Source organism: Canis lupus, chromosome 22 (genome assembly GCF_011100685.1).
Source record: "Canis lupus familiaris isolate Mischka breed German Shepherd chromosome 22, alternate assembly UU_Cfam_GSD_1.0, whole genome shotgun sequence".
Taxonomy (NCBI): Eukaryota; Metazoa; Chordata; class Mammalia; order Carnivora; family Canidae; genus Canis; species Canis lupus.
The window spans coordinates 33,145,505-33,289,683 of record NC_049243.1 but is presented as its reverse complement, the minus strand read 5'-3'; the positions used below and the strand labels follow the sequence as shown (position 1 = coordinate 33,289,683).

General features: G+C 37.5%; 2 long non-coding RNA genes across 3 annotated transcripts; one reads left to right on the top strand and one right to left on the bottom strand.

Annotated features, from left to right (window-relative positions):
* Window positions 1–25,305: 25,305 nt before the first annotated feature.
* LOC119865143 lies at window positions 25,306–76,983 on the bottom strand. The gene is made up of 3 exons (XR_005376046.1): window positions 76,896–76,983; window positions 29,435–29,527; window positions 25,306–25,444 (listed from the first exon to the last, which is right to left on the bottom strand). It is a non-coding gene; the product is annotated as an uncharacterized LOC119865143 (long non-coding RNA).
* Window positions 76,984–78,022: 1,039 nt separating this feature from the next.
* On the top strand, window positions 78,023–127,041 carry LOC119865142. 2 transcript variants are annotated; one of them, XR_005376044.1, is made up of 3 exons: window positions 78,023–78,310; window positions 80,220–80,324; window positions 126,822–127,041. It is a non-coding gene; the product is annotated as an uncharacterized LOC119865142 (long non-coding RNA). The 2 variants fall into 2 exon arrangements; XR_005376045.1 differs by lacking the exon at window positions 126,822–127,041 and adding an exon at window positions 114,697–115,261.
* Window positions 127,042–144,179: the final 17,138 nt, after the last annotated feature.

Genomic DNA, 144,179 nt, shown 5'->3' with positions numbered 1-144,179 from the left:
TATAAATATTGAATTAACATGAGATACATCTGAAACTAATAGGAAATATTACATGCCAATTATACTTCATAATACTAGTAAAATTAGCAAGAACAAAATTAAAAGTTAAAAACAGAAACTATTGATATGAAGAATTCAAATTCCCAAATAATACTATATTTGTGATTCAGTTAAATTTGGAGAAAAAGGGGCTTACATTCCAATTTAAAAAGGATTCTTTACAAAGATACATCTGTTGCTGTACACAGACCTCCAAAGATTTGCATTGGCTCCTTGGCCTGTAAGTTTCTCACAGAAGAGATTCAGCTGTATTTGAAGGTGGTTTATAAAGGAAAATATCTGGAAAGTATAGGACCAGCATGCTGGCTCCTGGTACATCATATCCAGCAAGTTCCCAAGGCTCTGGTAGTACAAACCAATATGGCCTTCCATGGAGACACTTGGCCCTCTTAGGTGACACATATTGACTTTTCCCATCATTATCTCTAGTGTACCTACCTTCGAATGATCTCCCTTGCAATCTGAATATCACTTCCTTAGTAACAGTAGTAGTTTTCTTCCTTTCTTTTCCCCAAACTGATCCTGAGACGTGGCATGCTATTTGGGCTCCGTGTAGGTTAAGAATCATTTATAGTCAGAAGCAAGTCAAAGCTCAAAACTGACATTAGGTAAGTAGTCAGGTTCACTTAAGAACAGTATATTTACATTTATATATTGATGGTCCAGAACAGCATATATACAGAGTATAAGCTCATATAAACACTTTTAAATCATTTCTACTCTCTTCATAAATCTCCGGTAAAATCTAGCATAAAAGCATTTTGTTGCTGTGTATCTATGATTAATGTTAAAAATGACTAATATTGTCTGTTATCATTTCTCTCTGAGGATCAATTCTCTATATATACATTCACACATTCTATTTCCCTTCCTCATTGTACAGCAAGAAGTGCAGCCAAAGTGGATGTAATCTGAACATATCACAAACTCTAATTGGTGGCTTCAAGTTTGATGCACTCCACAGTTGCACTAACCTTATTAACTCCCAGTGGTTGGAAAAGGTCTCCAAATATGCAACAGATTTAGAAGGAAGATGGAAACTAAGCTCAAATTTTAAAGTCTGCTAGTTTAATGTCATTTAAGTTGCATCATTTTATTTTTTAAAAGATTTTATCTATTTATTTGAGAGAGAGAACAAGTGAGACAGAGAGAGCAAGTGAAAGCTGGGGGTAGGGACAAAGGGAGAGGAAGAGGCAAGCCCCTCACTAAGCAGAGAGTCCAGACTCAGGGCTCAATTCCAGGACTTCAGGATCATGAACTGAGCCAAAGGCAGATGTTTAACTGACTGAGCCACCCAGGGACCCCTAAGTTACATCATTTTAAAATAGATAACCAAACTTAAAGCCACTTATATGACTAATGGTTGTATCAAATGAGAAAGCATGCATGTCAGGGTATTCAGAAAATTGCTGATAGCATACTCTTCGCACACCATGAAGAAAAGGAAAGGAAACAAACATTTTTGTATATCTTCTATTTTCTAGGCACTATGCTAATAGCTTTTGTTTTATCATCTCATTTAATCTTCGAAATATCTTCTCACATATATATCATTATACCTATTGTACAAATGAGTAAACTAAAAGCACAGTGAGTTTAAACTACCCCATCTCTGGTCTGTATAGATCCAAAGCTCATATCCTCTCCACTATATTGTACCATTTTCCACAAGAAGGAGAAAACTTACATTTATATACTCCTTAATGCTTTTAGACCTCTTAAAGACAAATGTTTTTATCTTGACTTGCAAAAGCTCCTACTGCTGCAAGGACTTCAACAGTTCTCTTCAATTCCATGTGGTTCGTTCAGGAGCATTGAGACTCCCCACAATTAGTGCATACAAGTTCTGAATTTCCACTCACAGCTTAGAGGAAGAAATAGCACAGATTTCCTCGTCTTTTATTTTTAATGCCTCTTAAATAAAATGACACTTCTATTTTTCAATATGGTGATTATTTTTATATGTTTTCTGATAATTTTAAATTTCTAATATTATTCTTAAATCACTATCTTGCTTGAGTTTTTGAGTGTAACTTTGTGATTAAATTTATTCTCTTAACTATTATGTGTCAAAAGAAAAGGCATCCAAGCTTCCATCAACCTGGCTTATTTGACTTCTGCTTTTTTCCCTTTTCTCTTCCTAAAATTTTCTTTTCCCAAAGGAAGAAAATCTTGACTTGTTTTGAAATTTTCAACTAAATAGCTAAAAGCCATATAGCATTATTTGTTTTCCTATTGTAGCTTTTATAAACAATATTTCTCAACATCTAATGCAATCAAATGAACAATTATTGAATCATAAAAGATGGGAACAGTCTAATCTGAACTAGACTTGTTTAGAAGTTGACCACGTTAAAAAAAAAAAATATATATATATATATATATATATATATATATATATATATATATATATATCAAAGCAAGGGTGCCTGGGTGGTGCAGCTGGTTAAGCGACTAACTCCTGTTTTTGTCTCAGGTCATGATCAAGGTCATGAGATCGAGCCCTGCATCAGGCTCTTTGATCAGCATGAAGTCCACTTAGACTCTCTCTCTCCCTCTGTACCCTCCACTGCCACTTACTCTCTCTCAAATAAATAAATCTTAAAAAAAAAAAGAATTAAAGTATCTCTGATGGTTCCCTTCCAACAATATAAGTGATATGCAAATAATTTGTGTATTAATCACATTTTGAATCAATATTACTCAGGGTTTTCTAATCTGGTCTTTGCACTAGTCTGTGTCATTAAAGGTTCTGTGGAAATAAGTTTTAGGGAAGTTCTCAGTACTCCATTGACCTCTGGAGTTTCATATTGTACCTCTATTCATCTATTTAATAGTGACTTTGAGAAAATCTGTTGTAAAGTAACTAATTTGTTTTGGTCATGAAATTCTTCTTTGGCTTGTTAACTTTGCCTGTAACTATTGCTTCTTAGAACAGGCATTGGGAAATTTTGGTGTAATCATTTGCAAGTGGAAATATTTTTGTGGGCTATAATGGTTGAAGTGCTCATTAATTTTGTGGATAAACGAAAAAAGAAATAGGATATATGTGTTTAAAAGAGACAGAATATCTAAAAATTCATAACCTTTGAGTTCATTACTCTAATTAATTATTCCTTAATAAAGAAAACTGGCAGTATTCAACTGCATTTTCCAATAGCTATTTTTGTTTTTTGGCAAATAAGTAACAGAGTTTTCAGACCAAGAAGACCTTCTAGATCTTAACCATTTTCAATGCAAGCATGCTGAACTCTTTGGAATGGTCTCTAAGGGCTCATTATCATTTGAACATCAAGAATTAAATCATTAAGGGGGGCCCGGGTGGCTCAGTCAGTTAAGCATTGGACTCCTGATTTCAGCTCAGATCATGATCTCAGGATCGTGAGATTGAGCCCTGAGTGTGGCTCCTGCTGGGCATAGAGCCTGCTTAAGATTCTCTCTTTCTCACACATAAGCTCTCTCTCTCTCTCTCTCAAAAAAAAAAAAAAAAAAAGGTTCATTAAGGTAGGTATCAAGCTATGACTTCTATTGTGCTCTCCCCTGAGCCTGGCCACAAGGATTCCAACAGGGAGTCTGTTATAAATAAACAGATCTTTGTGGCTGTCCATGGTCTTAAATTTCTACACTCCTGTGTTAATTTTCACTTGCAAATATGGAATGCTAAGATCCAACTTCCTGTCCTTTTACTTGTTATCTAAAACACTCTACTCATATATGGGAATAAGAAATTGTGTGCTCTTTAGAGAACTCATTCAAGTGTCTATACAGAGCTCCAAAAATATCAGTAATAGGAGCACCTCAGTGGCTCAGTTGGTTAAGCTTCGGACTCTTGAATTCAGCTCAGTCATCATCTTAGGATCACGATCTCAGGGTCGTGGGATTGAGCCCTGTGTCCAGCAGGGAGTCTACTTCTCTTTCTCTCCCTCTACCCTCCCCCAGATCCTGCTCACTCTCTCTCTCAAATAATACATCTTTTAAAAAGCCAATACTATTAATAATCCATCCGTTTTTTCACTACACACCTATTAAAATGACAAAAAATTTTTTTAGAAAAGTACTGACAGTACCAGATGCTGGCAAGGATGTGGAGAAACTGGACCTCTCATAAATTGCTGATGGGAGTATAAAATGTCACAACCACTCTAGAAATTTGTCAGTTTCTTATAAAATTAAACATATTTACCATGTGACCCAACAATCATACTCTTGGAGTTTTATTCTAGAGAAATTAAAATTATGTTCATGCAAAAACCTATCCATAATGTTTATAATGACTTTAATTATCATAGCCTCAAACTTGTAACAACTCAAATGTCCTTCAATAGGTGAAGGATAAACGCACTGCAGTAATCCATACCATGAAACACTATTCAGTGATAAAAAGGAACAAACTATTATTATATGAAGAAACAAATGAACCTCAAGGTAATTATGTTGAATTAGAAGAAAGCCAACATCAAAATTTCATATACTGTATGAGTCTACTTATATCATTCTTGAAATGATAAATCCATAGGAATGGAGAATGATCAGTATTTGCCAGGTGTTGGAGAAGGAGAAGGTATAGCTATAAAGGGTACCACAAGGAAGCTCCTTTGTGATGAGCTCTATATTTACTGTGGTGGAGCTCATATGAATCTATACCTGTGATAAAATTGTACAGAACTATATATACATGCACCAAAAAATAAGTACATTCAAAACCCTCTGGAATCTGAGTAAAACCTGTAGTCTAGTTAATTGTATTGTGTTAATGCCAATTCCTGGCTTTGAAAAATTATAATTATGCAAGATGTTGTCACTAGGGAAAGCCAGGTGATAGGCATAGGGAAACTCTCCACTCTATTTTTCAACTCCTAGAGTTATCATTTTTTCAAAATAAAAAGTGTAAAAAAAACTTTAAAACTTTCATCTGTTTTTTTAGAGGTAGGGGGTGGGAGAAATTGGTAAAGAGGGTTAAAAGTCATAAAATATCAAAATAATTAAGTCGTGGGGAAGTAATACAAAGTATGGTGACTATAGTCAACAATAGAGTAGGCATACAGAAAAATTGTTAAGAGTAGATCTTAAAAGTCCTCACCACAAGAAAAAAAAAAAAAAAACCTTGTAACTATGTACGGTGGCAAATGTAAAGTAAACTAAGCATGGCGATCATTCTGCAAGACACACAAATATTGAATTGTTATGTTGCATACCTGAAACTAATATAATGTTATATGTTGATTATGTCACATAATGTTATATGTCAATAAGAAAAAATTTCATCTCTTTTTAAGAAGGTTTATGTCTTGGGTCACTTTTGCAAATTCAGCTATGTAAAAGAAATAATATGGCCAATCTGCAGTGTGGTCTCTGACTCAGAACTCTTGATCATTTTGCCCAACAATACCAATTCTGTACAGTGAAACTCAGAGGTAAGACTTATATTGATGTTTTTTGTTAAATGAAGCTCACAGTTTGGTTATCTTTGCCTCACAGACAGCAAATAAAGATAATTTTCAACTTCAAGTTTAAAAGAGATGTTATCTAAACATACTCTTTAACAACAATGGGATTTAACATGGAAGGTAAGGATTACACTGCAGTTTGGGGGACAATGCTCTTTAAGCTAAGAGGGAATTACTAACATTTTCCTTGGTATGAATGCATTCGGGGAAAAACTAAAATAAGATAATCACATAATGTGGACAATGATCTGATTAAACGCTTATGTGATTCAAAGTGTCAGATGTGTGATTCTGGGAGTGGCACATGGTGGGATTATCAGTGGAATTCTGTGAAAAGTTTTAAACTTCTTCTGGATGATTTGGAGGTCTAGAAATACAATATTGATAAAAATTAAAATGTCAGACCCATGTCTAGGATGTGGCATGAAATGGAACAGCCTTCTTGAGTGACCTCTAGAAAGTCATTTATATATTTATCTAAACTTGCCTTGGCCATATTTCCTTTATGGAGAGTTCTAGATGACTGGTTTAGTAGTGAAAAAAATACATAAATTGTTTAAAATAATTTTATCACAATCCAAATCATGATTAGATCTATAGCTATAAATGTTTCTCAGCTTGTATCATCTTAGTCACGCCAAGGCATTCGCTGTCTCTACTTTCCTTTAGGCACTTGCTCCCAACTTGTCAATTTGTTTTCCTGACTGTCCTACAGGGTTTACATATCTCCATCTTAATACATCAATACTGAGTTCATAGTTTATTCTTACAAACTTGTTTCTGTTTCTGGAGTCTCAGTCTTGGTGAATGGTGTGAATGTCCATCAAATTCCCAAGTTTGGGGATTCCTGGGTGGTGCAGCGGTTTGGCGCCTGCCTTTGGCCCAGGGCGCGATCCTGGAGACCCGGGATCGAATCCCACGTCGGGCTCCCGGTGCATGGAGCCTGCTTCTCCCTCTGCCTATGTCTCTGCCTCTCTCTCTCTCTCTCTCTCTCTCTCTGTGACTATCATAAATAAATAAAAAATTAAAAAAAAAAAAAAAAGCCCAGGGCTCTGCCCCTCACTAGATATTGACCCTGGGCAAGTTTATTTAAAAAAAAAAAAAAATTCCCAAGTTGGAATACCCTTTCTTTCACCCAGCCCTGCATGCCAGTGTCACACACTGCCCACTCTGTCTCACAAACATTTCCAAACTCAGACTCTGCTGGTTATTAGAGTTGCCATGTTCATCTCAGCATGCCATCCCTCCTGTGTTAAGATCTTCACTGGCTCCTTAAGCCTGGATCTTACCTGTTCTCAACATAAATACAAAATAACCATTATGTGATGTGATAAAAGCGTTAGCTAATGCTACCATAGTAATAACGTTGCAATATATAAAAGTATTAAACCAACACATTGCATACCTCAAATCTACACAATGTCATATGCCAATTGTATCTCAATTAACAACAACAACAACACACTACCACCACCAACAAAAAACCCCTCCATCGGCCCCCTCCATTGGCTCCGTGTGATGTTGTATTTATTAGTTTTCTATGGTTGCCATGACAAATTACCACAAACTGAGTGGATTAAAACAACACCAATGGCTACCTTGCAGTTGTGTAGATCATAAATCTGACACAGGTCACACTGGGGGAAAATTAAGGCATGAGCCAGGCTACTTTCCTTCTTTTAGACTCTAGGGGAGAGTCAGTTTGCTGTTCATCTGACTTGTTGGCAGAATTCAGTTTCTGTGGTCATAGGACCAATGTCTTCATTTCCTTGTTGGCTGTGGCCCTAGAGTTTGTTCTCAGCATCTACAGGCTGCACATTCCTTGGTTTGTGGCTCCCTTCCTCCATCTCCAAGCCAGCATCATGTGGCCAAACCCTTCCCATGTTGTGTCTCTCTGACCATTCCTCCATCTCTCTTTGACCCAACTGTCAGACTTTCATCTTTCAATGACTCATGGAATTAGATTGGAGTAATCTAAAATAATCTGGGATAATCTCCCCATCTCAAGATCCTTAATTCTGATCACATGTGCAAAGTTTCCTTTGCCATGTAAGGTAATGTATTCACAGGTTCAGGGGATGAAGATGAATACATCTTTGGTAACCATTTTTCTGAGCTCACAGGTGTGTTGAAGTTTTAGGAAACCTAATAAGTAAATTCTCTCAGAACAGAAAACAATTGAGTGTGCAGGGCATAGAAATGTCAGCTTTATTGGTGATAAAGGTGACTGAGAGATGTGACTTTATTTTTTTATATTAAAGATTTTATTTATTTATTTGAGAGAGAGAGAACATGAGAGAGCAAGACAGTGATCGAGCACAAGTGGGGGAGGCACAGAAGGAGAGGGAGAAGCAGACTCACTGATGAACCGGGAGCCTAGATGCAGGGCTCCATCCCAGGACCCCAGGATCATGACCTGGGCTGAAGGTAGACACTTAACTGACTGAGCCACGCAGGCACCCCGAGATGTGACTTTAGATTCATGGCAAATGGCTTTTCTAATACTTTACCTCTAAATTAGACAGGTTTTCCCACCCAGCCACTGGCCAGTAGCAGCGGACAGAGCACGCTCCTGTGAGCACACCTGTGGAAGAGCAGTGTGAACTGTGCATAGTCAGCCCCAAATTCATCTTCCCCTGATGAACACACTTCTGGCCAAGAGTGTGAAAGGGATAGAGGGACAGGATGGGACAAGTTCTTCTCCATGAAAACAGGACAGAAGGAGACTAAAAAGTGTCCTTCATCATAGTCCACTGACTGAATCCACACTTTAAATACTGTATCTTTCAGGGTCAACTCCCACCTTCTATTTTATCTCTCGTCACTGCCCCCTCCTGAACCCTGTACTCCAGCATCCAGGTCTTCTCACTGTTCCTGTATATACCAATTCCTTGCTCTCCTATTTGCCATCTTCTCTACCTAGACCATCTCACTAGTCTTTGTGCAAACTTTTATTCATTCCTTAAAGGTAACATCACCTGTCTTCTCTGAACACAGCTCTGTAGCTCCCTCCAGAATCCTTTCTCTTGAGGTCATACCTCCTCAATGTCTCACATAGTGGTTGGATTTGGGGCGTAATGGAATCTCATTAAATGTTTTTGAATGAACTTCATGTTTTGCATAAAATTTATTCAAGAATTTCTGTTTGCCTTTCTGCCTTCCTTTTGAGGAAAGGGATTATGTCTCATTCATCTTTTTAGCCCTAGCACTGTCTCTATGCCTGATATATAAAATGTTCTGCATAAACTTTTCCTGAAAGAATATGTAAATTAATGATTTAATTAGTTCTGTCCAAAGCAGAATATATTATTGGAGACGTCTGGATTCTCTGGTCTATTAGTTGCTATTTTTAAAAGCAACTTTTGATATATAAATCAAGATCCCTTTTGTGGCCAACAAAGTCCTAAAGGAGCCAGTCTGAGGACATTCTCTGACCTGCTTACCAAACATACTTTCCTGGCTTGTTCCCTTATTTTGTTTTGACTTTATAGCTCATATAACCACATATGTAATACCATTCTAATGTTATGCTATATTATGTTATGTTATAGATTTTATATTATGTGATATATTGGCTTATTTCTTTTCTGCCCAACTATACTATAAGCCCCATAAGAACAGTGACTTTGTTTTACTCAATATCTCCAACAGTGCCTGCTACATAATAGGCATTAATCTTGTTCAATGAATGAAACGATGAATGAGATACAGTGGAATGAGAGAAAAAATAAGATTTTTGAAATCAGAGAAGACTGGGTTAAAATCCTAGTTCTCTGATCTTCCTAGCTGTCTGGCCTCAAGCAAATCATTTAACATTTAATAATATCTATCTTGCATGGTTGGTGGGATGTTGGCAATAATAAATGTAAAATATCTGGCACACACTAAGTGTTCAAGAAATGGTGGCTATAATTATGTCACTAGCTTTTATAGTTAAGAACATTAATTATGTTAAAATTATTAATGAACGGCAGCCTGGGTGGCTCAGCAGTTTAGTGCCACCTTCACCTTAGTGCGTGATCCTGGAGACGGAGATGGAGTCCCACATCAGGCTCCCTGCAGGGAGCCTGCTTCTCCCTCTGCCTCTGTCTCTGCCTCTCTCTCTGTGTCTCTCATGAATAAATAAATAAAATCTTTAAATAAATAAATAAATAAATAAATAAATAAATAAATGAGTTTCTTTCATGCTAACCAAGTATATCTTTGTGCACCTCTTAAAAGGGAATGAAATGAAATTCTAGGGTGCATACTCAATTGCTATCAGCAAAGTCAAGTATCTTTAACAGAGTATCATAATATCCACCAAACTTATTAAGAATACTATGAAAGGATTCTGAATATTCCCAAACAAGAGAAATATTTTGACATCATCCACAAAACTCTCCAAGTTTCCTATTCAACCCCTAGGACACTGGGCCAAGATGGCAGTTATAAGGTACCCTGGCCTCTGTAAGACCAAAAGGATTTTTTGGGCATATACAGGCTGATTCATCTAAGCCAAAAAAGAAAAGGAAAGCCTGGCTTTTCTATTTCTGGAATGTTTTGTTGCATCGGCATTTACTCTAGATTTTACAATAAATTCAATTACAGCTTTAAGTCAGATAATAATATAGTACTTTCTATGTTAACTTATCTTGCTGATTTTTAAAGTAATCACTATTTTATATCTGGTAGCTTATGGATTTCAACGAAATTTTGTACCCATTGTGTCAAACCTGTACTGTGCACAGCAGGTACCTCATCTTGATTAAATTTGTACCATCCTGTAAAACAAGGCTAGTTTTCACTCTTTGTTGTTGAAGAAGTTGTGGCCCAATGCAGTTGTGACTCTCCCAGAGCTGCAAGAAACAAAATCTGGTCGGTATATGATGTAATGGAAAGTATATAGCTTTTAGAAAAGTTTGATTCAGTTCAGATCTGTAACAGGCTGTGTGTCCTGGGTGGTTCTCCAATCTCTACCTTCTTCACCTGTAAAATGGGGTTATTGGTCTCACACAAAGCTTTTGCCAGCATTCAGATAAAAAAGCTACATATGTGGTCATCTCTAAATATAAGTACTTTACTCATTTTTAATATCATAAGATACATACATCTCTGACAGAGTTTAGTGGTCTTTTAATACACTTCCAGAATTTCCATGTGAAACAAATAAAACAAAAAAATAAGCACAAACCCCCAAAACATGTGATAGACCATTTCTCTGCTTTGTTTTATACTCCTGTGATTGAGTCTTTTTGTGTTCCCAAACCACTTTTAAAGGGCATACCCTCCTGCTTTACTGAATCATAATCAACTCATTTATTCATTCAACAGTTATTTATGAAGCACCTATTATAGAGCGAGACACAAGGCATTAGATTTGCATTACTGAATGAAATAAGTAAGGCTTTTATTCTCTTGGGAGAGCCAAACACCACAAAATTGAATAATAAAGCAAAACAAAGTAGTAGGTATTTGCATTAGGATTTGAGATCTAGTGAAAATAAAACAGGGCTATGTATTACAGAGTTACTTGGGGCATAGATAAAGTGGTGTCTTAAGGACACTACTCCCAGGGAAGACAGAGAAGACCTCTCTGAGAAACCAACAAACTAAATCCAGGATTAGCAGTCAACTCAGTAAAAAACACAGCAAGGGTTGTGGATTTTGCTCTCTATTTGGTGGAGGATCACTGTGGAAGCTAAAAAGACAATGTTTTGTAAGGGCGTAAAACTGGAAACAATGAGATGAACTGGGAAGCTGTTTATTAACAGGAAAAGCAATAAATGTGAGAGCTTAGAAAAAGAGCGTGGGCCCTTTTTCAGGGAGATAATCAGGGAAGCTGTGTCTGAGGAAGACTGTTTGAGATGGACTGGAGTGAAGTGAGGGAGGAAAAGTATTTCAGGTTGCTGGATTAGGAGTGGTAGTGAGGCTGGTGAGAAGGGGGTGGGTGTAGGACGCAGAGATGACAGTCTCTGCAAATGGAGTGGATGTGGGGTGTCAGGGGAAGAGAGATTCTAAGACTTGAGTAGTTCCACTGACTCAGAGAAATCTAGGCAAGGAGAAGATTTTTGAAAGAATGGGTAAATCAAAAATTTGTTTTGTATATGAATGATCATTTTAATTATCTGTTAAACAGACAAAAGTTAATCTGTAAACCTTTAAATATAAAACCAATTGTAGCCTCCTCCTCTGTCATGGCTCCATTTTCCAAAGGCAGTCAAATTTTGGCTGCTACCCGCTACCCCCTGGTGTGAGAGAGAAGGCTCCTGTGCTGAGGGCTCTGCTGAGAAAGAGCCCATCCAGAAGACACCTGCCCCAGATTGTGATGGTAGAAGACAAGATCGCAGCATAGGGGCTTTATTGTGGAGAATCAAATTTACTCAAAGTTTGAGGGAAAACCAGTATTTTCACGGAAACACAAATAAAGATTAAGTTATGGAGCAGAGTGAAATATTTGCATAGATTTTAAAGATGAAGTAAACGGAGAAGAAGATACAATACAAATACACATGCTCATGTGTATAACACTTTAGGGAGATAACTTCTACATAAATCAAAGGAAAGATGTTATCATTTTGAAAAGGAGAAAATGAGAATTATTGATTCTCACTTTCAGTTTTACTGTTTAAAAAGAGAAAAACTGATATGGTTTCACTCATATGTGGAATATAGGAAATAGTGAAAGGGCTATAAGGGAAAGGAGGGAAACTAAGTAGGGAAAAATTAGAGAGGGAGACAAACCATGAGAGACTCCTAACTCTGGGAAATAAACAAAGGGCTGCAGAAGGGGAGGAGAGCGGGGGAATAGGGCAACTGGGTGACAGGCAGTAAGGAGGGCACTTGACCAGATGAGCACTGGGTGTTATACTATATGTTGGCAAATTGAATTTAAATTAAAAATTAAAAACAAATAAAAAGAAAAATTGGAAGAGGCATTTTGGAAACTAGAAACCAAGGATTTGTATGGCAAACTCAGTTGATACTGACACATCCCCAGCACTCAGGTAAGAAACTGATTGATTTCCCAGCACAGTTTTTAAACACATAATTACCCTGTTTAATTAGCTATTTTCTATTTACTTTTCTTATCTCTATAATCATAATTCTGAGATCAACTGTATTGTGTTTCTACGATTTGGCAAGCAACCTACTAATTAATTAACCAACCCATTAGTTTTATAGGAGTAAAAGCAATCCAGGCATTTATTTGGCATCATATACAAATGAAGTTGATCACTTTTCATTGTTTGATTTTTACTGAATTTGATGATCTGCAACTGAAATATTAAAATACTTGGGGGCCTGGGTTTTAATCTTGTAAAACCTCAACAAATGTCACTGTCTGTCCCTGTGTCTGATTCTGTTGTGCCAGGCTTCCCAGGGGCAGTTTAGGTAATCTGTTATTCAGATATATCTGCAGTGCCAAGTTTCTATTTACACAGGAAAGGAAGTGATTTTGTATTTGTGCCCCTTAAAAGAAAAGCCTGAAGGACAGATTATGGTCAGAGCAGCAATGTTTAAGTTATTGAGGCAGAAATAACTTGGGCAAAAAAAAAAAAAGTGGTCCCAAGAGGATTAACACATTAAAAAAAATGCCTCCACTCAACCTCATTAGACAGTTCAATGATAATTTTTCTATTGTAAGTACCCTGCATTTTTATTCACAATGGTATTAAGATAAAAAGAATAATTATCTTTTCTTGCATTTTAACAAAAGATTTTACAATGACAAAATAGTTTACTGAAAATAGCAGTTGAGAGGTCTGTTATAATTCTATTGTTACTTTTAGAGCAGATGCCATGTCACATACAAAATGCCAAGACCACAGAAAAATATTTTTAGCTGTGTAAAAATATGTGACATTTAAGGAAGAAATGGTAGTGCTTTGATTCATTTGTTAATTGAGCACTTCAACATTTTCTATACACAATTGTTTGAAGGTTACAGAATGTAAAAAGGATGCAATCCTTGCTCTCATGCAATTTATATTTTTAGACAATTAAGATAAACTGTTCTTTATAGCTTCTGTGGGAGGCAAAAAGAGAAAGGCAGCTAGATCAAATGTATTCTTGGTACGACGTATTCCTAGTATTTGGTTTTAATATGACAAAAGATAGCAGCTCAGGCTGGGCATTAAAGGGAAAAAAATAGCTTGAATGAGCAAAATGGACTCACTTGAGGAAAAGCTGGAAGTGAGAGAGAAACCTTACAGGGTATGAAAGAAGCTTATACAACCTTGAGGAGAGAGTAGATAGGGTTTTAAGAGGAGAACAGAAATGGTGTCGACTCATTGGCAAGTCTTTTTAACAATATTTAAGGTAGAGAAATGTAAGATAGGATATAAATAGATGACATGTTCAGAGCCTGTGGTCTAGACATAGATAGAGAACGAAAGCAGGTATTTACAATTTTTAGAAGGCTTAAAAACCTATCACATATGTATAGGTATATATATGTATTGGGTACACCGTAAATAGTACCTCAATAATTTTTAAGCAAAAAAAAAAATACTGTCATTTAAATGTAAGTTGTCTTCTCTCTTCTAAAATGAAGACTTGAATATAATTTTGGAACAGATTTTTTCATTGTACTGTAAAAAAAAACCCATAACATTGGAAGTGGATAGTTTAGGGAAAGAAGGAAAATGAACAACCACCATTCATGGCCTTAGGGAAGAGCCAGGTACAAAGAATTAAATCAAATATAAATCCTACAAACATAATGGCTGGTTGTTCAGTTTAAAGTTCTAAATTGGGTGTGTTGTTAGGAGCTGTAGTTCTCTGCAAATCTTATTTCTGATACATGTATATCCTTTCCTAAAAGGCGATCTAGACCGCTTCTACATGTGTATTGTGTCTTGCTCTGAGGAGGTATGTATAGGTTCTCTTGCCGAAGCAGCTACCTACTGATGACAGGTGAGGAGACCCTGAAATCTGAAAGACATAATGATCTGATGTTACCTTCAACTTATGGCCATCAGCTATAGACATTTACTCAGCCCACCTGGACAGAGCTAGGGATGTCTCACATGTAAAGATATTTAAAACAACATAGAATTTGGTAAATATACTAAATTTAGGTACTTTAGTACTGATACTAAACAATCATATTCTCAGACCTTTTTACAGACATTATAATCCTGGGCATAGAGCACGGTTTGTCTCTGCAGTGGGTAAAATAATGGCTCCCAAAGATGTTCCGGTCCAAATCCCCAGAGCCCATGTATATGTTTTGTTACATGATGAGGGGGAATTAAGGTTGCTAAGCAGCTGACCTTAAAATAAGGAAACTATCCTGGATTGCCAAAGTGGATCTGATGAGATTACAGGGCTCCTTTAAATGTAGAAGAGGACCAGAGAAGAAGATGTGACAATGGAAGCAGTGTCAGAGCAGTATGACGTGAGAGAGACTCAACCCACCACTGCAGGCTTTGGACATGGAAGAAGGTACTGCAAGTCAAAGAATGCAAGTAGCTTCTAGAAGCTGGAAAGGACAAGGAAACCAATTCTTTGCTAGAGACTCTAGAAGCCATGCCATGCTGGACTGCAAATTTCTCATCTTCCTAGGAGTCCCCAGAGCTCCTATCTTAAATTCCATGGGATGGAGATAAGCAGAACACCTCTATGATGGAAAGTAAGGCAGCTCTGGCATCATGGAGTTAGACCCAGAGTGAGGCAGAGAAATGCCTGAAAAGAGATCCCAAGGGGCATCTGGGTGGCTCAGTCTGTGAAGCATCTGACTCTTGATTTTGGTCCAGGTTATGATCTCAGGGTTGTGAGATCCAGCCCCGAGTTGGGCTCTGTGCTGTGTGTGGAACCTGATTAAGATTCTCTCTCTCCCTCTACCTTTTCCCTCCCTCTCTCATTCCCTCTCTAAAAGGAGAGAGAGAGAGAGAGAGAGAGAGAGAGAGATTCCAAGCCATGATCACAGACTTGTGAAGTTCTCTTTCATCCTCTTGAAAACTTCCAGAGTATTAACCATGACTACTCTTGGCTATGCAGTGAGAACCTGAGCATGCTCAGGAAAAAAACCACTTTGTACCTTCCCCCAAAGAGCAGTGAGGGCCATGGCAGTCAACAGCAGAGAACAGCATGTCTAGCAAAATGCTGATGCCACAAGAGGAATGTGTAGGAGTAAGATGAGGGCAGGGAGGGGGAAGAGGGTGGCATTCCTGTGCATTTTTTAGATGTTCTTAGAGAAAAAGCTGGGTGTAATATATGACAATACTCATCTGGGATCAGCCTCAAGTGATCATAATTTGGTTCAAGCAATAACTATATAAGATTTCTGACTCACAGTAATGAACAAAAATATGAAAGAAAAAAATTAAGTAAATTTAACTAAGCTCAAAAATGACATGGACAAAATGAACCTGAAACAGAATAAGCTGGAATTGAGGAACACATGAAGAAGTCAATGCCAAGCAATGTAGCCATAAACCAATAATCTGAAAATTAATTATTGATTCTTAGGCACGTCAAGGACCTAAACAGACATTTTGATAGCAGCCGCCCTTTGAATATTCAGACATAGATCCACACAAGTAGACATATATGGCAGACATGGCATTAATAGTCACTGAGAACTTTTAAATAAACTGCTGGGACAATATTTTTCTATGTGGGAAAATGTAAATTAAAACACTACTTCACACTGTATAAAAAATTAAGTTTGAAGTGAATTTAACCTATGAATGCAAAAAGCTGAAATTTAAATCTTTTAGAAGAAAATATAGGACAATATTGAATATGATGTTGGGCTAGAAAAAGATTTCCTAGACACAAATTTCATAAAAGCACAAAGATCAGAGGAAAGTATTGATAACTTTTTTTAAAAAGATTTTATTTATTTATTCATGAAAGACACAGAGAGAGAGGGGCAGAGACATAGGCAGAGAGAGAAGCAGACTCCATGCAAGGAAGCTGATGTGGGACTCAATCCTGGGACTCCAGGATCATACCCTGGGCCGAAGGCAGATGCTCAACCGCTAAGCCATCCAGGAGTCCCTATTGATAACTTTGATAGCATTGAAACAAAAATATCTTGAACAGCAAAATAAGCTACCAGTAAAATGTAAAAATAATAATTGTGAAAAAATAATTCTAAGCATAAAAATGAATATAAGGAATACATAAAACAACCAAAAAAGATAAAATGGACAAAGTTTTGAATAGCTATAATTCTTATAAATAAAAAGTTGATTATATATGGAGAGAGAATATGTATATTCAAAAGTCATAAATAATCAGGCCCATACATAGGGAAATAATAAGAAGATGCAATCTTTCAAATTGGCAACATGTTAAGCCTACCAATATCAAATGTTGTCAAGAATATTTGAAAATGGTAATTCTCAAAAGTTTATCGCTTAGAATAGAAACTGTTATAATTACTTTGTTGTTGTTGTTGTTATAATTACTCCACTTCTAGGAATAGAACTCTCCACTATATCCCTACCCTCCCAAAAAACCCTTGGTATGTACAAATAATTTTTACAATGATAATGATTTACTCACAAAATTATAAATTACTTAAATATTCATCAACAGTAGAATAAATTAAACAATCTGAACTATAAAATAAGTACAATATTACAAAGTGGGGATAAATGAAGTAGAACTGTATCTATTAAATGTACATTAAAAAATAGGCTACAGTAAGATATACAAATCTATTCATATAAAACTTTAAAACCTGCAAAGCATTGCTTTTAGGTATATGTCCACATAATAATAAAACCCAAGAACAAACGTGAGGAATCAGAAACATGGTCTGAAGGAAATATTTTTTTATTTTTTAATTTTTTTAAGATTTTGTTTATTTATTTATTCTACAGAGACACAAAGAGGCAAAGACATAGGCAGAGGGAGAAGCAGGCTCCCTACAGGGAGCCCAGTGTGGGACTCAATCCCAAGACCCTGGGATCATGACCTGATCCGAAGGTAGATGCTCAACCACTGAGCCTCCCAGGTGCCCCTGAGATTGGCATTCGAGAAGACTCTTCTTAGGGGCTCAAAGGTTGCTTTATATATGAAATAGTCCATGATTTAGCACTATGTTCTTGGCAGTATGTTCCTCTCAAAAACCTAGCAGGCTTATGATCTGTTGGCCTTGAAGCAAATATTTTTAAATGTTAAGGTTTGTTAAAGCCAAATAGTGAGTTTACAAGTATTTGTTAAATATATCTCTAGAATACCTTTTTTCCCAGTATGTCATAATTTTGAAGTTCAATAGAAAAAACAAAATAAAGATGACTTTACTTTGGCTCATTGATTAGTATATTTTAGATGCATGAGGCAGGAAGAGTACTGAAAAGGACTACATCTCATAGATAGGACAGCCTTGTGTCAATTACTCATATTATTAAGAACATTAAGAAATCATTTTTTAAAAGATTATTTATTTATTTATTCATGAGAGACACAGAGAGAGAGGCAGAGACATAGGCAGAGGGAGAAGTAGGCTCCATGCAGGGAGCCTGATGTGGGACTTGATCCAGGGACTCTGGAATCACACCCTGAGCAAAGGCAGACGCTCAACCACTGAGTCACCCAAGCTCCCAAGAAATCATTTAAGTGAAATATCAATCATATGACTAATTTTTCATTCAAAAGAACAATGATTTTGAAAGTCTTTGGGACAACTCAGGCTCACCAAAATCATAATTTTATAAACTGAACAAACGTAAGCTCCTATAAATCAGCATTGAGAGAGTGTTCAGTAAATAAGATTGAATTCTATTATGGTTTCATGCTTCATGGGCTTTGAAGAAAGGCTTTTATTTCAGTTTCCATGTTCCTATCCATTTAAAGCAAAACAATTTAAAGTCTTTGTTGCAAATCTTAATGCCAGACTATCAAGAGGACTGATTCAGAGAAAATAAGATTTAACCACAGATGAGTCAATATTTTAAAATGCAATAATAAAATCTGTATTCGTTTTTTTACTTATGCTTTTTGAAAGGACTGTTTAAAAGTGCACATTTTCTTCATATTTAATCTTCTGATTTCCCAATAAAAAGAAAAATTTATTCTAGAATTATCATCTGTATTGAAAACTTCCAGATAAATAAATTATACTACCTGTTCACTTACTCACTTTTACTGACTCTTTATTTTTTAAGATTTTATTTATTTATTCATGAGAGACACACAGAGAGAAGAGAGGCAGAGAGAGAAGCAGGCCCCATGCAGGGAGCCCGATGCAGGGCTCAATCCTGGTACTCCAGGATCACGCCCTGGGCTGAAGGCAGATGCTTAACCACTAAGCCACCCACTTACTCACTCTTAACACTTAACATGGCATTTATACAACTTAAACTTATTCAAGAACAAAATTTCAAATTCTATTTTTAGGCCATGTCTGCTACTAGTACTATTATTTTAATCTTATTTGAAATTTTACATTAAATTTTGTATGTAAAACATCCTAAGATGACATGTATGTTCAATATAAAGTGAACAAAGCAAAGAAATATTGGTGATTATTTAAGAAAGAATATATGTACTTATGACATTGAATCTATCAATGAACAAATACTTCTAGGGACCTACTATCTACCCAGGATTGAAAATAATAATAATAAAAGATTTATAATATAACTCTAAGTTAGAGTTCAGGGTGCTAAGCCCAAGTGGTAAAGCCTGGAGTCTTTCTCCATTGCTAATCAAGAAAATGCCAGATTTATTAAAAAAAAAAAAAAAGTTTACATTTCTTGTCTAATCATTGGCATCCCACTTACAGACTTGTGTTGGGCATAAGTTAACAACATAATGCAGCTTTATATCAGGGTGAGAGTAGTCATTACAGTTAGAAGACAAGAAACGGCACAGATAGTTGTTCAGAGTGGCATGTCTAGAAACAAAGACTGCAAGGAAGGTTCCATTTAAGACCATGAAGGAAGGGCTTCTGTAGGTACTGGAGGGAGAAATGTTTGTTGTGGAATGAACTTCATGCTAACAGTTTCCATCTCAAATATTGTGTAACAAAGCGGGATTATTCTTGAGTCAATATTAGAAAACCTTCATGATTCACCCTGAGAACTGAAGATAACTATTGGTGGTCAGTCCTGACTCTATGAGACATAATCGCTTCATCCGCCTTCATTAGAACCACCATGTCCCTCCTGGCAAACTCATTTCTCTCCATTTAAAAGACACAATGTTATCATTGGCAGAATTATTGATGACCAAAAGAAAAAAAAAATACAACTCACAGGAAAGCCCAAATAGACTGACCACTCATTCAGTCCAGCAGCAACACTGAATGGTGCTCCAGTCATTGGCACAGGAGAGATTTTAGAGATGGCCCAAAGTCAAGGAAAGATAATGAAGAATTCAGTTCAACTCTCATGCTCAAAAGAACTCAAGTATAGAGAAAAGTACATAATATAATAGGCACACAGGTTAAACAGATATCATATTTTGCTGTATTTGAGTTAGAGCTGTCTCATTAAAAACAAAAACAAAAACAAAAAACCAACCAACCAACAAACAAACAAACAAAAAAACAAACAAAAGCCACAGAGTTCAAGCCCCTTCCAAACCCTTCACTGCTATTAATTTTCAGTATTCCAATACGGTCTGTGTACTAGCCATGCATGTATTCATGTGTATCCTACCCATAATTTTTCTTTTCACATATTTTAATTACATATTAGAATCAGTAAATGAAATAACAATTGTCTGAAATAAGAAACATGGGTTTCTTAAAAAAACATAAATTTGTTTAAAAGAAGGAGGAAAAGGACAGGAAAGAGGAAGGAAGAAAATATCTTTGGATAATTGATACATTGGTGGGTAGTTTCTGGGCATAATTGAAAATGTGTCCATTTTAGAGGCCTACTAAAACATCTAAGCCTCAGAATTCTTCTAAGAGCTATTTTAGGTCTCCAAACAGAAGAGATATTGAAAGAGAGAGAAGAAATAAGGATTTTTTTTGTTGAGAAAGGAGATAGAAGAAAGCTTTAAATTTCAAGGTTTTGGAAGGACCTTATTAGAAGTTTGAAGTTTAGTTATACATTCTTTGAAACTAACTGCAAACTTTGGGAAACAGGTAGGTCAACTTGATATCAATGTAAACTTTATGGAAGCAATTCTAGCAAATCAAAAGGTGTTCAGAATGCTTTGAGTTCATACTACAGTATTCAGTCCAAATCAGACCCAAGCCCCAGGGACTGAAGAGCAGAGAAAAGAGAAAAGTCATCCTCTAGGAAAAATATCTGCATGGCAAAGGGCTAATGCCAACAAAAGTAAAGTCCCACTGAAGAGAGTTATTCAGTAAATCCCTCCCTTAATCATGCCTTTGAGTGACCTCACACAACCATGTCATTTAAATGTCATGATGAATAAGAGAGTGAATATACTGAACCAAAGTATTTCATTGAGGCACTAAAGTTACTTAGATACTTGGAAATGATATGATACTGTGCATGTTGATAGGCTACCATTACATTTACTAGGATACTGCTTATCAAAGAATCAATTACTTGAGCAAGGAGGGCAAATATGAACAAAAACTATAAACCTGAATTAGTAAACCTATTTTTGTATTGCACATTAAAGTCCAAGATATATTTCTTCTTTATCAGAAAGATTGTTATCCCAAGTAGTAGAGTTTGGGTGTGGTTTACTGGTGTGCTCTTTTCTGGGCTCGACAAACATCTGTAGATGAAGATTTTCTTGAACATTTTAGTTGGCATTATCGGCTCAGATGTGTCCACCTCAAATTCATATGCTGAAGTCTTAATCCCCAGAATGTCAGAATGTGACTGTATTTGAAGAGAGGGTCATTAAATTGGTAGTTAAGATAGTGTCGTTGGGGTGGGCCCTAATCCAATATGACCAATGTCGTTCTAAGAAGAGAATAGGATATGTATGCAGATGTGAGGACACAGGGATATGGTCATTTACAAAGTGAGGAGAGAGGCCTGAGAAGAAATTGACCCTGCCACACCTTGATCTCAGATTTCTAGCCTCCAGAACTGTAAGAAAATAGATTTCTGTTATTGAAACTATCTGGTCTGGGTTACTTCATTATGGCAGCCTTTACAAACTAACACAGTTAGTATCTACTACCTTTAGGTTTCATGTTTTGTGGCCACTTAGCCATCCTACAAGTCAGTTACAGACCAATGCATCTTCTTTCTGTGTGTTAGTAACAATGTCATGAATCTAGAAAAGTTATAATCTGTGTTTATTAAGGGGTAAAACAGTATTTTAATTAGAAGACTCTCCAAGATAGCCAGAAATACACACTAACTTCTAACACTAAATTCTAGTTCTTCCTTCAATCCTCAAAAAGGGGTGATTGGAATAAATGAAAAAAAAAATCCTATACCTAATATTAACCCTGTTTCACTTGGTCATTGATAAGAAATAATATAGATTCACTCTAGGTAATAGCTCTTTTTGAAATTACCACCTGTTTTATCTGTAGTTGGTTGGTTTATTTGTTGTTTGTTTTAACCAGGTACAGAATTACCCACAAAATAATTTTTAACTGACTGATAAAGGAATAACTCATTATAAATCATATTATTTACAAAGTCATTCTTAGAACATTCTTAGGAAGGGTTAATTTGACATCTCATTATTGAGCACTTACTGCATGCTCTGGCATTCTCTTGTAAGTGCTGGAGATATTATATTGAGCAAAATAAGCTTACCCCATGAAGCTTAAACTGTAGTAGAGAAGATATACAGTTAGCCACTGTCCTGCTATGAGCACTTAAGGGCATCAGTTTACTTGATTGTGGAGTCTAGGGCAGAGGTCAGCAAACTTCTTTTTTTTTAAAGGGCCAGATGGGAAATATTTGAGGCTTTGGTGCTACACAGAAATATCACAACTACTTGACTTTGTCATTACATAGCAAAAGTGGACATAGACAATGTGTAAACAAAAGATTTTATTTATGGGCACTGAATTTAGAATTTCTTATACTTTTCATATATCATGAAATGTTTACCTTTTGATCCTTTTTTCCAACTATTTAAAAATGTAAAACTCATTTTTCGCTGAAGGTCACAGTGAGGGCAAAGAGAAGATCTTGTGAGGAAGGAGAACCTGATCTGAGAGCCAGGGAAAAACCAAACCAGACAAAGGCAGAGTCGATGGGGTAGGGGACTGGAGTGCTCTCCAGGGTGACTTGCAATGAGGAGTGATAGAAAACTGTGAAGAGAGTTCACCCTTTGTTGAAGCTGTCTACCCTTGATACAAGCAGCCCAGAGGATACATAACAAGGAGAAATTTTTCTCTCTCTCAAATCACACAACATATGTGAGCACCTACTCTGCCTACCAGGAAGACTGGACTGACTCTTTATATAAACTGTGTGTAATTATCACTTTACTCCCTTTGCCTGAAGGCCTGTGAAGGCAGCAAATGATTCTCTTATTCTCTTGCTTCTTTGGTGAAGCAATCATGTGAGTGCAGGAAAAAAAAAATGAGATCACAAGTGTGTGTTTATTTAGCTATGCTTTGACAGTAAGTTCTAGATGTTCTTATCTCCAGTGGTATAGCTTTTGTGTGATTGTATGTGATATTGGACAACTCCCTTCACTTCCTGTACACATCCATTTGTACTCGCTAAGTAAAAATAACACTTACCATCAAACCTAACCATAATGGCTCTTAGTGGCTCTTAGAGAATGTAAAATATGTTGTCATGCACATCACAATAAAATAAAATTTCAGAGCAATTAGATGAATACATATCTAAGATCAAACATTAATACTAATCCAAAGACTATGTAATTAATCCAAATTCTGACTTTTAAACAATTTACTGGGTGTGTTATTACACATCTTAAAAAAAGATAGAGTTTTCACTATTTGGCTGCTGCTCAGATAGACATGTTTAGATATTTTAGAAAGGAAGCTATAGTTTTGTTTCATTTTTTTAACTGCTGTGGAAAAGAAAGTACATTTATTTACTTTATAGTAGCATTCAATTTTAGTCAGTATCAAATTTATTCTATGTGCTAAAATGTAATGATAACCTGGCAAAAATAGAGAGCATATGTTTGGCTCAGGGTTCAATACTTGAATGGAGATGAGGCAAAAAGTTTTTCCCTGGTAACCAAACCAGCACTGTGTGCCTGTCATGCTAATATACTGCAGTCACTAAGGTGTTAACGTGCTATCAAGGGTTTGAATCCACATCGGTTAGTAAATAAATAAATAAAACAGCCCTTCTGCTCATTAGGAAACCATCCAAATCCAGGGAGAGAGAATCAAGTTCCTAATTTATGAGTCAGCCACTTAAAAAAAAGGAAAAAAAGGTAAAGCTAACACAGTCGTTCTTGCAGCCTTCCCCACACCTATCTTTCTGGAAAAATAAATTCCTGCTTATTCGGAATCACTACCAGTAAGTTCTATTACACTGGCAGATGTAGGAAAAATAAAAGTTTCCCTGGGACTTCAAACATGAGACTGAAGAAATGATTATGGCAAATTGTTGTCCCTAATTAATTAAGATGATTTATATGACACGCTGTGTAATTGAAAAATGCAAAGTAAAAAAAGTCCCAGTGGTAAAGGAGATTCATATTCAAGCTAGATGGCATAAAACTGGAAGAATAGGCTCCATTAATGAGTCCTCCAAGTCAGCCTTCAATTTAGTCTTCATTGTTGGCAACCTATTGATCAGTGGATAGTGATTTACCAGAAAATTATGGACCACAATAATGAAATTCTACAACAAAAATTCTCAGATTGGACGTCATGCTGTTGACCACAAGACAGTTGAGAAGACGCAATCTCTTTTGCTTTTAATTCTCAAAAGCAAGCGTTTGTTTTATGGGTTTAAACTTCCCCATTAAAATAACTTTTTATTCTAATCTCATTGTCTCTTTTGCTCCTTGTTCCCTTCACCTCCCCCGCTGCCCCCTCCAATTTCGAGCCACTCTGGTCTCCTGGCATTGTTCTGACATTTGCTTGGCAGAACATAAAACAACAAATATGTTCAATTTGAGTGGTTTCCTGCAATGTTATTCTATCAAACTGGCAATTTCCGAAAGGATTTAGAAAGGAGCGTACAATTCCTCAGACACCGGGGAGGTCCGACAGGGATTGCCAAAGCAGTCCATGCTTCTAGTGCGTCCTAATATCTAAGCATAGAAAAACATCCCTTTTTCTTAGGTTTATTTTTTACCTTAACATCAAGCAGACTTCAGACACCATCTAAGTGGCCTGAGAGCACTATATTTAGCTCCTCCAAATTCAAAGGAGTTTAGGATATTTTGGTATGCGTGGCGCATGGAGACACTTTTTTTTTTTTCTAGCAGTCATGTAAGGTAATGAAATGTTAATCAAGATGTTTAAATTATGTCTAATGGACTGATGGCCTCACATAAGAACCAGATGTAAAATTCACTAAAACAAGTTCCATTTATTCCCTATATAGTCATTTCCTGCTCCCCTATCCAGCATCTGACATTTCCAAGATGGTGGCAGATTTGGAAATTTTATGATTTGATTGTGGTTTGGCTTGGATTCAAATTATAGGATCTGAATTTGACCAAATTAAGCATCTAATGCCTCAGGCAGAACAGTGCATGCCTATGTCAATGGTGGCAAGATGTACTATTGCACTAACTTGAGATAATCTCACAAATTCTTAGGGTTCATGATAGTATACTTCATGCCCATGAAATGTCCAGGCCCTAAAACCATAATAAGTTATTATAGCTTGCCATGTATTACTATTTCGGCTCTTGGAAGGCTGAAATCTTCTGACTTAGCAGCATGGAGTTCCTGTTGGTCAATTTATTTGTGTTCACCAACGTGTATGGCAAGCAAGTCGCTTACCTGCAGTTCGCAAAAGCAGCTTAAGTGCCGAGTAGCTGTGACCCGTGTGACTCCTCTTGTACTCTGCTGTAGTTGGCTGCATTCACTCTGCCGTTCCATGTCAGATTTTGGCACTAGGTTGAAAGATGCTCCAGTGTATGTCTGGCTTTAAAACCAGAGAAATGACCTTACGGATTCCTGCTCAGAGGATTTTTGAATATACAAGCTTTTACATTTTTATCTTTGATAAAAACCCATCTCGTTTTATTCTCTTTACACAGACCATCTACTATTATGAAAGTCAGTAAGCACAGGGACTTCCAAAATAACCTTTAGGCTTCGTGCAGTGTGACAGCATGGCCTTTTGGCAAAACATCCTGGCACTGATCATTGCCCTAAATAATGCATTATCAACAGTGGTAAAACCCTTGGCTCTAGAAGGGCCCTTCTAAGTTTGTCCTCTCCTAAACTTCTGAAGCCTTGGTGCTACTGGAGCAGACAGAGAGAAAGCTACTGTGCCTTACAGCATCAACCTCCAATTGTCCTCTCCTACATGATTCCCAAGTCCAGTATTTCTTGGAGCTAAGAGGAAGTCTCCAAATAAAATGTATTTCAGGAGAAAGTTGCAGAAGAGGATTCAGTTCTCTGGGGTCTGCTTGGCAGCTACATGCCCTTGAATAAGTCATGCAACCTCTCAAGTCTTCTATTTATTTAAGTAAGAAGTTACAGTCCAAGATTTAAAAACAGAAACAGTGACTGGATTCATATGCCGAAAACTGAAAAAATATTAAGTTAATAGCATAAATATTGTTGAAATGCAGAGAGTAGTCAGCTTAAGTTGTTTAATCATTCCCTCAAATATGAATGATATTCTCCTTGCTTCTGTGATAATTTTACAGCAATCACTTTACTGTATGCATGTTAATCCAAAGATTATACTGGGTGTTTGGGTCTTCACCTCTGCTTTTGGTATGAACTATACCCTAAGGCCTGTGTACTCTGAACAACTCATTTAAGTGCTCTGGGATTCAATGGTTTCTCTACCATTAAATACAGGAAGGAGAGGCACCCGGGTGGCTCAGTCAGTTAAGTGGCTGCCTTTGGCTTGAGTAATGACCCAGGAATCCGGTGATTGAGCTCTGCATCAGGGGCTCTGTGCTCAATGGGGAATCTGCTTCTCCCTCTCCTCCCGCCATTCCCCCCACTCATGTGCCTATGCACACACTCTCTCTCTCAAATAGATAAAATCTTAAAAAAAAAAAAAGCAAGATAGGAAGGAAAGATTGATTTTATAATTTCTATAAATAGAAATAGAAAGTCTTTCATTCTATAAGTAAGTCCTACCCCCATCATGGTGTCTGGGAAAGTCAATGAAGTAAACATAAGATAAGTAGGAGCTGAGCTTTCTCTTTGGTGTGGCACAAGTTTGCCTCAAAACTGGAAATGGGAAGTCTTCAGATTAGATAACAGGAAAACAAGTCATTGTATATCTAGTCTTTCCTTAAGGTTTGCACGTTCAGTTATTAACTACCACGTAAGTCATCTCCCTACTAGAGGACTTTAGTTGTCAAATACATGGCTGCTGACATTCAGTCTATCCTGAAGTGGCTGGCCTTTTAAGAATGTCTCTTTGCTGCATTCAGTATCGAACTGTCCAACTTCACTCAGCACTAGCTGACTTGCCTTGGTCGCTGTCAGAATCTCTGTAACAGATAGAGGTTATTCCCTGGTCTAAGAAAAAAGATGCAATAACCAAACCATTTTGCTACATTAGACCATTTCATTTGGCATATTCCATGCTGCCTCCATTTCACCCACCCCCGTGCCTCCTCTTGGAACCCTTACATATTATTTAAAGATGAGGAGTGAGGTGAAGGTTGGTCTTTTCTTGGTCCAATGGCAGGCAGCTGACAAGCCAGCCTAATAGCTACACTTAGGAAATCAGATAACATCCTTGTAACAGGGGCTAGAGGCTTCAAGTCTGCAGTTTTATTAGACCCTCAAATTGTGTCCCAGTTACAATATCCCTGGTTTGTGTTTTATGCATCTTAAATTCATCCCAAAACTTTAATAAGAAAAGCATGCTTTTATTAAAACAATATTGAAATTACCTATCCTTTCATATGTTTATTTTTTTAGAATCTCTGAGTTTGATTTTTGTAAAGAAAAGGTCTTGTTTCATTTTTTATATGAAACACAAGAAATATTATATATTTGAAGCCTACAGTATAAAATGATTCACATTTTAAATAAATTGATTTTCAGAAAATATTTAAAATGGAGCATTTGTAACTGGATTTTCAGAGTAAATAGTTTTCAAATATTGGAAGTATCATATATATTTGAATATACATATAAATATATTTGTATATGTGTCTTTTTTCAGCAGAAAAAAATGCTGGATTGTTTTAATCAAGGACTTGAATCAATAAACTTGGGAAATTAAGATCATAATTATAACATTCTCACAAAATTGCCCTCTCATTTAGAGAAAAATAACTTTTCTTAAACTTTTCTATTTGTCAAGAGGCTTGTCTTAAAATTGAATGTGCATAGTTCAGTGATTAAAGTATAGCTTTTTTTATCTTAAAGTTGATCATTAGTATCAAAAGTTAGCAAAGAATAATAAAATAAACAATATTTCCTGAATCCTATACATTTTCAAATGTCTATGATACATTGGTAAGCAATGTATACTCAGTGATAGTACCTATCATATAGACATTTTGTCAACAATGTCCTCAATTAAATTGTATACTTAGGAGTTTATGGTTCACAGAAATCCGTCCTGATTAACCTACCTGTGTTTAAAAAAAAAAAAAAAAAAGATTTCTCAATAGGGCTAAAAACCATTAATGTACAAAATGTCATTTCTTTCAAAATTTTATTATGGTAAGAGCTATCTGATTCAAAAATAACATCTGACCTTCTGATTCAAATTTTGTCAATCTTTGTTTTGGAATCAAATTTGAGTTGTAAGATTTATTATGAATCCTTTCAGACAGCAAAAAATTGTGAGTGCTTAAACATGCAGGAGAAAGTAGAAATAGGATAAATATATAAATTCTTCCCAATATGATTGAAGACTGAAAGTGTGTATAAAACATCATAATTGTTAAATAATACAGTCCTTTAAATGACAGATCTGAAGATCTAAGAATCATTTATCCTCCTATTATTAATCTATTTTCATTCATTTAGGCAAATCCATTTCTTGAGGCCCTTCTATTTGTTAAGCCCAATGCTGGAGACTTTGGATACACAGAAGTGGGGACTTCTTCTTCTCTCTGGGAAGTTACAATAATTGTAACAGTATGAGTCAAAAATAGAGTTACAAAGAGACTAAAATAGTGGCCATACCGGGAAAATAGAAGCAATGAACCATAGTGTTTGAGAATGTGAATCTGGAGCCCAACCACATGGGCTCATCTCCCAGTTCTGTCACTTTTTACCTGTCTTACTAATTGCTCTACGCCTCATCTGCAAAACTGAGAATGATGATAACAACAGTGGTCTCATAGGGTATTAATGATGAGAAGATGAATTATTATTTATAAAATACTTTGAATCATACCTGGCACATATTAAACAGAATGCAAGTGTTCCCTGTGTTTGGGAAAATGGTTAAATGAAATTATTTTGAGCTCTGTGTTTCATTTTTTTCATGGCGAAGAAAGAACCATGTTATCCAGACCAGGTACTTACTCCTAGTACCTAAGAATCTGCACATAAAAGAGGAATCTTCCATTTAGCCCAGAAATCCTACATGTGGCAATACCAGGTGGAATTTTGTTGATGAAAATCAGATTGCTTTCAGTTTTATAACTATACAAATGTTCCTTCCATAAGCAACTTTCTAAATTCTTGGACTCTAATTTTAAAAATAGACACTGAAGGAGAGAAAATGTTAATCGATGCTTATGGAAATGTTTATAGAACATGGACGATGTCTATACACTCTTTGCAGGACTAGCTGCTAAGAAATGACTACAGAATCAGATCAGCTCCTCTGAGTTAATATTGCAGCTATATCAAAAAATGCAACACCCACCTTCCCAAGATTGGTTAACTCTCCAACACCAAAATGGTCTTTGTATAAATCAAAGCAATAAAACTAAGTGAGAAATTCTGAGTGCTAGGTAAACTCCAAGCTCACCTCTTATCCAGAATTCATCCTGGGTGCAGTTGCATGTCTTGTTCCTTAGGGCCCTTTGGTGGCCTTTAGAGAATTTCTCTGCAGAAAGCAATGCTGGAAGGAAAGAACAACACTTTAGAATATTGAAGAACAATATTCTCTACTTTCCCTTGTGGTTCTCATGTTTTCATTACAACTTTACAATAAAGGAATCTGCTTTATCTTATCTTTAGTTGTAACATCTAGAGATTTACTATTTTCAAAGTTAAAACCTAAGATGGCTCTAATATTACCTACTAGATAAATTTCAAACAGGACTGGATATTATATGGGGGTCTCCTGAATATAGACATCCTTCCCACCCCCAGTTCTAGAGCCCTGCCTCTCCTCACCTCTTGAAGCAGATTAAAAATGGCCACATATTCTTTGGCTTCTCTCTAATCAAAGGTAGAGTCTATGTCCCCTCCCCTGAATCTGGGCTGGTTCATGTTTCTTTCAACCAGAGTGTGGTGGAAATCTCACTGTGGCAGTGCCCAAGTAAAGGCCTTACAAAATTCACAGCTTTCACTTCCTATCTCTTGGAATTCTGGCTGTATGGGAAACTGCCATGAAAGGTCTGATTGCCCAGAGACTGCCATTCTGTGAGAGAGCCCAAGCTAGCCACATGGAATGGACAGGGAGATGCCTAACTAGGGTCTGTCTGTTCCAGCCATTCCAGCCCAGGAACCAGACTGCAAGGTAAGAAGTCTTTTTTTTTTTTTTTTTTCTTTTTTTCAAAGGTTTTGTTTATTTGACAGAGAGAAAGAGCACAAGCAGGAGGGGGCGGGAGAGAGAAAAACAGGCTCCCCAGTGAGCAGAAAGAGAGATGCAGGGCTCGATCCCAGGACCAATGGAATGCTGACCTGAGCCAAAGGCCGATGCTTAAATGACTGAGCCACCCAGGTGCTCCTAGGTAAGAATCCAGATGAATCCAGTCCCAGTCATCATCTTACTGCAACTGCAATGAGAGCCTGCAGCTGAGCCCATCAACCTCCATAATCATGAGACATAATCATAGGTTGTGGTTTTAAGCACTTAGTCTTGGGATAGTTTGTCACAGAGTGATAGATAACCAGAATGTCCCCTGGAACATCCCTGTGCCCCTATCTTTTCTAAATGACTTGAAGTTACCCTAGTACTCCAAGTTGCTTTTAAACAGCTTTCCATCATTCCTGCTCCAAACCTCAAGATTCAGTATAACCATTATACCCTTTAGATTTTTTTTTTTTTTTTTTGCTAATCATCTGTAAATGTACCCCCAGGCCAACTTTATGTATGTATGCATGCATGCCTGTATGTATTTAACAAACATAAATAGCACTTCCTTCAAGTATTTAACACAGTCCCCCTACTCTCATTTTACAGACAAGAAAACTGAAACATCAAAAGTTAAGGAACTTGGCCAAGATCACACAGATGGTAATTGGTAGAGCCATGATTCAAATTCAGCAAGTCTGGCTTTGGATTTTGTGCCTGCAACTACCACAGTATGCCTCTACCTGGAACATTCCACCTCTCCCCACCCCCTCACCCCCACCTGCCTCACCCTTCTAGAGCTTCTCAAGAACATCTAAGATGTTCAGCTCAGAGAACACCTAAGTCAGGTAGCTGCCCTTCCTCCTACCACTTTCCAGGCAGGTCAAGTTGCATCTACTCTGTTTTCTTTTTTGTATCATATTTACTATAGTGAAAATAACTTTTTAAAGCAGAGATGGTATCCTACTTATTTCCCACTATTTCCTCAGAACCTAGAGTATCACCTGATGCTCAGTAAAAATTTTTGAAATACACGGATAAATGTGCTTTCTGCATATTTACTGTGGACACAGATGGAATCCACCCATTTGGATGATTACCAGTCATTTGCTTCAGGACCACTCCCTAGCATTATAGCAACAGTGTAACCTGAGTGTCTCAGTTTAACCCCACTCTTGAGTTTATTTATTGGTGCCTAAGTGTATCTGAGTTCCTAAAAACATCCTGTAACTAATGAAGGGCAGTTTCCTGATAACTGTGTTTCCTAATAACTTTCTAAAAAAAAAAAAAAAAAAAAGGGGTCAAATTCTAAATTGTATTAGAATTGATATTATGATGCCTGAGGCCAATATTAGCTGGAATTAGGGTGGTGGTTATGTGGGGATTACAGAGGTCTTTCAGAGTTGGCTAAAAGGTACAGAAAACATTAAGGAAATTGAAGAATCTTGGTAAGTCCTTTTGGTTTTTTTTTTTCTAGTAAAATCAGTGACTTTCTTTCTCTTTCTTATCCATCAGCTTGCCTTTCTTCCCACCTCATTTTTTTCCCTGGATACATGTCTATCACATCCACTTCTTTCCCCTCCTTCTGTCTCTCTCTCCTTTTCTTTACCACCACATTTCACACAATATTTGATACGGGGCATCATATAGCTTTGTTCTCTTGCTAGTGTTCTTATCTGTTAATTTCATAGCATTTTCTTTATCCTTCCTAATGCTGCTGGGTGGGGGTGGGGGGCAGCTATCCTTTCTTATCTAACCCCTGTAGTAACCTCATACCCCTGTATCCCACTCTCCCTATTCTAACCTCACTTCCACCCTGTCACCAAAGCAATTGTTTCCATGGCAAGGAGCTGATCTCATTATATTCTGGTACTAGGGATTTAGTTTCCTGCACAGTGCTTGTTCAGCCCATGTTTGATTCATAAATAGATATTTTCTAGCTGGAAATCGTATCTTTGAATTGTTTAACAATGGAAATAATTGTCTGGTAGTCATCATCACTAGAATCTTAAAGTATGAAGCATTCCATTTATAAATATCACAGAAGGAATTCCCTGAATTAGTTGTGTGAAAAGCTTAACTATATTCAATTAAATATCTGCTTCAGACTAATGTCTTCCACAATTTATAAAGGAGGTCTCAGATTAGAAGGGCCTGAGTGCTGTTTTGTTTTGCCTGGTCAACAGCATTGCTTCAGCTCCTAGCTTTTAGCATCATAATTATCTTTCCCTAAGGGGAAAAAAGTGCCCTCAAGTTTTTGTGCACAGAGATACTATCCCCCTGAGTTCTTAGAATAAGCTCTGGTGTCCTGAAATGTCTGCAGCAAGTGATTTGGGAACTGATTAAAAAATCTTCTCTGAAACCTCCTCTATGATTGATGCAGATTGTTTCTTAGTTAAAAAAAAAAAAAAAAAAAAAAAAAAAACTAAGTAAAAAGCAATTTTAGATTTAGAGAAAAGTAGCACAGTATGAGTTCCCTTAGATCCCTCATTTCAGTCCCCCTCAAGCAAAGACCTTACATGATCACAGTAAAATTGTGAAGAACAGGTTTTTTTTTTTTTAATTTATGATAGTCACACAGAGAGAGAGAGAGAGAGAGGCAGAGACACAGGCAGAGGGAGAAGCAGGCTCCATGCACCGGGAGCCCGACGCGGGATTCGATCCTGGGTCTCCAGGATCGCACCCTGGGCCAAAGGCAGGCGCCAAACCGCTGCGCCACCCAGGGATCCCAAGAACAGGGTTTTAACATCAGTATGATATTATTAAATACACAACAGTTCTATTGAATCTCGCCGGTTTTCACTAGTGTTCTTTTTTCTGTCCCAAGACCCAATCCAGAATTTTCCATCATGTGTAGTTGCTATGTCACCTTACCACCTGTCTGCAATAGTCTCCTGGTCTTTCCTTGTCTTTCATGACCTTCACATTTGAAAAACAGTGACCTTTTATTTTATAGGCTGTCCCTTCACTTGGGCTTGTCTGCTGTGTTCTCATGTTTGGACAGAGGTTATGTATTTTGGGCAAGAATATTAAAAAAAATATTAGGCTGCATCCTTCTTAGTTCATCATATCAAAGGGTTTATGATGCTGATATGCTGTGGTGTTAGTTTGATCATTGGTAAAGTTGGTATTTTCCAGGTGTCTCCATTGGATAGTCACTATCTTCCTCAAGTTTTGATCAACCTGAAAGCCAGTTTTGGTTAAAAGGGCATGTTTGTCGTATTTGAAACTAACATGACATTATATGTTAACTATACTGGAATTAAAATAAAATGAAATTTTGAAAAGGTCATGTGTTTGAGGTTAAGCAGATCTAGATGCAAATCCCAGCTTTGTCATCTTCTGTTGGTGAGATATTAGGATATAGGTTCATGAATCTCCTTCTGGGTCTCAGCTTCTTTGACTGTGAAATAGGGGTTCTGCCAATATCCTTCTGCTGAGAAAAATGTGAATCCCAGTTCACGATTTGAGATGTAGGAAAAAAATCTCAATTTCCTATTTTCCTTTAAATATACATAAATCTGCAATGGTCCCAGGGTGCCACAGAGCCCCAAGCAATACGGCAGCCACAGCCATGTCGGTGACTTGTCTACATTGGTTACCTTGGAGTTATATGCTCTCTCAGCTTAAGGGTACCCTTTGGGTTTGTTGGCCCAGTTGTATTAGGCTTCACTTTGATGGTGGGCGTTTCTAGTGAGGCAGAGAGCTCCTATGCTTGAGAGAAGTTATTCACTCTGAGGGCATTAATGTTTCTGGGGCTTTGTAAAGGTGGTTGAGTATTTGCAATGCTCTGGGGAGCCACCGATATGTCTAGGGACATATTCTTTTATATTTTTCCCCATCAAAGGTATATGTTTGTCTCTCTCCCAGACACCTGAAACAATGGAGGAGGTTGGATTTGGCCAAAGTTTCTAGCTTCTACTTTGCAAGTATCCCAGAGTAAAGAATGCAAAGAGCCTTGCTACCTTGGAGAATATGGACAAAACCCCTCAATGAATAGCTCACAATATGATTCTGACACAATATCCTGTTATATAGTTGTACAGTATTTTGGCTGAGACTAGGATCCCCAGATGTTGGAAGATATGCATCTATCAAGGAAAGAGGAAAAACTAACTTTTAAGGTAACACGGTGTTTTTCTTTTGTTTCTATCAAGGTGGATTCTTACATTAACTTTCAGAGTAAACTGCTTCTTTATTTTTGAAAATAAATATTTGCATGGACCTTTTGGCTATGCAAAGATAACACACAACTTTATTCTGGAATGATAGACTTATAACAATGTGTTTCAAGAGCCAAATAGCTCCTTCAAATAAATAGTCTTCCAGGTAGACAAAGCTGAATCTTGGGAGATAGCTTATTTTAGGAAAATGTAACTTTTCTGAACGTGAATTTACAATGAACTGACTCCAGAGTGTATTACTTATTCTTTGAGAGTCCTGTACCTTTGATCTTGCATAAGTCCTGGAGTAAAGTGGATGATTAGACTCCTGAGAGCAGTCTTAGACAACTGCAGAATGACAGAGACATGACCTCCCCCCACATACTAGTGGGGGGGGGGGGGGAAGCTACACTCAACAGCACTGTTGAAGTTAAATAACACCCAATATTCTCAAAATGTATACATGACAGACAGTTGTTTTGTAAGCAGTTCAAAGGTAAGATGATACCCCTACAGATGCCCTTCTTTTGGAAGGATTGGATAGTTTCACTGTAAAACATTCCAGAGGATATCTATCCTGAGAGAATATGATGATTTGAAAGGCTATGGACAGGTAAAAGGCAGAAATGCTCCTTCCCTTCCTCCAGGTTTGAGGAACAAATGGTCCCCAGCAGAGGAATGGAGTAAGGGAGATGTGTTCGAGATCTTTATCATTGGCAGAGGTGGTAGTGATAAAATCATTCCTACAACATGGTGGCAAGACCACATCTAGACAGAAGTAACCCGAAGGGGGCTGTGATTGATAAGTGTGGCCTGTAAACTCTGAGAAAAGCTAAATAAGCAATGGTCAGGTCTTAGCTACCATTCAGAGGAGTTGACTAACAAATTGAGATGAGCTGGTGCAAGGGGAAAGCAGCAGACGACTGAGAGAGGCCAGGTTCAAGATGGTGGGAGGAAGGTCCTGACCCTACAGTGGAAAAGACAGCTGACTGATGGGTGATCAACAGTTAGGGCAGATATGGGGAACTTGGAGGCCTTCCCAAGCCAAAAATACTTGGGAGTTAGCAAAGAGCAAACCCGGTAAGAGTCTAGACTTTGCAGTTTCCTATGAGCCTATCAGGCTCAACCACTGTGATACGAACATTAAAGAGTGACCTCGTAGACTAAGAAAATGGGGTATACTTAGGTAACATTTATAAGATTAAAGTTACATAAATTTTTGCCGCTAAATTTTTGTTGTTGTTGTTGTTCTCTACTTCCTAACAAGAAGAGAATCTGGGAGAAATAGGGGAAAGACTTTGAATTAGTCACAATGAAGTAGCCTATTTATGAGCTAACATTGTATTTGAATCTGATAGATCGGGGCAATTTGGAAATAGTCATGGAATGTGGAGAGATGGGATCTTTTGAGACAACTGTAGACTGGAGGATTATAGCCAAGTATATGGATGATGTTTAAAAGTATCTCCGAGTACTCTCATGTTAAATGTTAAATGGTAAAATAAAAAGTGAGCAATGTAGTCTCAGTGTGAGAAAAGACATCTAAATGGCTTCCATTTTAATTCTGCCCTTTTGCCAAAAAAATAAATCAATCTTTGGCACATTTGCAGTTTACAGAGGGAGGTTTATAGGTACTCATACAGCAAATAGTAATATAGAAGCTGGGCCCTATCTGGTGATTTCTGAGTAGATAGGAAGAGAAGGTGGCCTAAAGGCACATCTTCTTAACCGTGCCTCCACCTCTTTGGAACTTTCTTCTAATTTATGATACACAGATAAAATCTTCCATAAACTGAAGCCAAAGTTTTTTTTTTTTTCTTACTCTTCTAGTACTGCTAATTTTTATTGAATTCTTTCTCTCGAGCAAGCAACCCTAAGCATTTTACATTCATTTTCTCATTTAATCTCCTAGATTCTTTTATTATCCCCATTTTATGAAAAGGAGAGTTATGCTTAAAATTAAATCAGTTCTCAAAGTCACACAGCTTGCAGGTGTTAGAGTCATGTTTGGAACCCACATCTTCTGACCATAAGATAACACACTTCATCTTTTGAACTTGCTTATCCTCCTTCTCTTTCTTCTCTGCTTTCCTAATTCAAGAAAAATTCTGAGCTTGAAGTCAAGACCAAACTGACATAGTTCAGTGAAAAATGTTATTGTATCTCCAGGATCCTCTAGGAAGTGGTTAATCCAATTGACAATCCATTAATCCACTAAAAACTGAACATTTAGTAGAGATTTGCCAAGATGGAATGCAGGGTACTGAGGCCCAGGGGATTTAGCACTGCTCTGTCTTAGGAAACCCATGGATAGGACAAGAGATGAAAGCTAAGTAAAAAACTGCTGTGCACAAGTGCAGGGGCGATCATAGAGGTACACAGGATACAGATGTAGAGTAGACTCTACCTTTGCAAAACCTCAGAGGAAGCTACAAGGGCCTAAACATAAGTAACAAAGCTCAATTCATCTATAATATATAATGATTTCATAGGTAAAAAAAAAATTCCTGAATCAAATTTGCATGATGGACTATCCATCACACTCACATTCTCTCCTTTGGCAACTATGTGGAATATTCAGACAATACGTAAAATCTCAAAGTCAACTCACTATATGGACAACCCCAGCCGTGCCCCCCCCCCCACACAACGAAATCCCCACAACCTCTGTGCTTATGGCCACAGTTCTTTTCCTTATGATATTGATATCACAGCTCCTTGAAGGGTTCTACATTTGTATTTGAACTGCCCTTAGTAGTTAGGATTATTTGAAAGAGACTTTCCTTGTCAGAACAGTTCCCTGACTCTGAGGCCCAATCAGCAGGAAATTGATCTCTTGCGTCTGTCACAGAAGTATGAAGCTCTGCACAGTAGAGTGTCATGTTACGGGTCGCAGGTGCATTTCTGAGATGACGTGCTGATGGCCAGGGGGTGAGGAAGCCCTGTTCTCTTTTCACAGCTGAAGACAGAAATGTCGCAAGGACAAGGAGGACGACTGGCATGCCTCACATTCCTCAGTGTTGAAAACAATCAAAGGTGGGGGAATGAGAGAAAAATCAAATTTCTATGAAGAGATGTCAGCAGTAAATTTAATGCAGGTGCAATATTCTCCAAACAAAGGACATTTTGTTTCTACCGTCTGTGGCTCCATGAAAACCAGCCTCTGCCTCCTCCCTGCTGTGTGTTTTTCTTTTTATCAGTGTAAGGTAGATTAAAATGTTGATATCCTTCCTTGGCAAAAGTATTTTTAATGTTCTTAGTACAACTGTTGAAGAAGTATTAACTTCCCCCCCAAAGCTTAGCTTTGCTGGGTGTAACAGAGCTTTCTCTACCCTAAGGTTCGATTAGTTTGTTAAGCTTTATATTTCCCTAATTACCTCCATGTATTACTGTGACATGATCTTTACCATTCGTTCTTCCTTGTATCTCTACAAAGAAAAATTAAAATCAAAACTAAACATTTACTTCAGCTGGAGTAGCAAATTTATAAATTAAAAAAATAATGAAGCATCCACTGTTGGTTAATATATATTTTATGAGACAGAACAGTGCAAGTTATTCACCCTCCTTTATTTAGGCTATCATAAACAGAGTGATTGTAGAGCAATCAAGAAATTAAGAGGTATGACCTTCTGACTGGTTTTACTTAGTAATTGCTTAGAGATTTGGAGACTCTTTCTGGCAATAGTTTACTAGAGAAGGATTTCCTATTCACTAATGGAGCTTAAGTTCAGGCCTTACACAATTTTATGAGACCTCAGCAAGGCATCAAAGGACATTTTAAGTTTTCTTATGAAAATTATTCATTTAACTGGGACACATAAATGATATACCATGGATGTCATCATGTTATTATTCCAGGTGAACTGGGAATTTGGCAGTAGGAACGTTCCTATACAGGACAGTTTTCATTAACCGAACTATATACATGGAAGTAATTGAAAACTATGATGCTGCATCTGTAAAGTTTCTAAAACTTGTAAAAGTAAGACATTTTAATCCCATCTGGCTGCACATTTTCATCCAGCATCCCCTGTCAAGCTCATAGCCCCTACCATTCTCACCCAAGTGGCAATGGCATTTTGGGATTGGGCAAGTTAAAGGTATAATGTTATGGTTTTCAGTCACTTCTATGGACAGTTAAGTCCTTGCTAGCTGTCCTGGTGTAGAAACACTACTACTGATTGCTGTGCTGTTTACCTAAAGTAATAACATGACGATATCCATAGCCTGTCAGTTAATGAGTGTCCCTAACTAAATGAATCACTGCACAAGAACATTTGAAATGCCCTCCAATCCTATAGTTCATATATAACAAAAATCTGATAGTTTTGGAAATTGACCCAAACCCAGATATTTAAATGATATTAGCAATACCAGGTTGTAAAACTGAAATAATCTTTCCTAAACTGTAAATGATGGAAAATATATTTTTAATCAACCCTGAAGTAGAGAGGATTAAATTATCTTCTCCACATTTCTAAAGAAAATATTACAAAATTATTATCCTATGAAAAGGCAACTAAAGAGCATGTAGCCCAAGAGTACGGGACAAAATATGTTATAGAAGTGGGTCAAGTAATTAATTAGTAAAAATACCATGCTGCTCTTCTGAATTTTGTGATAATTGATGTTGTCAGTTTTTAAAAATTTGTGATTGATGTATTTTTTTCTCATTCTACGTAAACATCCACTTTTATAATTGATTTTTATTTTATTGTTTTCAATTATTTTTCTATGAAGGGGTTCCTCAGTTACCATAAGCTTCAGGTCCCATAAAACTGGATTTGCCATGAGATTGCCAAGAAGAGGACTTTTTATTGACCAAAAGTCATAACATGAGCAATCAGCACTTAGCATCTAGCACAATATTGGCTGTATCTTATTTGAGTAGTCAATAAATGTATTGATTATTTTATATTTAGAAAAGTTCTGATTTTTAAAATGTAAAGACAAACTACTTCAAAACATTAGATATTTTCCTTAAATGTTAAGGATAAGTTAACACTTATATTAAAATATTGAAGCTAAGGAAGGGAAATCTCTACTTGGGAATAAAAAAAATATTGGTTCCAAATCTTGACTCCCAACTCTAAGTTACATGAACTTAGAAAACATAGATACTTTATTTGAATCTCAGCTCTATATCTGCAGTGCAGAAATACATTGAACTGCTTTGAAAATTGAATAACATTACTTTTCAAAAACATATAATGTTTATCCATTCTTTATCCATCCACCAATGTGACTAGTGTGAAGAAACCTTGACAAAACTAGATAAGAAGAAATTGAAAAGTAGGAGCAAGAATTAAATTTCTTTCCTTTCCCTTCGTCTCCCCTTCTTCTTTCTTTTCTTTTTCCCCTTTCCTTTGTTGTCTTTCTTATTCACCTGTAGATGTTAAGAATGTTAAGAAAGAGATGGTCCCCTAAATCTCACCACCTCCACATTTGAGATTACCAGTTGAAATTGGAATTAGGGAAGTGAATGAGAAGAACTCACTCAACTTGAATAGGCTATATTTTTCTAAATCTGTCCAATGAGGGGAGATATCTGGATCTGATATCCTATGAATTAAATTTTATATAAGCTAAAAATGTGATATATCACATTGTATTCCATCTATTAAAGACATAAACCCATCTATTTTCATTCTCCAAATCATTTATTTCTATTGGATTTTCTTCTTAGCCTACAAAGATTTTCAAACTTGATCATCTTAAGGAAGAAAAAACAAGCAAATAATACATTTTCAAAAGTCTTAACCTGCACTCAATTATTTTCTCCCTTTAAACTCTCACATCATATTTCTTCTTCTCTTTTAGCCAAACCTCTGTGTAGAATAGCCATTCAGGCAACTACCTTGTCAAACTAGCATGGTTTATTCTTTCTTTGGGGGATGAGGGGAGGGAATTTTTTTTCCTGATTTTATTGAGAAATGATTGGTATATGTTACAATATAAATTTAAGGTATGCAGCATGATGGCTTCATTGATATATATTGTGAAATTATTACTTCAATAGGTTTAGTTTCCATCCATCATCTCATCCAGATACAACAAAAAAAAAAAAAAAAGGAAAGAAAATAATTTCTCATTGTGATTAGAATGCTTAGGATCTTCTCTCTTAAAAACTTTCTCATATATCACATAGCAGTGTTGACTGTAGTCGTCATGTTGTACATTCCATTCCTAGCACTTAACCTATAATGACCACCTTACTTCTGTGTCCCCTCTTCTCATCCCTCACCTCTGGTAGCCAGAATCTGATCTCTTTTTCTATGAATTTGGGGTTTTATTTTTGTTTTTTATTTGATTCCATATATTACTGAGATCATACAGTATTTGCCTTTCTTTGTCTGACTTACTTCACTGAGAATAATGCCTTCAATATCTCTCCATATTGTCACAAATCATAGAATTTCCTCATTTTTATGGCCAAATAATATTCCATTGTGTGTGTGTGTGTGTATATATATATATATATATATATATATATATATATACCCCACCACTTTGTCCATTCATCCATTGATGGACACGTGGGTCATTTCCATGTCTTGGCTATTGTAAATAATGCTTCTGTGACATCAAGGTACAGATATCTTTTTGAGTTAGTGTTTTCATTCCTTTGGTTATAGTCCCAGAAGTGAAATTTCTAGATCATATGGTAGTTCTATTTTTAATTGTTTGTGAATCTTCCATACTATTTTCCATAGTGGTAATACCAATTTACAATCCCATCAACAGTGCATAAGGGTTTCCTTTTCTTCACATCCTTGCTGGCATTTATTTTCTCTCTTTTTCTTTATGGTCATTCTGACATGTGTGAGGCGAGATCTCATTGTGGTTTTATTTTGCATTTCCTTAATAACTAGTGATGCTTAGGATCTTTTAATGTACCTACTGGCTATCCATGTATCTTCTTTGGAAAAATGTCTATTGGGTCATTTCCTCATTTTAAAAATTGGATTATTTGAGCTTTTTTGTTATTGAGTTGTATGAGTGCATGCTATATTTTTTTTTATTTTTAAAGATTCTATGTATTTATTTGAGAGAAAGAGAGCATGAATGGGGTGAGGAGCAGAGGGAGAAGTAGGCTCCCTTGCTGAGCAGGGAGCCCCACATGGGGCTCTACCCCAGGACTCCAGGATCATGATCTGAGCCAAAGGCAGACATTTAACCAGCTAGCCACCCAGGTGCCCTGCATGCTATATTCTTAAGGGTGATTTTGTTCTCTGGTCTGTATTTGGAAAATATGTCTACCAAACTTGTCTTTAGGGAGCAAAATATAGGGAAATTTTTGTAGCATCTATTTCTGTAATATTGTATAATTATAGTATTACAAGAATAGATTGAATTTTGTAAAATGGGCATGTTTTGTTTGAACACTCAAGTAAATAATTAGGACAGATGAAGAAAATTAATTCGATAGAGACAGATGAGTTGATCTAAAGAATTTCACTTTACAAATGATGTTACAGTAGTATGTTTATTGTGTGATGCTGAAGAATACCTATTTTGATAAATACATATATCCTGGGAATATATTTTTCTAATTCCTTTTGTACTGAACACAAATGCTCATTGAATGTTTGTTGCATGTTGCTGGAATCTCTGTCTAAACTGCCTTCAGACAATCTCGTGAAATCTTTAGAAGTCACATTAACCCCCAAATTTGAGAATATTCTGTAAATAAACAAATTTCATCAGAAACTAAATAATTTGAACCTTGAAGAAATATATTCTTCCTCCACTCAACCCCCATCAGTCATTTTACTTTTAGGAAAGGAGGAAAATTCATTAGATGTGTGTGTGTGTTGTGTGTATTACACATATTTAAATTGGAATCAAATAATTGAGGCATTTCATATTTTCATCATTAACTTATTTATTCATGTATAATTCATTCACTAAATATTTAAAATCTATTTATATAATCTATGTAACAGTCATTGGTCTATAAACTGATGATATAAGTTTAAGAGCACAGGGAGTCTTCCCTTGAAATGTGTAATAAGTACTTTAATGGATGTGCATGCAGAGAATTATGAAACAGTGGAAGGACACACCTCCAACTTTGCCTAATATTTATCAAAGAATATTTAATAAAAGAAAAAGGAGATTTTTACCTGAGTCTAGAAGGAAGAGTAAATATTTGTCAGGGTGATCATTGGGGCAGAGACACAAATTCAGTAACAAACATTCGGTTCAAATATAACCACATTGGGTATTGACCAGATACAAACCAAGGGAAAATGTCAGGAACAATTCAGATGGTAGGATCTGTTCTTTCTTCTTTCCTCCTTCAGCCAACTTCTACAATAGATAAATGAGTGCAGACTACAATTAGACCATCTGTCTACAGAGATGGGTTAGCAAAGTAACTTGCTTGGCCAAGAGACAAAGTTGAGTGAAACTCTCATGGTTTGAGCCTGAGAGGTTTGAACAATATAAGTTCTTCCCTGTCTTAAATAAAGGACAGTTTAGAAGAAGCAGTTTTAGATTGGTATCTTGGGCCTTTCCCATATTCCTTCTACAAAAATTCTCTGCCAAATACAGGGAGTGATCATTGGAAAAAAAGGTTTGTATCCCTATCCAACGTTGTTTCAAATTACCCTAAGGCAACAGTAGGGGTTTAGGAAAATGGTCAGGTCACAGAAGCCAGTAGATAACAGACTTTCATGCATAAAACTATATCCACACAGGATCTTTGGCTATAGTTACTCAGAAAATTGGCTAAAGCAAGCAGACTGAAAGCCTACTAAGTTTTCAGGAACCCATATTGTCTAAACAAACAAACAAGTAAACAAACATTCCAGGACAGGGCAATATCCTCTTGTAACTATTCAACGCCAAAAGCAATTTTTGTTATTCTGAACGGTGCTAAGAGCAAATGCAACCCTAAAAGTATGCTCCTATCCCAAAACTCGATGGTCAAAGGTGCTCAAACATGGCAGTGAAGGATAATAGACCAGAGAAATCTTCCAAGATACCTAAACTGAGGCTACCAGCTTAGTCAATGAAGAGTTGTGGTTATTCTTATCAGGAGGATCTGCTATATGCCATGAACTATTGACTTCACCTTTTTTCCAGATGTGAATTTTAATTGCAACTAATGCTCTTCCTATATCACCATTATATTTTAGATGTTCTACAGGTGGGTAACTGGATTACTGGTACATCTGGTAAAAACTACACAGTCCCAGATATCCTTCATCTGACCTAGAAGAGAAACAGTTTTGAATTTTGGATATAATTTCCTGTCAGGAAAGTGGTATTCCTGTGTTTGAATGGGAACCAACATTTGGATTCTAGCTGAGGTAATTTTTTATTACTTGAGAGTATTACACATGTAACAGGACAATTAACATCACTAGCTCCTAGACACCAAATGCTACTAACACACACTTTTCCTCAGTCATCTCGACAGGTAAAAATATCTACACATGTTTTACAATATTCTGTAAGGGGTAAAATATTAGAATAAATGTATATATAGGTGTCGGGTAGCCATGCTGTAGACTTTGGAAGATATAAGTAGTTGTCCATGAAATGTATATTTTTATCTTCTTTTGCACTAAAAGAACCCCACTTTTATTTGAGTGAATCATTGTCTCAAGATAAAAATATTCATTCTCCCAGATTCTCTGTACTTAATTAAAATCCAAAAAAGAAGTCACTAGATGGGATTTCTAAGAAAATATTTAAATGTAAGCTGGACTCTGTTGGCATAAATACTTTTTGCTCTCTCCCTTTTCCTTCACCCTTCTGGTAACATAGATGAGGTGTGTGGAGTTTCTAGAACTGTCCTATATCCACGATGTTGAAGGTTGTTCATTAAGTCTAGCAGAAAAGAAGAAAGGAAAACCCAGGTTCTACATGGGGTGCTTGGCTACCATATCAACCTAGTCTACTTCTCTCCAGACTTCTATGTGAGCAAACTAATCCACTTTATTTACCTGCAGTCAAACTCAGTTCTGATTGGATACAAAGTAAGAATAAGTGTTTTTGCCCTAATCTCAAAAAAGATTTCATGGTTAGGGAAAGGGAAAAGAGTGTCAGAGAAGAGCAATAAAGTAAGTTATAACTGTGTACTTTTGAGAAAGGAATTTGAACTCTGTGCCCATAACAGGCTGAATCCCAGGAGGGACCTCTAAAATCCCATGAAAAAATGTGAGGGGATCTAAGTGAAGAGGGACACTCTTGCTGGATTTGTCTTGTATCCCAATGAATCTGAGATTATTTTGCTAATACCACATTCTTCTCATTTACAGGAATGCTCAAGGTAAATATTACAGAGGAAAAAATGGGGTTCATCCCTGTTATGAAATTTTTACTCCTATTCAAGTTAAAACATCCTATGCTATCGTTAGAGGACATTTCTTCTCGTAACAGGTGTACTTTACATTTATTTAAATGAATTGGTTGAGACCTTCCCAATGCGAACAGTTCATTGGAGGCACAGATACTCCTGAAGAGTATCCTAAATCCCAAGAGAAAATAGTAAGAATCGAATCACCTTTCTTTTTTTCAGATTAAGAAAATATGCAACTTAAAAAAAAAAAAAAGAAAGAAAGAAAGAAAAGAAAATATGCAACTTAAAGAGGTAATTTGCCTTGGTGCTACGTGAGAATTTAAAGCGAGGTCGATTAGTAGTGTCACATTCCTGTAGCATCTCACTCTGAAAATGTCGCTGCAAGAGTTAAATGAAGCTGGAGCCGCACACTAAAAACCCTATTGCAACAGCTGCACTCAGAGCCCCTTCTGCAGAAAGGGGAAAAAAAATAAGTTTTAATTAAATTGTATTAATTGGTTTAGCTGATCTGGAAATAGAGTAAGGGCTCTGCTCTAATTTTGTTTGTTGGCTCAAATCCACTTATCCTTGACATGAGAATAAAGGAATGAAGCAATAAAATGCCTAGAAATGCCCTGGTAGAGACTTTTAAACTGTCCAAGGTTAAAGAGTGATGCTATCTCAGAGATGAACTTAAAATTCTGTTGCCAACTTAGAGAAGTCAGAAGTGCAAGCAAGAAAAGAAGAATGTGATTAAAAACCCTGCTTCCTTAAAGCTCTGCAAAGCTGCAAAGAAAAGGCAGGCATTCTTCCCATAATAGTGAGCACTTGTTATAAAGAAAAGGAGAAGGTTGTGAAAGCGTCAGGGTATAATGACCTTATTTCAGGCCACTCAGCGTAAGTTTTCGTATATAAGGTAATGAGGATTTGTAAGTGAGTGTAGCTTCACAGTTTGATGTTGCTATGTGCAAAATACATTTTATTACACTTACAATCATAGCCGAATCCATGACCTATGCCTGTGTTGCAGCATTTATCACCATTATTTTAAAAAGATATTATTTTATTTTTTATTTTTTAACTTAAATTCAACTAATTAACATAAAGGATATTATTCATTTCAAGGGTAGTGTTCAGTGATTCATCAGTCTTATATAATACCCGGTGCTTATTACATCATGTGCCCACCTTAATTTTAAAGGCACAATGCTAATACAACCTAGACTTTTTTCTTTTCTTCTTCCAAGTTCCTACAAGTTAAGAGCTTGAGTATAATTACAATTACCAGAAATCATTCTTCAACTAGCAATATTTTGTGATACAGAGAAGTTGCTTTACAAAGAATAGCTCGAAACTTGCTCTCTAAAAAACACGCAGTTAAAACTTGGTGAGGAAAAAAAAAAAAAAAACTTGGTGAGGAAAAAATACATATAGGACAACAAGCCTGCTATACAATGAATATCTGTGTCTCCCCAAATCTGTGTGTTGAAGCCCTAGCCTCCAGCAGGATAGGATAGTACTTGGAGATGGGGCCTTTGGGAAATAATTAGGGTTAGATGAGGTCATGAGGGTGGGGCACTCATAATGGGATTAGTGCCTTTATAAAAGGAGATACCAGACAGCTTGCCCTCTCTACCTTCACTCTCTCCCTTCCTCCCCTCTCTTCCTGAGAAGACACAGTGAGAAGGTGGCCAGGAAAAGAAGTCTCAACAGAAACCACCCAGACGGCACTTGGATCTCTAACTTCCAGACTATAGCACTGTAAGAAAATAATTATCTGTTGTTAGACTACCCAGTCTATCATATTCCTTTGTGGCAGCCTAAACTAATACAAAGTCAGTGGAGAAAAAAAGAAATCAACAGATGCCATTTATAAGCAAATGTTCATAGTAAGGAGATTGTATCTCTGGTTTTGGTTTCAATCCATTACTGGGCTCTGAGAGTATCTGATTATTAATCTATGACTGCTTGTCCTTCACATACTCCTGCATGATGATGTATTTTTCCCATAGCATGACACCTGCTGAAAGGAAACATCTAAGTGTTGGTAACTCAGGCAGGTGCTAAGAGTGTGTGTTTCCCATCTGTCTTGTATATTAGAACAAACTGTATCTCCAGAACTCAAATTGTGTCTCTAGAAAGAGCTGTATTAGCTGTTTCCCTTCTGGAAGGTCCATGTGGTAATGATTCATGAATTGTCGTCAAATGATGGTATAAGTGAGACTGGGTTCTCCACTAGGAAGAGGAGTAGTAGGAGCAGATATTGCGGTGGACTCAGCTTTAGGAAGGGGCCAATACTCAGTTGAATGAAGGAACTTACATGGGGTGAGGCCAGCAGTTGAAGGCAGAAAGAGGAGAATTAATACACAAAAGGGCAAGAGCTCCTTCAACCTTTACTTGTCTACATCTATTCAGCTACTTGTCTGAGTCTGAGTTTTCTCCTTTCTTCTTGAGCCCTCCCTGACCCAAACACACATAACCACACACACACTTAAACATATAGTTTTAAAAACTCTTGGAAAATTCTGACATACAAATCTATACAGACAAGCTCAGGAGAAAGTCAGTGAAAATATGATAATGCAGAAAATGGGGTGAGTGAGAGGAGATGTAGTTTGGATGACAGTTGGTGTTTGGAATTTGGGGTAGTTGAGGAAACCACCAAACTAAAAAAGAGATAGTGGATGGGATAGCAATACAGAAGAGAATGGGCAATAGAAATGAAGATAAAGTAAGCTCATGGGAAGGATGAGTACATTATCCAGGTAAATTCTCAAAGATGAATCCCGTATCAGATATTCAGATATTGGTGACAAAGGTGGGCACTTGGTAGTGGGCACTGGTCAGAACCCTAGCTACTAGGTCAGAACAAGACTAAGCAAGGTTAATTGGATGCTGATTAATCTGAGGTACTAAAATAGCGCTCCTTCAGTTTCCCTCAAAAACAAAAGGATAGTTCCTGACATCTATAATTCAGCTGATAGGATTTAATTGGACAGTTGAGGAATGAGAGGTTGGAGAATAATGCTGATAATTTCTGCAAGGATTACTTTGTATGATGGGAACAAAGAAGCTGGGAAGTGGGGAAAAAAAGGGTGTTCAAAGGAGTATGTAAAATCTAATGAATTAGACATAGAGAACTATCTAATTTTTAAGAAACTGAATTTCAATCATGTTCCTGTACCAATTCTAAAAATTGAGGAATGAGAAAGAAAAATATGTCCACCTGTACATGTGGATTTTGAACAAAATATTATCATGATATTTGTCCCTGAGTGAAAGAAAGGGAAACATCCTATTAAATATGCTTAGGGTTCAGATGACAAGTGTGTTGACTTAAAACATGACAAGAGCAATGAAAGAAAAAAAAGAAAAGAAAAGAAACTTTCCCTCTTGGTCAGCAAGATATAGCCAGAAGAATAATTCAATTTATTTTCTTTTTCCTAAGTGAGATAAAACCACTGTGGCAACTATAATTAGAATTCCACTTCTCCCTGAATTGATCTTTGGTGGAGAAAATAGAACACTAAGAGAAAAGCCAGGTATCTGAGGGAACATGGTTAAGAGAGAAGGATCAGTGATGAGCTAGCCCTACTTGGGAGGAGCAGGGCAATGTGATAGAAGATATGAACCCAGCTCATATTCTGAGTCTGAGTGTTTGGGATTCTAGCCAGTGTTTGGATGCTGCAATGAGGAGACTCAATGCTACCCTTTCATCTCTCCCTGGGACATGAAATAGAGGGAACTACATAATGAGTTCTGGTCCAAGAAAGGCCAATAATATCAGATTCAGAATTCTTCCAGCCATCCTATGGAAAAGGGTGCCAATTAGTGAGTGTATCTTCCCTTGGACTTTGGTTGGGAGAATAAAGGGTAGGTGTTTGGTTCTATCCCCAAACCCAAATAAACTTATTTTTATTGTTTATAGGGGCCTGCCCTAAAGACTATTCAGTCTGTCATATGTCTTTTATAGGAGCCTGTTGTAAAGACTGCTTACCATGGTAGAAGTTGTGTGTGGGAAGACCAGAAAGAATTAAATAGAGCATCTATAAAATACTCTTCCTAGTTCAGAGGTCAAATATAAACGATCCACATGAAAAACCTGGCCTTTATGACAAAGGCAAAGAAGTGGCTGCACAAACCAATCTGCTTATGTGAGCTAGCTGGATATTGAAAACAAGAATTATAACATAGGCTAATTATCACTTTGAAATTTTAATAGAATCGCCTAGTGGAAGTTATAATTATGGAGCATTTGTTATATAGTATTGATAGCACTAAATAATTAAAATAATTATGGAATGTGGACAAAATGCTATCAAAAGACAAACTCATGTCCTTTAACATTATTATTTCTACACACAAATAGGTAAAAAAATAAACTCACAAAGGTAGAAAAAGGGTAACTAAGGTACCTCATACTGGAGAAAAATCTATTTAGGATAAATATAAACTTTTCATAAATATAAACTATTAAGGCTGAATTCTCTTTCTGGAGCTCCTAACGACTGCTTTAAGAACCATTAATACTGATGATATTAAGGTTAAAAAAATCTTCCAAATACCATATGACTTACATATGTCATTACCTAGAGTCATTTACTGTTTTATTTACACTCTGTGGTTGCCTTGAGGACAGGTTCTGTGTCATATGGTCTCCCAAAAATCTAATTCAATGCCAGGATGCTTAATAAAATTTTATTAACTGAATATTTTAATAAGTTCTAATGCCATGTATTATTTATACCATATACATTTTTTTAAAGATTTATTTATTTATTCATGAGAGACACAGACGGAGAGAGAGAGGCAGAGGGAGAAGCAGGCTCCCAGCAGGGAGCCTGATGTGGGACTGGATCCTGGATCCTGGATCCTGAATCCTGAATCCCGGGATCACGACCTGAGCCCAAGGCAGGCGCCCAACCGGTGAGCCATCCAGGGGTCCCATCATATACATTCTTGATCCAGTTTGTCAAATAAACATTTTGTCAAATTTAATCTTTATTAGGATCTCTTCTCATTCTTAATTTTTCAGTACAGAGAATTCTCAAAATCTAAGTGAGAAAAGCATATTTATCGTGGCTCAAGAACAATTACATTGCACTTTTCCTTCTATCTAACTAACCTTGACTAATCCTCACATGTATTTCAGAAATATGAATAACGTCTTCATGCAATTCATGTAAGGCACAGAAAATAGGTATCATTATTTCTGTCTTAATGACAGATTTTGAGGTTAAGGTGACTCATGAACAGCTGAGCAGCCAGTCAGTAGGAGAAACCAAAATAGAACGGAAACGCCTCCATTCCCACCCCCACGCTCAAACCAGAGCACACCCTCCTTAGGGGAGTGAAGCGTGATGGGCCCTGGAGTGAACCGTGAAGGCTTCCTGCAAGTTAATGAGCTGAGGAAGGAAGGGTCGCTCTCCCTGCTGGTGATCAGTGAGTCCAACTCACTCTCAATCTAGCAGATAATAAAAATGGAAGGTGAGGGGGAGAATTCAGAAAAGCAAGTCTCTTAGATACTGAGCCCACTTTATTTGGAGGAGGATGATTCATTTACCTTTAACCGAGTATTTTCAGAAATCACCATCCAAGTCACCTTAGCTGAGTAATTTTTACATCCCAGAGAATGTAACCTTAAAAGGCAAAGTAGCTTGTGTGTCAGATGGGTATATCCCAGCCTGTTTTATTCTCTTTGACCGGAAAAATATTTTATTTTTTGGGATTCTGGGTTTCATTTATGTACAAAAGAAAACAGTAGCAAGGCATGCTTCCATAGCAGGCTAGATGCTTAAGTTACTTTAAAAAAGTAATCAACAATAGAATATAGCAGGTGTCAGTCTTTGACTTGCAAACAAATTATTTTGGAATTCTTAAGGAGCTTAAGAATATTCTTAGAATACTCAAGGATCTTAAAGGTAATTTTAAAAACAGGTTTAAGAAATACTTCCAATCATCCTGCATCTATAAACAAAATGGCCCTGAGTGGATGGATTACATCTGTAACGTGTTTGATACAAATTACATCTGTAACATGTTTGATAAAGTTAAGATGCACTTCTCCCTCCACCATCCAATTCAAATAATAACGTTGTCCAACGCAAATACTAGTTTCCAGTAACTGAAGTCTTTCCTTTTCCTACACCTCCGTAACTGGAGGCAAGCAAGTCTATCTGACTTACTGAGGCTGCTTTCATAATGCCAGTGGGCTGGGTTCTAAGAGAAATTTTAAAACTGTTTTCCTCTCTACCAAGTCCTTTGCTGCAGTACTAGAGCTTACAGCAACCCACAACTCACAAATATGAGAAAAGGATAATTACTGAAACCTTTGCTTAATTCACCAAAAAGTTTCTATAGCTGTTACTGCTCACCCCACGCTCACAGTTATTAAATCACCTCCTACATCCTCCTATCATGGATTCTACTTGTGTGATTTTCTCCACTCTATTCAAGTACCTGTGATGCTTTGTCATCATTAATTTCACTGCTCCCGAATTTAAACTTCTAGAGTTTATGTTCTCCAATGTCCAACCATCATACCTCCTCTTGAAAAACAAGCAAGAATACAAAGCAGTCAAACCATTGGGTATAAAGGCAGGGTCCTGTGAAGGAAACACTTATAAAATGTAAACCAGACCTGTTAAACTCACATTTGGCCATACACAGCCTGAGTCTGATAGAAGGACTTCAGCCAAAACAGAAGGTTCTTGCGGTGAGACGGCTGATACGGTCAGGCTGGAAAAACCTCTCCACTCCTTCCTGTGGGCACCTGAATTCCACAGGTCTGCAGAAGGCAAGAGTCACTGAATAACGATTCCTCAGAGTTTTCTGTGTGCTTGTTGGAGAACTTGCACATGGCATGTGGCTCAGGACATGGTGATTTCAGTTCCTTGAGCAAACTCAGATAAAATAGGGGGGAAAATGTTTCCCTGCTTATCCTGGACACCATCCCATGAAAGCGAGGCAAAGTCAAAGTTTTCTAGGGAGTGTTAGTAAAATGTCACATTATTCCAGTATAATCTAGCAGGTAGGAGATTCGGTGGCCTCTGGTGGCTTCAATATGCTGTATATTTGAGGGTCACAAGAGAAGTTGTTCTGAAGACACACATTTCCTTATCTTTGGGGCTAATTCAATGGAAAAATTATATTTGGCCAATTATCCATTTTAAAGTCCCTGCATCCATACAAAGTTTGACAACAATTTACTTCTTTCTAGAAGCTATGAGCACAGTGTGGATCTTGAGAAATTTTAATAATACTTTAGTTAAGATTAAGGAGAGATCTAGAGAAGCTGGCTATCTCTGGAGTAACTCCACTGCAGGAAAGGGATTTTTTTGGGCAATTGTTTTGCTTTGTATTTTGTCCTGTGCCATTTTGCTGCCTAACCTAAGATTTTGTGAGCCCAGTGTAGGACCAACTGGATCCTCTCACTTCTGCCCATCTCAAGGAGGAATTTGATGTAATGGTTGGAGTTTTAAAAAAGTGACAACATTAGACGGAAGCTGACTGTCAGAATGAAATCAACCTCTAGAAATTCCTACTCTGACATCCATGTCCCCTTCTGAGAAGATCTTGGATGAGATTTGGAGTACCCAAGGATTACTCTGAATTTATGTGTCAAGCAATAGTGTAAAATTCACAAAGAGGTGCCTATCCCAAATCTGTTAAAACTTACCCTCTAGAATCTTAATTCATTTTTACCTTTTCTTGATTGTTTTTTTCCTCAACAATTTTTTTCCAAAGATGTGCTACTACTTTTCCCATGCCATTGCTTCTCCTATTCAGTTCAGCCTACTCCCACAAATGCTAATTTTTTCATTCATTCATTCATTCATTCATTCATTCAACAAATATTTGCTAAGGTACAGTCCTATTCTGAGCATGAGAATAAAAATAATGAAAAGTAAACAAGATCTATTACTTCAAGGATTTGATGGCCTAGTGAGGCAGCATGATCAAAACCTAGAAAACTGATTAATAAGAAGATGTCAGATAGTGATAAATGAATAAAATAAACACTCTAATGGATCTCAGGTATGTCTTTCAAGTATACAAAATGAATTAAAGGAGTCCTAGGTAAGTTTATAAAGAGTTTACTTATAGTTTAGACATGGGGTATGGCGGAAAAGTAAGTATCAATGATTTTAGCTTGATCATTAGAAAAATGGTAAAGCCATTTCTGAAATGGAACAGCTCTGGAGGGATAGAGGAAAGACAGAACCATAACTGTCTTAAATTTGAGATGTAACCATAGGTACTTAGAGGTTAAAAGAGGGTTAGAGTTCCAGTTTGGTGAGTCATCAACCTATCGGTAGTCTTTAGGTCAATGGCCCTGACTGCTAGTATTGCCAGAGAAGACCAAGGACAGAGAGTTAGAGGTCAAATTAAGAGAAAGGGCCAACATTTTTGAGACACAAAGTGGTATATATATTGCAATAAATAAATAACAACAAGGCATGCCTGGGTGGCTCAGAGGTTGAGTGTCTGCCTCTGGCTCAGGGCATGATCTCAGATTCCTGGGATTGAGTCCCACAGTGGGCTTCCTGTATGGAGCCTGCTTCTCCATCTGCCTGTGTCTGCCTGTGTCTCTGCCTGTGTCTCTGTGTCTCTCATGAGTAAATAAATAAAATCATAAATTAAGTAAGTAAGTAAGTAAATAAATAAATAAATAAATAACAACGATGTGTCAGACATTAAAATGTACATTCCTGGCCTTGAGAAACTTGCTCTCCAATGATGGGAATAAAAAGAAATAGATAATTTTAGTATAGAATGTTAAATACTTCTTTTTTGGTTTAGAGAATGGGCTGCCTCTAGTCCTCATATATTATATGATACATATATGTACATATAAAACATATATGTTATATGTCTCTGCACAAAGATAAAACAGTTGTGATCATATTCCTGCCCTTCATTTAGTCGTTTATTCACAAATATACATTAAGTTCAGTCTGTTCCGGGCACTATTCTAGGTTCTAGAAATACAGCTATGTATTTCAGATTATGTGAATAATCAAATACAGATTATGTGACTATTTGCATCATGATTTAGTAGGGGAAATAGATATTTAACAAATCATAGAAATAATTGAAATTACAATTATAGTAAAAGAGATAAAGAATGAGTATAAGTTTTTCTAAGGCTGTAGTTGGGCTAGTCTGACCATTAGGAAGTGCCATTTTAAGCCTCAACTTGAAAAATGGTTGGTTCAAATTTAGGAAATCATAGGAATCAAGAAGAGTAAATGAGCAGAATAGTTATGCAAAGGCACCTAGCCGAGAAGAAATTTGACATAATAAAGAACAAAAAGAAGACAGCATGACCAGAAAGTCATGAAGGAAGCAGGAAGCAACTCTCCATCTCTGTCATAAGATCCAACAAACAGAATAGGCTTCAGAACCCCAAAGATCCCAAGAAGGGATCAGAATCTGAGGGAACCAGAAACCGTTTGGGAGTCCACCAAATGGTTCAGGATGTTGACCATAAATGGGAACCCACCTCTGGGGTAATTCCTGGTGAGCGTTGGCTTTTAGAAGTGAGGATGGGCCTGACAGATTTGGAGAGCAAGGCTGGGTGGGACACTTTGAAATGCCATAGCACTGTGTACGGCTTTTGTGGTATTTATCACTTATTTTTAGAAAAATTCTCACAACTAGGTAGAAAACTCACCTATCAGGGTGACTGGGTGGCTCAGCTGATTAACTGTCTGACTCTAGATTTGGCTCAGGTCATGATCTCAGGGTTGTGGGATCAAGACTCCTGTTGGGCTCTGCGCTCAATGAGGAGTCTGTTTGGGATTCTCCCTCTCCCTCTGCCTCTCTCCCTACTCATGGGTTCTCTCTCTCTAAACACACACACACATATATACATATATACATATATATACACATATATATATTCACATACATATATATATATATATTTTTTTTTTTTTTTAAATCTCACCTACCAAACTTTTGCATGCTTAACATAATGCTTTATTCCCACTAGGCACTCAGATGATGAATTGTTTAATTCAAGTGAATAGTGCTATGGACACTTCATCTGGAACAACAGTCCTCTATAACAGCATGGTAGGCAAAATCCATTTGAAGTTTCATTTGAGGAGTAGGCAAGTCCGCAAAGACAAAAAAGTAGATTGGCGATTGCCTAGGGCTGGCGGAGGGGTTGAGGGGAAAATAGGAAGTGAGTGCTAAAAGGTAGAGGTTTCTTTTTGAGGTGATGGAAAATTTTGAAAATTGTGATGGTGGCACAAGTCTGTGGATAGCACCAAACACTTTAAATACATAAATGGTATGGCCTCTAGATAAAGCTATTATACAGAATGACAGGAGAAACTGAGGGACTTGCCAGAGTAGTCTCTATGATGCATTGTGATTTTTACCAGTTAAGCTCTTAAAAAGCTTTTAGTGTCACGTTAAGTACCAGGATAGCCCAGAATCCTGAACTCCATCAGGTTCTACTTTGAGCTGTTCTCTTGCGAATATTATTACCTGTCATAAAAAAAATTAGGAAAAAAATTGTCTCAGGTTCCATTTCCTTTAAATCTTGGTAGGATATGTTACAGGGATTTTTAGAACAGGCTTTAACCTGACATCTTGGGCATGGAAAGGAGGGAAGGGGCATGAAGAGGGATCCATAGGTGAAGTCCAACTGCAACTGTCCTAAAGTTGTATGTTAGTTGTGACTATGTGCTTACTTGAATCACTGTGGGAGAAGGTATATTTATAATGTTCTCAGAGGAATCTCTTGCATACCCCCCGCTCCCACTTCCCCAAAAGAAAAATGCTTTAAAAATGTGACACATAAAATGTAGAATTAAAAACAAAAGACAAAAAACAAAAAAAAACAAAAACAAAAACAAAAACAAACCACCTCCCAGTATAAAATTCTTCTGTTTCATTGGTTGGGAGAGGAGGAATATAGGGAGGAAGGGAAGGGAAAACAGAGCAAGACCACTAATTCCCAGTTTCTGAAAAGAAGAGTACTCTTTCCTAAGGCATAATCTGAATTCGACTCTGTAGAGCAGAAAAGGCTGATGGAATACACTTGTTGTCTCATCATTTCCTGTAATCATTTTAGGAAAGGGTATGGTGTACAGGGGTAAGCACCAACTCTGATGAAGCAAATGAAATGAATGAGAAAGCCATACTTCATCTAAACACTGCAAATCAATGTTATCCCTCCTAACCCTTTCATTGAAGATGTCTGCTGCATGAATGATTCATGGTGAACCATCAACTCAGTATAGTCACTCTGCGAGAACACCAAGGGTTTGCTTACACATAATTACTCAGAACTGAGTAGGAGGAAATCCCTGTCTCGGATCATGGGAGATAATGGAATTCCAACTAAGGATGCCTTGGCAAAGTAGAAGAACTTTCCCTTGGACCTTTGAAATCCTTAATGAGTTGAATCATGTCAAGTAACAAAATAAACAAGGATGAGAAACATCAGTTGGGTTTGGTCCAAAGTCTAGCCTGCTTAAGATTGGGCTTCCCCCATCACTGCTTAAACATTATACAGTTTTCTATCAGCCAAGCCTGTGGTTTCATTTCATTTTTTTTCTTAAATCAGATTTCAAAAGCCAGGCACTAGCTGATGGTAATTAGTAGGCATTGGTTGAAGTTTATTCTTGCCGTTCTTTCCAGGCATGCATAATTTTTGTGGAGAGAAAAGAAAATCCAATTATCCCCAAATCCAGCCAGTGTGGCTCATCTGCTCCTGTGTTAGATCTTTAGAAATGGTTCTTAACAATTGAAAGGAAGACATATGGTACTTGAGAACAGCATCTTGTAACCTTGTTTATAATATTAAGAAAAAAAAAGCCCAGTCTTGTGACCATTTACATCCTTCTTTACTAAAATCTGACACAAGTAATATTGATCCTATAAAACCTGTGACATACAGCTTATTCATATCATAAGGAATTTATTGGTGATTTTATTTCTAACTTCCCTCTTACATTTTAAAGGATTCCCTTAAAAATGCTTGACTTGAAAATTTCCAGGAACACTTACACAGTGCAAACTACAAACATCTGAGGCAATATTGGAAGAACTCAGATTCTTGAAATCAAAGAAGGTAAGAATTTCTACCCAACTTGGCAAAAGTTGGGTTTATGCCAAAAGATTTCAAGAAATTATCCCACAATTGAAATCACTTTTTGAAATGTTGCTTAATTTTGTAAACTTCATGGATCTTTGAGTCCATGAAAATACTTTAAATGAAATTTTTGTAATAAAATATACCCTTTATCATTTGGATTAAAATTGTGTAGGTCACATTTTCCTTGCATAAATATTTATCTGTAAGGAATAGGATGGCACTAAAAGCAAGCCATACCCAAACTGCTTTTTGTCAGTTTTTTTTACTCAAGAAAATGTTCTTTTTGCAAGTGAAAACTAAAAAAGAGAAACTAATGGGAAAAAATTAAGTTTACATTTTTGAATGAGCCTATATTGAACCCTTTTGAGAAAAGTATTGTTCAACAACACTTTGGGTGTATAATCATTTTCATTGCCCACCTTGTTTCTGAATAGTCATGTTGCTGTGTTTTGATTACTTTGTCATAGAAGGACAACTCTCAAGATGGCAAGACTCTCCTTACCTTCAGAGAATTTCCTACCAAATGAGTCTCAAGACAATAATTATGGACAGAATATTCCAGTGATACAAACTTCTTTTCTTGTCTGCATGATAGTCTGATCATACCATATTTCTGCTCAAGGACCTCCAAAAGGCTCTTGGGAGCAGAAAGGTGAATAAGGCACAATGTCTGCTTTAGGGAACTCACAGTTTAGGGTGGAATGTTAAGAAATCCATAAAATAACAATGTAGTAAGAGCATTTGAGATTTAATCAAGGCCAATATTTATTTAAGGGAATAACATAACCAGAAGAAGTAAGAAAGAATTGATGGGAACTTTGAAGGATAAGTAGGAGTCTACCATAAAGATTTGAATTTTGTCTGATAAGTTTATTAATATATGTTATAGACCCTTAAATATATTTGTTAATGAAAGAGGTAACTAAATGCTAAGCTACTTTTTTTTGACACATTTGTCTTTCACAGTTGCTTATGAAGTTTCACAGCACTTGTGAAGCACACAGGTCTATTAATGTTTTATGAATAAAATACAGGCCCAAAGGAAGTTGATACAGTGAGTAGAAGACCTGAAACCATATCCATTCTTCTGACTTGAAGGCCTCTGTTCTTTCCACTCCGTCTTCCTGTTCCCTTACTATTCTTCTGAAATTCCTCACTCCTCTTATTACAAAGTGGACTCAGAATAAATACCCAGCAACAAGTATTTATTGATAAAGAGAAGCGTATAGCTTTGATGGCAGAATTTTAACACGCACTTACCAAACACTCCAATAGCCCCTAAACTGGGTCTTTAATTGGCCTCTTGCCTCTCCCTCCATTTATACTTCTTCAGTTGGGGCTAAACCACTTGCTCATGTGAAAACAGCATCATGTAACCTTTCAGCAGCAAGTAGTGCCCTGTGAAGATGATCTCACTCCTGAGCTACTGACAGTGGAGTGTCAAGAGGGGAGGAAGAGGAGAAGCCAGGTCCAGAGCCCTCAAGGAACTTCACCATAGCTACTTATCTCTTAGACAAATACCACTGATGACTCTGCAAGTTCTCTCTGCAGACCTTTTGGTTGCCCCAGTGCTACTTTCAGAGGTTCAAAAGCCAAGGCTGGGTTCCTAATTTCTGTAAGTGTATTAATGTATCTCTTGAATTACTGTCTTCTAGAGGGAACTGAAAATCTTGTATTCACGATCAAGGTTTCCCAAGTCCTTATACTTATTAAGCACATGCCAGGTAGTCTAAAGGTAAGTGGGGCAGTAGTAACCGGGAGAAATGCTCTGCCTTGAATTCTCACTTCCCTTTCAAAGATATTCCTAGAACTTTCCATGGACCCTTTGTGCCTGGAGTGATGAAAGGACATTCCTGGGTCGGCTGGTTTATCTCACACAATGTGTTCTCTGTGAATGTGCTTTCCATGAATGACTCAGGCAAGGGTAAGTTGCACAGAATTTTGGTATACAGAAAGAAAAAGCAAGCAAGCAAGCAAGCTGTGGTCTATTAAGCATGAGTGTACTCTTTCTGTGCAGCTGAGTAATGTCCTGGAGGTGACTAGTCCAAGGAGAAGCCAAGGAGCACGAGTCAGGCTCCGTAATTTTAAATGCCAACATAGAAATGAAACAAGCATGCATAGGTGACTTAACTTCCTTGGGGCTTATTTTCTAATCTGTGAAACAGAAAAATTAATGCCCATTTTGTCCATTTGACTGCAGTGGTGGAAAAGATCAGATGCAAAATCAGGCTGACCATTTACTGAATATTTGGTGAAGGAAGAGTGAGTACAAATACAGTCATTAGAGAAGGTGCCCAAAGGAAAAAGAGATTTTTTAACCCATGTTTAGTGTCTAGTGCTAGGGATATGGTAGTAAACAGATAATGTTCTTGTCCTCAAGGGCTCCCATGATAATTTAGGAGACAGACAATAATTAATTGCACATTTAATTATATAATTAAAATTGTGATAAGTAACACAAAAAAATTATGGTATTAAAAGAATATACAAGAATAGAAGAAGATTTAGTCTAGTCTCAAAAAAGTATTCTCTCTGGGAGTGGCCCTCCAGCTGAATTAGGAAAGATGAAAGGTAAAAGGCAAAGTGGCAAAGATGTGGGAGATGCTTTTTAGGAAGAGAAGATGCTGTCTGTATTCAAAGCTTTAGGAGGCAGGAAGCACATGCCAGGGATTCAGAATGGAAAGCAGGCCTCTGGGACTTGGATAACAATAACAAGAAAAACAAGGGGGCTGGGTGGTAATGGTGCCAGAGAAGGCTGAGAGATAGGTGGGAACCAGCTCATACAGCTCCTTGTAGGCCAAGGCAAGGATTTGGAATGTTTATCTTCAGAAAAATGAGAAGCCTTTACAAACTAACAGATCAGAGGAAATATTACAAACTCTATATCTGATAAGGGTTAAATTTCCAATATGTATAAGCAAGTCCTATAATTCAATAGTAAGAAAACTAATAATTCAACTAAAAAAATGTTTCTCCAAAGAAAACACACAAATAGCCAATAGCTATATAAAAAGATGCTCAGTGCCACTAATGATCAAGGAAATGCAAATCAAAACCAATTCAAGAGATATCACTTCACACCTGTTACAATGGCTGTTATGAAAAAACAACAGGTAACAAGTGTTGGCAGCTGTATGGAGAATCGTAGATGCTTGTGCACTGTGGATAGGAGTGTAAAGTAGTGGGGCCGCTACAGAAAACAGTATGGGGTGCCTCAAAAAATAAAAATACAATGACCCTATGATCCAGCAATCCCCCTTCTGGGTATTTATTAAAAAAAAACTTAAATCAGAATCTTGAGGAGATATTAGCTCCCTCACACTCACTGCAGCTCTATTCATGATAGTCAAGGTGTGGAAACAACCTAACTGCTCATCAGTGGGTGGGTGAAGAGAGAAAACGTGATCTATATGTATGATGGAATATCACTCAGCCTTATAAAAGAAGAGAGTCCTGCAATATGTGGCAACATGGACAAATCCTAATGATGTTAGGCTAAGGGAAATAAACAGAAGTCATAGAGCGACAAATATTGAGTGATTCCACTTATATGGGGAATCTAAAATGATCCAACATGCAAGAGTAGAGAACAGAATGGTGGGTGCCAGGGTGGGTAGGGGGAGGAGGAAATGGAAGTTGTCATTCAATGGGTATAAAGTTTTAGTTATGCAAGGCGAATAAATTCTAGACATATGCTGTACCACATAGTGCCTATACAGACAGTCATCGACTTAGGATGGTTCAACTTTCGGTTTTTCGACTTTATGATGGTGTGAAAGCAATACACATTCTTTGAATTTGGATCTTTTCCCAAGCTAGTGATATGTGGTACGATCTTGTCTCATGATGCTGGGCAGTGGCAGCAAACCAAAGATCCCAGTTAGCTAGGCGATCATGAGAGTAAACAGCCGATACGCCTACAACCTTTTTGTACTCATGCAGCTGTGCTGCTTTTCACTTTCAGTATTCAATAAAGTACTTGAGATATCCAATACTTTAGTATAAAGTCATCTTTGAGTTAGACAATTTTGCCAAACTGTAAACTAAAGTAAATGTTTTGGACATGTTCAAGGTAGGCTAGTCTAAGCTGTGATGTTTGGTAGATTTGGTGTACTAAATGCATTTTCAATTTACAGTATTTTTAACTTACACTGGGTTTATTGGTTGTAATCCCATTGTGAGTCAAGGAAGATCTGTACTGTATTGTACACTTACACATCTCTTAAGAGGGTAGATCTCATGTCAAGTGTTCTTGCCACAATACAATTTAAAAAAAGAAAAAGAAAAATGGAGAGTCTTTGAAGGTTTCAGTGAGAATGCTAAGATTAAGTTTTGTTTTGTTTTAATCACAGAAAATGCACAGTGGGGAACAGTATTGAGGTATAAGCATGCACGAAGGGACACCAGGAAGGATATTTGAAAGCAGAGCCTCCCAGTTCCTTCTTGCTGTGCCACAGGAGCTGAGGGGTCCCATTCTGCCTTTTGCGGGCCTGACCTCTTGAGTAGAGTCTGAAATTTGTGTCCTGTTATACACAGCCCATTAGACTTAACTTTTTCCTATATTCTATTCCTTCCAAATCTCTGTGTAACAAAAGAAATGTGATGACTTCTTGACATGATGTTTATAGACAGTATGCTAAGCCAAATTACATAGCTATATTCTAACAGTGCTATAGCTATCTTTTCTGATCATCACATATTTATTAAGCAAATATAATCTAATTCTATAATTAGAATAATTATAATTCTTTCTCTATAGAAAGGTGGAAGATTTATATGATCTGAACAGAAATCAGAATATTGAATATAATCTAATTATAAAAACAAGTTAAAGGTAAATAGATGGCAGATAGATACATCATATCAATTAATTTGGTTTTAGTTATAAGAAACAGAAATCCCACATAAGAAGTCTTGAGGCAGCATGGCTCCAGGCTGGTTAATTGTCTGTTCATCATTTGAGGGGCCTGTTATTTCTTTTTTTTCCACTCTGCTGTCCTCAACATCTGGCAAGCTCTCTTGATGGCCAGGAGCAGAATGTAGCATTCTTACAACAAACCCTATCAGTCCAGAGCCAGGAAGAGGGTTTATCTCTTCCAGTATCTCTTTGAGAGATAAGAAACATTTCTTGGAAGCTCCTCTACCCCACCTGCAGCTGATTTTATCCTTTTCTCAGACTAAGTCATTCACCGGGCAGGGCAAGGGTGGGGGAATGAAATTATTCTGAATTTCAGTTTATTAACTTAATTATCTTCAACTTATTAAAATCCTCATCCTGCAAATGCAATTGAAGGCAGGTCTTCCTAAAGCAAGAGTCTCTTGTGAGTCCCAAAATACAGTTAGGATCTATTATTAATGAGAAAGGGGAACTGGCTGTCGGAGGGCTGAGACCATCACTAGTGTCTGTCTCATACACGTAAAAATTAAAGGTACATCACAAAACAGTTGCATGAATGAAGGATCTCAAATGTAGTCTTTAGACCTGCAGCATTAGCATCACTAGTGAGCATGTTAGAAATGATGGCTCTGCAGTCCTTTGCAGAATCCACTGAGTCAGAATGCCTGGCAGTGAGCCTAGAAATCTGTGTTTTAAAAAGCTTACCAGATGGTTGTGATGCACAGCAAAGTTTGAGAAGCACAGTTCCAGGGTTAGAGAACCCACTAGAAGGTTGAATGACACAAAGCAAGGAGTTGAAAATATGGCGCAGGGGTGTGGAAGAGAGATTAGGTCTGGGAAATTGGATGGATTGATTAAAACATAGGCCTTATATCTGGGCTGCCAGAGTAAGAAAACAGCTAAAGATAAGAAAATGCCCTGCAAAACTACTATGAGGAAGCATAGTAAATGGGAGCAGCAGGAATAGTGTCCATGCATGAAACAGTTTAAGTTTAGAACTGGAATTGATAGTGAATTCTGGAACATAAATATGGAAATAAAGCCTAGAATGGCCAGAAGACATGCTCTTTTATAGATCCAGAGTAACGATGGTGGGTTCTTTCTCTAGACACTCCCCTGATGCTGATCAAAGAACACTGATATGGTTTCAAACAACCAGCAAATAAACCTAGAGAGATTCCTATTCTAAATGGCAAACACTTTTGCAAAGTAGAATTGTGGCGAAGGAAATTATTTTCTTTATTTGTGGGAGTAAATGTGGATGCCACATATCTGCTGCAGATGTTCAGTCTGGTTTTAAACAGGTTGACGTGTTTGAAATACAAAGTGTAGGAAATATAGTACACAGTTACTGTCATGAATACTGTCCTAAGCAAGTCATACGGAAAAGGAATCCAAGGACTTCTGCTGTCTTGGTGCATCGCTACGTCGTGGCCAAGGCCACGGCCACGGAGTCTAACAACAAAAGACCAGCTTCAGAGCAGAGGGAAAGGAAAAGACAGTTCACAAGGGGATTGTTAATACTTAGGAGGTCAGAGAGAAAAACCAGCTAGGCTTTACATGGTAAGGATAATTATTTCCAAAAAGTACCTTGGCTAGCCTCAACCTTATTCGAAAGGTACTGTACAAAATTGCAAATTAGCTTGTTATTTTCTTTAGGTCTCTTCTTAACTAGTGTTCTCAAAAAGTAGTGTGCATCAGAATCACATGGAGGGCTTGAGCAAAAGCACAGCTTCTGATTCAGTAGGTCTGTTAAGAGGCCTGAGAATTTCTGTTTGTAGCAAGTCAGAAACACTAGTTCAGGATCGCATATTGAAAACCACTTAAGTACTACGTAAGATTTTTGAAGTTAAGCTATTTTTTGGTATTTCCCACTTTTTCCCTGTCAACTCCCCTACCTCCCACAAACACCGTAAGACCTAGGAATTGCTTCATAGCCCAGAAATCCTGAGATTATTCATGGGTGAAGGCAGGAGGTATAACACTAGGCCTTTGCCCCCTCTTGCCCAACACCCAGTACACTCCTAACCCTAGAAGAGCAGGGAAGGAAAAACTACAGGTGTGACAATTCTTTTTTGTTTACCAGAGGAATGAGAGCATTTTAAAATTCAAACTAGAATATAGATAATATTCTAGGAAACAAACAAGGAAAGAAAGACAAACTGTAACTGAAAATTATTAGTTTTCGAAAATACCATTGTGAACTAAGATTGGATACATGAAGTATTGGAAATTAAATTGACCAATAATAAATAAGATTTGGAACAAGCCATTAGACATAAGTTTATCATTATTTTAAAAAGGATGCTCAATTTTACCAAAGATGGCTGAAGCTAGGCTAAGTGACAAACCGGTGACTAGGATATAAGTTATAGTCATTTTTTAATGTTGTAACTCTGAGGTTTTTTTTTTTTATCTGAAAAAAAATAGTTCAAGAACAATACATGTGAAGATTAGAATTGCAGAGTAACCATTTTAAAATGTATATACATTTTTTAAAGTAAAAATTTTTATTCCAAAATATAAGATTAATATACAATTCTTGAAAAAAATTTAGAAAATTTAAAAATATTTGTCCACAGTCTCACTGTCTAAATACAAGTATTAATGTTTTTCTATACTTTAATCTTTTTTCCAAGCATCACTTTTATCTAATTTTGATATATAATTGACATAATTTTTGAAGTGTACCATTTCCTATGTATTATGAGTGTTATAATATTATTACAAATAATTTCTTAGTGTACTTAATGTCTACATACATATTCATAATGGAAATGTATCACACTTCACTCAAATTTTCTTTATTGTCAGACATATTTCCCCTTTCTCCCTATATTCTAAATAGTACTACAGTGAGTACCTTTTTACATAAAACTTTCTCTGTATTTGATATAATTTTCTTTGGATAAATTCCCATATTTAGAACTACTTGTCTCAGGCTTAGAAATTTAAAAGATCCTTCCTACATATTGTCAAATTATTTTCAAAAGAGGTTGTAATATTTCTCTCTCCAGTCCAGTATTGAGTACCCTAAAATTTTTTGATCACTGCCAATTCAATAAGTAAAAAAAATTATATCTTGTTTTAGTTTTAATTTGCATTTCATTGTTTATTAATGAATTAAATACTTTTTTTCATGTTTGTTAATGAGATATATTTTCTCTTGTATGCATTTCCTGCTGACAATTTGGTTAACTTTCAATTCAGATGTTCATATTTATTCATGAGAAAATATGAGTACAGGTTTTTGAGAATAAAATAAAACCTGAAAACATAAAACACTTTAATTGGTGTTAGAGAAGTGTTATAAATAGAGTAACTCAGAGTTTTCAATTTTCATCTTTGAAGCTCAAATATCAAGACAGTGTTTGAGAAAAATAATATCAAAGTAAAACAATTGTCACATTTGGATAAGTAAAGGTCACAGAACTGAAATCTTTCTTAGTGTAAGCACAACATCAAAGAGGTGCCAGATTTAAAGACCATCACCCTCAAAAGGAAGAAATAGGTTCGACATTAAATGGTTTAGATTCTTTTCCTATACATATGGAAAAGAGTGTAAGTGTTCAGTGGCAAAATAACTGCTCCATCTTTTCCCAAACTTTTTAGGGGCCACTAGAATGAATACACTGATCAGTCCATAGTTTGCCAAACATTGCCTGGAAGAAAGTAAACTTTTGGTCATTAGTTTTCAGTTTTTCTGTCTGGGAAGAAGAGACTGGACGGTGTCAAAAAGGCGGATACAACACCTGGATATAAACTGTATCTTAGAAACCTCTTTTTTTAAGATTCATCCTTTGGAGGAAATACTTGGTTTTGGCCAACAGGGCCACTGATCTCTGGGGCTATTGACAAAGGCCATAAATGTATGTCCATTATTCTTGTTCTGTCAACAGCCTTGACATTTCTATTTGGCTCATCCTAGATCAGTCATGGGGGAATAGGTGACTTCCTTTCCCTTACATTCAGAAACTCAAAATGTCTCAGAAATTTATTTATTTTTTTACAATTTAGTACTTTTGCCATTCTTCCTCAAGAAATGTGGCATAGTTAACATTTCGTGGGTTTTTTTTTTCCCTGTTTAAGAAGATGCCATCATGATGTTCTATATAATATCCTGATTAATTTATATTAGAAGAAATTCATGTTTTAGAAAAATGCAATTATAAGCTAATCATGCGCCATTTTAATGTTCATGCTTTGGAAATCTATTTTAGTTGCATCAATTTACTTGTATTGATGTAAATATCCTCTTAGAAAAGTTACAGCAATGTTAAGAAGAAAACAATTACTTCATAAAAAAACAAAGCCAAAGCCCTTCTAACATTAAAGTTTTTATGTTCTGTGTGGAAATGTGTGTAGTTCTCCCAACATTTCTGTCTCCTTTTCCTGAATGTCAGGCAGAGGGTATATAAATAAATTATAAATTCCCACTTTCTCCTATCTCCTTTGGCCACCTCTTCTACTAGGTCTCACATACACTGTTTATTGTCTCCAGGGAAATTTTAACAGCTTCGGTTTCCAAAAGCACACAACCTTAAAGAAATAGTTCTCCACCAAGGGCAAATGCACCAGGGCCACGTGGCAAGGTCTAGAGACAATTCTCAATTTTCACAACTGGAAATGCTACTGATATCTGGTGAGTAGAGGCCAGGGATGCTGCTACAACATCCTACAGTGAGCAGGACAGAGCCCATGACAATAAAATATCCAGTCCCAAATGTCAGTAGTGCCAGACTTAAGAAACCTAGCACGTGAGCAATAGTGACAACTCTGTGTAAAGACAAAATAAATGGCGGGGGGGGGGGGGGGGGGGGGGCAGGAAGGAAGAATTGTAAGACTGTTGACCTCTCCCTTGCTACAGTCTAGAAGATTATTCATTTGGGTTGAAGGGAGACAGGATGGATGGGAGAAAGCAAGTTGAACAGAGGTAGCCTTGGAATCCCAGGAGAGAAATGAAGTCCCTCTACCCTCATTCCATGCCTCCCAGGTTGGGGCCTCAGGAAGAGAGGAGATGGCTGTGTGTTTATAGGAAGATGCGACTATAAAGAAATAATGATTCCTATCCAATGACTGAAGGCCAGATGAAATGATGGATAGCTTAACAGAGGCACCTGTACTCAGATACGTCTCTGATACCTGTACAGAACGTACATACAACCTTTGGGGTAGCCCAAATTGACTGGTCAGGTAAGGGAGATTGAACAATGGAACAAGTTTGAATTTTTTTTTTTTCACACACTATGGTCTGGGCTTAGTATATGCTGTAAGTAGGTGTTCTGTTCTGAATTACACAGGTAGATTATAAATCTATTTATATAAGTCTATCTCAATAATTCAGTTAAGAGCAATACTTTCTGTTTCTGTTTTGTTGCCCTGAATTAGAACAGGCTATCACATGATATTGGTGCTTGATTCTGTAGTCCCCACCCCTCTATCACTGAAGTGTTTTTGAATTTTATTCCACATTTGTGTATCAGGGCCAGTGACATAACTAAAGGTAGTTTGATAGGTTTAAAACCAGGGCTAACTTTGTATAAACTACCTAGTGACTCAAACCCATTTCGAATGTTGAATTGCTACCATCTTAAGGAGACTTCAGTGTTCTAAAAAAATTATCTGGTGTAAAAAGTATAGTTTTGGGGTATTTGATCTGACTGGTCTTAAAAAAAGAAAAGAAAGAAAATTCACGATTATGTAACACCCTGTCACAGACACCTCTGTTAACTAAAGCCAGTATTATCTTTCAAGGGTGTCACAGTTCTATTGATTTGAGTCTCCACCCAGAAACTTAGAGAATTTACCCAACTATTCATCAAGAATTCTGGACACCATTATCAAAGGAAAAGGACACGTGTTGGCAGAGGACTCACCACCATCTGCTGCCAGCTCCGGCAACAATCCAATGTTTGTATACCAACCCTGAGCCAGAGGAAGGCTTTGTTCCTGTAGGACATCTACTACATTGTCCCCTCTGGGTGCAAGTTGCTCTTCTCCCCCTTCCAGTGGCCAATCTGTTTGTTTGCTTTCTCCAGATCATTTGGTGTCCTTATCTCTCACTGGAGACTAGATGTTAAGAAAAGAACCTGAAATCCTCTTCCTCAGGGAAAACAGTTGTTTATCAGGCAATCCTTAATATTATATTCATCTGCCATCACAGATAACTGACACTGACACTCTACTTTCCTTCCAACAAACCTACATCTAGATTGGATATCCATCCCTAGAGCATCACAGCTGAGGGCTAACTCTTCATTTACATTGATAATGCCTCCATTTACTTCTTGAGACTCTGGACACATTATACAAATTGAGTAGACAAACACATTACCCTGATATAAAGTCATGTCATGGAGTCCAGAAATAACAAGTTCAATCAGAGCTCAAAACTACATAAAAGCATTTCTAATGTACAAAATCAATCTCCTCTCCACTGATTATATTTTGTCCTCCTACACAATCTGGAATTACAGGAAATGTGCCATATTTTCTTCTTTTATTGGGTTATCTAGAAGTCGCTTTACTGTTTATTCTGGAACCTCATTCCCATCTCTGACATGTCAAAGTGAAAGAGATTAAAGTGACTCCAGATCTGCAGAGAACTTAATCTAGCATTACCTTCAACCCTTACTGAGATCTTCTACCCAGTTGGGCATCACCATTATTTTACAAAAGTGATATCATTGTAAAATGTCATTCATAGAGGAAGAGAAAGTTAGGAAAGCCTTAAGTAGAGGATCAGGAGAAATGCCATGGCATAGAGGAGGAGATGTGGTGAGCAGAGGCTTCATAATTGTCTTCATATTCTTTTTTATGAAAAATTATTACAATTCCAATACTTATATTCTCCTTCTTCTATGAAGGAAACACCTGATGGGTGGGAGAAAGCCAAATTTATTAGTAAGGAAAAACAGCACCAATAGTAAGGATTGCAGGCAGCTTGATGACATGGAAGAATGGGAAACAGAACCATCTTGGGAGCTACAGCTTCTTGGGCAGGTTTCATGATGACTCCCTTATTGGCAGTTGACAATTTCCTAGATTATCTCATAAGAAAGCTCCCCTGAATGAAGCTCCCTTGTTCACTATCCCCTGGGCCCCATCTGAGGTGGACATTGGAGAGGGTGTCCTTTTTGGACTTGCACAGCTTTTGTAGCCTGTGTCTTGCTGGTACTGGTTTGAGGTCAAGCAAATGCTTTTGGGATTGAACAGAACTTTGAGTTTTTAGTAAAATCATTTCTTCAAAAATCTAATGGACTTCCAGTTTATTTGCTTCTGCTCAGTTGTATGTGTTAATAGCCACAGATAGAAATCTTGTAGAGTCAGGGTTTTTAAGACCGAACACACAGGTCTTTTACTTACCGCCTCTGGGCTCTGCCCAACCCCCTTCTCTCATGTTTCAGGCTGGCTCTCTTAAGGCCCTTTGAAACAAAGAACTGGGGTAGGAGACAACACTCTTCATCTGATCTTTGCCACTGAGCTGGCTCCCATTGTCTGGCAGAGAACTCTTAACTGCAGGTGCTTGAGAAAGACTCAGAGGCGCGACCTTATCTTCTGCTAATTCTGCCCTATTTGCAGCCTTTAGTTAGAACTGCCTCTGTCTAGGGTACAAAAGCAATTTGCTTTTTCAATTCCACAAGGTCCAAACTACTGACTGTTTAGTGCAGCAGTTAAGAATACAAACTTTGAACTCAGATTGCCTAATTCAAATTAGGTTCCTCACTTGTAAGTAAGACGTGCAACTGGAAAGTTACTTAACTTCTTTGATTCTCATCTGTAAAAGGAGTCTAGAAACACTGTGGACTTTATTGTACTATGGGAGACTTCAGTTATGTGAAATATATAAAGCACTAGAATGGTGCCTGGCACACTGTAGGCACCACGACGTATGCGTAGTTAGTATTACTTACTAATTTAGGATTGCTAGACTCGTGGTCAATTTGTATGGCAGGATGCAGTTGGCTACCAGATTGATTAGCTCACACCTCAGTTTACTTCTTGTGGACTCTGCTAAAGCAGCAGCCAGTAACAAATGTAAGATAATATATCAAACTTTCCTAAAATTTCTGCTCATGTTATGACCACAGTATGCACTCTACTTTCTAAGAGGTAATAGTAGTTGTTTCATCCAATGTGTTGCCTCAACATAACAGGAACTTTTTGGTTTTTTTGGCTTCCATTTTCTCAGCCACTAGCATCTACATTTTAGTTTTGTTATGGCCACCATTCAACTTTGAGGCACCAAATTCTGTCTTCATTAGGGTTTATATTTGTCTGCTTATAATAGAGATCTTAAATACCTAAAGAATAAACATTCTGAACCTTCTTTTCTGTTTACATTGAAGTCTGGATTGTGGTAGTTTAGGGATGGCCTGGTGATTCCATAGTCAGATCTATAAAACATGTTGCTTCCAGTTTCCCATGCTGCCATTGCTAGAATGCTTCCTTATCCTCATAGTTCAAGATGAATAACCAGCCATCACGACCACATGAAGCAGGAAAAAGGAGGAAGATGGAAGATGTGTTCCAGAAGTTGAATACACATATCCAGAACTTGTCCCAGGGCCACACCTAGCAAAGGAGTTGGAATATGTGGTGTTGCCTCTAGTGTCAATATGTCACTGATACAAATCAAGCTTTGTATTATCACAGAAGAGAGTGTGAACAAACCCTGTGGAGACAAACAGAAGCTTCTACCACATTTACTGAAAATGGTTGTTCCTCCAGCTTCACACAGTGTCTTTTAAAAAAATGCAGAACATGTTACCTATTCTTATCTCTTTACTCCTTACTACAAGTAAATGTAATGGCAATGAGTACTCACATATTCAAGAAGAAATAAAGTAAAACCCAATAGCTTATATCAAAAGACAATTCCATCTTGGAATAGCTTACGGTTTTCCCTTAAGATACAATTGTATTTCCTAAAATTGGAATTAACTTGCATTTGTATTTTTCAAAGATAAGGATCAAACTTATTGCATGTTTGTATAATATATGGTTGGTAGAGGTTTTATTTATAGAAATAAAACACCTATTTTAGCCCCTATATACTTCCTAAACTTGCAAACAGCAAAATTATATTTTTAGAAGGCTTAATGACCAAAATATCTGGTTAAAATGAAAGGATAGCATACTATATTTGAACATTCAGAGTGAGTATGAAGACCAAACATCTTCCATTAATTTTTGTTTTCTTTTTCTCTTCAATTTATCTTCATGAGGCAAAGAGATGATTGAATAAGCAAGAAAAACAATGTTTGGGGTTTTATAACTGCCACAGAACTTCAAATTAAAAAAAAATTACAATGAACTAAAGAAGAATAAGCAATATATAAATGCTTGTTTTCTTTCTTCATTAACCAACATTGCTGTATCTGAGCCTAAGCTTTTTTTTTTTTTTTTTTTCTTCCTTTTTTTTCTTTTTTGGTTGGTTGGTTTTGTTTGGTTTTGTTTTGGGTGATGTTCAGCATTTTGGTCCTGCTAGGAATTTTAATGAATGTAAAACAAAAGCACTAGTACCAAGCTGAGCTCAGTGGATGAATCAGGTAGGCGTGTGTATTCACAGCACTGATTACTGACAATTTTCTTGTGCCATTGTGGTCCAAACGTCGGTCAATCAGACATGTCACCAGAGAAGCATATTTTTTAAAAGATCTTGGACATTTCAAAGAGCATGTATATTTCACGGATGGAATTGAAGCAAAATTTACAAGGCCAGTAAGCAATTCTGAAACATTCTGCAGATTTCCTGGTTCAGAAGCAATATAAGTGGAAGCAGGAACCAGCCTGAAAAAGTGTCTGCTTTGGACAGTAACCCTTAGGCATGCCACTCAAGATAAAATGCTTCCCTGCAGCCATGAGGCATTACCTACTATTTCCTTTTGCAGTCACTCCGGTTCATAAATAGAGTAACAACTAATTTATTTTTCCCCTTCATCATTAGAATACTAATGTGGGCAACAGGTATCCAGGGTTTATTAGTGTAACACACTTGACAACAAAAAAAGGAATGCCTGGAAGTTCCCACAGGGCAGAAAAGAGACATGATCCATTTGGACTGCTTGATACATATCCATGCCCTACTTAACCTTGTCCAGAAAGGATTCAAGGCTACTTACTTAAACTTTTGGTTTAATTCACAGCCCCCACCTCTGTCTTAGGGTGACTTGGATACCTCAGTAACTTTTTCCAGGTCTCAGTTTTGCAAACTCTAAAACTGGGATAAGCCCTCCTCAGCCTCTGCTTTAAAATTCTTCAAAGATTCTCCAGGGTCCACCTTCAAGATCTTTAACAGAGTACAGAAGCCTTTTGTGCCCTCGCCTCTTCTTGCCACCAAAGTTAACATTTGCCTGGATGGCATATGACTTAGCTAGAAGCAATTTAATTAAACTACTTTTAAAAACATTTTAGTGGAAAGAAAGCATATCCACATGAAAATGATGACAAAATGGAATTCTTAGGTATTGGCTAATTGTCCATTGTTTTGATACTCTCTGTGTGTATTAAAGTATTTGTGTCAATTTTTAGAACCATTAATGCTCTTACATTTATAATTCATTTTGTGTTATACTACCATACAACAAAAATTTGGAATAGCATAAATGTCCATTGTATTTTTTGTGTTTGCTCTATTGTTTTGTTTTCTGCAGTAATAATTCGTTGTTTTAATAAGAAAAAAGAAAAAAATGATGAAACAAATTACTTTTTAATGAGTGTGAGCTTATTGTATTCTAGGTAATGTGGCAAATTTTAGTTTCAATTGTCTGTTTTAATCCTTAATAATTCTGTGAAGCAGATGTTATGAATGCCATTTTACAAATGGCAAAAATAGGAACTCAAAAATGCTAAATTTAAGTTCAAGGCTATATTGTGGCTATTTCCAGAGAGGATTTGCACACAGACCAATCATGTTCTTAAGCAGTCATTATATTTCTTGCTACTGATGGATATTTAGATTGTGCTTTCAACTATTACAAATAGCATAAGGGAGAAATAGATGGCTAATAAATTAATTAAAAATTTTAAAAATCAAGATTAAAATGAAAAAGCCATTTTACAAATCAGTAATCCTTTGAGCTAGGTGAGGGACTATTTCATCTTGTGCCAAAATGAGTAACATTTGAGAGGAAAAAAAAAAAAAAAAAAAAAAAAAGAAAGGAAAAGGAACCAGAAACACTCATTTCAACAACAGAAGAATTGGAAGCAAATTGTTATGCTGATCACCTTTTTAAGAAATTCATAACCAAATTACTTTAGAGACAATGATTGAGAGTCTTGTGGCTCCCCCAGGCACGGACTTAGCACCCTTGTCACTTTGGATCAGGTACTTTCCATACACAGCCAACAATTATTTGGATCTTGACCTTGCCCATGCTCTGGAATTCTCTTTCCACTGCTTTGCAGTTCTTGTTAATTTTTCAAGGTTCTGACTCTTTTCTCCCAATAGGCTTCCATTTCCACCCTAAAGATGAGTTAAGGTCAATTTCATGGTTCTCTTACATCCAAAATACATAAGAGCCAATATGGCATATAAAATGTCCAAGCAATATGGTCTTGGCCAATCAAAACAGATCCAGCTATGCAGGAGTTACCAGTGCATACCAGATAGAAATCTATCACCAGAAAGATCATATTATATATATCTTTTTAATAGATATTCAAGCTCCTTGATGGCAGAGGCCATCTGATTTTTAATTTTGTATCATGGTAGGATAGCAAATGGAACTTAAACATATCTACCTCTTTCTTTGATCTAAAATTCTCAGAAAACTACTTATCTGTCACAGAATATATGGTGATTCAGAGAAACTCTGGTCTGGTTACATGCCCAATTTCCCTGGAGTGCAGAAAATGGCATGGGCAAGAGCATGGAACTTTTTCACCATTCATGTTTGATATATGTAGACATATGTGGTAAAGGGGTAGAGGTGGGGAGGAGTCAGACTTTACTAAAAGACTGTTAGGCACTTAAAGGAAAAAGCACCATGTCAACTCTGTCAGGCAGGACCTGGCCCCTCATCTTGGCCTACATTTGAAAGAGAATAGTAATTCCAGGTACAAGTGAGATGGCACATGGCCAATTCCCCACTCAACATTCTCCAAACCAGTTGAGAATATCTCACCCCAGATGGAAGAAAGGTGTTTAAAAAATAAATTTAGGATATCACCAGGAGCCCTAGCATTTCTCTGTGGGACTCACTCCTCCCTTGGAAAAGGCAGTGATGTGAGAAAGGTAGACATGTCCTCCATTTGGGGAGAGAGAGTGTCATCAAAATTCAAAGTCAGATACATAAATGATCCAGGAAAGGGTGGGATTACCGTTTCCTAAGGTTGTGGACAGATAGGATATCTTCATCATAGGGATGTTACATTATATTTCTCCAGCTGCCATAATAAATTACCACAAACTTGGTGGCTTAAATATTTATGATCTTATAGTTCTGCAGGTCAGAAGTCTGCAGTCTGACTTGAGTCTTACCATGCTAAAATTAAGATGTCAGCAGGGCTGTGTTCCTGCTGAAGATTCTAATGGATTATCTGTTACTTTGCCTTTTCTAGCTTCTAGAGGCCATCAACATGCCTTGGATAGTTGCCCTTTCCAAAGCCAGCAATGATAGGTTGAGTCCTTCTTGCATCAATCTGACCTTCTCTTTTGCCTCCCTCTTTCAAGGACCCTTGTGATTATATTAGGCCTACCTGGATAATACAGAATGATCTCTTTATTTTAAGGTCACTTGGTTAGCAAGCTTAATTCCATCTGCAACCTAAATTTCTTTTTACCATGCAACATAATATATTCATAGATTCTGGGGGATTAGATCATGGACATCGTGGGGAGGGAGAGAGTTATTATCCTGTCTATCACACATGACTAAACACCAAATGGTACTGACCAAATTGCAAGAGCAATTACAGTGTAGAGCAGAGATGCATGGATGGGCCTTTTCCCATCGTGCTCTCAGAGTTCAAAGAGGAAAGCTCCTAATTTAGGTGACTTTACACAGAACAAAATGCAGTCAGTCAACAGCATACAGTCTACAGTGATTCATGATTCCACAAGTTAAATAACTGACTTCAAATTAGCTTTGTTTTACTAACAAATTTTATAAGTAGTTCCTTGAGAACGAAAAACTTGATTAGCATTTGCCAGTGATCAAAATCAGGAAAAGGGAGGCAGTTCCTTGGGTTCATTGTAAGATCCTGACCAAGCCACCTATCTACACTTAAATTTACAATTACCATTCTTTCTCTATCTGCTAAGATAGATAATTTGTTGAAAAGACAAATTATCACCAATATGGTTGCTTCTAACTATAATAAAATATTAAAGTTAAAATTAAGAAGAAAGCACAATTAAATGTTTTATGGGGTTAAATTTCCCTTTCCAGCTTTAAAAGAACCCAGTTTTCTACATTTAGGTTTAAATATGTAGTCTTAATTCAACCCAAACCAACCAGACTGCCTAGTAGTCAACTTTGGGCAATCTCCTTTGAGAATATTTAATTAACATGCCAAATATTTCTATATAAAATCAATGGTACTTAAAATAATCTGTGGTCAAAAGAATTTTGAATAATGCTTCTATTCATCTTTCTTCTACTATTGTTCATAAAATCTATTTGTTTAGTGGATTTGTTTGGGGCCCACTTGTGGTAGAAGATAGGAACAGAAAGATAAAGAGGTCACACAGTTCTTTCTTTCATCTATATATCAGGAGGTGAAGGTAATCAGGTGTGGTACATAAAGAAAGGCAGAGTAGGGAGGTTGACAGGTGGTGTAATGAAGGTTGATCATGGATGTGCAGCTGGGAATGATCATCTAGGTCACAACGCAGGCAAACTATGTTCCACGGGTGGCGAAGCAGAGGCTCAGGGGAAGTGTTGAGAGGCAGACAGGAGAAAGGGTGGTGGTGGTCAGAGATGCCTCAGATGCACAATGTCACTGGGGTCAGGAGCATGAGCTTTATACTTAAGTAGACCCAGGTTGTTTGAAATCCTATGTATGCCAAGTCATGATATCTCTGTACATCTCAGTGTCCTTTTCTTTTAAAATGGAAATATTAATAGTAATTCTTCATGGATTTATTGTAAGGGAAAATGATATAATGCATGTACAGTGTTTAACACAGTGCCTAGCACCGAGCAAATCTTTGGTACAATTGGCAGCCTTTAAAAAAGTCTGTCAATATAGGGGAAAAAAGAAAAGAAGAGTGAGAAGAGAAAGAGAAAAAAGGAAAACAGAGGACAGGGAAGGAGGAAGGGAGGGATGGGATATTTAGGGGCATTTGTCCTGGATGAGATAGCTTGGGGTAAGCCACAGGGCTGTGGTCCCTGAGCAAAAATTCAGGCATCAGGAGAAAGGAAACCAGAGAGGAAAGAGTGCCACCCTCATATGGAGACCTGAATTGATATGAAGAGGGAAACCAAGGACACTGCATCCAGTTAAAGCTCTAAAATAAATCAAGCCACACAATGCCAGGTGACCTGGAGAAACCTCCAACATGTTCCGGAGCCTCAGCCAGACATCAGACAGGCATCAAGGGGAATCTGAGAGTAACTCATGAACCTAGGGTGTCTCCTGGAGCACAAACCCTTCAAGCAAGATTGACAATCTGAGGGACTGTGGATGACTAAATATTTTGGTTGTATTGTGCCCTTTGGTTTGGGAATCTGAGTAAGACTCACTTCACAGGGAGCAATCACAGGGAAACAGTAATGACAGTCCTAGGAAAATGAGATGACACCAGAAGGAGCTCACAATAGAATGTGGAAAAGATGAACACACAAACAAAAACTATTTATGGTGGTGCAAACCATAAGAGAAGCATATCGCAGGTGTTTGAGAGAAGAGCTCGAGCAGTTCTGCCTCATGGAGACAGGAAAGGCTTGCAAGAGCATGAAACTCTCAAGTCAGACTTTAGAAGATAAATTCGCCAGGAGAGGAGAGAGAAGGGACGTTCTGAGCAAGGGGACAGCACACAGAATCATGTAGATATGGCATCTTTGGGACACCAGTGGTGGTGGTTATCACATCAAGCATAAATACATCAATAGTGAGAAGAAGGAAAGTGAAGGAAATGGGAGTGAAAGGAAAGCCTTGGCTGTTTTGTGATGTGTTTTCACTTGCCATGTGTATTGATAAATCATTTTTAAGAAATATATTGTTCAGTGAATAATAGGTCATAATAATTATAAGATCTTATATGTACTTACAGGAGTGTGTCGATTTACTGTTTATGGAGAATGTCCATCTTATTTAATTCCCATTGGAAAACAGGAAGATAGGTTCTGTCCTCCCTGGTTTTGCAAATGAGGACAAAGTCTCAAAGGACATTAAGTTGCATGCCCGGGGTTGCTGCGCTTTGACTGAAGCCAGCTGCCTCAGTATTCATTCATATTCAGCAAACATGTACTGAGTTCCTACTCTACTGCCAAGTGCTCTGAGAGATGCTGGGAATACAAAGAATGCTCAAATGAATACACAGAAAGAAGGGGGAAACTAATACATAAACAATGAATTAAAATATAATGAAGTAAAAATCACTGTAAGGATGTGCATGAGATCATTATTCAGAATATGCATAGAGAGGCATAGGAAGAGCTGCCCAGAACAGATGCCACCTGAACTGTGAGTAGGTGTGTAGGGGGTGGGAAAGGGGAAAGCTGTTCCAGGCATGGGAACTGCATGTGCAAAGCCATGGAAACACTAGAGATTGATTACATGAAACCAAACCATGCGATGTTCAGGGAGGATCATTTTGGGTTACAGATAAAAGACATAGGAGCCAGGTCAAAAATAGCCTTTGCAGTCTATGCTCAAGGGTTTGAATTTTCATGCTGTAAGTGGCTAGGATCCACTGGAGGATTTTAATTGTGTGAGCGACAAGATCAGATTTGTTATTCAGAAAGCACACTCTGGCAGCAGTTCAGTGGGTGGAATGGAAAGTGGTTACCCTGGAGACGGGCAGACCCATTAGGAAGCTATGACAATAATCCAGGAGAGAGAAAATGAGGATAATGGTTGGAGGAGGAATGAGCAGATTCAAAGACATTTTGGAAGTAGAATTGATGGTCAGGAGAGATTCTCTGGATACAAATGCTGAAACAAAAGGAAGAATCAAGAATGATGGTCAAATTCTAGCTTGGACATCTAAGTGGATAGTAAATCATTAATCAAGATGTAGAATACTAAAGAAGCAGCAGATTTGGAGGAGAATATTTTAAGTACATATGGGATGAGTTGAATTTGAGGTGCCTTTGGGTCTTCTGGTGACTATATCATCCATGGTTAATATATTTAGAATTCAGAAGAGAGATTATATTTAAAGATAAAGATTTAAGAGTAATTGTGAAATATTTTGTTGTTGAAGTTCTGACAATCTCCAAAACTACAAGATCTGGGTACCATTGCTTCTACCCAATTCATTTGCACCATCTCTGAAGGAGGTACTAGCTCAAGCTTTGTTCCAAAGTACAAATTAGCATAGTAGCTCAGTAAACAATGTCTCTGAGCTTCTGGAAAGAAAGATGTTCAGTCACCATAAGGCTCAGAATTAATGAAAAGTCACAGAAATAATAGCTCTATTCTCCAGTTGCTTTTGAACCTCAAATCACTCTTTGGCAACAAGGTAAGATTTTACAGAAACTGCTGAAAAGATCTTCTGGTAAATAGGGCAGCAAAAAGAGTTTGTTCTTAATATTTGTTCTAAACAATATATGTGGTTATATTTTGAAATTGCTAGTTCACATTCCTGACCTGAATTCCTTTTCTAATTGGAAAGTCAATTTTGATTTTGATTATAGGGTATAATTTCTTTAGAAACATCTCCTGTGAAATTAGTTCCTTCTCATTATGTTTTTTTAACCAGATAAAATTACAAGAATCAAATGATATGTGCTATGTAATGGATGCAGTTTGCCCATCCTTGAATAAGAAAACAGTTCTTGGAGGGAAAATATCTTTGCTCAGTTGTGGACAACATCATATTGTGGACCAACAACATCAATTGAAAAACCAATGAAATTGTTATTCCTTTCAGGTTGGCTAGAATTGACATAATGTTAGGTCAGAACATTACTGTCCATAATGCTTGGAAAAACACTAAACATCAATAATTCATCTCTAAGTTGTGATAGATACAAAACAATGAATCCCATTACTTTCCCCTTCCCATCCTCGTACTTCCTAATTTGGGTCACAATTTGCCATGGTATATGGTTTGTCACCAGCATGGATATCAAACCTCTAGAGTTGTCATGTTTGAGAGGAAAGAAGGAAACAGGTGCTCAGCATATTTAATCTTAAAATTATCACAATAATTCTATTCTGGGGATACACAGAGCTAATAAATTTAAAACCATTGAAACAATAATAGTAAAACTGAAGGAGTAATTATGACATAAAAATGTTCCATAAGTATCCAGTAGTATTATTACTGATTATATAGATCTACATTTTTTACCTGAGGAATCTCATACTCAGGGAGCTACATATTTATCCAAAGTGATATAGCTAGTAAGACATGGGTTCTGATTTGGAACCATTTTGCCAGCCTCCAGAGCTTACGCCTGTTCCATTATTCTATACTGCCACTTAGTGACAAGTACATTTAGCCCCCTTGAAAATAATATTTCCATCTAGTATATTCTCATGGAGATACTACTGAAATTGGTATATTAAAAAGCCTGACTTCTAGACCTTGATAGCTGATTTCAAACAATCTTTCAACCCTCCTGTGCCTTAGTTTTCTCCTTTGGAAGAGAGATATCATTACTGTTCTCCTTTGCCAATATACCATGCAATATAGTACAATATATTACAGTTTTTATATTATAGCTTTCATACACATTATCTCATTTGGTTTCAAAATAGAGATGATAAGAGTTAATAGAAAGCACACTGAATTTCCAGTTTTCTGGAGACATTAAGTGAATAAAATTCTCTGAGTCTGAGTTTTTTCACTTACAAAACTAGAGGTGAATTAATATTCTCTCTGGGTCTTTTAGCAATCTTATAAAATGGTGTTGTGTAGGGACTATTTCTAAATTTAGATGTGGAGCAAGGCTCAGAGAAGATCAATGATTTCCCCTAAGAATGTCCAACAAATACTTTATGAAATCCTAGGAACTGGGTTTTTGACTCCTAATGTAAGTCCCTTTCTACTCTATTGAGCTACATATTTATTCTGATGGGCAAAGAAACAATAATGATGTTTGATATGAGTAATAACCTGACTCCTCAGATGATTGCTTTTGCTTTTAGGTAGATTGATAAACTTCAAAGTTATTAACATCTATAATTGCTAAGTGGTGATCTGAGTGACATTGGTGACCTGCCAAAAGAGACAGTTGGCACCAGCTTTGTGAGTTGCCCCTAATCCGCAAGCTCACTTTGAAACACCAAAGTCCCCTCTGCCTGTACCTGAACTGCTCTCTTGAAAAATAACAAGTGTCATCTTTCTCTCGAATTGGCTGCACTGCTGTGGTATCAATTATCACATGATATTCCAAAAGGCAATTTTGATCTCTGGCATCTAGGCATTGGCAACCCATTGGAAGAAAATGAAGTTTGATGTTAAGCACCTGGCAGTTTCTATCGTAGCTGGAATGAACAGAAGGGTCCTTAAATCACCTGAAATACCAGTGAGTACTCTATAATGTTAATATTTAAACAGGGTGAGAAGTCACAAAACCTCAGTTTTCACAAAAGTTCAATGATCAGAGCTGGCAGGACCTTGGTAATCACTGAATTTAACCACTATATTTTATAAATAAAGAAATTTTTCACCATTTGTCTGGGCAAGAAAAAATGGGATTGGAGCTAGAGTCTTCATTAGCTAGTTTGTTTTAGGGAACTAGAGAAATTAAACAGATGCTGGACAGACACCAACCATGCAAGAGATATCCTGCATTTTCTAAATATGTTGACGTTCCTCCATAGACTCCAAGAAATCCAAACTATTTTGGTATTGCTTCATAAGCAAGTATCCCAACTTAGAAACTTAGAAATGTTGGAAACTGATAGAGAGGTAGTAAAATGCACCAACCCTCTTTTCCTTTTTTTTTTTTTTTAAGATTTTATTTATTCATGAGAGACAGAGAGGAGAGAGAGAGAGAGAGATTGGCAGAGACACAGGCAGAGGGAGAAGCAGGCCCCATGGAGGGATCCCGACATGGGACTCGATTCCAGGTCTCCAGGATCAGGCCCTGGACTGAAGGCGGCGCCAAACTGCTGAGCCACCCGGGCTGCCCTCCCCACCCTTTCCTTTCTCACTCTAACTATATCCTCATCAGGTGCTTCTCTGATACAATCTTCACACTGTTGTAATTGACTATGACCTTCCTGAGGCATCGTTCCCCTTCCAAAAACAGTCCAAAAAGGCAACTAACTCATAGCCTACAGTCTACTTGCTGTAGACTGTATAAAATTCACATGCTGAAATCCTACCCCTCAATGTAATGATATTAGGAGGTGGGGTTTTTGTGAGGTGAAAATGAAGCCCTCATGAATGGAATTAATGTCCTAACAGAAGAAAACCCATAGACCTCTCTCACCTCTTCTGCCCTATGACCACATAGAAGATGGCCATCTATGAGCCAGAAAGTGGTCTCTCAACAGACACCAAATCTGCTGGTGCCTTGATTTTGGGTTTATCAGCCTCCAGTACTATGAAAAACACATTTTGCTGTGTAAGTCCCCCACTCAGTGGAATTTGTTATAGGAACCTGAGCAGACTAAGGTGCTACCCAGGTTTTTCTAATAATGTTTTCTTCCCTCTCTCCACCCTGACAATACATCAGTTGCACTGTGTCACTGTCATCAGGCTGCTTTTGACTTAAATAATGGCAAGAATTCAAGGGCTTTTGAAGCAATTTAATGTACACTCTATTAGATCTGTTTCAAATAGAGGATAGCAATCCTAGAGAACAAAATGATACAATCACTGAAGCTATATAGTGGAGGCTGTTCTGTAGGTCATGCCTATCTCCAGCTCAGAAGCCTTCTCCATGCAGCCGTACTTAATCACCCTGCGTGTACACTGTTTCCACAGTGGTCTTCCACTCACAGATCCAACTGGATGAAAGATGAGGGAAAGGGACACTACTGATCCAGGGAGTCAGTTTTCCAGAGTGAAGAAAAAGAAAGTAGCTCTGATATCACTACTTAAGAAAGACCTAAAGCTATTTAGTGTGGCTAGGGAAATATGATTTTCCTGAGTTACCTGTTGAACCAGTATTATTACTCTGTATTCTTAATATATATATAGCCAGAACATAATTCCTCTCTCAGCCCCAGGACAACCTTGTGAGATAACCTAATTCTCTCTCTCTTCTTCCACTCTTCAAACTGCAAGATATTATTTTTGTGTGTCTTTTCTTGTTTAAGGTTGCCCTTGATGCTCAGCATAACCTGAGCCTATCTGGATAAAATCATGGGTTAAGAAAAGGCACTCAGAGAATCAGTGCCCTAAGTCCAGAGTCTCCAGGGTGGGTCCAGGCTGCAAAGCTTACTAAGGAAAGTCATATGATATAAATAATTTAACATAAGGAATTCACAGCAATCTGATAGTAAAAATGCAAGCATATTGCTTCTTAGGGAAAGCATAAAACATTGGCAGGAGAAGTCTTGTTTTCTGGTTAATGAATTAAAGAAATAATCACAAATGGGACATAGATCCAAGTGACCACATCAAAATTCACTCATTTGTGCATAATGAATAAATCACCTGTTTTGTGATTGATACATTCCAAAGAGTGACATTAAAGTACTGAACATTTTTAGGGATTGATCTTTCTTGAGAAAGATAATGCTACTGAGCCACCAATAATACTCAATGTTTTCAGCAGTAAGAAACACTTCGCAACATAACAAATGAGAACTATTTGAAAGTGCTGACCTATATCTATAAATCAGAGAACATCCCATGTAAGTTTCAGCTTCACTAATAGGAGTTTTCAACCATCATCCCTCACATAGCAATTCTCATACTGTTATACACAAGAAGGAATAAATAGGAATAGGAGGGAATAAATTTTGATCAAACTCAAAAATTACTAGTGTTTGGTGCTTTTTTCCACCTCTCCCCCGACCTAAAAGCCAGTTTTGCCATGGCAACCTTCAAGAAAATAAAATCAGATATTGAAATAGCACACACACATACATACAGCCCATTGTATTAAGACACATAAAGTAAAGGGAAATACTATGATTAATTTTTAAACTAAATATTTTCAAAAATAATCTCAATATCTCTAGATTGCCATTCTCTAGATAATAATAATAATCTGAACAAAAATGTGGTATAACATAAGTAGAAGTGAAATGCATTTTACTAGTAAAATTTTAAAGGAGGAAACTGCTTTTGGCTATGAGGAAGTAGCTTCTATCAGACTCATCCTTCACAAAGAACAACTACAAAATCTGAATATTTAAAAAAAGAGATGGAAAACATTAAACATTATAAAAGGAAACCAATGCAGCCAGGACTTGAAGATTCTAAAACCAGAATCCTTGAAGATTAAACCTTGATTGCAGAGAGAGGGGAAATACTTTGAGGTGAGCCCCACAAGCCCTTGGGAAATAAGCTGGTTTTGGCACAGAGCGTGGAAACAAAACAGAAAACAGTGGCATAGAGTTTATAGTGTTCTCACTGTGCTGTAAAGATAAAAATCAAAGTTTTAATTGAGGAAATTGGAAAATATTTGGAAATGAGTGACATGTGTACAATGTAGGAAGATTAGTGCTTAAAGGGGAAATTTTAAAGCCTTAAATACATTCACTAGAAGGGGGAGAAAAAAACTAAAAATCACACACATTAAAATATAGCAAAAGGAGATCATGAACAATTTTATGTTAATTTCATAAGTTAAATTCCTCGAAAAAAAGAGAACTTATCAAAGTTGATACCAAAAAAGAAATAAAAAGCCCCCTAAATTATGCTATTATCTATGAAGGAGATTGATTTCAAAATTATAAACCTTCCTGGGGTACCTGGGAGGCACCATTGGTTAAGTTTCTGACTCCTAAATAAATCTTTTAAAAAGATTAGAAACTTTCCCACAAAGAAAACTCTAGGCACAGATGCTTCGAAGAAGAATCATTCTACATATTTCAGGAAGAAATCATTTCAATCCTGCACAAGCTTTTTTATAGTCTAGATAGAGGGTATATGTTTCCCAACTCATGTTATGAGGCCATTGTAACCTTGACAGGAACACCTGGCAAAGACATAAAAAAAAAAAAAAAAAAAAAAAAAAAAAAGGAAAATTACAGATATTTGTGAACAAAGGCACAAACATACTAAATAATATCAAACTAAACTCAACAATATGGGAAAACAATATATCCCCACAAAGAAAGCAAAACTGATTTATCACTCAAAAATCAATCACTGTCATCCACTATATTAAAAGAAATAGAAAATAAGCATGTAGCCCTTTTAATAAATGTCAAAAATTAAATGAAAACATTTACAACCATTCATGATGAGACAAAACAAAATAACAAATGCTTCTTAGCAAAATAGAAGTAGGAGAAAATTTCCTTATATGCTGATACAGTATCTTCAAAGAAAACATGGAAAATATCATACTTAATGAAATGCTGAAAAATTTATTTCTCAGATAAGGATATCTCAAAAGATAAGGATAGCTTATCACCATTTCCATTTAAGAGTTTCTTGGAAGCCCTGCCAATGCAATAAGGCAAGAAAAAGGAATAAAATACATATGTATTGAAGAGTAGAGATGAGAATATACATAGAATATCCAAAAGACAAACCATTAGAGTAAGTGAATTTATCAAAGTCAGTACATACAAAATCAATATACAAAAATAAATTATATTAATAAAATGCTAACAATTTAGAAATTAAAATTAAAAACAATATAATTACAATATATATATTATTGTTATTTACAATAATATCAAAAATTAAATATATAGGACTATATCTAACACTAGTGCATAAGAGGGTAAACTAGAAAACATTATCGAAATAAATTTTAAAATATCTAAATCAATGTTGCATATACTATGTCCATGAATTAGATAATAGTATAAGAAAAGTCATTTCTCAGTTTGATCTGTAAATTCCATGCATTCCCAGTCAAAATCTCAAAAGATATTTTTGTGGAGTTTGAGAAGTTGATTTAACTCAAGGTGGAAATGTTGAAGACCAGGAATAGCAATGACTACCTTGATGAGGTAAAGCAAAGTTAGAAAACCTACAACACCAGATATTAAAATTAATTTAAAGCAATTTTAATTAAATTCATTATTGATTAAAGGATAGATGGTAAATTTATTGAAAACATCCCAGAAATATTCAAGAGACAAACCCACATATATACAAATACTTCATTGATGAGAAAGGTGCTATCACAACCAGTAGCAATGATAGTTTCCTTTGCCTTTTTTTCCGCCAATAGGTGATACTGTGTGAATCAGAGAAAGAATAAAAATAAACCTTGAATTCCATCTCACTATCCTATATCATATACAAAAATGAATTCCGGGTGGAACAGATTTCAACGTGAAAAGTAAAACAATACATTTTCTGGATAATAATTTAGAGTATTCTCTTAAATAATTTAAGAGTATTCATGAGCTTAGAATAGGCAAAGATCTTTTAAACATGACACAAAAATGCTACCCATAAGAAAATGGTAGATAAATTGGGCCTCATTAATTTAAGAACAGCTGAACCACTGATGCTAGTCCCTCTCATGTTTTAGAAGAAGCTAGGATATCCATCTTTAAAAAATCATAACATTTAACATTTTAAAAAACCAACGTAAGGATATATTAACCATATCTGGGCAGCCCTGGTGGCCCAGCGGTTTAGCGTCGCCTTCAGCCCAGGGTGAAGATCCTGGAGACCCGGGGTTAAGTCGCACGTCGCGCTCCCTGCATGGAGCCTGCTTCTCCCTCTGCCTGTGTCTCTGCCTCTCTCTCTGAAAAGTCTCTCATGAGTCTCTCATGAATAGATAAATAAAATCTTAAAAAAAACCATATCTAATTATAAAAAAAATCTTGTAATCTAAAACAAAACGAAACAACATTAACCATATCAACAACATGAATTCCCTTAATAGAGATGCAAGAGATAATTACTTGGTTATAATTCAGTTAGTACTGATTCACATGATGCAGTAGTAGGTAAAGAACTAAGTATGTTCCACAGAAAGCATTTTAAAATTCAAAAGTGTTTTAAAAGGGGAAAGTTAATCAAAATGTCTGTGAAAATCTGGCTTCTTTCTTTTTGGTTAGGCTTTTCTGAAGCACAGTTCTGACAGCTGCATAAGAAGGGGTATCAAGTAAAAACATTGAAAGACCCATCAGGGAAAAAGCAAGGGAGTGTATGAAAGAGGCACTGAGATTCCACTCAGAGAACAAAGGCCAGAGGAATGTATTCTGCATTTATGACAAAAGTTTGACTTAGAGCTCTATCTCATATCATGATCTGTAACTAATAGATCATGTTATTAAACTGTGTGTGCAGATGGGGGAGGGAAGGGAGATCTAATTCCACGAATAAGAATAGAATAATACCCTGCCATCAGAGACATGAGTTATTCAAGTCCAAAAGAATAAATAAACCAGCTCCAAAAAGTGAGACTAATTCTAAAAAAGAAAAACAAACAAACAAAACACCAAAAAAAAAAAAAAAAATCATCCAAAAGCTTCATGTCCTGCCATTATAAGGCAAAAAGACTGAGCTCCAAAATGTTGAGTACGACAAGCAGGACTGGCTCTGTAACTTGTGGTAGGTACCCTGTGCAAAATGAAAAGGCAGGGTTCCTTGTTCAAAAATTATTAAAATTTTCAATGCTCAGCAACAGCAGAGATTTAACCCAATGCAGGGCCCTTCTGGGCACTGGGACCCGAGTGACTGCCCCATGAAGCTGACCCTGTTAGCCAGCAAAGACTGCACACAAAAATCTAGGTTTTCTTTCGCATTTGCCTATAAGGAAAACCACCATCAGCAGTGTTGTCAGTGACTAAAGAGAACTACGGTGTGAAGTTTGGGATTTGATGTACTTTTCATGGTTAAACTGAGGATAATATCCTCACATTGAGTCTTATGTGCTTTTATTCTGAAACTGATAGCTTGCTGATTCAAGGCTGTGATTTTCAGAACACATTCCCATTTCTGTTTCCAGTCTTGTGTTCCTTAGGCTGCTCAGAAAGAAAGCATTGTGTGTGTGATGAATTTTTTTTTCATGCCCCAGTAAGCTTTCAAATCGGGCCAATCAGAAATGATGCGTGTGCACATAATATCTAGCTTGCTTTAATTCCATCAATTAATATAGAGACTATGTAGAATATTTAATACAAAGAACAAAAGAATGCCATTACATGAAAAATGTAAGAACTAGTTTCAATTGCGTGCTATTCCATCCTGCTTTATCCAGCCACTTTATCTGCATGGATTTCTTCCAGGAGATAAATCTTTCAATCAGAATTTTTTTGGGGGGTTGTAGTCTGTGTCCTGTCAGGTTGTTTATCAAAATTGCAGGTGAATTTTCCCCTCTTGATTCTGCTAAACTGTAAAAGGGCTTGCAAAGCAAGAAATTTTAGTTTTATTCATTCTACACACTGAAAAAAATGGTAAAAATATTTTTTCCTGCTAAACACAAAATAATCTGTCTCCTGATATGTGGCAGGAGCACTAAAGATAGAACAAAGCACAGATCTTTGTTTTATCCAAAGGACATAAAATACACATTTAAAGTTACATTTCAGGGTATAGTTTGCCATTTCTTAACCATTAAGAAACACATTTCAAAAATCAATATCTACTCCTATTTAGGTTTCTTGGAAGGGAAGAATGAAATTGAATATGAGAAAATGCGACTGGTAATGAATAGTAAGAAAGGGATATTTATACTTTATCTTCTGCAGTCCATCCTGTGAAATAATAATGAAGCCAGGGGATGGACGATAATGATCACATGCTTTTATGTGCTAGGGGACCACCATCTCATAGGGTAGAAACCACTAAGGAAGAGTGACTGCTGCACACGGAAACAGAGCACCGTAATGCATAATTTAGGGGTAGTTTGTTACAGGATGAACTTTATCAAATGTGTACAAAGTGAAGACTTAGTGCTATGTAATGTAAAATTAATACCTGTCTTAGTTACAGAGGAGAACATACAGAGGTATTAGCCAGCTCTTTACAGTTTGGGTTATTCTATCACTTACTGCCATCATTGAAATCATTTACATACTGGATATTTGGTTTATTGCATTCCTATCTTGTACATACCTTTTCTTTTTTTTTTTTCCCATGCCATTTGATAAGCTCAGAAAAGAAAAGCTCATGTTGACCTATTTGGGGATCTTCCATCGCATCTTGAGAGTCATTTTCCATTACTATTTCTTCAACCAACTCTCTTTCCTTGTGCCCATCTTCTTGGTCTCTCACCTGGAATGTTTTAATGAACTTGACTGTCTTGGCTCCAGCCTTCTTTACTTCTGATCTGCTATTTGAATAACTCCTAGCTTCTCTTTTCAAAATGCCTATTTCATCATGCCTCTCTCTTGGCTTACAGGATAAAATCTTGGCTCTCCTATAGATTCAAAAGGAAGCCAGCAGAGTCCAAGGGGCTACAGGAGGAGAAGGAAGTCTTAGCCATGTACATTTATTTAGTTCCCCACCCAACCTGGCGCACCAAAGGCTAACCCCAGTGTTCACTGATACTCAAAATTGAATTGTCTTGCCTCAGATTTAGAGGCTCTTGGCTCTATACTCTAACCTCTAGAGATTACTTAGTGTTTCTGGGTCATACCTGGATCACCACCACCTCTGTTTTATTCCAAGGGAATGTGCTTCTGAGCTGAGCCAAGGACACAGGTGGAGTTTTAACTGATGAATAACAGGGTTGTCCTCAGGGAAAGGAGATAAAACAGACTACTTGGACTAGTTCAAATTCTAGGCATAATCCAAAGGATAACAGAAGTGCAAAGGCTCGATCTAGGCCAGATCAGCAGGTTCAGGATTTCATTGGATTTATAGTCAAAGCCCATACTAGTCAACAGTGTATTTGACTGAAATGTTCCTTCTACATATACCATTGGGAATCTAGTACAGATTCCCCTTGATGAATCTGAAGATTCACAATCTGAGCATATCTTTTCCCAACAAGATCCACTATCAAAGACTATCTATATCACGTAAGTCTGCAGTAGGGATTTGAACTATTTCTCCTAACTACATCAAATGAATCCGGTGAACAACAAAAGCATACAACTCAAAATAAGAAATCACATTACCCACAACTGAATTTTATGTTTTTTTTTCAAAATCATATATTTAATACAGTATTCATGTTAAGTCTGAGCAGAGGATATTGAATCTCTGAAAGATCTTAACAAATTATGTAAACATCACTTTATTTGCAGTGTAGAGCCAAATATTTCCTATTAATGAAAGATTTCTTTACCAAATCCCCATAATAAAGCTGTTTATGGTATTTTCTAAATGAACTGAGTTACATCAGTCCTCAATGCAACACTGTCGCCTTGTAGCTTTAGGAGATTTTTCATATTCCACCAGGGATTTTATTTAAGAGCTAGTCTTTTAACAATTATGTCTTTCTTAATATTTTAACAACTTTACAGACCTCTTGGGGTGCGGTGTTACACTGAAGCCTCTTCAAGCTTCAGAAAAATGGATATAAAAACTCTCAGAACTATTCCCAGAACTAGATTAATCCTTCATGGGAGAAAACTTTGATCATGTGACCACACAAAACATCATTTTCTCAGTAGCACATTAGGATTTCTGTATAAATCAATGACTCAATGTCTTCTTTTGTTTTCTTTACTTTTTTTCAATGGAGGAAATTTTAAAATGAAGGGAAAAAAAGCCCTACCTGTAGCCTTGGTAGCAATTTAATAGCTGACAAGAAGAGGACTTCATAACCATGGAGATACTCGTTTTGACATGAAAATACTCTGTCAGAGTGTGAACTCTGATCCAATACATGAACAGATACCATTTCCCCTGATGCTTTTTGGCGAGACTTCACAAGGAATTTGTTTTCATTATTTCAGTCGCTTAAAAATGAACAAAAAGCTAATGCAATTGAGGCAGCAGAGCTCACAGGTCTGACAAATGGATAAAATGTTCCTTTGCTAGATTTGAAAAAAAAAAAAAAAAGCTTTAAAACTCTTTCTGACATCCTTCTATGTGTGCATGCATGCACCACCACCAGGAAATCCAGCTCTGACTTGTTGCTTCTAGAACTCCTTTAATCTCTCCTCCCTCTTTCTGGCATTAGCATGTTTTCCATGACGGCAGTGTGAGTTCTTATAAATGAAGGTGCTGACATCTGCACTAGTTTCAGGGCCTTCCTGATGTCTCAATATTTTTGGAAAGCATGATTGCCAAACCCTCTGACCACAGAAATCACAGGATGGACTTAAGATTTAAAAGTCTGACCAAAAATAATTTTAGGCCATGATGAAAGGACTCAATCCAATCACAACTCCCTTTCAAAGGGCCTGGCTAAGATCCTAGTTAGGCAGTATATCGTATCCTAAAGGTGCCTAACAAGAGCTTCAGAGAACAGAATGTATAATGTCTATATGGCTACGTTTTGAATAGCTAATTCTGTTGAATAACTAGTGCTCCTTCTTATTTAAGTGTCAGTAAATGCAGAGAGACCAAGAACAAAATTCTCTTCAGTACCAATATGAAAATAAAATATAATTCATTAAAAATTTACATAGGAAAGGACAAGTATGGAACATATTCTGGGTGTCTACCTTGATCAGACTAAAATAATCAGGTCAGGCCCTCACATGTGCTATTTGCATAAAGACTCCAGAAGTTTCTGGAAAATATAATGAGAATTCATGGAACTGACAGCTGCTGTGATCTCTAAGAAGATGAAGGTTACTAAAGATGAATATCCTTGAGCAGAAGGTTGAAGTAAGGTCTGTTCACCAACAGATGCTCTGGCTGGGATGGATCTCATCCATGGAGAGAGATGATCCATGGATGGATCTCATCCCCAAGATAAGAAGAGTTAAGTTTCATGATTCTGTCCTGGGCATGATGGTGTAGCACTTTGCAAATACACTAGGCAATCTGCTCTAACTGGTTTTAGGGAATGATTTGTAAAAGCTAAGAACAGAGTGGCTTTTCGAGTAGGAAAAGGCTTAGAAAAAGCAATATTCTCTTCATGGTAAAGAATGTATGAAGAGAAATGATAAGCTCAGAGTGGAGTGACAGGGTAAAAACAGCAGTGGCAGTGACCTCAGTGTTCTTGCATCTGCCATTCCTGTGCTTTGCCAGTGGTGTAGAAACCATTCAACAAGGCCATTGAGTGGCACTGAGTGTAGGCAAAAAGAACCCTGGGGAAAATGTCTCCGCTGTAGTTCTATAGGCCATTGGATAATAGATCAATGACAGATGGGCCCTTGGAGACAGAATGGCTTTGGAGAAGGGATGAGTGTAGAGGACAAGTAACCACATCTGAAGGTAGAAGTAATCCCACTGCTGCTGGTGCTTAAATGGCTTGAGTAGAATTTTTTTTTTTTTTTTTTTTTTTTTTTTTACTTCACTTCAGAGCCAAAGTAGTGAGGTTGGGCAAGAAAGACATGGAAGGAAATAGCATCCTAAAACCACATCTTTGGAAGTTTTAAAATATGGTTTCCTCAGAAAATTAATGCAAAAATGTAGATTTCTCTAGCTATCATAAAAACTTGAATTCATCTTTTGTTATAATTTATAAATCTCCAATGTGATTTTTAGATTCAAAGAGAGTTCCCATTTTTAAAAAATGTATCCCATTTGGTGTAATCAACAATCAAGGCATTGAACAACTAAACAGCTTGGTCTATCTACATTATAAAAATTCACTTTAGATATCTCAAGTCCATTACTGAAATCTCCATCTTTCCCCCAACACCACCTCCCCTTCCTCTTCCCTGTCCTTCAGAGGCTGTCACCATTATTACCAAAATGGCCCAAGCCAATAAACTAGACTCAAATCTTGTTTCTCCTTTCATTCATTCATTTATTCATTCATTCACGTATTTCTTTTTTCACTCAACAAATATTTTCGAATACCATGTTATGTCCAAAGTACTCTGATTAGTGCCAGGATAAACAACTCAGACCACAGCCCTGTAACTATGGCACTTTCCTCATCAAGTCAGTCACCAAGACCTTTTGATTTAGCTTCACTAACATTGCTTCAATCTGTCTTCTTCATTCCATCTTCACTGCCACACCTTAGCTTAGAACAGAGTTTATCAACATAGGCATTGTTGATATATTGGGCTGGAGAGTTCTTTTTGTGGGGCTGGGGGTCTGTCCTACATATTGTAGAATGTTTAGCCAATCCCTGGACTCTACCCACTGGATGCTGGTTTTACTCACCCCCAGTTGTGGCAAACAAAAGTGCTTCTAGACATTGCCAAATATTCCTGGGGAGAGACAAAAATCAGTCCTCACTCCCACCTCATTAAGAACTATCATCTCACTGCTAAGTTACTAAAATGAACTCTTAACTAGTATCCTTTCTTCCTATCTTCTCCAATTTGGCATGCACATGATGGATACCTCCATTTACTCAGCCATTTCTAAGCATAATGTTCTTACCCTATTTTACAAACAAGGCAGTGGAGGTCTAGTGATTTACCCACAGGTGGAATAAGTTGAAGCCAGTATTCAAAATAAATATTTGACTAAAAAGCCAACAAACAAATAAAAAATCTGTGACCTTGTCCAATAAGTAACACTCTCTTGACTGTTTATTCTAATATTCAGCCAAATAGGTTTTTCTCAAATTAAACTCATTTAATGACTCCCCATGGCCTGAATGGTGATCCAGGCTTTTCAGGGCTTGAAACTTAGCTAGCTTTCCACCTCCATCTTTCATCTCTACTTCCATGTCCTCCCCTAGGCTCCTATTGATCTTTGTGTTTTTACTCAAACACCTGTGTTCTTTGGTTTCTGGGATTTTCCTCACAATCCTCTTCTACCTTAAAAGCATTATCTTTGTTCTTGTCTAAAGCCTATCCATTATTTAGGACTTAGTTCAACCACCATCTTCCCGAGAAGTCTTTTCTGACACCCTCAGTCTGTGCTGAGGGCACCACTGTTGTCTGTATGTCATACACTATACACATTACTATTATATGCCTCATTACAATGCAAGTGTTGGGTTCATGTCTCTCCTATTAGTCTCACTTGTCAAGGGCTCTGCCATTTAACTATATGACTTTGGGCAAGTCATGAAATGATTCTAGCCTAATTTCTTTACTGTAAAATGGGGATAATAGCAATCAATAGCTGCTATGCTATGTTGTTGTCAGGATTAAATGAATTATTCTTTTTTTAAGATTTTATTTATTTATTTGAGAAAGTGAGCAAAAAGAGGGGACATGTGCAAAAATTGGGGGGAGGAGCAGAGAGAGAGAGAGAGAGAGAGAGAGAGAATGAGAGAAGCAGACCTTCTGCTGTGTGGGGATCCTGATGCAGGGCTCCATCCCAGGACCCTGAGATTATGACCTGAGCCAACAAAGGCAGACATTCAATTGACTGAGCCACCCAGGCAGCCCAGGATTAAATGAGTTGCAGTAAGTGTTCAGGAGAATTCCTAGCATATGTGGATACTGTAGATGTAGTAATTATTATTATTTGAATTCCAAAGATCTAGTACACTCCTGACACATGTTGGAAACTCAAAAATCATTGGTAAATATTTTAACCACAACTTCCAGGGCAATTCTTCAGCTTAAGTTCAACTACAATGAGGCATAATCAATGTTGTGTCTCCTCATGATGGAACAGAGCTAATTGGTTTAGACAAGAGCTACAGTTGGATTAGACCTGCATTGATGGAGCAGGTAGTCATTCCTCAAGCTCCACAGTGAGTCCAACAGATGCAAGAATCTTGCAAAGCTGCATTTGAGACTCCAGATACAAAGTAGATGCTCCCTGGAACTATTGCCATGGAGAAATGAAAAGCAGTGAGTTAGACCTTTACCTCACTTTTGTGTACTGTTTCCTTTTGTGTGTTTGTGTGGTTTTTCTATCTTTCATTCTTCCTTTTTTAATTTCCTGGCAGCCATGTTTTTTTCACTTTTTAAGTTTCATTTCTTAAACTCTCTCTTTTTTATGAGTAGATTTTTCTGTGGCTGCCCTGAACAGTGCAGAGTCACAAAGCATCAGAACTTTTTTTTTAAACCTTATTATTATTATCAGACAATTTGCTTCCTCAAACTGGAAGAAAATTGTGAGAGTGTTATTATAGACAAAAACATCAAACTACTCACCAAATTACTTGGAGCAAGAATTGGCTTGGGGGCATTGACTGATTAGGAAAAGTTTTGCCATTCATCTTCGAATAAAAAATTCTCTACGTTTTTCACTGAAGACCAATTATATGCATACTTTTACAGTCTGTAATATTTTCCATCTTTTGTTAAACTCTCCACTGAAAAAGGCATAGATTTTTAAGAAATGATGCCATTTAAATGCAAATCAAAGCCCTTAAATCTTACATAGATTCATCCTTTCCCATAATATTTTATTGAATTGCTTGATGTGCCAAATAAAAGATTGTATTGTCTTGTGTTAAAAGAACTTCTTTCAAAAACGGAATTGTTCACTTGGGGGTGGATTATAATTTCTTTGGGAATAATTCTGAATTTTCAGATTTTGGTGTAATTGAAGTCTAATTCTTAATGTAATAGTAACATAGTTTAGGGCACTAAAATACATTTTATTATTGGTTATGCGTTCTTTTAAAAATTTCCACACCAAAGTTGCAAGCTTGAAGTTAGATAAATGCACTGTATCTTTCATAATTAGAGATTGTCCTCATTTAATTTAGAGAAATGTAGAGCATATCAACCTTAATTATTTCACAAGTAATTGTTTTGTCAAGAAAGTGTTAGATGGGGGCACCTGGGTGGCTCAGTGTTTGAGTGTCTGCCATTGGCTCAGGTCTTGATCCCTGGGTCCTGGGATCAAGTCTCACATCAGGCTTCCTATGGGGGGCCTGCTTCTTCCTGTGCCTATGTCTCTGCCTTTCTCTGTCTCTTGTGAATAAATAAATAAAATCTTAAAAAAAAAATGCTAGACCAAGTCACTCTGAGAATTATATTAGGCCTTTTCTGAATGAAAAAAGTGGCTTAAGTTTATCTAGTTTAATAATCATTAAATGTATATAAATTTATTTTCTCTTGCTAAAAATGCACAAATTTTTGATTAAAAGCAAATTGTATATAAAATGTGTGTATAATGTACATCTGTGTGTATATTGTGTAAATATATATGTTGTCTATATATAAAATACACATTTTCTTGAATTAGAAAACAACTTTTGCTCTGTTTTTTGTATTTATTTGTAAAGCATTCTTGGCTTATACTTAGTAGTAGCTTTTGCTATTTTTATGTCCCTTTTATGTCCCTTTTTGCTCTGTTTTTTGTATTTATTTGTAAAGCATTCTTGGCTTATACTTAGTAGTAGCTTTTGCTATTTTTATGTCCCTTTGAACCACTATGAGTTAATGTGATAATCATATATGTATACATAAAACATAGCTACTGGTGTGATTGAAGATCATGCCATGACAATAGTTATCATTGTTATTAATATTATTTTAACCTGTAAAGAAATTAGGAGTAAAAGTAGGAATTGGACTTCAGTGATGAAAATATAAATACCTTAGTCTTTACCTAGCTTCATAAGCTTTACATACACACAAATAAGATCTGTTCATCCTTTAAACAAACACATATTTACTTGGCACCATGACATCATGGGCACTATACTAGGTGCTGAGGATAAAGAGAAGAACACAGACTCTTTTCCTGTCCTCCTGTACCTGGCATTTTCTCAAAAAAGACAGATATACACAATGGAGTATGATATGGATTCTATGTTCTTATGAGATATCAGGGAGTTTCCCACAGGGAATGATTTTTGAGCTGATGTCTGAAAGACGAGTAAGACTAGACTGGTCAAGTGTGAAGGCAAGGGAGAGGAGTCAGGCAAGAAGCACAGACGTATGAAGATTCAGAAGCAAGAGACAACACAGAGCCTTAGAGAACCAAGAAGCATGTGGTGTGACAGTAGCACGGAGCTGTGTGGGTGGGGCTGGAGGAGAGGCAGGAGGTACAAGCAGAAGATCTGTCATGGAGAATCTTGGAAGGTATATTATGTTTTGACTTTGTCTTAAGAATATTGGGAAATTTTACAATTAGTTTGAATTGGGGAATGGTATAAATTGGGGAACTGACATTCACAGAAAATCACTTGGGCTACAGTTTGAAAATTGGATTTGTGAGGATTAAGAAAAATGCAAATTACGAGGCATTTTCAGTGGTCTAAGTGAGTGATGGTGATGACATAGATTAGAGTGATGGCAGTAATGATGGAAAGATGAACAGAAATGAAACAATTCTTTTATTCACTATTTATTGACCTGGTGATTGATTAAGCAGTATAAGAGAAGTCATAGATGGCCCTGAGTTTCTGACTTGGGTAGCAGTGCCTCTGTTCACTGATTTAGAAATACCAGAGGACACAACATTGAGAAAATGATGGGTTACATGTTTGAATGTTGAGTTCAAGGTTCTTAGATGCCCCTGAACAAAGCTATCCAATAAGAAGTTGGCTATGTAGCTCTAATTGTCTGAAAATAGACTGGATGTAGAAATATAGATTTGGGAGATATTTCCAAAAGCTGCCAAATGAAATCCCCATGTTTTCTCTTTCATCCTGGGCACATAAGTAAGCTACATTTCCCTGTATCCTTTGCAATTAGTGCAGAAATATGACTGAAATCTGACCAGTGGAATTGAGAAGAAAACTATCCCACTTATAGACCAGACCTTTAAAAACCTCCCAGGTGTGCTGGTCCATGTTCTTTTTCTTTTTAGCAAATATTGAAGTTGGCAGAACCTCTGTCAGTCTGAGTTACTGAATAGCTGAGTAACTTTTCACCTACCCAATCTTACTATGGGGGCTATATCTAAACTGAATTCTGACAGGAATTATATGTTTAAGTGGTGAATTTTTGACAGCAACATGGTTACCATAAGCACTTCAGGAGCCTTCTAATGTATAAAAGGATAAAGACCTGAAGTGTCAGATAAGCCTATCCAGGGAAAGAGTTGTCTTAGTTTCTAGTTGCTGCTATAACAAATTATCAGAAATTTAGTGTCTTGTAACAATGCACACGTATTATAATTTTGGAGGTCATAAGTTTGAAGTAGTTTTTACAATGTCAAGGTGTCATTCCTTCTGGAGGCTCTAGGGGAGAATTGATGTCCTTACCTTTTCCAGCTTCTGGAGGCTTCCTGAATGCCCCCAACTTCTGTTGCCACTACCATATTTTCTTCAAGAACTCTCCTGCCTTCCCGTTTCCTTTATAAGGACTCATGTGATTACATTGAGCTCACCTGGATAATCCAGGATATTTTTTCACTCAAGATCCTTAACTTAGTCATGCCCACACAGCCCCATTTGCCATGTAAGGTAAAATATTCACGGTTCTGAGAATTAGGATGTGGATATCTCTGGAAAGGGACTACTATTTCACTTCTACTACAAGGTGTAGAGTCAAAGCATAAAAGACAACTCTTTGAGTGGCATGAATTTAAAAGGTATAGGCCAAGGAAGAGGAGACAAAGTAACCATAAATAAATATGTAAAGACATGGAGGAAAACCAGGGAGTACTATGACATAGAAAATATGAATGAAAATATTTTTTAAAGGAGGAAGCAATCAGTTGTGTTTTTTATTAGTGAGTGATCCAGTAAGATAAAGACTTAAAATGTTCCTTAAACTTAGCTATAAGGAAACCATTATCAGGTCTTTTAAAGATCTGTTTGACTAGAGCAATAATAATGAAGAGCTAAGTTATGTCATGACTAGGACGTGGCACTGTGGAGATATCAGGAAAAAACAATTGTTTAAAAAAGATGGGCTCTAAATGCAAAAAGCGAACTAGGAAGAAAACAGTGGACAGGGACAGGAATTAGAAATAAGGGATCACCCCATCTCCATATCTAAGTGGGTCAGAGGAGAGGTAGATATTAAACATAAAGAGTGAGATGGAATAACCAGATTTAAATTCCTAAAGGAAAAAAAAAAATCTCTTTTTAATAGAGGAGGGAAGAAAAGGGTAGAATTGTATATAAATAAATAAAAAATTACTATCTAATTACTTATCTCCGTGAACCAAAAGACAAGATCAAAGGCTGATAGTGAAAGGGAACTGGAGTGGGTGGGGTTGTATTTTGAGAGGTGTAGGTACTATCTGAAATACCCTGTGGAATGAGAGCATGTTGACCAGGAAAAAACATGATAGTGTTGTCAGGGAGCTATGAGTGCTTCACTGAGATCAAGGACAGAAATCTGTCATGGACCAATCTTCAATACAGTGTAATTTTTCTCTTAAAATGTCAATGAATTTAAAAGCAGAGAAGGTAGTAATTACATTCATTAAGGTTTGTGGGCCTTCTTTCTGTTCCATTGTGGTGGGAAAACAACAGAATAAGAGGTTTTAGAATACTGGTAAACAAAGGGATGAAGGGATGGCTTATGTAGGGAGCTAAGTAAGACAAGAAGGACTTAGGAGGGGGACAAAGGACTCTAAAATACAGATATTGAAGAAGTTGGAGAACTGGTGTGTTGGGAATAGTAACATGAGAGAAGGAAGAAAGGATGTAGGGAAAGAGAGGAGGTAGAGGGGGAGAGAGAGGGGGGAGGGAGAGAGAGAGAGAGAGAGAGAAAGAGATGGTTGAGAATACATGGTTAAGAATGAGTGAGCGCTTTATTTGAGAGGTGGATCAGTCCAAATCTGACAAGGTTTAGGGTATGGCCATGAAGAGGTGCCTGAGTCAGGGAAGGTCCTTGAAGGTGAGGTGAGTATGGAACCATGCAGTGAGGTTGTCATGAGTTACTCAGAATGATGACAGTCCAGAGAGTGGAGAAGATGACTATTGACTAGGTGTTGAGGTCTTCCAACAGATTTATTGACCATATCATCAATAAACAGAGAAGAGAAAATTCCAAAGCTACCCACAAAGTAAAACACATTTTAGTAATTACCTAAATAATTCAATTAAAAATTCTTGTGGCTTCTTAGGAAAAGGAGATTTTGCCTGCATTAGACTAAATTAACCCACCTGACAATCTGCACTATACTAAATCATTTCTTCTGTCTGAAGAGTCAGCAACTCACAGGGCATCTCAGGTCCCTTCAGGCCTGAGGATGGATTAACACTGGACCTATTCAAGAAAATATACATGAGAATGCTGACAACTTTCTTCTGTTAGTTCAGTCACATTATAAAGAAAGGGTCATAGAAGAGAAAGTCTGAATTAGAGAACATGCAATGCTGTTAAAAGTATCCCTGCCTTACCTCTGCAGGTCACCCTCTGAACTACAAAAAATTCCTTGCTCACATAAGTTCCCTGGCCATGATTCAGCCTGGTCATAAAAGAATATTTTTTGAAACAGCTATAATACCTTATACTGTCCATTGTACTCTAAGGCAAGATAAGCTGGCACCTTTCTTGCCCTCTAGGAATGAACACTTGCGTGTATAGTTTTAATTGCCTAAAAGAATAGATTAAACCATTTAATTTAAACTTCTACTTGATATGAGCAATGTGCAAGTAAATTAATAAGTACTTTTAAATGATGATAGACAAAGATTCTTTTTTATTTTTTAATGTACGTTCCATGGAGCCCAATGTGGGGCTTGAATTCATGACTCCAAGATCAAGACTTGAGCCAATGTTGAGTCAGATATTTAACCAACTGAACCATCCAGGTGCCCCTAAATAAGGGGAATCCTAAGAAAGGGCCCATCAAGAATATCACCATCGGGATCCCTGGGTGGCGCAGCGGTTTGGCGCCTGCCTTTGGCCCAGGGCGCGATCCTGGAGACCCGGGATCGAATCCCACATCGGGCTCCCGGTGCATGGAGCCTGCTTCTCACTTTGCCTGTGTCTCTGCCTCTCTCTCTCTCTCTGTGACTATCATAAATAAATAAAAATTGAAAAAAAAAAAAAAAAAAAGAATATCACCATCTGTCTCCTCCCAGTTCAGATAATTATAGCACCTACTGACCTCCTGCCATGGACCCAGAACTGAAGAAAGCACAAAAAGAAGGCTCACATACATTTTTTGCTAAGCATACTTGTAGGCTAGTTTGGGACATATATAACATATATTGAACATCCATAAAACAAAAAATTCTATCAACTACCAAAATCATCTGATATAAATAAGTGATGTGTGTTATAGGAGGGATGAGCTTTGTTCACTCAAAGGATGAAATGTGGTTCCTGTTCTTATATTGCTCACAGTGTAAAGGATAGGGGGAAGCAGTACATACACAGATGAGCCATAGAATCCTTCTGTAAGTTGTAACAGAGACTTATAGGAAAGAGAGGAGCAGTCACCCACAGGAAGTTAGGGACATCCTCTCAGGGGACATGAAATTGGAACCAGGTCTGGAAGGCATTACAGAAAGTTGCTACGGAGACTGGAGGGAAGGAGAGAGACCAGCCCTCCAGTTTTTAGCCTTCTCCAAAGTTGTTTTCTCTGATTAACATCACTCTAAATGAATCCTTTGCTCAATAATCCATAGCTTGTTAAATACTTCTGGAACTAGAAACTTCAGATATTCTATGATTCAGAAATTAAGCAGTGAACACTGGAATCCAAAAAAAATTTTTAAGTACTTATAGAGCTTACACAGTTCATAAGGGGACAAAATGGGACTAGAGAGATCAATGAATGTCTGTGGAATAAATAATCATCCAGGCTAACCAGTGCTGGGACAAAATCTGTAGGAGAATAAAAAGAAGTGATAAAGTAAAAGTTCAACACTGAACACTGCTTCTAATGGTTATTACAACACCTATTTTTATTGCTCTTAGGTTTCTATTCAATGCCATTCAACACCATAGTTATTAAATTACACATAACTTGGTCAAAGTTCTTTTTTTCCCCCCAAATTCTGTTTATTGTCCAGATTCCTTGCCCAAATATTCTGTGCTTGCTGATGATAATTATTGAAATTGTAATGGAGTCATTTACTTTGGGTGGGGACCCTAGTCCCACAGTGAGCAACTGTTTATTGGGAGGGACAGGTGACACAGTCATGCTCTGTGGTGAAACCTCTCTGCCTCAGAAGCTGACAACCAAGACTTTGCTTTTTTAGCTCACCGAACAAAAAAGTGAGAACCAGATGAACCAGAACTTTAAAAAAAAGTCCCTAATGACCCAAATTTTGCAAAAATCAGGAAACCCAAGCCTCGGTTTTTCATTGAGCCACCAATAATGAAATTGATGGGACTTCACAGATGTTTCAGGTAAATTTGAGTATGTAAGGAGTTAGATGTCACCACTCCATGTAACAAGTAAAGAGCTGAACAAACTGAAAAATCAACTCTTCTTTGATCTGTCAGAGAATTGAGGTCACAGCAAATCATTGCCCACCATATTGGTGGAGTGACAGACAAATGCAGAAAAATCACAACTTATTAGAGCAGAAATCCATAAGCAGAGACCTCCATGGGAACCAGTGTAGGATCAAAAAAATCTGAACTATAATAGATGAAACGCTGGTAGCTCAGAGGGAACCAACCTGGGGGCTAAATACTCCATGGGAACCACTCATAAGGGAACCCCCACACTTTTGTGCAAACACCAAGCAGGACAAGTGCCTCCCACCTAAGATTCCACCTAGGCATCTATCGCTTTCAAATGAAAAAAAAAAAAAATCAAAGATAATTGTACCTCCAGGAGCTTTATAAATACCTCAGAGTAAATACTGGAGAAAAATCCCCTCATAGTGCCACCAAGGGGAGGATAAAAGGAACTATTTTTAAATATACTAGAGCATTCTGCTCTTCCTAACAAGGACTACCCTGAGAAGAAAGCATTTTTACCAGAGCCTAACCTGATGGGGTTTTATCAGAGCTGACTTACCTAGAGAAGGGGAGCATCCCAATCAAGTTCCTCCTACCCATTCTGCTCCACCTGAGGGGAAGGTGGCAGGATTGGTGGGGGAAGGTGGCAGGATTGAAAAGCACTGGCAAAGCCTATGGTCTGTGAAGCACAAGCTCCCCAAAATACTGAGACCTAATCCTAGGACTATAGAATATTTCTCTCCCCCTATACAAGAAATACCACTACTAAAGTCCAATTTATTAAAGTTTCTTTTACTCAGTATATTGTTTCCAACTTTCATCTATCACCACAACAAAATTACAAGTTATACTAAAGAGAAAGAACACAATTTGAAGAGACTGAACAAGCATCAGAACCAGAGTCAGAGACGGTAAGAATGTTTGAATTATCACACCAGGAGGGTATTTTTTTAAAAACTATAATTAATATGCTAAGGGCTTTAATTGAAAAAATAGATGACATGGAAGAACAGATGGCTAATGCAAGTAGAGAGATGGAAATTCTCAGAATCAAAAAGAAAGGCTAGTGCTCAAAAATACCACAACATAAATGAAGAATGTCTTTGATAGTCTCATTGGTAGGCCAGACAATGGTCTGAGGAAAGAATCTCTGAGTTTGAGGATGTGATAGTAGAAACTGCCAAAAATGAACAAAGAAAAAAGATTGAAAAATAGAAAAGAGTATCCAAGAATTGAAGGTCACCTGCAAAAACGTGTAACATGCAGGTAATGGTAAGACCAGAAGAAGAAATGGGGAAGGGAACAGAAGCAATGGTTGAAGCCATAATGATTGAGAATTATCCCAAATTAATGTCAGATACCAAAACACAGATGTAGGAATTCAGAGAACAGCATCCTGGATAAAGGGACATGCACACAAAAGCTATCCTTAAGCAACCCTAGGACTGCAACCACCAGAACAATAAAGAAAAAAAAAAAAGAGTATAATTGATAGAGTAAGAAAGGAAAGAAAATCAACCATATGTAATGATCAATGAAAACCACAAAAGGCAGAAAAAGTGCAAAAGACAAAAATAGGAACAAAGAACAAGGGTAACAAAAAGAAGTCAGTAATAAACATTATGGTAAATATTAATTGAACTATATCAATAATTACTTTAAACATAAATGATTGAAATATGCCAATTAAAAATTAAATGTTAGATTGAATAAAAAAACAAGACCCAACTATATGTTGTCTGTAAGAAATCACTTTAAATATAAAATATACGTACAGATTAAAAATAAAGAAATGGAGAGAGACATACCATGCTAACACTAATCAGAAGGGAGAGGGAGTAACTATTCATTCAGGCAGAGCAGACTTCAGAGTAAGGAAAGTTATCAGAGATAGTGAGGGGCATTATATAATGATAAAGGGGTCACTGCTCCCAGAAGACATAACGAACCTTAACTCCTATGTGTCTAACAATAGAACGTCCAAGTGCATGAGGCAAAAACTGACAGAACAGCAAGGGAAAAAGCATATGAATTCACTATTATAGTTGTTATGTCTCCCTAGTGTCCTGTTGGCTATGATAGCTTCTCAGACTTCCTTGCTTTTTATTTTCTTGACACTTTCAAGAAGAATTGCTCAGGTATTTTGTAGAATTCCCTTCAGCTGGGATTTGTCTAATGTTTTTCTTGGTGTTTTGAGGAGAAGGAACACCAAGAGGTAAAGCGTCACTTTCCTATCAAGAATACATTCTATTGGCATTGCTTATCATGTTGATGCTGACCACTTGGCTGAGTTATGGCTTGGGAGATTTCTCCACTATGAAGCTCCTTTTCCCTCCCTTAGTATCTATAGGTGAACTTTTTCGACTAGATTTTCTTGAGTGCAAACATAGATCACATTGCAAGATTCAGAGTATAAGATTAGTTGATATTACTGAAAAAAGTCCCCAAATAAAATATTAAATAACAGGGAACTGTCATAATTTTTCTCAATTAAACTTGAGTTTGCTTTGGCTCCATTTTCTCAGGAAAATAGTATACAAAGTCATTCTCAAGTAAGATCAAGTCATTTCAGTAAAGTTTATCAGTTAATTTATATATGAACTATTTGATAACTAGAAGAAATCAGATTTTATTTGTAACAAAGCAAAAGGACTATATTTAACATATAAACACATATACACAAATAGAGTGCACACAAAGAGGAGAATCTGTCTAAAGCTTAATGGAATATCTCTGGTCATAGCACCTAGATAAAGGTATTTTTCCTATAGCAAGATGATTTTTCATCATTTTCAGAAATAATACTTATAATAAGCATCATTTAATAAAATGAAATTAAACCAAAACTATGAAGGTCTGAAGAAATAACTCTAAATCATTCTTTTCACAAATTCTCTTAACATCTTTTACATTCCTTGAGTTTGTTTATTTCTTCTTTCCTTAAATGTCATCTGTAATAAGACATTTTAAGTGGAGACATCTTACAATGGATTTGAAAAGAGTTGGTGCCTTTATTAAGGGGTTCCAAAAGTTAAAACTTCTGTCTGGGTTAAAATTGAAATAAGCTTTTAGACTCTCTGTTATTTTATTTTCTACTAAGTTTTAACTAATATAACATTAGCAAAACTCTTATATTGGTGTGAAACCACAGTAGGATTAAGAAGCAACTTAGACGGGCAGGTCCCCAGAGTTCTAGTCTGAAAGGTCAATAAAACTTACTGGAATAAATCAGAAATATGGTGCCAGATGATTCAAGTTTTCTCATTCAAATTTTTAAATAACCATAGAAATAAAATTACCTGGAATAAAAATAGATTTTTTTTTAAGTTCTCACCTATATGCCCTCTGTAAAGAGGACCATAATCTCTGAAGTCAGCTGGCACATAGTCATATGAAGTTAGCTGTCTCAGCAGAATTCCAGAAAGCTAATAATGTAAACCAAGTCCGTTTTACAAAGGTGGAATATTTGATTACCTAAATTTTGGGAGTTACAATGTGTCCTAAGACGTTTATATGTTATGAGAAATGACATGCAATAAGAATATGTGACAAATTCTTTATCTTGGTTGATTTATTTATAAGATTTGTGAATTATCAAATAGGATTAATACACATAAAACAGAAAGACACTCTATGATGTACAGTAAGAAGCCTCTTTTTTCCCCTGCCCCCCCCATCTACCACCTTATTCCTCCAAAACAACCAGCTTCTAGTTCCTTGCATTAACTACAAATATCTCATGCATTTGTAAATTTATCCACAAAAAATATTTTATATATGGCTTCATGGTATACATATTGCCGTACACTTTGTATTTTTTCAATTAAAACATTTGGAGACCTTTCCATATCATAACTATAGAATTTCACATTCTTAAAATGGCTTACCTATTTAAGCCTATTTATATCAACCATATAATAGGTTGACCCATAATTATCATAAAACCCTTACTGAGGGACATTTAGTTCTTTATAAACTGTGGCTATTATATATAACTAATGCTCCAAATAATCTCGATCATATATGATTTCACATATACTCCTTAATACTTACGGAAAATACCTTATTACATATAATTTTTATTGATTGGAAACCAATTTCTCTTTATACTCCAAATAAATGTTAAGGTAATATTTATAAAATGTCAATTTGAAGGGAGATGTGAGCAGTTTACTTATTAAGGGCCCTTGTATGCTCCAACCTTGTCTAGGGGACTTTAGTGTTCTAAGATGTTTCACATGTACAAGTCAAGATGCCAGGTTGGAAAAAAAGAGGATTTTTAAAAAAGATTTCTGAATTTATTTATATGAAGATTTTTGAAACACTAGGGAAATTAAGTCCTATTTACTTACACATTTTAAAAATGATCAGTTTCTTGACATTGGAGTTCCACTGGAAAGTCCATGGTTTATGGCTATCATTCATAAAGATATGAAATGGGTAAAATCAACAACAGCATTTGGTGTGCTGAGTTATGAGAACTCTTGCCCTACTTCCTCCACAGGCAGGGTTAAGATGACAGTATTTAACATCAATGACTTCTAAGTTATGGTAGGTCAATAGGCTTCTGTCAATAGTAAGGTAAGAAAATTTCCTGCCAGAGGAGATGAGATACTATTTGAGAAAAAAAAAAATCAAAACATCTTTCTCATTAACTCTGCATTCTTAAAGGGCTGCCAAGGGAATAGACAGGTGAAGATCTGAGATGTCCCTTGATTGGAGCAGTGATTTGCTAAGGAGGAACATGGCAGTCAAATATAATATTTTGGGAAATGATTTTCATTGGGTCAATGGATCCAAGTCCTAATGAAATAGACCCTGGGGAACACTATAATGAAGGACATAGGTGACCAGTAAAATTGAATAATTATTATTTGAAGTTCTTTTTGTTCAATGATCTATATAACAAACTTGGTTTTTTTCTTTAAGAGTTCCAATTTCAGGTACTTTTATTTTTCTTAATCAAGTAAGTTTCTTATGTATATTATTGATATGATAATACATGTTAAGTTGTTAGGTTTTATTTTTAAAATATCATATATTTAGAAATCATTTAAAAATCTACCCTTACCCTAAGTAAAACAAAGCCAATGATCTGAATAGACATTTCTTCAAGCAAGATACACAAACTATCAATAAGTACATGAAAACATACTTGACATCATTAATAATCAGAGAAACTCAAATCAAATCTACAATGAGAAACCATTTCAGTAGAATGGTTGGAATCAAATAGTCTGATAGTAACAAGAGTTGGCAAGGATGTGGAGAAATATGAATCCTCATGTGCTGCTGATGAGAATGTGAAATGGTGCAGCTACTTTGGAGAATACTGTGGCAGTTCTTCAAATGATTAAACAAGAAGTTACAGTAAGACCCCACAATTCCGCTCCTAGATATATACACAAGAAAAATAAAAAAGTATGTCCACACAAAAACCTATGCACAGATGTTTATAGCAGTACCATTCATATTAATCAAAATGAAGAAATAACCCAAAAGTCCGTCAAATGATGAATGGATAAACAAAATGTGGTAAATATCCATATAATGGGATATAATTTGACCATAAACAGAAATGAAACACTAAAACACACTAAAACAGGAATGAACTTTAAAACATTATGCTAAGTGAAAGAAGCCACTCACAAAAGACCACATATAATTCTATTTATATGTAAGTCCAGATAAGTGAAAGCTATCAAAATAAAAAGTAGACTAGTGGTTGTTTGGGGCTGGGAGGAACAGGGTTGGAGGTAGAAAGTGATTGCTGAAATGTACGGGGTTTCTTTTTTCTTTTTTTAAAAGAAGTATTTATTTATTTGAGAGAGAGAGAGTGTGTGTGTGTGTGTCTTAAGCAGACTCTGCACTGAGCATGAAGCCCTACATGGGGCTCAAACTCACGACCCTGAGATCATGACCTGAGCTGAAATCAAGAGCTGGAAGCTTAACCGACTGAGCCACCTAGGTGTCCCCAGGAGTTCTTTGTGAGGTGGTGAAAACATTTTTAAAAAATTAACTGTGGTGATGATAGTTTCTAAAGCTAAAATTATACAGAATTTAATATACTGCAAATCATAGTATTGTACATTTTAATATGTGCCTTGGATAGTACAGGGAATTATATCTTGATAAAGCTGTTTAAAAAAAAAAGTCACCCACTCCCCCAGGGAAAAAAAAAAGAAAAAGAAAAAAAAAACTGTTCCTCGTTACACAGTACTGCTTCTGCCTTTGCTTATTTAGATAATCTCTGGTTTCTGGAAGAATTAGCAGTTTTGTAATAAGACAAGGACAGTTTTACAAAGAAGGAAATAATCACAGTAGTCTTTGAACCTTCCACATAATCAAGCACCATTGAACACTCAGCAGCCTACTGTCAGAAGCAGCTTTTGCCAGCATATTCTAAAACATTTATGAAGAATGGGTTACACTGATTTCTGAGTTGTCAGAATGAGAAAAAGCACAGCTGCTTTCAATGGAAAGAAAATTAGATAGAAAGGAAAAGTGGCAAAAAAAATTCCTATTATTTGTGAAAGTCTCTTCTTCTCCAGGTTGCCTTAGTCCATGGGCTAACAGAAATGAAATCCTTGACCTAGTATTTCTGTGTGCCTATTCACAGCTACTTCTGCCCTGCATATATAGAAAAATCAAGGACACATTCTTCTCATCTAAATAATTAGCAAAATTGAATGTTTATTGTGCACTCAGCAGTATAGTGTGAGAGATAGTTATTTAGGAAATAGAAAACTCAGACAATTTCTTATCACTAACACAAATGTCAAAAGCTTTTTCTTCTTTCGGTGAAGTGTTTTTCAAACCCAAGGCCCAAGATCTGCATATATTTCAGGCAATGAGCTAAATGCTCTACATAGATTCTCACTGAATTTCACACCAATGCTATGAACAAACATGTTAGTACAGATGCTTAAAATTCATGACAAAGCTGGCAAAATAGTATATAAAACACTTATTGACTCAAAGCCAGGAAGAGTCTAGGAAGTGGGAAGCAAACCAAGAGCAATGGTGCAGTGGACATTAAAGTTCTTGTAAATCCCTGAACTGTGCAGGTTTAGGTTGTTCTTTTTCAATCATATTTTATTTGAATTCCTGTATACTTAACACGCAGTGTTATAGGAGTTCAGGTGTATGGAGGTTTAGGTTTTTAAGGTAAAGCAAAGTACTAAGGACATGATGTTGGGCTGAAGAAATATTGCAGTTTAAACTAAAAATCCTCTCTGAATAAGTTCAGCATCTGAAGAGTTACACTGTCAGTGAAAAGGTAGATTAGAAAAAATACACCTAAAAGCAAAGAGAACTGTAAGGCAACATCTTGGTTCCAGCTAAAAGCTGGGTTGGAAAAAGTCTCCCTTGACAATTTGTAACCAAAGTCTGTTCTCACATGGGCTTGGGATTCAAATTTATACACCTCACATGGTCCAAGAAACCCCAAGCTGAGAAATAAACTCAAAATTGTACCCAATTGGAGGTTGCCTAAAAAAGAATAAAAGAAACTCTTTAGAGGAAGACATATGATTTCCACCTAGGCTTCACATAATTGCCAGGTATAGAGTCCAGAGAAAGATGAGCTTACAATCCACAATTATAAAAACACAGGCCCAATCAAGCCAATTTGGGAGACAGAGTTGGCAAAAGCCATCAAAACAGAATTAGACCCTCTCTAATTAGGGCATTAGGTACTGAAATGATCAGTTACAGGATGAGAAATAATTAAAAGAGAGAAAACCTTTCTGTCAGGGAGAATGAAAGGATTGACTCAGAGCCAAATGAATTTCTAAGCAACACATATTTTAAATATTTGAGCAATATAAAAAATTTAATATAAATCAATATATGTAGAACTCTGTGCCTAAAAAATAAAGAATGAACATTCTTATCAAGAACATGTAGACTATTTATGAAAATTCACCATGGGCTAGGTCATCAAGAAATATCAATAATCATTTAAAAATAGAATAATGATATTAATATGTGGATTTACCTGAAAAGGCCCTATATTTGGCTCCAGCCACTCCCAACTATATTCCGTAAACAGTCCTGCTAGCACAGGGACCCAGCAAGACAAACACTCCCAGCTGTATCTCTAGAGATCCTAAAAGGATGCCAACCCAAAAGCTCAAGTCCACCAGCAGCCCCGCCAGGCCAGGGATTGAGTAGAAGACACTTCCATCTGTAATTGTGGAAATCCTGAAAAGGCCTTATACGTGGTTCTACCACATATAATTCTATTTTGGGATTTGCAATTTAAATTAGGAATAATTTGAATCAGTCTGAGAATATATACAAAACAATCATGTAGAAAATGTCAAAATCTCTTACATTCTTCATAATATATTCTTAATATTTTACCCTGATATTTATATACAACTTAAGGAACAGTGATTTTTTTAAAGATTTTATTTATTTATTTATTTATTTATTTATGACAGAGATAGTGACCGAGATAGCACAAGTGGGGAGGAGAGGGACTGAGCCATCCAAGCACCCCAGAACAATGATTTTGAGGTCATTAATACTATGATAATAAAAACAGCCAGATTTTATTAAACTTTTGTCATATGCTATACACTTGGCTAAGGGCTTTATATACCTAGTTTATTCTCTATTTACCTGTTAATTTAACAGTTATTTATTATGTTTCAGATAGTGTCTAGTTGTGCAGTGATGAATGACACAAAGTGTCCAACCTCTTACAATTTGGTGAGATGATGAATACTAAGTAGCCAATAGAACATATAGCTATAAAATATGAAGTGCAATAAAAACAGTGTGTGCTAAAATAGAGGTTAGCATGGGGCTATATTTAAATGGGATAACTCACGAAGGCTTTACTGGGGAGGAGGTATTGATGAAGGGCTCTGACGCATGAGAAGGAGCCAAAAGTCCAGAGAAGGGAAAAGCTTCCTTGCTGAGGGAAGATCATATCCACAAACCTCACCCAGGTGATAAGAAGCTATACGAAAGGCCATGTGACCAACAGGCAGTTAAGTGAAAAAGGGTAAGATGTGAGATCACGTTGGAGACATCAGGAGCAACAAGACCATACAAGACCACAAGGGCCAAGAGAGGAAGCCACTTCATTCCTGGAGAGAAGTGCCCAGAGTGGCCTTTTGCCTATGATCAAAATCTTAGGTTAAGGGGCGCCTCGGTGGCTTGGTCGGTTAAGCATCTGCCTTCAGCTTGGTCATGATCCCAGAGTCCTGAAGTCGAGCCCCACACCGAGCTCCCTGCTCAGTAAGGAGTCTGCTTCTTCCTCTTCCTCTGCCCCTCCCTCATATTCTCTCTCTCTGAAATAAATAAGTAAAATCTTTTTAAAGACCTTAGGTTAACTGAGCACCACACTTGTGTATTCTACAGGAATTGAGTGTAAATTAAATTGCATTGTTTAAAAAGCATACAATTATCACATCTTTCACAGCTTTAAGATACTGAAAAATATGAACTTGTAGAAAACATATATTTGATAATCCCTACCACACTTAAACTCCTTTAAGTGCTAAAGTGTAAACTTGAGTGTGCTAAATCATGCTTTTATTTTTTTATTTTATTTTGTTTTAAAGATTTTATTTATTTATTTATGAGAGACACAGAGAGAGAGAGAAAGAGGGAGGCAGAGCCACAGGCAGAGGGAGAAGCAGGCTCCATGCAGGGAGCCTGACGTGGGACTCGATCCCTGGTCTCCAGGATCATGCCCTGGGCTGAAGGTGGTGCTAAGCCACTGAGCCACCCGGGCTGCCCCATGGTCTTTTATGAAATCACAAAAAGATATCTATTCCTTGAACCCAACTACAGTTCTCCAGTGTTCATTTATTTAACATGAGGTTCACCAGAGCATTTCATGCATAAATGGATTTATTGAAACCTTTTTTTTTTTTAAGATTTTATTTATTCATGAGAGACACACAGAGAGAGGCAGAGACAGGCAGAGGGAGATGCAGGCTCCATGCAGGGAGCCCAACGTGGGATTTGATCCCAGGTCTCCAGGATCACACCCTAGGTTGAAGGCAGTGCTAAACCACTGAGCCACCAGGGCTACCCAGATTTATTGAAACCTTTATAGGAATCATCTCATGAGGTAAAAAAATCTCTGCAGTCTAACAGCATTATCCAAATCTTAGTCATTTTGATTACTCTCTCATCCTGCTTCATCTGCTTTTACATGTTCTTGGGGTTACAGTAAGTCGTATCTGCCTATGAGCTCCCCATTCCTATTTGATCCCATCAAAATCCCAAGACTTTGGTCAAGTATTATTGTCTCCACTTTATGGATAAAGAGGGGCAAGCCAACCTCACTGAGCTTCAGGTTTCTCACCTATAAAACAGAGGCAATAACTCACCCTGCCAACCTCTCACACTTAACTAGAAGAGCAAATAAAATAATGGATAGGAGAGTGCCTGAAAAACTAGAAAACATCTAAAAGCTATTGTTATATTACCATAAAAGAGGATACATCTGTATCGTATACATTTCAATACAGATGTTTAAAAAAATGTATGTATTATCCATGTTGGGTCTGCATTTTGTTCTGAGGCCCCGTGGTAATGGACTTGGGGTTTGAGGGGGGGCAGATACCTAAACCCACCAATTCAGAGTGACTCAATCTCTTTCAGTTTAGGACATTCCCCTTTTAAGTTAATTCAATCCATTTTTGGCAAAGAGTTAGTCAAAGTAAAGTTGAAACTCCTCACCAAGTTTAGCCCACCTGAGACAGACCCCTTTGCTCCACTCCCAGATAACCTGTGAGTCCAGGGAGAAGCTTATCATCCTTACGGTGTTCTGGCAAAGCCCCTGGTATTAACCCAGTCCCATGCTTCTCTTCTGCCTTTCATTGGCCTTTGGCTGAGGTAAATTAATTTTCCCTATCCCCACATAGGTTTCTGCCCTCACTAAATCTGGTCATGAAGTTGGGTAGCTGGGAGAATGCTATTTCCTTCTGTCAGCCCAGCTGTGGTGGCAGTTCACATCCTGCTCCTCAGCTGACCTCCTTTCTCTCTGCCCTTCAGATCTTCTGAGTCTCAGCCTTGGACTCCTTCTGACCCTGAGTGAGACAGACGGTCAGCTCTTTGGCCTCTGCTAGGAGATCCCCTCTTGCCTCACTGCTGCAGCCCCACCGTAGTCCTGCTGGCTCTCAGCCTTCGGTGTCAATGGGGACATGTGGGAAATTTTAGATCTCTCCAGTGCTACTAACAGGTGCAAGGGAACAAAAGGCGCACTTGAGCACTCTTTCTCCCTCTCATGCCATGCCATCATTTCTACACTTGCTGTAGCTGTTCCCTGCTGTGAATTTAGACAATTTGCCAGGCTCTCTGCATCCAGAGCCCCAAACTGGAAGGAAGTGGGACACAGATCCATTCTGCTTTTGATTTCACGACTAACTTGTTCTTTCTTTTTTTCTCCCGCCATTCCTCACCTTGAGTTTCAATGAAAAGCTGAGAGAACAAAGAACCCTTACTGCTTCATAAGCTTCTTTACAAGATATTTTCCTTCCGTCCTACTTTTTTCCACATAGTGAAAAATAGCATGCTGATCGAAAAGGGAAATGTATGTGTCGATGTTATCCCCATTCCAATCTTTTACATATCTGCCCACACAATAAGACCCTCAAGAGCCAGACTCTGTTATGCATCTTCACATCCACTGCATATAGTTTTTTTGCCTAGAGTGGACACTCATCAAAAGCTGGTTGAGTGAATCAGTAATTCCATTTCCTTAATTTACTGGTAAAGGAACTGAGGCAAAATATTTTGCCCAATTTAAACGAGTTAAAAGCTTGGCTGGGGTCAGGTCAACTACTCATCGACATTACATCTGGCTTTTTACCTAGTCTTCCTTCATGGCTGGCAACACAGAGCCCAGAATATAAGACCTAAATGTAACGAAGGGAGACAGGAAGGAATAATAGGTCAGAAGTTCCCCCATGAAAGAAGAATTCAAAAAAGAAATGCAAACGCAAGTATTTGAAATTAAAATAGAGTAGCACCTCCTCATCTAGTTTCACTTTTTGTGTTTTTAGTTACACTCAGTCAACTGTGGTCCAGAAGCAGATAATCCTCTTTTTGACATATGTCCACATATTTTAGCACTCTTCATCTCAGTACCTAGGCATTTTATCATCCCACATCATCACAGGAAGAAGAGCAAGTACAGTACAATATGATCGTTTGAGAGAGAGACCACATTCATGTAACTTTAATTATGGTACATTGCTGTAATTGTTCTATTTTATTATTAGCTATTGCTATTAATCTTTTACTGTGCCTAGTTTATAAATTAAGTTTTATCTTAGATATGTATGTCTAGGAAAAAATAGTACGTATAGGGTTTGGTGCTATCTGCAATTTCAGACATCCAGTGGAGGTCTTGGAATGTATTCTCCCTTAGATAATTGTTATTGTTGTCATTTTATATTGCTACTTTTCTCTTTGTCTATATAGCATAAAATCAGCTCAACTCTGTAATCCTAAAATCTCTGAATAGGGATCTTATAAAATGTTGTGTTGCTGCCAGGACCAACCATTTTGTGGTTGTGGGAGGGGCAGTGACAGAAATTCTCATTATTCATTTTCCCATTTTATATATGTATAAAATTAGGATTGTCTCCCTACTATACGAAAGATTTAAAAGATATGAAAATCCATTCCCCTGAATATGGAATTCTCTCATTTTGCTGATTTAAAATTGGTTACTTGTTGAAAACAGTACGTCACACCGAGAAGTAACAAGATTTTAAATTGCCATGCACTGGTGTCCAAATACAGCATTCTGATAAATACACACCAAAGAAATTTGGGGAGCTTAAAGTTTATGAGTTTGAAAGGTTATTTTTTTCATGAACAACAGTAGCACTATTCTCAGGAAGCATACCACATAGAGAGGTGGGATTTTAGATCTATTTGTTTATGTTTCTGAAGGGGATTTAAGCAATCTGCTTTTGTACACTATTCACCATGGCACACGAAAGTATCAACTAGGATATTAGTTGGGCATTTATACCAAGGATTAGGGTCCTCCTGAAGAATGAGATGGTGGACAGACAGCAGTCCACTTGCTCCTTTAGCTCCTGCATTCCTGGTTCACCTTTTTCTCTTCAACCCCACCCCCCGTCATTCATTTCTCCCTTTGCGGGGACTCAAAGATGAGGTGACATGTTGATGGTTTGGGGGCTCTATTTTTTAAACAGTCACACACATGGGTACTAAGCAGCAAAGTACTCACACACAGTGACATCATTCTGAAGTATTAGAATGTGTCACCAGAATTGTTTTCCTGTGCAGATAATGTAACCCGACTACAGATAGTGACGTGTGTTTGTGTGTGTGTGTGTGTGTGTGTGTGTGTGTGTGGTGTCCTGTCAGGGAGAAAAAAAGCACTTGTAAAATTCTTAGAAACTGAAAATGCATCAGTGAATAGGCCTTTATGTTGGATATTTATGGGGAATTTGGTTTGTTTTCTGATTCTGTTTCAACTTTTAAGGAGCACCGTTAATGTGATTAATTAGCAAGAATTTATTGACTTGAAAAATCTCGACAGCCAAACATATATGATTTTTTTTAAATGTATTTTTTCAGGTGAAACTATAAACTGGAGGCCTAATTAAGACCTGCTGTTTCCTGAAATTTTGTGTGCATAGCTCTGGGAAGGAAAGTTGCATGGAACTTTACTTGAAGGGGTACATGTAATCTTAAGAGAAAAATCCCAGCATTCTATTCACGTCTCTCAGACGTAGCCCTTACTTAAGAGCCATGGGGAATTTATGTCCGTGGTAAACATGAAAGCCTGCGATGGAACTTGCTTAAGGAAAACTCAAATCAGCTCAAACGTCATGAGTTGAAGACTTCAGTTGTTCCTAACCAACATTTCCAAATGTTCTCTTTAACACCATGATGAATCATGCAAATTTAGGGGTTTGGTTTTTTTTTTTTTTTTTTACATTTTCTTACATGTTTTCTTCCCATTACTTTGCTAAGGATGAAAGTCTAACAAGAGAGAGCAAATCCACTTGCAAGAAATATAACACCACAAGAGTATTTGGTGTAAAAGATTTGACTTCCGATGAAATTACAAAAGGTCTAAACTGAACTGATTTCTGACTGGTACCCGCATCACCTACTTTATTAGAAAAATCTGCATGTCTTTCCTAATGCTGCCTTTCCATTAAGTAGTTCCAATGTAGACTTTAACTTGAAAGAATAAAGGAATGTACATATTTCTAAAACTTGTGAAAGCTTCATCAGTTTAGCAACATATTTATATGGCTTTTCCACAAAAGTCACTGTCCAGTGGTGATAAACTTCTGAAATCAGAATTGTTTCAAAATAATAATGCTTTTTACTCAAAAGAAATTTTCTTCTACTGCCTCAGGTAGCAAATGTGAACTACTTACAACTGGAGAACAGAACCAATCTTAGTTGTCATTCAGTTAGACATTCTGAACTGATAGTTTTGCAAACATTAAATTGTAAGGAGTTGGGGGGAAGTTACAGAATTTTTTTAAAATTTTATATATTTTTAAAAGCCATGTTGTGAAAAAGAAACTTTCCCAGCTTGCAAATCTTCACCAAGAAACAAGTTATTTCCTTTAGATAACACACTAAGTATCAGGTCATAAAGGATCAACTAACCATTCACAGTCCCAGTGCGTAATTCTGTAGCCTGAAAGCTTGGCAAAGCCAAAACACTTACAGATAATACCCAACACAAAAGCCCCTTTTTCCACTTCATGGGAAGAGCTGCAGTATGTGCCTTCGTAAATGTGGAGGGGGTTAGAGGGTCTTCCTTGCCTTAATAATACTGTACAGTGCATTTGTCCAATAGCTCTTGCCCCCAGAGGTCTTGGTCATTTCCTATAGAGATTCTCTGACCCCCTGCATGGCCTACAAATAGGAACATCTGTGGTTGCCTTATCTCCTGACACACAATTTGGCCTCCTTGGCTTCACCTTGTTGTACTCCTACTTGATGGCAGACGCAACCAGGCTCTCACTTGGGAGCTCAAAGCCCCAGGCCACACAAGGGCAGAGCAGCCACGTCAGAGCTGCTCCTGGCACCAAGGAAAATTATTTGCCCCGAGAGGCAAACACAGCCCAGGCAGTGTCCAGAGTCTCAATCCCTCTCTTCTATGTTATAAAAGGCCCTATTGTAGAAACACAAATCACTCAGAGATGGCATGTACAATGTCTAATCACTTAATAGCTACTGGTCACCCACTGGGTAAGGGCCGCAAACTAGACGCTGTCTGTAACCTATTTACTGGAGGAAGGCAAGGGAGTATATGACATAAATTTACATTCATCTCCTGTTCTAGCCCCTCACTCCATGGCAAACACACACTCTTTGAGCAAGTAGAAAACCACAATAATAATAGTGGTGCAACCATTTGGATCTGTGAGCAGCAAGCAAGGTAAAGGATAGAACACAAGCTTGGTATTCATGGAAAACCTAGTTTTGAATCCTGCCTCTGTAATTAATCAGTTAATCACTGTGTGACCTTGGGAAGCTCACCAAATCTCTTTGGAATTCTCTTTCCTTGCTTGCAAAATGAAAAGAATATCTACATCATAAGTGCTGCAAAGAACACTTTTTCTAGGATGCAGAAATACCAAAGGCTGTATGTGGCACAGAGTAGGCATGGGTCAGTATTAGTTTCCTCCTCAGATCTAGAATTCTAAGGTATCTTCCATATATTACTTTATTTGATCCCTACACAAATCTTACTCATAAATATTTTAATCTCAGAGGCAGGATTTTCGGTCTCTGGATTTCTTGTCATTTCCTTTTAGGAAACTCTGTCGACAAGATACACTAGTTTTCTCCAATCATTACCTCTGTTCTTTGGTGAGTTTTACAAAGTACCTGAAGAAATAGAAAGGGTTAATTTTATTCCCATGTTCCAGATGTCTTCAGCACCTCAGTAATACACTAAGAACAGTAAGTCTTTTTAATGAAAGTGAAAGGTACGCATTGTACTTAAATCTGGAACTTTCTCCCCCTGAAGAAATGCTGTCACTGGGACTGCCGTCCGCCCGTTTAGGCAGGGTGAGATATGTTTTTGCTCAGGTTTGCCTTTTTTTTTCAGCACATTTTCAACCAACTGCAGTGGGTATCCAAGCAGTTAAAACTACATCAGCACTAATAGCTATGAGCTCATCTTGTATAAAGACATTTTTAGTTAAACACCACAATCTTGGGGGGGAAAAAAGTTAGCGTGCTTAACCAAGCTGGCTTGGAATAGCTCACAATATGACGCATACCACAGGAAATAGAGTGGTATGAGGCACCTACAAAATATTTTTCAAACAAGTCATTGACGCTGTAAGCCCCATGCCTCGGCTTTAGGAAGTCACTTATTAAGAATCAACACCAGCCGTGCCAAGCTAAGCTTTTGCTGTTGGTGATTTTCCAATTGAATATTCAGGGCCCTGTCTCAGTCTTGTTTTCGGGGGAGTACATGCCTGGAATGTTAGCAAGCTATTTGCTGGAAAAAATGCCCACAACAGGCCCAATGTTGATCACATTAATGCGTTTGAGTGGGTATAGAGTGCAAATGATTGAAAATGCTTCCAGATCCCCGTTGCAGGGGACAAAGCAGGCTCTGTTCTCTGATCTGATGGTCATTTTTTTTTCCAGCGGAGGATGTGGTGCAGGCAGAGGGAAGAGTGCCAATCTCTGTCTAATGGTTCCAAACAGGGTCTGGGCCTAGCTCTCTGGATGCTGATGAGTGGGAAATGAAACACAGATGGGTCAGATGGGTAAGGAGAGGGGGATTACAGGTCAGGCCCAAGAGTTGGGATAAATCAAGTGCTTATGAGGTGCAGAATGGCACATTGTTTGAGTGAATGGACAGGGAAAAAACATTCCAGCATTGTTCAGGCCAGTGAGTGAACCCTACGTTCTTCTTCCCAGACCAACACAGGCCACGGGGAGCCTCATCGTCAGGACGCATGTGAGCAACAAACCTAAATGTAGCCAATCGGGGCCTGAAACATTCTTCTATGTTCCAAAAAAGCCAATTTTGTTTTATTACACGTGAGATGTAATTTACTGGGAGAAATGTTTGGGTTCATGTGCCAGATCATAGAGAGTCAGATTTGGGGTTCCCTGGGGATCTCTGAGGAGAAGGTGAGTAACCACAAATTAATAGAGCAGGGAAATAAAGTGACAAAAGAAATGTTTCATTGTGCCTGAAATATTGAACCAATTTCCCCCTTTTTAGCCTTTTAAACTTTTGCTCGCAAATCAAAGAGTAGTTCAGCACGGAAAACTCTGCAGAAGCCTGTAGTGCCTGATAACAACAAAGAAAAACTCGATATTCTTTCCTCAGTTTTACGTGTCTTTATAACATAGGAAAATGTAGTGATAAGCAGCTTTTTCAGACTATTAGAAAATAATCCAAACAACTAGATTACTAAAACAAAAACAAAAGCAGAAAACCAAAACAAAGCCCCGATAACCATAATGGATTTGTCCATTTTGTGTTCTAGGTGTGAAAAATCTAGATGAGAGAAATCATGAAATCCCAAAGTATACACAAGTCAGATTGTTTTAATGTGAGGTAATCATAAGATGGGTCAGAGGAAGTGTTTTAATAAGGGAACAAAACCAATGGGATGTGAGGACAGAAAGTGCCACACCGGGGAAGAGACCTGAGGTCCTAGTGGCCAACAGAATCAGAAAGAGTGGAAAGCTCGGAATTAATGGTTTCTTTTTTAGAGTGACAGAAATTATTTTCAGAAATTTATTTTCCTACCAGCCGGGTTTCCACTTTATGGACTTGACCTTTAACAGAATATCCCACAGGCAAAGCTGCAGACAGTGGTTGTCCGCAGTCACTGGGGTGCTCACGCTGTGAAGTATGAAGAGCTGCTCAGTTTGCTGATGGGCGCACCGCAGCTCCAGAGACAGCGGGGATCCCTTCAAACTGCTCGTCTAGGAAGGCTTGGTGCAGATCTCCAAAAGTCCAAGCGTTTTCATTGTTATTACTTTAATAAGTTGATTCAGTGAGTGATAGTGACATGCATATGCGTATGTCATCTTATTGTCCAATTTAAGGCCATTTCAAAACAAATAGCTGTACTATTTATAATTTAAAAATATTACTGTTTCCCCTGATCTTCCCCCCTCCAAAACTTTTATTATTCTTGTTTTTGGAGTCTTGGAAAGGAACCCCAGGACTAAGTAATCAGTTTGTAAAGCAAATTGTTAAAACAACCATGGTATAAGCATCAATATTAAGAGTTGAAGGGGAGGGGGGAAGCAAGAACTACAGAAAAATGTGTAAGCTTGTGCCCTAAAAAAACATAAAACTGTTATTCATGGAAAGAAGGGCAGACCCATAAGAAATTAATATCTGGTTTGGGTAATTTGCTATTTTCTTTCTAATAATTTGGATTTTTTTCCCAGTTCCTTCTCTCTCTAGAATAAAAAAGAAAAAAACAGTTGTGGGAAATATCTGTGGGAGAATCTGCAGGCAGAGGTTATTCCAATAACACTTAAATGACTACTTGTTATAATGTAAAATTGGAGATAATTCTTTTCAGAAAAAAATACATGTAACAGGATTAGGTTCCCAGAAACTATTACTTCACCTGGAATGCACCTCCAGGTGGGTGTCTGAGTGTGCTGTGGAGGCCACCACAGAGCTCTCAATGTGACTTTCTGGATTAGACCCTGAGGTATTAATAGAGGAGGGTGAGTAGCAGAGAAGCCTCTCATGTGCCCATGAGGGTACCTAAGCCACCTGGCTTCTTGCCAGGGCTTACCACAGGATGGAAAATGGGCTTGCAGGCTAGAAACAGCCAGCCAAATCTCTGTGACCAAGTCTAACACAGGATGCAGAAGTGTTCATGACAAAAGCAGGGTAAGATGAGGCTATTGTTGCCTCTAGGCAATGCTACGTAGCCACAGCCATGCCTGACTTTCCACTCACACATGGTTATATCTTCTTCTTCTTCTTCTTCTTCTTCTTCTTCTTCTTCTTCTTCTTCTTCTTCTTCTTCTTCTTCTTCTTTTTTAGATTTTATTTATTTATTCATGAGAGACACACACAGAGAGGCAGAGACACAGGCAGAGGGAGAGCAGGCTCCCTGAAAGGAACCTGATACGGGACTCTATCCTAGGACCCTGGGATCATGACCTGAGCCAAAGGCAGACACTCAACCACTGAGCCACTCGGGTGCCCCACAGGTGTATCTTCTGAGGGATATGCCCCTCGGGGTTACCAGGCCAGAGAAAACACTAGAAAAGCACAGTTCTCTAGAGCAGTGGAATGAATCTAATATCTCTACCATCACTACCATCTCTATACTATAGTTAACATGGTATAGCAGACAGCAATTAGAAATAAATCTCTTGAGAGAGTCCCCCAATTTATAAGATCCAAAGACCCAAACAAACCCTGAATCTGTCCTTGGGATTGCCACTTATGAGGTGAAACCACAGAGATTTTTTGAAGAGGGGAAACAAGTAGACACTTGCTCCCTTGATGTATCTGGCTTGACCCTCTGGTTCAGGCAAAGCTGTCCATGTTGTAGCCAAACACAGTCTGGAGAATGGGACTGAAATCCACTTCTTCAGATCCACAGTACGTGACTATTATATCACACAACTTTAACGAAGAACCAGTGAAGAAGCCTTTTATGTAATGGAGGCATTCTCGGAAGAATGTCGGCAATCTCCAAGTACCCATTACTTCTTTTATCTTTAAAAACACATAATGCAAACAGAAATGTGAGAACTTGGGACCACATAAAGAAGCACTGACCGACAGATATCTGCAAAGCACACATGCTTCGTGATGCTTTCAAGTTTTGGGGACAGATTTATGCCCCTCCAACTTCCTTTTGTCCGTGTTCTCTCTCATAAATAAAGGCAGGTGTTCACAGAGCAGGTGACCAGAGCAGTATGTATCCTGTGACCATGAAACACAGCAAAGCTATCTGTATTTTAAAGGAGGGGCCACATCCCAGAACTCAGGCCTTCTTAGAAGTTCAAGATACCCCAAACTGTGATAATCAATGCCTTGTCTGCTCAGAGGCTGGAGGAAAGGATGTAGTTCTCTTCCTTCAAGGAGAAGCCCTAACATTACTATTTTTACAATGGTTTCTTTGAATACAAGGAAAATACCACCATCCTGAAGATAAAAATTAATGTGCCAGAGGTACATGGTAGAGATTACATGCAAATGAAGGACCTCAGCAACCCTGGCAACCCTGTCGACCAGGCCACTCATATAACCCGTAGACCAGTACACCTCCGTGGAGTCGCATTACAGCACTTGGGTGTTTGCTGTATGCTTAATTAAAATCCTACTCTGGTGGGAAAAACCAGATTTCCAAATGGTGACTTTATTGATTCAATAAAATTTAAGAAATTCTGCTTATGGAAAAACTCATTAACCAAAACTAATAAATAAGAGTTTACCCTGCAGTCTGGTTCCTCTTTATTTGACAGAATTAAAAATCACTCTGGAGCAACTTAGTTCATTTTTCACTTGTTAATTGAACTTAATGGTTTAGTAATTCTGAGCTTTCGAACTCTTCATTCCTTCTGGCAGCGTTTGCATTCAGTGGCTCTTAACTTTACAGAGCATATATTTCAATGGAAGTTTAACTGGAGGAAGGCTGGGGGGGACCCTGAGAACCTTTCACTTGGGCTGATGTGAGGACTCAAGGCACAGCCTTTGGGGGCGCTGTTGAATAGTGTTGCCCTGTTAGCAGGGTTCTCCAGCACAGCCTCAAGGGCCATGTCCATGTGAGGGACAATTGTATTATGGAAGGCACCCCACAGCAGATTTCCACTTCTGCTCAACCTCTCCTACAGGAAATTGCCAAGGAGCCAACATTGGGCATGTGATAGACAAACTTTCAATTTCACCCTCTGACACAAACATTTTCCTTTGGAGAGTGACTTTTGTTCATGTTTGTGTATTCTTTGTGGGACATCATATTGGAAATCTCCTTTTGTCTGTTTAACATGCATCTCAAACTTAACTTTCCCACCTCCCTCTCGTCAAACTGCCTGAAATCCCCGGAAAAGCCTCTGACAATTAAGAATGGCCAGCTTGGTATATATTAGCTCACATCAAAACCCCTTATTGAGTATACAAAGAACCAAATTTCCCATCTTTTATGGTGGGGGTTTGTTCCTTGACCTACCACAACGGAGAGGTTTTATTCTTCAGCTGTTTTGACCCAAGTATCAATGGATTAATTTTATGGTTTTTTATTTGCATAGTTTCCTCCACGTTCTGAATTGGCTTACTATGTAATTTGGCATCTTAAATTTCTACTTAACTTTATTGTAGATACCTGACTTATTGTCACAAATTCTCCTGAAAACACGGTTATAAATACCCACATAATATTCCATCATGTTCATAAACCTAAATTACCTTTTTCTTCTCTGTGTTATTGGGCACTTATATTATTCCTATATATATTATACTGTTTGATTCTATGCATAATTTCTTTTTCTGGTGTATTTATACAGATGGCTATTGCTGGTGCATAAGAAAGTTATTAAATACATTTATCATGTGCCAAGTCACTTCACTAAATTTTTCCAATAATTATAGTTTCTACTAATAATAGTTATTCAATTGATTCTTTGCTGTTTTTGCAATGAGCCAAATATGTACAAATAATGTGTAGTAGAAATAATATCTATTTCTTTCCTTCTTAAAAATATAATTTTTACTTGTTTCAACTTTACTTCCAATGTTAAGTGATAACACTTATCACTTGCTATGTATTATATAGTGGGCCTTGCCATAATTGCTTAATAAACTTACATATTATTTATTATTCCATTACTTGCTAGGCTTTTTACTGATTTTGAAAGAAACATCTTTAGTGTCCTTAAGTATCTATAGGTTGTTTTTTCAAAATATAGTTCATCATGCTAAGACAAGTAACATATTCCTTTTTAAAAATAGATCGATGATGACTCCCTCAATCTGCATTCCTTGGAAAAGTTAAAAATAAAATTTTAAAATAATGTTTAGGCTCATAGAAAAGTTCTGAGGATAGTCCTGAGAATTCCTATACATGCTTCACCAAGTTTCCCCTAATTTGACGACATATCATCCTGGAACATTTGTCAAAACTAAGAAATTCACATCGGGTACACACTATTAAATAAACTTGATTTACTTCAAATGTCTCCAGTTTTCCCACTAATTTTTTTTTTTTTAGCTCCATCCAGGGCACCGTATGATAGAGAGTCCTCATGTCTCCTTAATTTCCTATAGCTGTGACAGTTTCTCAGTCTTTCCTTATTTTTGATGACCTGGACAACTTTAAAGAGTCCTGGTTGGGTATCTTGTAAAATGCCCCTCAATTTTAGGTTGTCTAATGCTGTCCTCATGGTTAGATTGGTATTATAGGTTTGAGGGGAAAATACCCCAAAGAAGTATCCTTCTTATCACACTGTATAAGTGGGTGCAGGATATCAAACTCACTTAGTATCTGGTGATGTTAACCTTGATTAAGCTAGTGCTTGCTAGATTTCCCCACTGCAAAATTGCTCTTCTTTTTTCCATCCCATACTCTATTCACTCAGCCAGCCAGGAAGCCTGGTCTCCATTGAGGTGAAGAGAGGCTAAGCTTCACTTCCTGCAAGAGCAAGTACCTACATATATTATTTAGAATTCTTCTATAAGGCAGACTGGTCCCATCTCCTCAATTTACTGATTTACTGAAACACTGATTTATATTAGAATGGATCCACAGATGTTTACTTTGTACTTTGGGCTATAATCCAATACTATATTATTTTATTCCCCAAATCGTGCCAGTTATGGCCAGTTGGCTCTTCTAGTCGGTGCTCATGTCCCTTTAACATGCCCTATTGTTTGTTGTCCTGTTGTGTTTTGCTCTTTTTATTTCTTTGATAACTTCATTTCTTTCTGGAAAGATTCTCCAGGCTTACCTTGTACTCTCTCTTCCCCAGCCCTAGAAACAGCCATTTCTCAGAAGAGTGTTGGTACTTTTCATCAGAAAATGGTATTTAGAAACAACGATCTGGGCACTGCATATTGTATTCCTTTTTGCTTTTTTTTTAAAAAAGATTTTATTTATTTATTCATGAAAGGCACAGAGAGAGGCAGAGGAAGATGCAGGCTCCATGCAGGGAGCCCGATGTGGGACTCAATCTTGGGTCCCCAGGATCACGTGCTGGGCCAAAGACAGGCACCAAACCTCTGAGCCACCCAGAGATCCCCTCCTTTTTGCTTTTGAGGTGTTTTGTTTTACTTTTTTTAGAAAAAAAACTGTGATAATACACACATAACATGATATTTACTGTCTTAACCACTGTACGCTCACACTGTTGTGCCACCATCACCAGCATCCATCCATAGAACTCTTTTCATCTAGCAAAAAAGAAACTTTTTACCCCTCAGACAATAACTCCTCATTATCCCCTAACCCAGTCCCTGGCAATCACCACACTAATTTCTATACCTATGAATTTGACTACTCTAGGTACTTCACATAAATGGAATCATACACTATTTGTCCTTTTGTGACTGGCTTCTTTCACTTGACGTAATGTCCTCAAGGTTCATCTATGTTGTAACATATGTCATGATTGTCTTCCTTTTAAAGGCTGAATAATATTCCATTATATGTATATCCTACATTTTGTGTATCCATTCATCTGTTCATGGACAGCTGGGTTGCTTCCAGCCCTTGGCTATTGTGAATAATGCTGCTGTAAACACAGGTGTACGAACACCTCTTTGAGTCCCTGCTTTCAATCCTTTGCACCATATACCTAGAAGTGGATCACCATACTAGATAATATGGTGATTCTGTTTAATTTTTTTGAGGGCACTCCATACTACTTTTCACAGCAAGTGAAAAGCACCATTTTACATTCCTATCAATAGTGCCCAACGGTTCCCATTTCCCCACATCCTTACCAAAAACTCCAAACCCACAGAATGTACACCAAAAGTGAACCCTAAGGTAAACTACAGACTTTGGGTGATAATGACATGTCAATGTAGGTTCATCATTTGTAACAGAGGCACCATTTCAGGGGGGGATGTTGATAAAGGGGAAAGCTATGCTTATGTGGGTGGGTGGTGATATATGAAATATCCCTGTACCTTCTTCTCAATTTTGTTGTTAACTTAAAACTGCTCTAAAGATAATAAAGTCTTTTAAAATAAAATTTAAAGATAAGCAGAATATTTCTCAACATTTTCCGAGGGCTTCCATGAGTCCATTGATTGACAAGTTGCACTTGGCCTATAGGGACTGGCAAATAATTGCATTGAGACAGTGTCATCTGAAAGAATTAAGACACTTATTTTTCAAATGAAACACTATTTATTTGACTTCTTCCTAGAAACTGATACTATTAATTCCTTCATTGTGGTTATTCTTTAGCTTTACCTGCAAATGAAATAGAAGTTTTGGGTTCCTTTATAAAGTCTATGGCAAGCCATTTGCAGTGAAAATGCCACTTAAGCAATCACTAGTGGTAGTTAATACACCTTTTAAAATAATTGGTAAGAAAATAAGCTGACAACTCAGCAAAGCATGTTGGGAGGTGAGCAAACTTTTTGACACCATATTCCCTTTCTTTGACAAACTAAGTAAGGATAAAGTTCTGAGGATGAAAAAGCTTTTCAAATTGGCTGATTTAACAACCTCTTCCCACTAGAGAAAAAATCTTTTCAGCCTGATGAGGCTAAAGCAATCTAAATGGAAATATTGGCTCCCACAGATTTCTATTGGCTTTGATGATAAAACCTTCTGCCTCGTCTATTTCCTTTTGATCTAGTTAAAAAAGGATGCTGGGAGAGGCTAGCACCATGTTCCTTCAATGACCAGCTGCTGATACAGCTGTGGCTTGTTAAGGCCACAGGACAAGGAAAAGTTCCAGCATGCTTCCTGTTTTATCACATTCTTAAGTTAACATTATATTACTGAGAAAAGTGATATCCACACAGATGCAGAAATATGGTATGTACTAAAGGCCAAGTGGATTGTAAAAATGAGGATCCAGCTACATATTTCAAGAAATTAGTATGATGTAAAAGCTTATCAATAGAACTTTTATTCCCACTCAGCCATTTGAAACAAAGATCTGCCTTTAGATAGTTTTCTTGTCTAAGATTGATGGGGAGATAGTTTGAATTCTCTGGAGAAACACACTGTCTGGTCTCAAGTATCCAGATGGATCTGCATCCTAGGTTCAACCTCAGAGGCTTCAGGAATGCTACAGAAGGCCTCCAGCTGATATGAGGGATCTTAACGATGACTCTCGCTGCTTCCTATTAAGAAAATGAGAAGCAACTCACTTTTTACAAGGTGTTAACTCAGCTTGGCTGAGCAGCCCAACTGAAAAATCAAACATGCCCAAACACTTCATGTTTATGAAAACAAACTCCATTAGCATGCCTGGCTTCCCTTTCATAAAATTGCAGATGATTTGCTGCATATCTTAGCGCAGTCCAATTTTCCTGTAAAATGCATGTTCTGTATTATGTTTGGCACATTTTAGGAGATCAATGTGTAATTGTTGAATCGAATTAGAATTGATTTGTTTTGTATAAAAATTGTAATGGAGGATTTCACAGAACCTGTGACGACTCAACTGGCATAAAATAGAGTATTTATACAGGCTCTAAGAACTGGTATGCACTCCTAAAAGAAAGTTAAACTCTTTTTTCTTTTACACCACAGTATTCATTCTTCCAAAGCTGGACTTCAAAGGAAGACCACCACGTTCTCCAGCAACTTCTTCCATCAAGTTGGGCCTTATTACAAGTCTTTCCAGATTATTTAAGTGTCTCTGAGCCCCATATACCTGCTTAAATTATTCATGTAAACCCAGTTCTAGGACTTTCATTAATTTCTCAAAATATGTCTAGGATAGGGGCACCTGGGTGGCTTAGTGGTTGAGCATTTGCCTTTGGCTCAGGGCATGATTCTGGGGTTCTGGGATCAAGTCCTGTATCAGGCTCCCTTCATGGAGCCTTCTTCTCCCTCTCCCTCTGCCTCTGCCTCTGTCTCTGTGTCTCTCATGAATAAATAAAATCTTTAAAAATATATATTTGTAGGATAATGTCTGCTATTCTCTTTACCCACTTAAAAAAATATTTGAGAGTAAAGAATATACAGCAATCATCTCTGTACCCATCCACAGAAACCCAATATACAGAGTTGATGCCCTCTGTTTACCCAGCCCTGATCATATTACCTGCCCTTCTCCATCAGAAGGAACCATTTATCCAAATCTTAATTCAAATTTGCTCACTGACCTGTGGCCGGGAAACAGGGAAGCACTGTAATAGGTTTATAGTGGAAATTACTTTCACTTTTAATTTTTTGCAAAACACAATGATAATTTCATATACTCTTTAGAAGACACCAGTTCTCTTAGCCCTATTGTGCATATATACTTGCTAAAATTTTGGCTAAAAGAAACAGACATTGTAGAGGCTTTAAACCTTATGCTTTTCTTATTTGATAAGCAATTTTGTCCCCTCCCTTGCACAAGAAGATCTTCGGAATTCTCCATGCACGACCAAGTGCATTTTTCTGCCCTTCTCCAATTCTGTACTGGTACCCTAAAAAGGAGAGCAAATTTCATAATGATGCGATCCACAGCTGTCCAGCTACTTCTCTAGAGGTATGGTCTGTTCCTAGGTGGGATGTTCATACTTAGGACAGGAGCAAGATGAGCCATTGAATTGTGGACAAAAGCCATGTGAATTGATATTTCAATATATTTTTTCCCTAAAGCAAGGGAGAAATATATTAAATATTACTACCAATATCAATAGAAGTATATGTACAACTTATGAATTAATATACATATATTGGTGATACATCTTCACAATTTTTTTCTGACTCATAAGAATTTTCCATCAAAAAAGGTTTGAAGACCATAGATCCAAACAATTCACATTTACTATCTGTGTAACCTCAGAAAAGATAACTTCAAGACATACCGCACAATTTTAGTCACATTCAGGTCATATTTGGGTGACAGATTAATATAAATAATTATTTTACTCTGTACCCATGTATGGTGGTATAGTTCCTCAAACTTCTAGCTCAGGTAAGCAAATGTAAATAAACATTCAGGATTCATCACCTACATGCTCTAGGTCTTAATACTCAGTGCTAAGAACCACATGGAAGAAGTAATTGTATAATGCACTTTAAGTCCCAAAGGCTTTTGGTTATTTTTGTTTTTGTTTTGTTTTTTGAGAATCAGCCTCCTCTGCTCCTTCTCTCAGGTTTCCTCTTCTCTGGTCACTACTCAAAAAAGGGATCCCTGCTCTTGTTTCTCATCCACTCATATTTTGGGGGTCCCTAAGTATTGTTCTCCTGACCTTGAATTCCCACCTCCACCTCTTCCATATTTTACCTGACCAACCTCATTTGGTAACAACAGTTTGCAATGATCCTGGTTCTTCTCAAATTGTTTCCTGGAGATAGAGTGCTATAACCCAATGGAAATGAGATGGCCTTAGCAAGTCCTGGATTTCTAAAACAGACACCAGGATCAGGAATTGGGAGCACCAGAGCAGAACATGTCAGAAGTGAAGGATTTTTATGAGGTAGGCATTTGAAGGAGACATAAATCATTTCATATAGACCAGCCAACTCTGGATGGTTCTGCATGTGGGAAATCCTGTGGGTCTTTCTACTCTTGCATATTTCCTTTCAGTAAAACAATTCTTAAATTGTTCAAAAAAAAATAATAATCATTCTTAACTTTGTGCACTGGGACTCTTAGATTGGGAGACTCTTTGAGGGCCACAACAACTTCCTTCTAACTTATTAAGCTTGCCCTCTTCCCTTACAGTATAAGGCACAATGCAAAGCAACACTTCTCCCAGAAATGTTTTTTGGGTACTACCTCAGACAAGTCCTGGTGATAGTGATGTAGAGGGCATAGAATGTATGCACAAAGCAATAATACACCATTTTGACCAAGAGAATGAGAATTATGTTAGCTCCTTCTAACACAACATGGAAATGTTGTACTTTAAAGAGGACTTTTAGATATTGCTTTCAGCCACATATCATGCAGCACTGACAAATACATAGTGTCAATATAATATTGTTATGTCTCCATCCCACATCATCAGTCACAGACTTATCTGTGTTACACGGTCTCCATTTCAAAGCATTTAGGAGACTCCACGATGGGTAGTGATTTAGGAAGAGATGAGAATAGTTGCACATTTCCTATAGCGTTGTGGGTGTATTTTGTGGGAAAGATGATGAAGATCATGATCATGATGATAATGATAAGGTCCCCAGCTGTCTGTTGAAATTCCTTTCTGGGAAACAGCTGGAGATTCATTCTCTAAAGATCGCATCTGGCTTGATTTGCCAGCACTCAAATCCCATTGATCTGGTTCTGTTCTAGCCCTCTGTACTCACAGTTCAAAGAGCAGGGAGGCCTGTAAAGAAATTACTGCCATATTGTTCAATCGGCCACAGTGAGCAATATATACGATTATAATTAGGAACACATTAAGGGAAGCAGCTCAGTGGAGATAAGCTGCTTGACTGCATACGCTTTTTGATGAGGGCTTAGCGCCAATCCGAGAAGAAAAAGATTAAATGTTTGTTACCAATCCTTTTGAACTTGTGGCAGAACATGTGGTAAAGCATTTTTGATTCAAATTAAAAGCATCCTAGGATAAAAATAACCCTGTTCTCCCAGGCCTTTCCAAGTGAAAACCATTTGGAGACTGATTTATTGTATAGCCCTTAACCTCTTTCCACCAGCATGATTAACGTAAGCATTTCTGAATCCCATGTAAGCCTGGACAGGTATTTGTCTTGTTACACATCTGTGAAACAAATGGCAATACAAATTAGACACTCAACAGATGTAAGTTTTCAAAGGCTGGGCAAATTTAATTTGACTGTGCATGTAAATGAAACGTTCATTGAGCTCTGAGGTCAGCGATGTGGGTTATAGGTAGAGAGGGTTGTTGCGCCAAACGTCACCAAAAGGCCAGCAATTCAGAAACCCTGAAGAAGGAGCTTCCTAAACCAAGCAGACAGAAGATAGGCTGCTGCTGTAGAACCAGAGAGGCAAGCATGGGGAAGGCTGAAAAAAAAAAGATCTAATTTGACCATGTAATCAAGAAAAGACTTTCCATGGTCACTGGGAAGAAAAAAGGCAAGATGACCATGTTAAATGTTCTAAGCTCCCATGTCAAGAGGAAGCATGGTTTAGTGGCTTCTTCTGGGAACAGAGAATAGAATGTGCCAGATTCAGGCTCTGATTTCCTCTGTGGCCTTGGGCATGTCCCTTAACCTCTCTGTGCCTGTTTACCTATAAAATTGGGATATTGGCTTTTACCCACTGCATAGGAATCTGACGTTGAACATCCTTTTTTTTCTTCTTTCTTTTTTTCTTGAGGTAGAGTTTAGTGATTCATCAGTTGTATACAACACCCAGTGCTTATGATATCAAGTGCCCCCTTACTGCCCATCACCCAATTACCTCTTCCACACAGTCTCCTCTAGAAACTCTCAGTTTGCTACATCCTTCTAAAATGAGCACTGATCTATTGAAGTGGCACTACATATTGTACATTTCATGAATCTGGAAAGTTCGTAACCACATGACACTTTCTGCCAAAGGAATACTTTAGTTTAAGTTGGTTTTAATTATATCAGGTGTTATTTTAATTTCTATAAACAGTAAAGTCCTTAGAGATTAATTTTAAAAAATCAATTACAATGTTTTCTCACATTGTCTCACTCAATCCCACCTCCCAGCCCTCCAAGATAGACAGACACGTACACATGCATACACTTTCCTCTTCCCAAATAAATTCTGGGGACTTTTTCTATATATATAATTTCTTCCATGGTAAAGTGGGTATAATCAATTGTAGCAATGCCGAACTTGTAAAAGCAGTAAAGATCAATAGTTAGTTCTGCAAGCAAACTTCTTAGAACGTTCATTATCAACTGTCAAGATGTCCACATTCTATATTATTTGAAGTAGCATGTTCTAAGTTCCCAGGGATGTTGATAGGAGGTTTTTTTAGTTTATTTATTTCTTTAATTTTTTTTAAAAAAAGCTCTTCAGTCATATCATTTTAGTCCTATCATATTTAGTTAAGCCAATGTGATTCTGATAATGTACACTGTAAAATTCTAAAAGGGGGAAAAGTATAAAATACTGTCCTAACTTATTTGTACCCCTTTACCATTGAACTCCATCATGTCTATTGTTCTGAAGAAAACAATTGGAGAAATACTAATCTAGGAAGTTTTGTTGTACTTTTGCTTTTTGAGAAAGGTGAAATGTCAGCAGGGCCTCTTGAACAATAGGGAGGTTATTTACAAATCCAAGTGCGATAGATAGAGAATGAGCATTGGCCTTTAGAAAGATTAAGGAAGAATGTGTTGCTATTACTTTTGCTTTGTTTGGTTTGTTTGCTTTGATTCTTTCCTGTAGGAATCATCATAATAAAAATATTTGGAGCAGCCTAGCTTTATTATAAATCTGTGCCAATTACTAGGGGTCAAATAAATCAAACCTGTAGCTTATAATAGTTTTATGAATAAATGCATTATGTTTAAATGACCCTCATTTTTCTTTGAAATATCAATTAGTCAGGAAACTCTTGCTGCTTTCTAGCCATAAGTCAAGGAAAGGACTCAGGACTCCTCAGCAGTATGAAAACAACTCACTATCACTACTACATGGCACAGTTAAAAAGGAGCCAGGACATCTTTCAGGTAAAAGTGTATTAATGAAAATCCATTAACAACTTTTACAGCTGATAGCTAGGCAACCATGGTGCCCTTCCTATGAGTACTTTGATATCATGTGTTTCTTAGGTCTGCCTTCCCCATTAAACTCCAAGTTCCTTAAGTACAGAGGCAAAGTCCTATGCGAATACCTGTTCCTGGAATATTCCCTAATGCCTGCGTCATAGTAGTTACCTGTCACACATTTATGGAATTGACCTGACATCAACTGACTTGGAACAAGAATATTTATAAAAAAATATATTTTCAAAGTGAAGTAGAGAAATTCCATATTTACACAGGTATCCCTGGCCAGAATATACAACTCATTTGTGGCCTAAAGATATGACACAAAAGCATAAATGCCTCAAAATATTTATGCTGGGTCATAGCAAACTTGCTCAAATATAATGTTTTCCTATATGAGTTATTTTTCTTAATCAATATGAGGAATTTTACTTATATCCTGGGTAAATGTCACTATTTTGTCATGAGCTATCAGAGTGATTTTGAATCTTGATTCTTGTGTCCTAGAATTATTCCTTGGTGTTCTGTGTCACACCCAAAGTGTGACAAAATTTTTAAGTCCACGGACAAAGGAAAAATGCAGTGGGGACAAAAATAATTTCAATTAATCATTGGTGTTGGAATGTGGGTTTTAAATCTGCAGTTATGTTCCCATCCAGCCTTCCTTTCTTTAACATACACAGAGATATACCAGGATTTTTGTCAAATACTTAGCTAACAAGGACAGATTTTGATTCTATTGTAAACCAATTATTACTATGACATCAATCTCAGGTGACACCTACATATTGCATAATAGCACTGAAACAACCAACTTTGTCATGGTCAAGACTCATGGACAAACAGAACAATGCTGGCCAAATTGTGTCACAAATGCATACCTTCATGTTTCTGTCGTTGCCAATATCATGCTAAAATTCATAAAAAATGGACAGAAACTCTAACTTCTTTGCCTTAAGCTGTTTGTGATGTTAACTCTATACTTTTTATTCTTATATTGTAATGTCTTCCTTTTCCTCTGAAATGCCAGGTAATTGCCACAAAATGCCTTTAGATTATGGCTCTTGGATCCTGAGAGTGGCTTCTTGAGATATTGTACTATTCATTACAATTGATACCAGAAATTCCAGGAATTACCTTCAGACAAATAGTGGTACCAGACTATAAACTGATATATTTTCCATCAGTTTTAGGAAATTAAAAAAAAAATAACATCAGAGAATTAATTGAGAGAATTCCAGCATGTATGAGAGTTTAATAAAGACAAAAGTAGTAGTTTAATCCATTGGAAAAAGAATAGATTATTTAATCACTAGCAATGACACAAAGAAAAAAAATTAACGTGGGCCTCAATCTTTCAGCATTTCATTCAGATACATTACATGAGTAAATAGTCCATTGATCTGAAGAAATGTGAAGATGTAGAAGACCTCTGTGTAATTTAACTGATACAGGAAACTAAGTGGTTATATAAGAACAAAGAAACATACTTTAAAAAACTAAATTGGTTGCCAGAGGAGCAAGATGGCGGAAGAGTAGGGTCTCCAAATCACCTGTCTCCACCAAACTACCTAGAAAACCTTCAAATTATCCTGAAAATCTATGAATTCGGCCTGAGATTTAAAGAGAGACCAGCTGGAATGCTACAGTGAGAAGAGTTCGCGCTTCTATCAAGGTAGGAAGACGGGGAAAAAGAAATAAAGAAACAAAGGCCTCCAAGGGGGAGGGGCCCGCGAGGAGCCGGGCTGAGGCCGGGGCGAGTGTCCCCAGGACAGGAGAGCCCCGTCCCGGAGGAGCAGGAGCTGCACCGACCTTCCCGGGGGAAAGGGGCTCGCAGGGAGCTGGAGCAGGACCCAGGAGGGCGGGGATGCCCTCGGGCTCCCCGGGACAGTAACAGACACCTGCGCCCCGGGAGAGCCCCACACCCCGCGGCCGAGCTCCCTAAGGGCTGCAGCGCGCACGGCGGGACCCGGCGGGACCCGGAGCAGCTGAAGGGGCTCGGGCGGCGGCTCCGCGGAGGGGGCTGCGCGGCCCCGGGAGCAGCTCGGAGGGGCTCGGGCAGAGGAGGAGGCTCCGTGCGGAGGGGGCTGCGCGGTTCCAGGAGCAGCTCGGAGGGGCTCGGGCGGCGGCTCCGCGGAGGGGGCTGCGCGGCCCGGGAGCGCGAATCCAACAGCGCGCGCGGCCCCGGAGCGCGAATCCAACAGCGCAGGCTCCGGAGCACAGGGCGCCGGGACACAGCCCAGGATCCCGCCTCCCCCGGGACAGGCAGAGGCCGGGAGGGCCCAGGACAGCGAGGACGCTCCTGCCCCGAGCTGAGCAGATCAGCGGCCCCGCCCCGGAGCCTCCAGGCCCTGCAGACGGAGTTCCTGCCGGAGCTGAATCCAGGTTTCCAGAGCTGCCCCGCCACTGGGGCTGTTCCTCCTGCGGCCTCACGGGGTAAACAACCCCCACTGAGCCCTGCACCAGGCAGGGGCACAGCAGCTCCCCCAACTGCTAACACCTGAAAATCAGCACAACAGGCCCCTCCCCCAGAAGACCAGCTGGACGGACAACTTCCAGAGGAAGCCAAGGGACTTAAAGTACACAGAATCAGAAGATACTGCCCCGTGGTTCTTTGTTTGTTTGTTTGTTTTTGTTTTTGTTTTTATTTTGTTTTGCTTTTTGATTTGTTTCCTTCCCCCACCCCCTTTTTTTTCTCCTTTCTTTTTCTTTCTCTTTTTTTTTTTTTTTTCTTTTTTTTTTTTTCTTTTTCTTCCCTTTTTTTTTCTCTTTCTCTTTTCTTTCCTTCTTTCTCTCCTCTCTTTTTCTCTTTTTCCCAATACAACTTGCTTTTGGCCACTCTGCACTGAGCAAAATGACTAGAAGGAAAACCTCACCTCAAAAGAAAGAATCAGAAACAGTCCTCTCTCCCACAGAGTTACAAAATCTGGATTACAATTCAATGTCAGAAAGCCAATTCAGAAGCACTATTATACAGCTACTGGTGGCTCTAGAAAAAAGTATAAAGGACTCAAGAGACTTCATGACTGCAGAATTTAGAGCTAATCAGGCAGAAATTAAAAATCAATTGAATGAGATGCAATCCAAACTAGAAGTCCTAACGACGAGGGTTAACGAGGTGGAAGAACGAGTGAGTGACCTAGAAGACAAGTTGATAGCAAAGAGGGAAACTGAGGAAAAAAGAGACAAACAATTAAAAGACCATGAAGATAGATTAAGGGAAATAAACGACAGCCTGAGGAAGAAAAACCTACGTTTAATTGGGGTTCCCGAGGGCGCCGAAAGGGACAGAGGGCCAGAATATGTATTTGAACAAATTCTAGCTGAAAACTTTCCTAATCTGGGAAGGGAAACAGGCATTCAGATCCAGGAAATAGAGAGATCTCCCCCCAAAATCAATAAAAACCGTTCAACACCTCGACATTTAATTGTGAAGCTTGCAAATTCTAAAGATAAGGAGAAGATCCTTAAAGCAGCAAGAGACAAGAAATCCCTGACTTTTATGGGGAGGAGTATTAGGGTAACAGCAGACCTCTCCACAGAGACCTGGCAGGCCAGAAAGGGCTGGCAGGATATATTCAGGGTCCTAAATGAGAAGAACATGCAACCAAGAATACTTTATCCAGCAAGGCTCTCATTCAAAATGGAAGGAGAGATAAAGAGCTTCCAAGACAGGCAGCAACTAAAAGAATATGTGACCTCCAAACCAGCTCTGCAAGAAATTTTAAGGGGGCCTCTTAAAATTCCCCTTTAAGAAGAAGTTCAGTGGAACAGTCCACAAAAACAAAGACTGAATAGATATCATGATGACACTAAACTCATATCTCTCAATAGTAACTCTGAATGTGAACGGGCTTAATGACCCCATCAAAAGGCGCAGGGTTTCAGACTGGATAAAAAAGCAGGACCCATCTATTTGCTGTCTACAAGAGACTCATTTTAGACAGAAGGACACCTACAGCCTGAAAATAAAAGGTTGGAGAACCATTTACCATTCGAATGGTCCTCAAAAGAAAGCAGGGGTAGCCATCCTTATATCAGATAAACTAAAATTTACCCCAAAGACTGTAGTGAGAGATGAAGAGGGACACTATATCATACTTAAAGGATCTATTCAACAAGAGGACTTAACAATCCTCAATATATATGCTCCGAATGTGGGAGCTGCCAAATATATAAATCAATTATTAACCAAAGTGAAGAAATACTTAGATAATAATACACTTATACTTGGTGACTTCAATCTAGCTCTTTCTATACTCGATAGGTCTTCTAAGCAAAACATCTCCAAAGAAACAAGAGCTTTAAATGATACACTGGACCGGATGGATTTCACAGATATCTACAGAACTTTACATCCAAACTCAACTGAATACACATTCTTCTCAAGCGCACATGGAACTTTCTCCAGAATAGACCACATATTGGGTCACAAATCGGGTCTGAACCGATACCAAAAGATTGGGATTGTCCCCTGCATATTCTCGGACCATAATGCCTTGAAATTAGAACTAAATCACAACAAGAAGTTTGGAAGGACCTCAAACACATGGAGGTTAAGGACCATCCTGCTAAAAGATAAAAGGGTCAACCAGGAAATTAAGGAAGAATTAAAAAGATTCATGGAAACTAATGAGAATGAAGATACAACCGTTCAAAATCTTTGGGATGCAGCAAAAGCAGTCCTAAGGGGGAAATACATCGCAATACAAGCATCCATTCAAAAACTGGAAAGAACTCAAATACAAAAGCTAACCTTACACATAAAGGAGCTAGAGAAAAAACAGCAAATAGATCCTACACCCAAGAGAAGAAGGGAGTTAATAAAGATTCGAGCAGAACTTAATGAAATCGAGACCAGAAGAACTGTGGAACAGATCAACAGAACCAGGAGTTGGTTCTTTGAAAGAATTAATAAGATAGATAAACCATTAGCCAGCCTTATTAAAAAGAAGAGAGAGAAGACTCAAATTAATAAAATCATGAATGAGAAAGGAGAGATCACTACCAACACCAAGGAAATACAAACGATTTTAAAAACATATTATGAACAGCTATACGCCAATAAATTAGGCAATCTAGAAGAAATGGACGCATTCCTGGAAAGCCACAAACTACCAAAACTGGAACAGGAAGAAATAGAAAACCTGAACAGGCCAATAACCAGGGAGGAAATTGAAGCAGTCATCAAAAACCTCCCAAGACACAAGAGTCCAGGGCCAGATGGCTTCCCAGGAGAATTTTATCAAACGTTTAAAGAAGAAATCATACCTATTCTCCTAAAGCTGTTTGGAAAGATAGAAAGAGATGGAGTACTTCCAAATTCGTTCTATGAAGCCAGCATCACCTTAATTCCAAAGCCAGACAAAGACCCCGCCAAAAAGGAGAATTACAGACCAATATCCCTGATGAACATGGATGCAAAAATTCTCAACAAGATACTGGCCAATAGGATCCAACAGTACATTAAGAAAATTATTCACCATGACCAAGTAGGATTTATCCCTGGGACACAAGGCTGGTTCAACACCCGTAAAACAATCAATGTGATTCATCATATCAGCAAGAGAAAAACCAAGAACCATATGATCCTCTCATTGGATGCAGAGAAAGCATTTGACAAAATACAGCATCCATTCCTGATTAAAACTCTTCAGAGTGTAGGGATAGAGGGAACATTCCTCGACATCTTAAAAGCCATCTATGAAAAGCCCACAGCAAATATCATTCTCAATGGGGAAGCACTGGGAGCCTTTCCCCTAAGATCAGGAACAAGACAGGGATGTCCACTCTCACCACTGCTATTCAACATAGTACTGGAAGTCCTAGCCTCAGCAATCAGACAACAAAAAGACATTAAAGGCATTCAAATTGGCAAAGAAGAAGTCAAACTCTCTCTCTTCGCCGATGACATGATACTCTACATAGAAAACCCAAAAGTCTCCACCCCAAGATTGCTAGAACTCATACAGCAATTCGGTAGCGTGGCAGGATACAAAATCAATGCCCAGAAGTCAGTGGCATTTCTATACACTAACAATGAGACTGAAGAAAGAGAAATTAAGGAGTCAATCCCATTTACAATTGCACCCAAAAGCATAAGATACCTAGGAATAAACCTCACCAAAGATGTAAAGGATCTATACCCTCAAAACTATAGAACACTTCTGAAAGAAATTGAGGAAGACACAAAGAGATGGAAAAATATTCCATGCTCATGGATTGGCAGAATTAATATTGTGAAAATGTCAATGTTACCCAGGGCAATATACACGTTTAATGCAATCCCTATCAAAATACCATGGACTTTCTTCAGAGAGTTAGAACAAATTATTTTAAGATTTGTGTGGAATCAGAAAAGACCCCGAATAGCCAGGGGAATTTTAAAAAAGAAAACCATATCTGGGGGCATCACAATGCCAGATTTCAGGTTGTACTACAAAGCTGTGGTCATCAAGACAGTGTGGTACTGGCACAAAAACAGACACATAGATCAGTGGAACAGAATAGAGAATCCAGAAGTGGACCCTGAACTTTATGGGCAACTAATATTCGATAAAGGAGGAAAGACTATCCATTGGAAGAAAGACAGTCTCTTCAATAAATGGTGCTGGGAAAATTGGACATCCACATGCAGAAGAATGAAACTAGACCACTCTCTTTCACCATACACAAAGATAAACTCAAAATGGATGAAAGATCTAAATGTGAGACAAGATTCCATCAAAATCCTAGAGTAGAACACAGGCAACACCCTTTTTGAACTCGGCCATAGTAACTTCTTGCAAGATACATCCACAAAGGCAAAAGAAACAAAAGCAAAAATGAACTATTGGGACTTCATCAAGATAAGAAGCTTTTGCACAGCAAAGGATACAGTCAACAAAACTCAAAGACAACCTACAGAATGGGAGAAGATATTTGCAAATGACATATCAGATAAAGGGCTAGTTTCCAAGATCTATAAAGAACTTATTAAACTCAACACCAAAGAAACAAACAATCCAATCATGAAATGGGCAAAAGACATGAACAGAAATCTCACAGAGGAAGACATAGACATGGCCAACATGCATATGAGAAAATGCTCTGCATCACTTGCCATCAGGGAAATACAAATCAAAACTACAATGAGATACCACCTCACACCAGTGAGAATGGGGAAAATTAACAAGGCAGGAAACAACAAATGTTGGAAAGGATGCGGAGAAAAGGGAACCCTCCTACACTGTTGGTGGGAATGTGAACTGGTGCAGCCACTCTGGAAAACTGTGTGGAGGTTCCTCAAACAGTTAAAAATAGACCTGCCCTACGACCCAGCAATTGCACTGTTGGGGATTTACCCCAAAGATACAAATGCAATGAAACGCCGGGACACCTGCACCCCGATGTTTCTAGCAGCAATGGCCACTATAGCCAAACTGTGGAAGGAGCCTCGGTGTCCAACGAAAGATGAATGGATAAAGAAGATGTGGTTTATGTATACAATGGAATATTACTCAGCTATTAGAAATGACAAATACCCACCATTTGCTTCAACGTGGATGGAACTGGAGGGTATTATGCTGAGTGAAGTAAGTCAGTCGGAGAAGGACAAACATTATATGTTCTCATTCATTTGGGGAATATAAATAATAGTGAAAGGGAAAATAAGGGAAGGGAGAAGAAATGTGTGGGAAATATCAGAAAGGGAGACAGAACGTAAAGACTGCTAACTCTGGGAAACGAACTAGGGGTGGTAGAAGGGGAGGAGGGCGGGGGGTGGGAGTGAATGGGTGACGGGCACTGGGTGTTATTCTGTATGTTAGTAAATTGAACACCAATAAAAAAAAAAAACAAACAAACAAACAAAAAAAAAATAAAAAAAAATAAAAAACTAAATTGGCAGAAGATGTCATACACAGAGTCAAAAGACCAACTTAGAATAGGAAAAAAAACCCTGTAAATTGAATAATAAAGGATTAATATATAATGCTTATCACAATAAACAGGCATTATATATAAATAAAACAAAACAAAAAACTGTTGAGTTACAGGTTTGGGATAGTTTATGGAAAAGCAAAAGCAAATTACAATAATGGCATGAAAAGATGCTCAATTTCGCTGGTAGTGGAGGATGAAAAATTTGAAGCACAATAATATGTCCCCTTATTGGGGCACCTGGGTGGCTCAGTTGCTTAAGTGTCTGCCTTCCCATCAGGTCCTGATCCCAGGGTTCTAGGGTGGAGCCCCGCTTTGGGCTCCCTGCTCGGCTGGGAGTTGTGTCTCCCTCCACCTCTACCCCTCCCCCTACTGATTCTCTCTTAAACAAAATCTTCAAAAAAAAAAAAAAAAAGTTCCCATTATTATGCAGAGTGATTAATAAAATATATGTGTTCCTTTGTTCCTTTATCAATTTGCCCACAAACTAGTAGAGATTAGAAAGATAGGAACACTTGTTATAGATTTGGATAAAAAGAAACAGTATGATTGGGATAAAAGAAAATGAGAAAGAATATCCATACAGTCCTGGAAAGTTTTTTTTAGAAAACAAGGTGACAGATAACTATTATGTCAAAACTACTCTTCAATCTATAATTCCTACTCCAGTCATCATATAGAAATAAGCAAATATATATTTCATGAAGCATTGCCTGATTATATTTCATGTATGATTGTTTCTAGTTGGAAAAAGAGAATTGAGTAGAAAGAAATGAAAGCCTACTAATAACTGAATGATTGAATTCATGTGGTGTAGTCTTACCATGCTCTATACATAATGCAGACACTAGAGGTAAGAGAACTAAAGCATTTGATATAGTAGAAATGTTTTCATATGCTACTAGTAAGTGAGCAAGTAAGTTATGTAAAAGTCTTATTATATAATCTTGTATTTTTTTAAAGATTTTATTTATTCATGAGAGACAGACAGAGAAAGGGAGAGAGAGGCAGAGACATAGGCAGAGGGAGAAGCAGGCTCCATGCAGGAAGCCGGACATGGGACTCGATCCCGGGTCTCCAGGATCACACCCTGGACTGAAGGTGATGCTAAGCTGCGGAGCCACCCAGACTGCCCAATCTTGTATTTATAAAAAAAGATAGGGCAGTCTGGGTGGCTCCGCGGTTTAGTGCTGCCTTCCTCTCAGGGAGTGATGCTGGAGTCCTGGGATCAAGTACCAAGTCGGGCTTCCTGCATGGAGCCTGCTTCTCCCTCTGCCTGTGTCTCTGCCTCTCTTTTTCTCTGTATCTTCCATGAATAAATAAATAAAATCTTTTTTAAAAAAAGATAAATAATCCCCACTATACCTGTGCACAGGTGTGTGTGTATATATGTATACATACATATAGATATTTACACATACGTGTATGTTTATCTGTGTCTATTTTTACTTGCAATTACACAAATTTAGTAAGATACCTAAAAGATAAATATTTTGGTCATTATGGGTCACTGGGGGGCAAGAGGAGTGTGAGAAGAGCAAGAATGGATCCAAATAAAGAAGTATAAGAGAATAGTACTGGACTAAACCCTCTAGCATTTATACAGCTAAACACATATATATCATCATGCGTAGTATTATGTAAAATAATATAGATGTGTTTAAAGGAATGTTTGAATGAAAGTAATGAAAAGGGACTAAGCACAGAAACCTTGTGAACAAGTCAAAATACCATTTCAAACAAGTTGAAACTATTAAACTACAAATTAACTCAATTAAATAATTTCTAACATTGAGAGTTCCTATGTCAGCTCTTCCTATCATAGTACTTCAGGGATTACCAAATGCTTTCTCATGTAAAACTCACCACCCTGCCCATGATTAGATATCAGGATTAAAAACAAATATAAGAATCACTATCATTATACATAGCTTGAACCCAATTTTGTATATTTAGTTTAAGAAATCCATACACTTCCAGGTCTGATTTTAAAGTCATCTACTAAGAGAAAAGGTTAAAGTATAAACTTTTATTCAAAAATTTCCTGCCATCTCACAAGACCACAACATCTCAATGTTAAAAGCAAACTATAGAAGTGCACACTTAGAAACAAGAGGCTGTGCCTGAGAATTTCAGTATTCTATCCATGAAGCTGTGGGCACTGACATTCTTTTTAAAAAGACCCAGCTGAACCGAGAATGAAGAATCACAGCTTCTAATCTCGGCTTTGCTGAGAACTTGCAATGTGACTTTGAGTAAATCACTTGACCCTTCTGAGCTTCTGATTCCTTGTAGGTAATAATCCTGGCCTTATCTCCCTCATTGTTTCAAAAATAAAATGAAAAGGATGATTTATGTGAAAGCACTTTGAATAGCAAAATGTGCTATATTATTATTCAAACAAGGCATTATCCTCTCAAACCTACTTAGCAAGGGGTTGTAAATGAAATACCGCATATTAATGTGATCCAGGGCTTCAGAGAACTTGGATTCTCTGGGCACCATTACAGTCCCGACTGTTTTTCAGCACAGCATAAATTATGTGCTCCAAACAAGTCTTCAATACCCTTCGGAAGCCTGAGAGGCCAGTGTGAGACTGCTTAGTATCCCCCAAATAGGTACCACTGAAGAGAAAGGAAGAGTGTTTCAGAAAAACAGTGAACAGGGTCTGCCTGCCAAGTCTGTGCTCAAGCTACAGTTTCTCATGTGCACGGGTGTTGAGAATAAAGGAAGCATGTCTAAAAACCCAAGTCTAGGCAGGATTTTCCACACCCTCTGGGTATTTCGCCGAGTTGCTATTACACATGCATGTCCACGCATAAGTGTGAATATACACAAACATGACATTACAAAAGAAGATAGCTTTACCACATTACGCACGCAATTCACGAAATGGCATCCGTTCCACAAGCCTTATTTGCTATTGTAATTGGGTCCTTTTGCAGGCATGTTTTGTGCATTATGGATGCTAGAGAGTCATTTACCCATTTGGTAGCATTCTAGGGTATCCACACGGTGTGCCTTTTCCACAACTCTATTGTGTAGGTTGCATCTCAGAAACTATTTTTTACTTCTAAATCTCAGAAATGTCTGCACAGTTTGTTGTTATTATTGTTTTTAAAATATTAGAGCTTTGGAATGAGGCAAAACTTGGAAAAATGGGGTCATAGATTTTCTCAATCTGGGACCCTGACTCAATCTGGGAATTCTCACGAGCGTTTTATTAGAACCACTGAATCTGCTCATTACCTGTGAGGTTTCAAAGGAAGTCAGATCTCTAGAACAAGGTCCCCCTTGTGTGTCCAAGTGCACCTTGGGCTTTATTCTCCCCACAAGCCAATAAAGGTAACAGCAACACACTCTGGGCACACACTAAAAAAGCCTCATTCCCAATTGCCAAAGCCCTCATTCCTCACTCATCATGGCTTCTTGTAGGCCTATCACTGCCAGCAAAGAGTTTTTCTCCACATAATATAGCTCAGGGGTGAGGGGTCAGCGTTATAATGTCCAAGAGATTTGAACTGACATCCCAGCTCAATCACTTCTGTGACTTTGGGCAAGTTTGTTCACCTCTCCCATCCAATTTCTTCATCTGGCAGAGGGGCATAATAGTTCCTAACTAAAAGGATGATGTTGAGGATTAAGTGAGATTGTACCTGGAGAGTATATATGATAGTACCAGGTACATGATAAGCACGCAACTGATGTCAACTGGTGGTTACAGTAAAACAGCAGCCACGGCAGGCATTGCTCACTGCTGCTGCTGCAGGAAAGTCGACAGTTATGGAGAGGTCTAAGCCCATTAAAAGAGAAAAAAAAAAAAAAAAACAACTTATTCCCACACTTAAAGGGAGACAAGCTATACACATCAATTAGTAAGAGTGGAACTATGCAGACAGCTTTCCTGCCCATAAATCATAGGTAAAGCTACATAAAATTTGTACAAGGAAGCCAGGAAGACAGTCTCCACTCTTCTGGGTAACTCCTGAACAGCTCCACGGCAAAGCAAGAAGGGATAAATAGATCTAAAAAGAGTACCTTTGAAGCATCTGTATATGTAGCTTAAGATGTATGTAACATTACAAAACACCATAGATCCATATATATACCTAGAATTATATACCCTAGGTTAGAAGAACTCATCTCCCTTCCCTTGGTATCACTGCTCAGGATCTGTCACGGTATCTTTAATTTTTGGTCTTGTCTTTTAAAGACAAGATCAAGCTCACTGTCACAGTTCTTGTAGGCATAGCAGTGACACAACTCAGTGACACAACTCGGTGGCACAGCTGGGATTGAGAGAATCTTGATTTCTGGCACTTGCCAATTTCCATGGTGCAAATACTCTATCAT